The following is a 106,142-nucleotide window of genomic DNA, read 5'->3' on the forward strand; positions in this document are numbered from 1 at the left end:
CCTTGAGTTTCTTATTTGGCGATTTTCAATTTGGGTAGATAAACCTACTCCTGGTATTGCTCTTATGAATTTGAGGTACAGAGATGATCGCGCAATGGAAACAAGAGGAAAAGGTAAGATGGTCTTCAAATCTCCTATTTATGCGATGGTTTCTGGTTTAGAACTTTGATACTGCTAGATTAGTTACACAGATTAAGAGACAATTCTGGTGGTCAGGGTCAGGGCACTGAGCTCTATGGCTAATTGTGGCTTGAAATGAGGCTAGTTACTATTCTTGTCATTGAGCTTGACAAGAAAGGAATTGTCTTCTTTCAAACATTTTCATCCATCTGCTTAATAAATATTTTCTTCGGAAAACCAACCATAAGTTTTATACTGTAATAGAAAAGTATCAGTATCTGCAAAATTATACAAAAGAAACCTTATAAAAAATTTTATACAAAAAATTACTTGGTTCCCTCGTATCTGATTAATACCCTGTTATTCAGCCTTATTCACTTGTATTGTATTGTCATATCTTACTTAATATGTTGTACTTATGCTTTTTGCATGTAATCTTTCACACAGTCAGAACAGGTTTGGAAGGACCAGGACTGACCGTGGCTCAAAAGATTTGGTATTGTGTTGCCGCTGTTGGTGGTCAATACGTATGGGCACGCTTACAGTCATTCTCTGCTTTTCGTAGATGGGGTGATTCTGAGCAGGTATAGTTTCTGTTGTCCTATTTGCTCACCCTTAGCCCCCCACCACAGTGCCGTCTATCTTACCTGTTGCACGTCTGGAATGGAGGTGGATTGAACCAGCACTAATTTTGTTTCTGCATTTTGCTCAGAGGACATTCGCACGGCGTGCATGGATGGTGATACAACGTATAGAAGGATTATATAAAGCTGCCTCATTTGGCAACCTACTCATATTTCTTTTTACCGGAAGGTATGCCTTAAATTGAATCCAGTACACAGAAAGTGTTGATAATTGTGGAATTGTATTACTCAGATCAATAATACTTTTTCTTTTACTTATAAAAGAAAAAAAAAATTGTGGAATTGTATTATTTATTTGAAGTAAAATAACTGTACAGGGCAAATGAAATCATTGAGTGGAACAGATGAGTTGTTGAAGACTATATATATATTTTTACTTATGGAAAGACATTGTGTAGTTTGCTTGCCATTTAATTTTAGTTAGTGATAGAATGACTGTTTAGTTACTTGTCATGTTAAATATGGAATGTAGACGTCAACTAACAAATTTTTTGTGATCGTTTTGATAGCCTGCTCTTTATCTTGAATCCAGTATACATAAAGTGTGGATGTAAACCTGAAAGGGTATTTTGAATTTTGAGTCTGGACAAAACAATTGTGATAATATCATTAACTGAAGAGTGTATTGTGCAGTGGCAAGGCATTAACATTGATTGATGGATGATAGACCCTTGTCTATAATCCATGGAACTAAAGAGAGAATAAATATTATTCCTACAAGTCTATCTATGCAAAGAGTGTCACTTATCCCAAAGAAAGGGTCCCTGTGACTTTCATTTTACTAATAATGTGATGAGGAAGTACATACTTGTTGATTGGTCAAATGGTTTGTCACTAATCTAGTATGTAAGTTCTTATGTCCCTGATATAACCATGTCCAGTTATGGATACACCAATGCGATCAAAAGGGTCAAGCTGCACGCCCTATAGTCTTTCAGAGCCTATGCACAAAGTGCAAAAGCAAGGCATGATGTGTGTTTCGACCATATGAAAAATATGTATTTATGCTGAAAATTAAAAAATATTGCTAATCTACAACTAAACAATCCACATTATATTATATATGATATCGAATTTAATCACCCAAAAAGTAAACATATGATGTGAAGCTGCAATGAATTGGTTACAAAAAGAAAATAATGGGTTATATATGATAAGCCAATCACCCCCTGGATTACCTTGCAGGCCTCTCACATCTTGATATTTTACCACTCTGATGTTCACTTATTGAAAAACAATTTTGCTTTTCTAATGCAGATACAGGAATCTTATTGAACGAGCTTTGAGAGCTAGGCTTGTCTATGGGAGTCCTAATATGAACCGATCTGTTAGCTTTGAGTACATGAACCGCCAATTAGTGTGGAATGAATTCTCGGTAACTTTTGCCCCCCATTATTAAGTTTAGCAGCTAAATTCTGGAAATTTTAGTTCGAAAGAAAGCACTGAATTCAAAACAGTAAGTTCAAGTCCTTGCGGCTGTTGTAGGATTTACTTCATTCACTTACTTGTCACTTGGTCTGAGAAGTTGTTCATCCTAGGCAAACAAACCTTTATCTGCTTCTTGCTCGAAATTGTGAATTTAAAAATTAGTAATTGCACCTTGCCAGTACTTTCTGTATAGAAAAATCTGTCATCTGAATCACTTTTCGTGCAAATTTTTCAAGTTTATAGGAAATCAATTGTTGGTCAGATAACCTCACAAGTAGAAGAAGCATTCTAAATAGATTACAAAGACATTCTTTACCAAAATCTTAAGGATAGACTTTATTTATTTATTTTTTAAATAAGTATTTAAGGATAGAGTTGTAGAGGATGCAGATTGTTTTTCCAATTCTGCTACATACGAATAAAATATCCCAGCTTCTGGAATCTATGAGCCGATCCTTATTACATAGGTTAGACATGCATGCCTTTCTTAGAGTTATCAACAAAACTGGAAATTGTGTCTTACATTTAGCTTGAGTGACTCTCACCTTGTCCATCCACAACAAGTGCCAAGCTAAACTATACTTCTTTGGGAATATGATTTATTTTGAAACTTACTCTTTTGGATCTTGGCTGATGGCAGGAGATGTTGTTGCTGCTTCTTCCTCTTCTTAATTCATCATCCGTAAGAAAATTTCTTCACCCTGCGGATAAATCTTCAAGTTCCACAGAGGATGACACTACTTGCCCCATTTGTCTGGCTAGTCCAACCATTCCGTTTCTTGCTGTCCCTTGTCGACACAGGTAGTTCTTCTCTTTCCCCCTACGGGTTACCTTTGAAATTACTTTTGACTGATGGCCTAACAGGGCAGATAAAGGATGAGCCAATACCCCCTCCCCTCTTTCTCTCCTTAAAAAAAAAAAAAAAAGAAAAAAGAAAAAAGAGGAAAAAGACCTCATAAATAACACTCCTGCTCACTTTGTCCTACTTCTGGCATTTCAGCCCAAGTGTTGGGGCTGTAAATGCTAGCCAACTAGATCAGTTAGGTATATTTTATTCTCTGAGTCCATGTAAATGTGTTGGTGGTATATTTTATTCTATGAGTCCATGTAAACGTGGTGTCGTTTTTCTTGCTTGCAGATACTGTTATTATTGCCTTAGGACGCGGTGCGCTGCAGTTCCTTTATTCAGATGTTCCAGGTGCAGTGAGCCCGTCACAGCTATGCAGCAGCAAGGCGGGGCGAACAATTTAATCCCCAAAAAATGATTATTACATAGGGAGAATGAAAATATATTAATAAATAATTATTATATCAATAGAGGAATGTATAAATTAATGCTGCTTTGAAATAACACTACTTTTATTAATTTTGTTTCCTCCCAAGCTATTAAAATAGCTAGCAGCCAAGAAATTAATAATTCCATGTAAAAGCATTATTCCACTATTGAGTGGGATGATTCATTCTTTGTCATCTTTCCAATGTGTTAACTATATATTCAAGATATCCCATTATTGCTTTCTCTGATTAATTTTGTTCCAAGCATTTGATTTTAGGGCTTTGTTACATACAGTCGCCAGATGCAGTCGGCGTGTAGTCGGCTGTACAGAATGAATAAAAAAAAATTATAATTTTTTTTTTTTTTTTATATTCAAGGGTACCTACATGAATTATAAAAAGTTATAAAAATAATTTTTTTTTTTCATGTAGGTATCGTATTAATTTTTTTTTTACAGTCGACTGCACGCCGACTGCATCTGCCGACTGCAAAAAGTATTTCTCTTGATTTTAATGGTCAAAGGGGGGTCGAAAAGAAGTCGCGGGTTTTGATCAGGAATACCAAAGGATTATTATTTCGGTGATTTTGTTTCTTCATGAACCCGATCGAGCATTATACTTAGAAACAAACCATATAGATAAAGTTAATGATCATTATTCATCTCTACTACTTATGGGCATGTTTCTTTATTGAGAATGGCTACATACATAAAAAAAAATATTAAAGTAAATTAATAAATTGATATGATTTTATAAAATTTGTTAGATCTATTTTATAATATGATGTATTACATTAAATCACATCGACTTGTGAGTTTATTTTTATATATTCTTTTTGTGTCTAAAGTATTTAATTTTATTTGTAAGAAGAATTAAAGCTTGGATCTATGCATATATTGATTATTGATTAATATATCCGAAGTTTTTTTTTTTAAAAAAATGTTCAAATTTTATATATTTCACTTTTTTTTTTTTTTTTTATCAAATTTAAATATCTAGTTTTGATTGGAAAAAGAAAGCATAAAAAAGCGAAAAAGGTTAAGGGTAGTATTTTAAATTTAACCTTTGAAAAAGTTGCCTTCATCAGATCCTCTCCGTACATATAAAGGATGATCAGAAAAAAGAAATTGTGGTCACAATGTGGCCATGCATGCCACTAACGCACACAACAACACACACCACAATCATGCATGATTGCTCATTTAACTTGTGCTTAATTTCCATTTTCCTTTGATCCACATAACCAAATTAAAGTCAGCGAACTATGAATATCGTTTAAGCTGTGGTGCTGTCGGTCCACGTAAGACTGTTGGTTTCTTAAATTTTATATTTATTTAAATAGTTGGTCAGTCAACCAATGGTATTAAATTTTATTTTTATTACAATTAAAAGAAAAAAACCCACGATTCTGAATAATTTGTTGCCTGCTCTAATTTTTACGTAGAAATGCATGCCCTCAGTAAATTAAAGATATATGTTAGTGTGAAAAGCATGCATCCATGCATGAAGATTAATATGGAGGAGGCCAGAGTTGACATGATGATCAAGCTAGCTAGCGGCTTTTGCATGCGCTAACAAATATCTGTATAGATAGTGAACGTATATATATATATATAGTTAATTAAATTAATGGGTTTTTAATATTAATTATATAATTAATCGCACCATGTTGATGATCAAATCACTATATTATATGCGAAAGGAAGGAAATTAAATGGAAATTATTCTTTTTAGAGCTTAGCTAGCTAGTGGGCTTGCGCGCGCGTGACGAAGCAGTACTTGCAATTGATCTTTCTAATGAATAATGATCAGCATTAAAATCCTGAAAAGTGATGATCATACACTTTTACCAACACTATCGATTAGCTAGCTAGATCAGTAGTTTCCTAAATAATATCTTCCAAGAAATCAAAGAATGTTCTACTCTCTCTCTCTCTCTCTCTCTCTGATCTCTCTCTCTCTCTCTCTAATAATTAAGCTCTCAAATCACCTCATGAATATCATGAGCAAGCTTAGCATGAATGGGTATTACGTTGCTGTTAGTCGCTCATGTAATATTAGTTTTTTGCCTTATCACAGCTCAATGAATTAGGGCCGGGATGCTTTAAATTTGCATGTATTCTGTCGTCATCATCATTACTAATGGAAACGTTAGAAATTAAGTTCCCCCCCACCCAATTTTCCATAGTTTCAGTCTACGTACGTACGTGGACCCGATCGAATTTGAACGCTATTTCTATTATTCTATATATTATGATCTGTTAAGTTCTGTTAATCATTAAAGGGAGCCTAGAACTTTATGCATGAGATAAAAGTCACCTCTTATTTATATATAAACTTGACATTTCAAATAAATCAGAATCTAAAATAATAATGATATATATATATATATATATATGATGATCTGAATTGCGAGTTCTTGCTTTCTAGCTACTTCAGTACTATTATGCTACGTACTTGGATTTTGTGTTTTTGTTAAAAGTTTCTTTGAGAGAATCATCGCACCAGGATATATATCAAATAAAGACAGCAGTACATGATGATCATGCATGCTCTTGATCTCAATTCTCAACATCATTAGGACTCATGCTCAGAAAGGAAAATACTAATAATAATATAATATTAAATCCTAACCCTACCCAATTAACGAAACCCCAAAAAAATTCCAAGGTACTGCGTACAACCCTAAATCAAGGAAGCATATCTCCTACATACCATACCATTAGTTAATGGCTGAAAACACTGCCCACCAGCTTTCCTGTCCCGCTTTATAAAAAAGCAAAAGCAGCTAGCTAGGGAATAAGATCGAAATACTAAATACATGAAACGAGAAAGCAAATTATATAAGGAGGAAACATATGCAAAGCGTTTCTGAACCCCACCTCTATAAAAAAATCTTAAAAGATCAAAACTACTTTAGTTTCTTCAACACAGCAAACAGCTAGCACTCTCAATGCTTTTTCAAAGGCTTGTTTGGTGCACATACTAGGAAAGATGACAAAGTGAGGAAAGAAAGTTATTAAAAGAGCAAAAGAAGGAAGGGAAAGTAAAGGAATTTTTTTCCTTCTTTTATAGTTCTCTTGAAGCTGGGCATCGATTGAAGTGTTTTACAGACGGCCAACAGTAGCACAGCAAATGATGGCCGGAAACCCTAACTGGTGGAGCATTCATCCACCATCTCTCTTTCCTCAATATGCGCTTGGATCTTCTTCACTTTCTTTAAATCCTTTGGCAGATAACCAAGAGCCTCAGCAGCCATGGAGCCAACTGCAATTGTAAACCCCCGGCCCCCTCTATCTCTCTCCCCTTGAATTTCTGCTTGTTTGTTATCATCATGTGTAAATCCCCTTAATTAGTTCTTATATGATTTGGTAGGACTTTTTATTAAAATATGCATGAAGGAATGATTATGTTCTCAAGTTTTTGCTAAACGTAAAAACTTTTGACTTTCATGGGTTTTTGATCCAGAGACAGCTCGTGTTTCACTCAGCGCTTACTATTTATTCTTCTGCTTATCAAGCTTCAGTTCTTAGGTTTTGATTTATGTAATGAAATGATTTGGGGATGAGTTTCATTTTAACTAGTGATTGTTATGATCCAGAGCAAAATTTTCGGCAGGCGATGACGAAAGGTTTGGTCTGAGTTATTTGCAGAATAAAAAGTTAGAAAATTGGGAGGAGCAAATCTTAAATCCGTCTCCAAGGGTACCTGTTCTTGATGTAATTCTAAAGCAAGAGGTTTCCCAAAACAACAACTTCTACGGTCATGGAGAGGAAGAATTTCACGCACCTAGATCATCAGCTTGGTCACAGATCATGCCAGTTTCTTCCCCGAGGTCATATGTCACTAGTTCCACTAATAACCATATATTTGACTTCTCTTATAACAAGGTGAAAGGCAGAAATCAACATCCAGATCATCCATCTGAGGTAAGAGAGATTTGTTTGATTCTTTTTCTGTAAAACTTATTTATAATCCATTACTAAGAGTACTATATTTTTCTTGGCACTAAGAGTACTACAAATCGATTTACCGAACCATATTTTCTGATCTGTTTCTTCCTTTCACTAGAGTGCTAGCACAACCGCCGGTGGGATATTTAAGAAGGCTAGGATTCATTCCCCTTCAAGCCAACCACCTCTTAAGGTGACGATGTCACTGTCATGTGTGTGTGTGTCTGTTTGTGTAAATTCTTGTGCCTGTGTGTGTCAAATTTCTTGATTGCCAATTTTCTTAAGCGCGCATGTTTTATTCTTCTGCTTGTAAGTGGTTATAACCATCCATCAGCATACGGAGGGAGAAAAAAAAAGAGGAGAAGAAGAAAGATGATAAGAAAACAACATGCATGGAATGATAGCTACTACATTTACATCCCTCCTACTAGATAGTTTAACAAAGCAAAGTGATATTGTAGTTTCCCTCGTGTTTATTGTCAAGCAGGTGAGAAAGGAGAAGCTAGGTGATAAAATAACAGCACTTCACCAGCTAGTTTCCCCATTCGGAAAGGTAAAACAAACGTCAACACACCCTTTAGCCACGTCCTGAACACAATGTAAAGAGAGAACTTTTCCTTATACATGATTTCAAATTGCTCTTATTGCTTCTCTGTTTTTTTTTTTCCTCTCTTTTCTTTTGGGTTTCTTTTTTCACATTAAAGTTAAAGATCGTAAAGATGACTTGCGGTGTTGTGGTGTGTTTCCCTTTTGCAGACTGACACTGCTTCTGTTTTGTTAGAAGCAATGGGGTATATCAGATTCCTTCTGGGTCAAATTGAGGTGATGTTCCTTCTTCATATTATTTTATACTCTGAAAGCTGCGACTCAGAAACAGTGAGAGCATGCAGTTAAAGTTTCAATTATTAATATTGCTTTTCCTATACATTCTTTAGTTATGGAAGTTATAAATTTTATTCTCTCTGCCCGGAATGCAGGCTCTCAGCTCCCCTTACTTGGGCAATACATCAAAAGACCCGACGAACCAGCAGTGTGTAAGTACTCGTATATGTTTACCATTTTCCATTTTCCCAAAAGCCTAACTAAAACTCTCTATCTCTCTCTCATGGACGCACGCACAGACAAACTCGCATCCCCACACCCATACATACACGCACAGACAAAGTAGCTAGCTAGCCAGGCACATATTTCAGAAAGCATATCATGTGACATGAAGTCTTTATTATCATACAAAAATGATGAGAGAAAATTTGTGTTAGGTTCAAGGAGAAAGAAATTGTATATTTAATTGTAGCAGCATGCTTTATTGGATCCAACACCCTCCTCAAAAGCAAGTAGAGGAGGCTTTGCCATTGGAAAGCATCTTAATTATGAACTTAAATATCCATTAAAAAAAAGCGTTGAAAGAACAAGGTCCTCACCTTTAGAAAACTTACTTTATTAACAAAGGTTGAATAAAAGTATCATTTGTGGCTGCCTAATTACTTTAGAATCATGAAAGGCTAGAGAAAAAAAATATAGAAAATACTACTTACATGACCTGGCCTCCCCCTTTTTGGCCCATATAGCTGGTGAATTGCTGCCTGAAAACGAAGCAGCTGGGAGCTGCTAACCAGTCAATATTCTTTCGTTTGATATAAAATTAACCTGTCTCCTGAAATTATGATCATCAGTTTCCTCTTCATTTGATTTTGACTAACTGTTCTTTTAGAGTTTATCTAGCATCTTACATGTCATTATTAGCATATCCAATTGATTGCATGCACGGAACTTTCGCATAAATTGGTGCCCAAGATACATAACTTAAGTCCTTAGATTTTTTTTATTTACAAAACAGAATGGCTAGTTAAACATAAAAGAAGAGATCAAGAACTGGAAATTAATATCCCTGTTAATTAAGACCTATGTACGTATCGCCAATATCGATCGGGACTCTCAACATTAATATATAATTCTTTTATATGTTGATGATATGATCTGCATGCAGGATACCCAAGATCATCTAATTAATCAGCCAAAGGACCTAAGGAGTAGAGGGTTGTGCTTGGTTCCTATGTCTTGCACCCAGCACGTAGGAAGTGAGAATGGTGCTGATTATTGGGCTCCGACTTTCGGCAGTGGGTTTTGAGATCAGATATATAGGAAGCGTACGCACGTGTACCTGGTGCATGCATGCATGCATGCATTGAGCTTAATTATAATTAACGTGGAATTAATGATATAACATCATGCGAAGTTAGTCGGCCTCCAATAATCTAAGGCTGCGTACTTCTCGTAATGCTATGCATTAATTTTACATTCGCGCCAAGAGTTAACTCAGTACTTTAGCAGTACTAGCTACTTCCAGTAAACACTTAATTTCCAGTGTAATCTCTAATTTCAGACGATTAAGCTATATATATAGCTAGTATCTTAATTTTCCTTGAAGTTGAAGCCATATTGTATAATATATATAGGATACAAGCTATATATATAATAGGCTTCGGGAATGCGGAATTCTCAGTCGGTATTTTGTTAGAAGAGAAATGATATTTACAGTTGTGGTTGTGCAAGCGTCGCGCAGTCTTTTTGAAAAAAATGAATTGATATGGAATCTACATAAAAAAAAAAAACTAACTTTTTAATCGTAGACCCCACTCTTTTTCAAAACGAGTGCGCGACATTTGCACAATTCATAACTTTATGTATTATTACTCTTTGTTGGAATTAGATCAATGATCTTTATGTATTATTACTCTTTGTTGGAATTAGATCAATGACCTGATCTTGCTCTTACTCCATTGATTTCTTTTATATGTTATATTATTCATTTTTTAATTAATTTCTTCCATGAATGCGAAGCTGGAAAAGTATATATCGTACTCATGTATATATATAGTCCATCAGCATAAAGTGAATAGTTCCTTAATTAATTATTTAATTAGTACTGGAATAAAATCATCATCTTTAAATGATATAGGACCAAAAAATAGTTTAAGATCAGATCGGGAACTAGCTAGCTAGCTAGCAAGAATCAGATTAAAAAAAAAAAAAAAAGATGTCTAGACATAAGATTTCTGTTCTTATTTTTTTCACAGAAATTAAATAGAAACTCCCTAGAATCTAACAGAGATTAAAGAAAAGGATACAAAAATTTTGAGCCTTGATCGAACATAGTGGGCTAGCTATTAATTTAATTAGCTTTGATAAAGAAAAAAAAAATTGTTGTGTCAAGTTTATTGTGTAAACATAACGTACGTCGGGCCTATATATAGATTACAAGAACCTTCGTAATTATCAGCGATTGACCAGGCATCCAGAAAACCAAATCTCTGATCAATAACAAACTTTTATACTTAAACTCAAAATTAAACAAGATCTCGTGCGTAGTTACCAAGTATTATTAACTTTTGATCATTAAATCGCTCATTAATGGAGTTCTAGACACAGTTAGCAATCTTTTTATAACTTAAAACCTTCGATCGTGGTTATTAATCAAATGAAAAAATGATCACATGAGTCCTAGCTAGCTAGTTAGATCTCGGTCTTTCTCAAGTATATTTAATTATAATGAATGATCAGAAGTGTTATTTGAAAGCTTTTACATTAAACACCATTCATATGATATGATTTCATTTGTAAGATTTAAAATTTAAAATTTATCTTCTGAATTAAATCATGCCACGTATATGGATATTTAATGTGAAAGCTTTGAAATATAATTATTTTTATTATTCTTCGGGAAGTAACCAATAAAAGCCGAAGGAATTGGTTAAGTATATATGCTTAGAGTCTCTTTAGAATTGAGTTTGAAAGCTTAAAAAGTGTTTTTAAATGTTTAAAAACTTTTTTAAAGAAAAAATGATATGTTTGGTAAATTTATAAAATATACTTTAATCACTTAAAAAAGCTGAAAATCTATTTTTTTAAAAAGCACCAAATTGAAACTTTTATCGAAAAGTTCCTGCAAATAACTGTATATTTAAAAATAATAATATTACAAAATTCAAAAGTACTTTAGAAATATGGTTACCAAACAGTAAATGACTTTTTAATAATAGAACTTGTTATTTAAATTATAAGCTATAAGCATCAAAGTTATAAGTTATATTTCTCACCGCAATCCCAAACATACACTTACTATAAGAAAAAAATCGCCTCAAGTTGTTGTCTAAATTTGAGTATTTCAAGTGAAAGAGAGACAACTAAACACATAAAGTGCACATGCAACTAAATTCTTCTATATGTCTATTTGGGATAACATTAAATGAAAAATAAATAGTACTGTAGGCCTCAATTTATCATTATGCATCTGTATCTCCCACTTGAGATCAAGTCCGAACAAGAATTTGAAGAAGACTCGGCAAGCAAAAAGATCATCTCTAGATGTTGGAAAAGATAAGAGAAGATACTAGGCATTAACGATGTAAGAAAAATACTGCTAGATGCTTCTTGCATGTGTTTGCAACTTTATTTAGTTCTAATTCCTTCAAGTTGGAGATGCTTGCTTTAAGACAGAAGTTGCAACCTTGAGTACCGTTCTGAGTTTTATTCTTTGAGCTGGTTATATGCATGCATGCCCACTTTGCCTTTCCCTTTTTCAACAGATTAGGTATAAAACTCTAGTTTGAACCTCAGGTAGTCTAGTCTATGATCTCCTTAATATCTTTGTTGCATCCCTCCCCGCCGTTATATTGATTCGATTCTTCTGCATATATGATGTATGACGAGCTCATATGACTAGGGCTGTATACATATACATATACATACATACATACATACATACATACATGTAATATATATGTGTGTGTGTGTGTGTGTATGAACACTCAGAGAAAGACCTTTTACTATTATTATTACTATTGTCAAAGCTGGGAAAGGAGGTCATGTAGGAATCCCTGCATCATGATTCCACAAAACCCTGCATGAATAAAACAACACACGTATGCTTTTACGTGAGGTTGTGTTGTTTTCAATCTTCTTGCTGCAATATTCCTTTTTCATGTTAGCGAGGAACTTTCTGTGAGAACTCATCATAGCTGTAGTACTCCTTGTTGTTTTTTCCTCAGCCAGTTTTTCTTACTGGAAAAGTCGGATAATGCAATGAAGCATGCATGCATTAGAGCTAGCTAGAGACTCATTGCCAGACAACTTATTATGCTGCATCAATGTGCATGCTTATCTGGACCCCATTGGCCGGGCCTTTCCGGAGCCACTTTTGTGTAGACTACACTAGAGTATATGTGGCCCGCGCTCGCCCTCTCCTACGCTCCTCGATTCGGCCTGTGGCACCATCGTAAGCCTGACGTTATATATAGCATCAGAATCCTAGCTATATTGTTTTTCCAAGATGGTTTTCTTAAAATAAAATTATTCGAATTTTTACTCAAAATTTAGGGTATCAAGTGCCAAGAGAAATAAGAGTACATATAAAATCAGACAATAACTTAGAATTGCGAAGAGACCTTGATATGATTTTCTATAATTTTTTTATGATTCTATTTAAAGGAGCACAATATAACTGAAGAGAAATAATATTTGTAGTTATAAAGTACGCAAGCGCCACATATTTCTTCTAAAAAAAGTGAATTAATATAGGACTTACAGGAAAAAATTAATTTCTTAATAGTGAACTTTACTATTTTTTAAAAAGAGTGCATAATGCTTGCATAATTTATGATTGTATATAACATTACTCATTGTGAAATGGAAAGCTCATAACTTCTTAGAGGGTCGTAGTCCTTGAAAAGCACATGCACTAGTATTAAACTAACGAGTGATTATATCCACACAAAATATTTTACAACATATTTCATAACATATGTTTTAAAATAATGATATTTTTATTAAGTGATGTAACTGTTACTTTTATAAGATATTTTAAAAAAAGTGATGTTGTGAAAAGTGATATGTGTTTATCATTGTTCTTATAAGAAAATAAGAGTTAGGGCATGGGTGCCTGTACCATCACACGTGCACCCAGTGTTTTCCAAAAAATAATTGGAACTCATGCATGAGGAAAGTGATGTCATGGCTGTAAACATTAGTCTTGCGTGCTCTAGCTTGAACAACTCCTAAAGTTGGCTAAGTGGTAAAAGTCTTACTCTGGGGTGTGCTCTTCTCAAATTTAAGGTTCAAATCCCTTTAAGTGCTAATAAATAAATAAATAAATAAAAAGGAGAGAGAATTTTGTTAACTTGAATGACATTAAGCCATTTCAAATTATTATTCTTTCAACGTTGTATTAATAATTACTGCTTGAGAATGAGAAAATAATTAGTCATGGATTCGAGTTTCATTGAGTTTTGATCTAGAATATAAGAGATATATATAAATTCATAAAATGAGTCTCGTAATATTTATAATTATAAACACATTTTTTGAGAGTATTAAATATGGTGAGACTCACTTTACGCATCTATCTCATTCTCACTAAAAATCCTAACAACAAAAACATTAAAAAATACAAGTACGTTGCCATAATTTTTAGCAATTAGATTGAGAAGTCTACGACAAGATCCATGGGATCTTAAATTTAGCATGACGCTGGCCCTTACGCAAGAGCTGACCAGAGTCGGATCACTGCTTAAAATTTGTGTACCTGAGAGGGCACCCAGCAATCCTTTGAAAATAAAGCTGGTACAAGCCCACAATGGGGGGAAGCTGGACCAAGCATCCGCTACTGAACAAGGCCCGTCTAGAGTCAGCCTTGTAGCTAACGGGCCTCCTTTTGATCGATATTTCCTGAAATTCCACATTATGTATCATGTATGCATTATGCATTGCATTGCCATAGTCCGCGGTATAAACGGTTAGGTTTCTTAACTTATTTTAAAATATTTTAAATTTATTGGTAATTTAATTACATATATCATTTTTCATTAATGACAAAATCTATTTAATTTTTATTTAATAATAACACAAATAGGGAGTGAATAATTTGATTTTATAAGACTAATTTTCATTTAATAAAAATACGTGAAATAGTTGGGATGCCACGCCATAGGAGTCAAGCTCTATACTTTTGCAGAGACTCAATTGTTCAACATCTTCTTGCAGTAAGTCGTGGAATTGCATGAAATGAGAGCGAAGAACCAAATGATCATGGAATGCATACAAGCTTGGAAACATGACCACTGAATGGTATTTATCCATGCCTTTGCGATGCAGCAATCGCCTCTACTATAATTCTGGCACCTACTATCCACAAGTCCAAAAGGTGCAATTTCATTGTGCTGATTAGAAGAACCAAAGAGTTGTGGGTGGTGAAGTTAGGCCATTATGGAAGACATAACATTAAAGCTGAGCAAAAAACTAAAAAGAAAACCTATTCTGGAATCAAATATATGGTATAAAAAGCATATATTTCTATTTTATCTGCATCTTCACTGAGGTTTCTTATCTGTTCAAGATTATTCTTATAATTAATGATCACCTTCTTGTAAATAACTGAATCCGAAAACCGAATGTGATATGCATGATTTATGATCTCCAGTCTATATTCGTTTACTGCTCGGCTGCCAGCAGTTTCTTCAACTCTTTTTTATTCACCTGGAATCAAACATTAAGGGAAGTCTTAACAATAAAATTGTTACAAAACCCTTTCATGGAAAGATATGGAAATGAGACTATTTTCTTCTATTGCAAAACAACAATGTGAAAGCAATTCACCTTTCCCATAGCATTACGAGGCAGCGCCTCCCATAGGAACAAGCGGGTTGGTAGCTGGAGAGAGTTTAAAGAATCAGCTAACAGAAAGGCATGTCATTTAAATCTAGTAGATGTAATTGAATAATATATAAGACATATTTACGCATCAAAATCCAAATCAAGTTGTCTCTACTTCTGAAGAGGTACAATATGATCACATACCACCTGGCATTAAGGACGTGGTTGCCAATCAAATCAAATTGAGTAATGCTATTAACTACACCAGTATCTCACTTTCATTCTACTTTGTAAATGTGGCATTGTCCATCAACCTGGAATCTTCTCTTATTTTTTTAAAAAGAATTCAAAGTTTGATGGGCACTACCACCCCATCATAGTGGGATAAGAATGGATTTGGTACGTAGAATTTTCCTTGCTTGATATATCCATATGAAGGAGGGGAGTAGTGAAAGATGGTTAGGCATGCCATGATACCTTGTATGGTGCAAGTTTTTCTTTAGCCCAAGAGCAGAGTTCCTCCAAGGTTACCGCAGGTTTCAAATTTTCCTCCTGTATTTTCTTTGTGTTTGCATCAGGCACAATAATTGCACAGACAGCTTCTCCGTAATCTTTGTCTGGTAAGCCCAACACACAACATTCTGTGACAGCTGGATGCTGCACAAGAGTTTGTCATCGTGATTGTCACTTGATTTATTCAATCACTTCTCAATTTTCTTCCGCTTTTGTAAGTTTTTAATCAAGAGTTAAGAACTCCAGACAAACAAATAGTAATATGTGATGATGAAAGAAAATGGACATTCAGGACTACAGTATAAGACCAAAGAGGATGAGAACTACGTGCCTCCAAAATGACTGATTCAATTTCTAGAGCAGATAATTTGTATCCGCCAACCTTCATAATATCAGCACTTGTACCTGATATTCACACACAAGAAATATTGCAGCTCATACACTAATCTCTGGTTTATGGAAATAATATACAAAACTGCAAGTGGATCCCATAACATATAAAAAATAATAGGTGTTTCAACTGCAATTCACATGAAAGTCATATTCAATGTAGGATGGGAAAGGGAAGTGGCTTTGTGCATATTTTATGCTGAGCTAAAAGAGGCAACATTTGTGTTCATTTTTCATCAGTACCAGGCCCATGACTATACTGCACACGCACTGCATTGGACCAAAAAAAAAAGTATCAAGCATCTCTTGGGTCTTATCAACTCCTTCCTTCCTCTAATTACTAAGAAAAAGAGGACCCATGTGTGCCGATGGCTATCTTGGAAATTAAAGTACTCCTTTTACTTACCAAAGCAATAAAAAAATCATTAGATCTCAACTAAAAAGCCTGTCCCATGCATAATCTGTGAGATGAAAATTGAAAAGAAAATAATATTTTCTTACGCCCCAAAATGACATAGTATCCATCTTCATCCACTTTACCAGCATCTCCAGTCCTAAAGAAGCCACCGTCAATAAATGATTCCTTAGTTACCTATACAGCACCAAAGAGAACTTGCATGAGGCACAACTCATATTTCATTGTCGTTAAAACTCCTAGGGTGCTAAACCATATTTTATCCTCTAATCCATTCAAATGATCTCACAGACGTGTAGAATAAAACTCTGAGGTGGCATGACGTCTAGGCTATAGGTTATCTAGTCAGTAAAACTTCTACATTAGCGTCAAAAACTATGATAATATGATCATATACCCAACTCTAAAGCATTAATCAGACTTATGAGCACTGTAGCACATAGGGCATATGACATCACACTGATTAGATTTAGACTTCCACAGGGGAAAAAATCAACCAAAAAAAAAAAAAAAAGCATACAGATTTATAAAAGTCAAAGAACATGTACTTTTCTGTTTAAGTAGTAAGAATGAATCTGATAAAAAAACAAAAAAATAACACTTTAGGTAAGTAATTGAATGTTCAAATATAGTGTATACTGTGTATTATTGTAAAGACAGAATAGACATGGGCAAGAAGCTGTGTGAATGAGCTCCAACTTAAACGATACCTTCTCCTCCCATAGCCCGTATGAGTAGGGTGGAGGGTGCGGTCATGGGGTGGATCCACTGGGTGTGTAACTTACCACTCAATTGAAAAAAGATGAAACGATACTCATTATCCTAAATGGACTTTTGAATAAATAAATCATCATCATCTACTAAACAATTAGGAATGAATTAGGGCAGAAAATATTAAAAAATGTCAGATAAATACCTCAGGAAGTTTCCAATATCCCTTAAACAATGAAGGGCTTTTAACGCAAAGCTCACCCACCCCATCTATATCATCTCCATTCTTATCCTCTGGTAGAATCTTGACCTATCACAAATGCAAAAAAGTTGCTGATGAGACAGTCCAAAGAGAAAAAACAATCAACAGACATCAATATATTTCATATTCACTTGTATTCTTGTAAGAAATACAATTCCTTTTAAAATACAAAAAATCTGAGATATAGAAAAAATGAACACCAGGATGTTTATGTTGTTATTCATAAATGTGTAAATTTGAAAACCTTAAAATGATTGTTTCTGTTCTTTGGTTATAATATATAATATAGTATCCACTCAGCAATTAACATAAACTAACATCCTCCAGCCCCCCCCCCCCCCCCCCCCCCCCCCCCCCCCAAAAAAAAAAAGAGGTTCACAAACCTGCACACCAGGAAGTGGTTTGCCAACCGTGCCAGCCTTCCGCATACCTCTTAAAGGATTTGATATTGCCATGACAAACTAAGAACATCAAACAATCAATAATAAGCAGCATAATTTATGATTAAGCACAGCATATATGCTTCTTCATAAAGTTAATGGATATACTGGAAGAAGAAAAAAGGGGACTAAACTAGATTACTTACTTCAGTCATGCCATATCGTTCCAACAGGCGATGTCCGGTGATTGTTTGCCATTGTTGCATGACAGGTTGAGGAAGTGCCGAGGAGCCACACATCTGGGAAAGAAAAACCGAGAGAGAGAGAGAGAGAGAGAGAGAGAGAGAGAGAGAGAGAGAGAGAGAGAGAGAGAGAGAGAGAGAGAGAGAGAATTCATAACAAATTTTGGGAATTCTGAGAAAAAATTTCTGACGTGTTTTTGCTCGTGAGGGTGAGAGTGGTGGGTCCATTGAAAAGATTTGGAAAGAAAAATTCTTGAGATGCGTGTTTGAAAGTGGTGGGATCGACTTAAAGTATAAACATTTTGTAAGAGTTTAAATGGGGGTTTTGTAAAACCGGTTTTTATTTTTTGGGTCTTAGTGAAAGCATAGGGATCCGCTGATGAATTAGGTGAAATTTTTTTGACAAGTGATTAGGTGAAAATTCTTTTGGGCGAGATGAAACTTGAAAGAGTATTTTGGGGTTAAAACATGTTTGTGTGTTGAAGAAGAAACTTCATTTTCTGATTGGCACAGTCTAAAATTTTATAAAGTGTAGGAAGTCAATCATGAAACAAAATATTTATGGTTACAATTTGAATTGATTCTTTAAGTTGCACCCCATAAAGCATCCTTTCTACCTACCATAAGCCGCAACTGCCTTGCTGCAGAGGCGGAAGCAGCTTGTACCTCTGGATCCATCGCTTCATAACCTTGTATCAATCGAGTGTACATAGTTGGAACCTACATTTTTTTTTTTTTGTTTTGATAAGTAAGGAACCTACATATTATAAAATCATTTTTACTATATCGACTCTTAACTTTGACAATATCACTAACATGACACTTCAGAAGGTATTATGATTATGATTTCTCTCTCCCCATCATATGTTTATCTTATAATGCCCAATGATTCTACATAATCCCAGGCATTACATCACAGCTAATTTGCAGCGAAATCATAAATTTGCAACTTCAAAAGGTACATAAAATGGTCCAGCCAAGTAAATAATAGGTGATTGAAGGATGCAAACAAAATAACTATCAAGCAGTAGGCAACTAATATAATGCACCGCATCCAGGAAAGGTACACAGGGATAGTAACGGCATTGTAAAAAGTGACCATTATTTACATATGCATGCTTAAGATCAAGACCAGACTTACTCCTGTAAACACAGTTATGGCATCATCGGCCCTAGTCCCCTTGATTGGATATGACTCACACCATCTCTGCCAAATTCCCCTTACACTAAATTTTGGCATGAACTCAACCTTCAATAACACAGCCAGATATATTACAACTCAAAGTAGTGCAAAAGTGAACTTTAATCGTTAGTGTGGATGGAAAGCAGCAAACAGCAATTCTAAGTGAAGGAAAAAAGGGCAAGGAAAAGGTATTAATCATGGATATGGCAGAAACCTAATGTAGGATAGATTACCGTTGAACCCGCATAGAGAGGGGCTAGTAAAGCATTAAAAAGCCCATGAACATGTATATAATAAGTTAAGGATCACTGCAACACTGAAGAATTCCCAAAATCATGTTTCATATAGCAGCATTACAGAAGCCATTAAAGTCATATGCACAAGCTGCAATGACATGAAAAACTAACACGGTTTTGTAATCTGAAGTATATAAATATGAGGGATATGATGTAGCGGTAGGCAATGCAAAAACCGGTCATCCGATGTATAACCCCAAGCTTCTTTCAACGTTTGTACCTGAAACTCAACATCACAACAAACATTAATGCAAAATTAAAAACAAAATACCACAGGTAACAAAAAGAAGAAGAAGAAGGAATTATTGCATATTTATGTAACAGCTTTGTTAAGGCAATTTTGCATTAATTCTTAAGTTTGTCAATAGTAGGTAGAAGTTAATAGATACCATTCATCATCCTAATGTAAAACATTCAGATCAAACACTCAGAATAACAATTAACAACAACAAAAGGCCTCAAATTGGACAGACGTCTAAAACTAAATAGTTTTTATTTGACATTAACTTAGAAATAAATATAGATGCCATAAACCAATAAAGCTACATAGACAAGCATGGTCAGATATATGTCACCTGAAAACCACATGTTTTTTCACACAAAGCATAGTAGTTTATTACAGACTGAAGGGTTTTAAAGCACATTAAAACTTAAGTGCTACATGGTGTGCATACCTGTGCAGTGATGCCTCTGTGCGTGTGAACAACTCCTTTGGGTTTACCTGTTGTACCACTTGTGTATACAATCAGAGCCGGATCCTCACCTGCACCATTGGAAGTGACGAAGTAGTAGATAAGATTTTGAAAGAAAATATCATCCTCGATCATGCATGGATATTACTAGGATCTATAACTGCTCAAAAGGTGCATCACCATCTTACTTGAGCTCTTAATATTCCCCTGAAAAATTCCATGTTCATCTATTTCTCCAGGTTGTGGATGATCAGATGCATTTTTCTGTGAAGAAACACTCGGAAGGGGTGGAATAAGAGAAAATCTAGCAGCACATTTTGATGCAACTTCTTGCAGAAACTCATGATGATCCTCAGTACTTAGTACCATGGAAACATCCTGTCAAAAACATGCACGAATTCAACAAGAGCAAGTCTATAATAAATCCAACAAGAAACAAACCAGAAAAATTCCAAATGAAAGATGGAGGCTGGCAGGAATTAAAACTTCTTCCTGCATTTTATTGATCTGGACGATAAGTGATGTTGGTAATCTTTGGCACAATCATTTACAAATTTTTTTAAAACATTCTAGGACACACCGAATCATTCATCACATGTAGCAGCTCAGCCTCAGGGTAGGAGAGTGCAAGCGGAACAGCAACACCTCCGCTCAACCAGATCCCTAGCATTCCAGCAACAAACTCAGCTGAAGGTTTGGCCACAATTCCTATTCGAGCTCCACGAAGATGTCCAAGTTCTCCCACACCATCAACAGAGAGAGAAGACTCTTCATATTTGCTTTCTTTGTAGCCCTGATAACCAATCAATAATAATAGATGAGTATAGAATAATGATGAGTATGACAGACAATTTAATATTAATCTCTTTATTGGGTAATTAAAAAGAATATTGCCAAAATCCAGTGAGCCAAACTTGAGGAATTCTTTTACTTCAATTACTAATATGGGATCAGTGTAATAGAATAGTTGCATTCCTATAGAACTTCCAGAGTGCTTCCAATTCACAATAAACGTCACATACCCAAGGATGAGATATATAGAATTGTACTTGAACTTCTTACTCACAGTTTTTAAGTCATTACTGCTTAAAATATTAGATATCTTCAATGCCGAGGAAATGAGTTGTACGTAGCTGTAACTTCGCTTATCAGCTCTAATAGCTACACCATCACCAGCCGCAGAACCTTGCTTGACAACTTCTTTGACTACCTCCATTAATGTACCAGAACTTGATGCTGTAGAATAGAACAAAGAGCATATTGTTAATATCTTTTTTAATATCTTAATGTTTCTCCAAACCCATTAGCCCTTGCAACCAAAAACCCAGCACAAAACAGGGAGTTGTAGTTTCTTAAAGAGAACCATGGGCACATTGTTTCCATCATAATACCCCATTTCAATTTCAAGGAATTCTTATAAAAATCAAATTCAGACATATATTAATATGATCTTAATTTCATACATCATGCGAAATAGAAGCCATAGAAAACTTTTGGACCCAGAAAAATAGAATGGCCCCATTGTTTATGATAGAATAATGAATCAAGGTCCAGAGTAGGACAACTTTAAATTCTTAATCATCATCATAATTTGATGGTATGGTAATTGCGAATCAACACATTTGATTGAAGACGGTTGGTTCGTGCTTTTAAATGATATTTAAAACACAGTGGAGCCCTTCAATAAAAGGGCAAAAATAAGGGAAAGGAATTCAATTCCCCATCTGCATCAAGGATTCAACGAAATTAAAGGAATGATGGTATCATTTGAAAGAAGAGAAACTTAATTGATCGCATGGAGCGTGGTTGAATTTAAAAAAGAAAAGCACAAAAAACTGAAAACGACAGAACTTCTGGTTACATGCAAGAACATCTAACTAAAAAGACCAATATCAATCAAGTCAAATCGCTACCATCGCATTCCAAAATCACTTTCACTGAACAACAACATCACACATGAATCACCTACATATGCAAGCATGCAAACATTTCATGTGCTCTGTTTGGTTTCCGATGAACGCATTACAAAAATGAGAAGAGAACACAGCTTCAACAATCGAACCAGCTAAAAAAAAAACCTCCAAAAAGTCCAGGACAATTAGTCAGTCATTTCATCGAGCACAAAGCGTAATACCCAAAACAGACTCTTTATATACTTTATCTCCCCATTTTTATTCTCAACAACCAAACACGGGATTCCCAAACAATAAAAAATAAAAATAAAAATAAATAAAAAACTAGGAGAGAGCAACATCGACACTCACACGAATACAACCGGGATGGATAGACACAAGCAAGAGGTGTCGTCAGCTTCCTCAGCAAAGAACCGAAAGACAGAGTAAAAGGAGGCCTAAACAAGTGGTAGTTAACGGACTTAAATGAGGATGGACTCATTGGGATTGAAGTAGGTGTGGAACGGGCAGTGGATGAGAATAATAATTGTGGCGCCACAAAATTTAGGTGTGCCTGTTTTGTGTTCTGGTTGCGGGGCGGGTCGGTGCATGTGATCCTCTGTTTTTCATCAATTCAACCACCTGCAGTGCACCGCAACGGTATGGGTTTGTCTTTCAAAGTTTTCTTTTCTGAAGCTTGATAGGGGGTTTTATGCAATCCTTTAATGGCTGTAAATGCAAAATGGCAATGGCCGATTCAGAAAAGTAAACAGCATTGAGTGCTTTTCTTAATTTAACGAGTAGAAGTTGAGTATGTTAAGACAAAACAGTGTATTTTATTTGCTCTTGGAATCTTTTATGACTCCTCGGCGTTACAAACCGGACTACTGTTTTTTTATTTATTGTAAGGTTGTATTCGATGTGAGTGTCTTTTTGACATAGATTGGACTAATTACATCTTTTTATTTTGGTACGTGCTTTGAAATGTGATTGGACTATAGATAATATACAAATGGCGTGTTTTGATTGGAGCATTTGAATTAGTAACGATCTTGTGGTGTCAGTGGCATTTTAAGTTGCTTTTTGGGAGTTTCCGAGAAATTTCTCCACGTGGGCTTAGAGTGACATTCTCCTATCAGCTGCCATACAAAAACCACTACGTTACGAAAATGTCCCTTTTATCTTTTGGATCATTGTATTTTCGTCTTGTTGATATATTAATTAGTATAATAGTGTCTTGCTCATTTGAAACAAAATACAGAAAGAAAATGTCGCCAAGAAGAGCTCTTGCAAAGTAAAGGGAAATTTCTTGGAGAAAAAAAAAGAAGGCAAGTACCTAGTGACTGATGTGAATTCAGGAAATGCACAAGAACTACTCTTTTTTTTTTTTCTTTCTTTCTTTATTTGATAAAAATAAGCAAGAATAATATATAGAAAAGAATATAATTTTTTACAGCCAATTATACTTGAACAATGGTCTGGTATCCAAATTTCCATCATGCTCGCCATTCACATGCCATTGAGAGTAACAGATGAACAGCAGCACACTAATAATTTTTTGATAGGGTTCAAAGTTAGAGCAGCAAATAAACTTGGGGGCTCGAAATGACTAAGGACTTGTTTGAAAACACAAACCATCTCATCTAAAATTTTTTATAATTTTCTTCTCAAATATCACTTAATTCAAAATTCTCTGAAAGAGGGCTAGAAAAGTAAGTACAGTGCTTAGGCAAAAGTCGCACAGTGCACTTGAATATGTCAATCAAATTTATGCAGTGAGAATGGAAGAAGACTAAACATTCAGTAGTCTGTAGAGAGAATTCAGGGTCTATCAGCCATCAGGTGTGTACTATAATTATATTTAAAACTTCAATCAGAAATAAAATCAATGTGTTCAATGCAACCATCAATGGTTATTAGATTTATATAATATAAATCAACCTTTAAATTCGAGGTGGGAATGGACATATAAGAGAAATCCTAGATAGGGGGATTGTTAATAATCAGTGGTTAGATTTATTTCCCAATGCAACCATCAAACATTTGCCTATAAGTGCCTCGGATCATGCTCCTATTCTTTTGGATACTTCGGAAAACAATCTTCATAAATCAACCTTTAAATTCGAGGAATTCTGGTCACGAGATCATACTAATCATATGGTTATTAGAAAAGCTTGGAACACTTTCATAAATGGCACCCCCAGCTTCATTTTCACAAAAAAACTGAAAGTGGTTCAAAAAGTATTGACTAACTGGAATAGACATCACTTTGGTCACATCCAATCTTCAATAAAGGAGGCACAGTAACCCTCTCAAACATTCAAGACAAAGACCCAAACCCTCATAATAGAATGGTGGAAGATAACGTAAAGGCCAAACTGAATGAGCTTTTAAAAAGAGAAGAAATCCTCTGGAAGCAAAAATCAAGACAATACTGGCTGACCACAACAGACCTAAATACCAAATTTTTTCATCTCACAACCACCATTCCTAGAAGGAGAAACACCGTTGATTCACTCAAGATTGGACCAAACAATTGGACTAGTGGTCCTAGTTTCATACAAGCAACCATCATTGATTACTTTAAAGATGTCTACAAAACCACAAACTTTGAACTAAATGATGACATTCATAACCTTTTCCCTGAAAAGATCACGGACCAAGAAAATAACTTCCTGTGTGAATTTCCGTCTGATGATGAAATTTTTGCCACCATTAAACAAATCCCTTCTGGAAAAGCTCCAGGACCTGACGGTTTTACCAAGTTCTTCTATAAACACTATTGGGAGATCATTAAAAATGACTTTAATGAAGCTATTCGTAACTTCTTTATGAATGGAAGACTCTTGAAAGAAATGAACCACACTCATATTGCCCTCATTCCAAAGACAAACAATCCAAAAACTGTCCATCAATACAAACCGATTAGTCTTTCAAATGTTTGCTATAAGGTTATTGCAAAGATATTAGAAAACAGACTAAAGAAGATCCTTCCGAAGATTATATCTCCTCATTAAACGGTCTTTGTTCCAGGCCGTACCATTCAAGAAAACACTATCATCGCTCAAGAAATTTTCCACCATCTCAGGAAAAAAAAAAAGGGAAGCAGGGATTAATGGCCATAAAGATTGACATGGAAAAAGCCTTTGACCTTATGGAATGGACCTTCATTCTAAAAATGATGGAAAATCTGAGTTTTCTTCCCATATGGGTGAACTGGATAAAAGAATGCATAATAACAGTTTCTTATTCCATTCTTATCAATGGTGAACCAAGAGGTTTCATAAAACCTAGTTGAGGATTACGTCAAGGAGACCCATTATCACCCTTTCTCTTTATCTTAGGAACTGAGGTTTTGTTTAGACTGATAAATAGAAAAGAGAATTTAGGTCAGATCAAAGGTATCACAATAAGCAGAAATAATCTTGCCCTCACTCATCTGCTTTTTGGTGATGACCTTATCCTGTTTGGAAAAGCTTCGAGCATCAATGCAAATAACGTCAAAGATTGTCTTCACACTTACTCCCAATGGTCAGGGCAAAGAATTCATGTGAATAAATCCTCAATTACTTTTAGTGGCAATACCCTTCCTAGGCACAAGATGGAAATTAAAAATATTTTTGACTTCAAGCAAACACCAACCAATATCAAATACCTGGGCCTCCCTTTAACTTTTGGAATCTCAAAAAAAGTCTCATTTCAGGACATCCAGCATAAAATAACACAAAAACTCGGGGGATGGAAAGCAAAGATTCTTTCTCAAGCTGGGCGTACTACCTTAATCAGAACAGTGGCTAGTACTATCCCTTCTTACTTCATGGCTACTATTTCAATCCCAAAGAGTGTTACAAAAGGCCTGGATAGAGAATTCATGAAATTTTGGTGGGGTTTTCCTTTAGAAAAAGCTCATAATTTCACACCAAAATCCTGGAAATCGATTTGTCAACCAAAAACCATGGGAGGTTTAGGCCTTCATCTAACTCAAAACTTCAACAAAGCTTTTTTAGCAAAAATTGGCTGGCTTCTTATTCAAGGAAAGGAAAGTCTTTGGAGTAAAATGCTAAAATAAAAATATGTTAGACAAAATTCTTTCTTCTCTACCCATCAAAAGCAAAATGATTCATGGATATGGAAAGGTATTCTTAAGCAAAAAGAGTTCTTGCAAAAAAGCTTGTGTTTTCAAATAAACAATGGAGTAAGGGTGAATGTCTGGAATGACCCTTGGATCTCTACTATGCCAAATTTTACCCCACAACCGAGAGATGAGACCATTCAAAAAGATCCCACTCTCAAAGTTTCTGAACTCATGATGGAAAATCCTAGAAGTTGGAATACCATTTTACTCCAAGCTCTTTTTAATCAAGACTCAGTGAATGAAATCTTAAAAATCTCTTTGGCCCAATACAATTATCAAAATGTTGATGATAAACTCATTTGGATTCACCATTCTTCGGGGAAGTTTAGTGTTAAATCAGCCTATGCTGCAATCACTTCAAATTCTGATACTACAATCAATTCCATTCCCTCAAATACTTGGAAAAATCTTTGGAAACTGAAAGTCCAAGATAGGCTGAAATACTTATGCTGAAAAATTCTTAGCAACATAATTCAAACCAAAGAGCTGCTAAAGAATTTTTTCCCTATTGATAGTGATGATTGCATTTGCCCCATATGTCAAACAGGAATAGAAAGTCAAGAGCACCTCTTTCTGAATTGTAGCTTTACTAGGATGCTTTGGAGGCAATCCCCCTGGCCTCTTAATATCTCCAATCTGGCGGAGACAATGAATCATTGGATTGAATGTATTCTAAGTCCTAACAAAACACTAGGCATTTTCCAAAATGAAGAGCATTCTTTCCAGATTTTTGCACTTGTTGCCATGGATAGTATCTGGTTTCTTAGGAATAAAGTTGTCCATGATGCTATTACACCTGATCTTGAAATGTTCATTTCTCAAACACTCAAAATTCATAAAGAACATTGTGAAGCTTGGGATAATGTTACGATTAACAACAGCCTTTCTATTCCAAAAGATCATCACATCTTAACATTTGACGTAGCAGTAAGAGAAAATGGAAGTACTGTTGCTGCAATCTGTAGGAAAGATGAGGGGGATATCGACTTTATTCAAACCAGCTTCATACACAACACAAATCCTAATCAAGGAGAGGCTACAACATTACTTATTGGACTTAAAGCTGCAAAGGAGGCAAATATACAAAATCTAATCATTGCAGGTGATTCCTTGAACACTCTTATGGCAGCAAATGCAGAATCACACAATCCAGATTGGATGACTCAACCGATAATGCAAGACATTCGTCATATGCTGAGTATACTAAATAGCTGGCAACTAAGAAAAATATATCGAGATCAGAATCGATGCGCGCACTCTGTTGCGCAATGAGCAGAATCCAAATTAATTTTTGGAAGCATACCTTTAATCTTTGTACCTCATTGTCTATTAAATTTTCATAGTGGAAAAGACCCACCTGTCTGTTTGTATTAATTAAAATACTGTGCCTACTGATAGGTACTAATAGTTTGTAATGTGGACTTTCTCTTAATAGAAGTAGACTTTGTTGGCAAAAAAAAAAAAATCAATGTGCTCAAGAATTAAAAAAGAAAAAAATGTAGTTCATAGGAGATACTGAATAGGCCCTCAAGAGTGAGCATTCGATGGATGTGTCCTTCCCAAGTTCTCACTTCTCCGGCCACAGCCTCATTTGGGAAAGATGATCACTTTAAACCAGAACCAGGAGAGAACAGACTTCAGTGGCATGAGAACATTAAATGTGAGTTATCTGTCCGCAAATAACAAAGATGCAAAAATTTTGAGATTGGACAAAGTTAGCATCGATCAGAATTAAGGACTCCTCTCCATATGTCAGTAACTTAACTGTTCCAGCAAATTTTAATTACCTCAACTCGGGTGGGAGAAGCGCAATTTCAATTTCTTGGAGTGATTTTCCTTTTGTTTCCAAGACATTGGTCTTCACAAAAAACACAGCCAGCAGACAAAAGGCAGCAAAGATTGTATAAAGTACTACTGCCCCTATTTGCTCCAGTAAGCTCAAAAAGAACAGACCAACAACGAAATTCATTACCTGTAAGGGACACTGAAGTTAACTAACAAGGTGGTACAAGAAGTTCGTGAGCAATGTTTATTGGCATGTCTGGCGAGTATTTATTTAAACTTTTTCTCAATGAAAAAGATAATGAGCGGAAATAAAAATCTGCCCACAACAGGAAGAACTGCAGAAAACTATTACCCAATGCATAGCCATGCAAACTGCCATTGCCTTAGCCCGAATCCGGCCAGGAAATATTTCTGAAAGGAGGAGACCAGGGACTGGACCAGCACCAAGAGCAAATGTCAAGACAGATCTGCATTTTTATTTTGTTGTTTAGCAAAATCTTCAAGCCAAACATATTGAAAAAAATCAAAAGCTTCTTAACGGTAGAGAACTTTTCGAATGCATATGGCCTTAGATTCATCAATAAGGTACGAGATTTTATACTCTGTCAAGCATATCATACTGTACAAGTATCACATTATATTTCCAATCTTCTCTGGCTAGAATGAGATTTGGATCCAATATAAAACAATGGCCAATTAACACATTGATTCAAATGCGTCCAGTCATCACGGGATAACTGAAAGGCACATTTTAGGCATCTGAATATATTCACCAAGAGCTTTTGCAGCTTTACGTTTCTATTTCCGTTTGTCATTTTTAGTCTCTGTTTCTTTTTATTATCAGTCCAAATTGCAGCTCATTGATCACTCACAACAGCATGCCGCCAACTGACAGATACAACGCTCCAGAGCCTGATGAAAATGAACTTGCTGCAATTACTTGAAGTCCCATGGATAGCGCCTAAGCCCATGTGTAAAAGAATAGTCATGTAACATGAAAGTCTAGAAAATACAGGTTTGAACTCAATAAACAGAAACGACAGTATTACTGCTGCAGAAGACACAAACCGACAATCTTAAAGGTAGGAAGACCTTGTTTAGAGGTTTGGAGATAGTAATAACTATGCACTCTAACAAAGTGCCAAAAATAAAAGTAGAGAAAATTTGTGGGTGTCGCCCCAGATATCACCTCAGTCCAAAAGGTTTAAAAAAAGAAAAAACCAACATGGAGCCTTAATGTGTAGTTTTTTGGTCAGCACAAAAGTATCATCTGTCCAGATATGATACTATTCGATCAGATAAAAGTTATTTTTCCAAAAAATAACTTTATTCAGTAAAAGGTTTCTTTTTTACTTACCATGCCCGAAAAACTTCCAAGAAGAAGTACCTTCCTTCCAAGTTTATCCATCAAGCTCATTGCAATTACCGAACCTAAAATAGGCAAAAAATGGTAAAGAAGATGTTTGACCATTTGTGCAACTAAGATACATGATAGTAAAGCCATCAGTACCCAATAAATTTGCAATCCCCACACATATGTTTGCGATGTCTGAAGGTATGCCGAAGCTCTTAAAGACAGTCGAAGAGAAATAAAATACAGCATTTATGCCAGATAGCTGTTGTAAAGCAAAAAGGGTAGATCCAGTGAAAACCACTGCAAACGTATAAGTTACAAGGAAATCACTCAGAACAAAACACAGATGAAACAAAATATATTCTAGAAGAACTCCTATGCACCTTTGAAATGACGGCCAAAAAACAACTCAGAGAACTTTATGGTATCTGTATCATCTCCTCTGTCTGACATTGACAATTCTGCCATTGCAGATTTGACATGTAATCCTCCTAGAATCTTCTCAAACTCAGCTTCAGCTTCAACACCTCTTCCTCTCTATAGCATGTTTAGAAACAATCATGACATTGTCAAATCACCTACAAAGGTTTGATGATTCAAAACAATTGTGTAGACCTCCATGACAATTGCTCAGTTCTCCCAAAGCTTGAACTGTTAAAAGAATGGACTAAAAGTGGACATGATATTAATGCAACTTACAAGAACTTGTGTATGCATGGATTCATGCATATACAAAGGAACAGAAGCATTAGGCTACTCATGAGAATATAGGAGGCTAAGAAAGTAAAACATGATAATATGTGTGCGCAATGGTAGCATGTAATCAGATCAACTGCCTCTATAGGAGTCTATTCTATTTACATCTTGGACCTTCATGGAAGACTGCCTAAATTGTTTAGTATCTGAGAGATGAATTGGTTATAGAAGCTTCTAAAACCGTCATATAATGTTACCACAAAGCAGTCAGTATTGAAGAGAATTAGGAGAAACAAACACGGGCCATTGTTCCATGCAATAGGGCTCCAAGATTATTAATCAAATGAATATCTCCCAATCCATTAAAAAGGCAAAATACAAAGAAAATCAATTGCGTCTGGCTTGAACCCAGAACTAAATAATGTGATATGACCACTATTTAATATTAAATTAAAAATCGAGTAAGTGGGCAAAAGTACCCTCTACACCGGTTATACAAAACTACAATACTGATATAATCATAGGATATAGTGTGTGGATAGGGTTATTCTGAAGAAAATAACTTTATAAAAGTGGCATTGGTGAATTTGGTATATAATCCACATCTCTCATAACTGCCCTGACTACAGAAACGTAGAGCACAGCGCAAAGGGGAAAAGTGTTGAAATCCAACAAAAAACTGTTTCAAGAATAATGATTACTTATAAAATAAAAAATAAAAAAATTAATAATAATGATTACAGAGAACAGCTGATGACCTTGAGAAGCCAGTGGGGACTCTCTGCACAGAACTCAATGGAAAGAGCAAGTAATGCAGCAGGAATGGCAGATACCCAAAAACAAATCCGCCACCTGAGTACATACAAACTGCTTACAAAATGTTCAGATATATTGGAAAAAGTCATAAAATTTCCAATGTTTCTTTACTTCACAATCGTATCTTACCAACCAACTATTTCCTTAGCTGGGAGTCCGATAAAAAGAGCTCCCATAAGTCCTAGACATGTAGCAATTTGAGTGAAGCTCCCAAACGTACCCCTTACAAAAGCTGGTGACACCTTCTCATTTCGATGAACCACGAGTTAGTATTTAGCAAAATAATGATAAAAAATAAACTCTTAAGCATACCTCTGCCACATAGAGAGCTGCAACAGATGGGCCAAGACCCATCCCAGTCCCAACAAATAACCTCCCCAGAAGCATACCCCACAGACTTTTCGTTGTTGCACTGTAAGATCATGTTTGATTAATTTTCTCTAGCTTCACAGCAGTTTGAATGGCGCACAAAGAATATTTACTCAAATGGTATGGAAGCCTTTAAGCAAGAAACAAACAGAGGAAGGAGGGGAAGAACAAAACCCAGCCTAAATAAAGAAAATCAAACGTGGAGTACAGCATTAGAGTGTGGTTATAATTGTGAAACGATCCATGACCCATCCCTTGTAATATGTTCTTCTCAATCCATTATGCAATTTAAATTATAAATTATTATCAGAAAGAACTGAGAACACTTTTCGAAGATAGGATAGAAATAATGAACCTGAACACACACGCTTACTCAAACTCTATGATGGTGAAATGAAAGAGATTATGGGTAGGTAACCCCCACATTTTAATTTCAGTACCGTTCTACCAAGATTAGTGAAATGACTGGATGAGGCAAGAAGTCTCACTAATAGCAGGCAAACTGGACTACAGTCTGCATACGCTAGCTGATACCAATAAAGGATCTATTCTAATTACTAATAAAGCTTATTCCATTCTCTATAAAGATGTACATCAAAGCAAGAAAGACTGGAAAATGCCACAGTTTTAGAAAGATGGATTTTTAAGGAAAAATAGTAAGGTATGCCTCCAAGTTCAGTTACCTCATGGATGCACCAATTATCATTGGTAGAGCACAAAATTGAAATGCCCTTCGACACCCGACCCCATCTACTATCCAACCACTGAATAGAGATCCAGCAAAGGCGCCTCCTAAACATGTGCTCACCACTAAACCTTCATTGAAGAAAGAGAACATACAAGGTAAACGTTTTTTAACAGATGCATATAATAGAAAGATCGATTGCATTAAGTACCTTCAGCCAAGGTGTCCCCACTGAAGCCAAGGTCTAGAGAGATGCCTTCTAGAGTCTCATTGATCACTCTGCATTAAAAAGCAACAAAAGAGAATATATTTCTTCGATTTTCAAAACATATCATCAAGGAGAAAAAGAAATGAGGAATATGAGTTACGAATATTAGGAACATACCCAAGATGGTAACCAGCTAGGAATGAAGAAAGTGTTGCCACAAGGACATGTGGCAAAGAACGTCTCCATGGGGGGTTTCCAATATCTTTGCCATTCAGAAAATGTACTAAAGCAAACAAGAGAATTAGTCCAACTGTTAGTAGAATCCATCATACCATACACGATTTTCATGAGAAAGACTAGTGCTTTCATAGCAAAAAGCGGAAATTGTTACCGGTTTTAGAGTCTAGCACGGAAATTTAGAATAAACCGTGAAAAGTGATTTGAGTAATTTAAAATTACCTGAACTTCCTTCTTCGTCATATGCATTTATATAGTTCCTCAATGCACCACGTTTGTACATCGAAGATGCATCAACATGACGTCCCCGCATAGCACAATTATCAGAATCTTCTCCGAGAGTCGAAAGAGAATTTTGTGCAACAAACTGCAACAACAAACCAATCTCCAATCAATCCGATTACGAATTAATTCCATTGTTTTTCCTACCCATAGCCATAGGCCACGCCTTAATAAATTTTAAATGGCGACACCAAACAACTGCGTTGGGGAACCATGCTAGCACTCAACTCGCAGAAGAAATTCTCAGATCTGATGCAATTGTTGTATTTGCATTAATAATCGAGTTATATAAGTTTCAAGTTACAGAATTGCTGCATGCAGTCGGTAAATGTAATCGAGTTATATAAGTTTCAAGTTACAGAACTGCTACGTGCAGTCAGTAAATGTAAGCGAGATGCAAATGGTTGTAAATGATATTTGCAGTCGTGATTGTGCAAGAGGCGTGCAGTCGCTTTGAAAAAAATAAATTAATACGAGACTCACATAAAAAAAAAATTATTTTTATAACTTTCTTTTATTCATTTCGTACAACCGTTTGCATCCCGCTTATATTTACCGACTGCATGTAGCAGTTCTGCTCTTCAAGTTAAATATACGCAAACAGATACATCCATACATACATACATATATATACATATGCATGCACTAAGTACATGCATACATATATAAATTATGCATGCAGACGCGCACGCACGTACAGGCTGGTTAACGAAAAAGAAGAAGATACACTCATAGATGGAATTTAACTTCAATGATCGAATATCATACATTAGATCTTCAAGTTGAATGGATGCGAACTGGGAAAAACAGTAGAATTCTTGTAACAAAGAAAAAAAGGATGAGGTATTGAATCGCGACTAAATGCGCGCGCCCGCAGAGAGAGAGAGAGAGAGAGAGAGAGAGAGAGAGAGAGAGAGAGATTATTCGCAATGAGCAAGATAAATGTGCTCGAAAACGTCACCGTTTCCGAGTTCAAAAAGGAGGAAAAACGACTCGCCATTTTCAAAGAGGATGAGAAAGAAAGAGAGCAAGAACTCCCCACCGGAAACAAGGAATCGGAAATATTAACACATTATAATTACAATAAAAAAAACCGAAGGATATAGGAAGCATCACATAAAACGATCAAAAAAATAGGTGTACGTGTGTGTGTATATATATATATATTATATTTCAGAAATGAGAGAGATGTGAAATTCAATTACATATTGTATTTCGAGCAGATGATTTAATAACTTTCACACGCAGACATATTAAACGATCCGATTGAATTTCACGGCTACACACAGCGAGAGAGATACCTGAAGAAGAAGAAGGGGCCGGTGGGGTAGCGTGCGCCCGGGGGACACTATCAAGTGAAAAACGTCAGTGTCAGCTGAAAGGAAATCCAGGTTACAGGAAGAAAGCAGTGTATGTCTCTTTGTGAGATAGAGCGAGAGAGGGACGGTGGTGATGTGATTGTTGCAGAGAGCATTGGGCATTCGGCATTGCAGACTAAATTTTAACGTTCTCGGCTAAATATAGCTGTGGACCTGTGGTTGTTTTTGTAGCGAAGAAGCAAAGACAGCCACGAAGAAGCAGCTGGAGGCATGACCTTCCCGAGAGAGAGAGAGAGAGAGAGCGCTTCGATGGACCAACACCTGTACTTATATAACATTAAATATTTTACGAATAAGAAAGTAATAAATAATTTCCTAATTATTTTATCCTTATAAAAAGATTTAAAAACTTTTATTTTTAAAATATCTTTTAAAAACTTTCATATATATATATATAGAAATATATATATATTTCGGTTTTATTATTTTTATATAACTACCCTTCATGAGTTCATTTACAATAAAATTGTAAAATAGTTCAACTTTTTTATAAAACTTCATTTTAATTAGACACTTTGAAAAATTACGCTGTACAACCGGTATGAATGGTAATAATATTTAGCAGATGAGTAATGTATATAGTCTCTGCACACTTCACTGATATAATTAATTAAATTAATTTTTTTTAATATACAACCAATTATATGATTAAAATGCACAAAAATATACGCAAAGATGACTACACATAAAATTTTTGTTAGCAGAGTGATAATAGATATATTATTTGGATGCATAGGTCTGGTATATTCTCGTTAAGAAATAATAAAATTTGTTATTAAAAAATTAATTTTTTTATATAAAACTTATATTTATCCACTTTTTTCATGATTTTTTTAAAAAAAATATATAAAATTTACATATCTTAAAACTGTAAATATTATTATTTTTATTTTATAATTGATTTTATATCATATTATACTCTTATCTTATTTTTAAATCATTTCTCTAAATGCGAGATTTTATACCTCTCTAAGGTATATTTTGATAGTAAAATAAGATAAAATAATTTTAAATAAAAAATAAATAAAATATTGTTATAATATTATTTTTTAATATTATTATATTTTGATTTGAAAATTTTGAATTGTTTATTATATTTTGTGTAAAAATTTAAGAAAGTTGTAATGATGAAATAAAAAATAAATAAAAAAAACGATTATCCAAATAGTACAGCTTCTGTCTGGTTTTAAAAAGATTCTAATGATTTAAAAAAAAAAAAAACAATTAAAATAAAACGCATCAGCTATGATTAGAAATAACATAATACGTGCCAAAAAATTACCAACATATACATATTTCCATTTCAAAACTACCACAACCCAACATACTGTCATGATCCTCGCAGTTTTTAAGATTTCCAAAAAATTGTCACAATACAATTTAATCCATGAAAGAACATCAGCACGCAAATGGTGTATATGTATTTTTACTCATTAATTTACCAGCATCTCTCTCACATCTTCTGTAAGACAGAAAATGAATAAATCCTTTGTGATGAAATCAATCCAAGAAAAATGAGAGTAAAATTAAATAAAAAAAATAAAAATCATCTTCGAACCTTGACAATATGCATTAAGATTTCGGGCTATACAACAATTTCGCAAAAATTAAAATTCATATCACATTTAATAAGGGCATGCATGCTCTTCGTATATCTGCTGGAAAAACACTTGAACAAGATGGAGAAAGCAAAGGAGATTTGAGTATAGAGGAAAAGTTATCCGAAGACTAGTTCCAACTTGGCACTATCCCATGAAACATCATGGCCGGCTGCTATACCACAATGGTAACTCCACCAATCAGGCAGTAACCATTGATGAACTCATTATCTGGATCTGTAAACAAAGAGGCAAGAATGAAGACCAAGCTCTTCCCCCCCCCCCCCCCCCCCCCCCCCCCCCCCTTCTTTACTTATTGCTTCAAATCATACCTTATTCACAAGTAAGTTTACTTGCTCCCTGTACATCTCCTTCAAATCTACAATATCTGCACGAAGTTCTTCCAGCTAGACATGCAATCACGTATATATATGTCAGGATTTGAGAGAAAATAGCACCTTCTTCTTTATATGTTTTCATTTACATCATAAAAATATAGATAAAATGCAGATATTGAAAAAGCAACATTAAAGAATATATGATGGAAACCCGAGGGGTTGGCTCAAGTAGTAAAGGCCTTGGTCTTGGGGATATACTCCCCCTGGTCTAAGGTTCAAACTCGAGTGTAAACAATTTTTAAAGGTCATGTCCTATCGGTGAAGAGCCAATGATTTACCAAATCCGTGTGATGTGAATGTGTTACATGGGGACTAGTCATAACAGGAAGGAAAAAAAAAAAAAAATCGTGATGATTTACAAGGTCTGTTCTCTGAGGTTGCTCATCATAACCAGGGGGAAAAAAGGAATCATGGTGGAAATCCTGTGCTTCAGGGCAACCACAAGTCCAAAGCTATATTTTCAGTTGCTTTTTTGTTTTTGTTTTTTTCACCAAGGGGAGGGAGGATTTCCCAGAGGTAAGTACAACTTCTGATTTTCTCCAAGCATTACATTCCCTGTGTTCATCTATCAAAATCGAAAGCTGAAGCTTTTATCCGTGGTTCCTCAGTCCAAAATGAAGCAGAGAACTCAACAACAAAACAGAATATCCCAAGCTGAAAACATATTACCATTCTAAGCAAAGATCCAGACTGAATATACATACCTCCTCATCACGTTCACCCATTAGCTCCAGCGCAGCAGAGTGTCGCCTCCTTAATGATTCTAGCTCTGCCTGTATGCCAGGCAACATGGAAGCCTCTACCTGTAACTTTTCACACTGCATTCAATGCAAGCAATTCTCAAAAAATTAATGTATTTTTAATTTTTAAAAAAAGGACACTCAAAAAGAATAAAAATAAGATATTGAACCTCACCTGCCCTGTCATTTTGACCAATTCCTCAGCAAGAGAATCACGTATAGATTCCAACGATGCCTTAGCAAAAGAGAAACAAAAAGCAATCAAAACAGTAAGTCAATGAAAACTGTTCATAATGAAACGGCATAATATAACTGTATGGCCCCTAAAAATTCAACAATGGTTGAATATGAACAAACACAACTCTGCAGAGCTCATAACTGGAATATGCAATAAAGCAAAAGAAACAAAACATGTAGGAAGAAATAAAATTCAGGAGTTTAGAACATAGACCATACCAAACGAGACATGTAGGAAGCAAGCTCACCCTCCTTCTGACGTAGAGCGGCTTCAAAAGCACTAGGCGTCATGCTCTTCATAAAATATGGATTCATGGTTAACTCTCCAGCATTTCTCCTCTCGGAGAAACTGTCAGACGAGTCCAAAGATGCTTGCAGGAAATAGCTTTCCTCCATGCTGCCTAGGCTGCTAGCGCTTGAGAGCTTGCGGCTTAAGTTTCCTGCACAAATTTTCAAAATATATAACATCTGCGGACCTTCAACTCATGCAAAGTAATTCAAAGCATCAAACCATTCTCAAAAGCAGAACTGTGCTTTGGTATGGGAGTTTGATCTGTTGCAGCAGCAGCGGAATGCACATGAGCGGTCCTTTCCAAATCCAACCGAGCAGTTTTCTCCTTTTCTATCTCCTGTCAAAGATCAGGAAGTCAATTCAGAAAATCTCAATGAGCCTAAGATATACATAGAACAAGGGCAGTCTAATGAAATTTTTCAATAAAAATAATGAATAAAAAAGTCCCACTTAACGTCTATGAACTAAAATGAATCAGACTAACATCTCTTAATACTACTAAGATGGAGCTAGATGCAGTTCCTCTTCTTACTATCAAATGTAACTTCAAATTATATAAGAACCAGAGGCAACACCTGCTGTAGCAGTTCCCGGTGCATCAGTGCATCTTGTAACTCTTGCTTGTGTTTCCGCCCGAGTTCCTTAATTTGTTCTTCAAGCTGGTTTGCACGACCTTCCTGGGTGTCAGCTTCCTCCTTGGCTGCAAGGTACTCTTGCCTATTTTCAGCTGCTCTTTGTCTCTCCTTTTCAAGGGATCTACTTAACTGCATCTGTTCTGTTCTAAGACATGAAATCTGAAACAAATCACAGCTGTGAGCTAATTTCTATGAAAAAGCCCCAGTACTTAAAACAAGATAACCAACAAAAGCAGAACCTGAGCCTCAAGAACATTAATTCGAGATAAGGTTTGAGATAAGCGCTCATTCACAGATTGCTCTCTTTCATCTGCAACTGCAGCTTTGGCCTCTGCTTCCTGTAATGCAATAAATTTAATCATATAAGAGTACCGTAAAAGTTTCAAATGAAATTAACAAAAACTTCTACACACCTGAAGTCGAGAATTAAGGGACCTCTCAACAGCAGCCCAGGCTTCTGCTCTTCTGGCAGTTGTTTCCTGTTGCCAATAAAATAAAGAATAAAACACAAGACCCAAGCAAACTGACATCTAAATTGAAGAACCTGCAGTGAAGATCCATAAACATCCTCATCAGAACTCTAAAATTTCATTTTACATACTCACCTGCATAGCTTCAATCTGCCTTAAAAGAGGCCTTGTAGATTCTGGAACTTGTGTAATCAACTCCTCACATCGACGCTCACTTGCCTAGAGAGAGAAAAAAAATCTACAAGATGATGCTGAACAAATGAAAAAGAAATAAAGGGTTACAGTTTAAGCAAAAAAGAGGAATTTTGACAAACTTGATAACGTTTCTGAAGATCTTCGATGTCCCTGTGAAGCATGTCTTCTCTAAACACTGCCTGCAAAATTGATGATAGAGTAAGTTAATCATGATCAGTGGCATGTCAGCTGGAAAAAACCAACAATCGAATTGATGTCACAAAAACCTGCTGCTCCTTTCTACTCAGAGTTTGCCTTAATTCTTCAAGTGCCTGAACTAGCATAGCTTCACGTTCCTGGGCCTCTCTCAAACGACTCTCTAGTTCAGTTCTTGCATCATTGTTGGCACGAGTCTCTGCTAATGCTTCAGCCTCCTTTGCAGCATTCAAAGCATTTGTATAGTATTCTTTCAGTGCTGCAAGTTCTGTTTGGTGTTTTTCTACTGTTTCCTGCAGCAACTGCTCTGTAGCCATTTTGTCCTTCTTGATACTCTCTACTTTATTTTCTTCTACCTGGAAGTAGATATTATATAACATTTATCAATAATAGATTGAATCTTCTTCACAACAGCATCTCTACACTTTTAACAAGAGAACATGCTAGTTCCGTTAAGATCATATGGAATTTCATTTACTTTGAAGTATTATATAATGGACTTCCTCAATTAACGGGCATCAGAATAGTGAACACTTTCTTACAAACAGGTAAAAACTAAGTGCTGCATAACTTGAAAAGACCACTACCTGAAACTTAGTAACCAGCCCCTTCTTCTCTTCTTCAAGCTCTCTAATCTAGCTTTCAGGAAAAAGGAGAAAAGAAAAGACAAAGGATTTGTTATATCAGAATAGGTAGCAGCAAAAGGATGAAAAGTTAGACAACCAGGAAGCCTGCAAGCCATACCTGAGCCCTTAATTTCCTAATCTGAGATTCTTGAGCAGCCTGCTTTTTCGAAAGCTCTTCACCTGAGATGATATATAAAAATCTCCAGATTAACAAATTACAATATATATATATATATACACAGATATATATATATAGAGAACACATAGGAAAGGATCTGTATACTCCATAATATATAGACTTCCAAATTTCTCATCGATTTGCATTCAAGTTTTTTTTTTCCTTTAAGGTATCGTCGTTGTTTGGAAATCAGATTTTACCATGATACTTGGCCAATAAGTATATTGAAACAATATTGGCATGGAAATCAGCAAATCTAGAAGGTATCCATCATGACTGTACAGAGGAACCTCACATAAAAATTAGGCCCGCGAAGTACAATAAGAACACCACAGCCCATCAAAAGAAAGCATCTCAAATATTGACAACGTCTCAACTGGACATGCCGCCACATCCTCCCCCCACCCCCAAAACCAAAAAAATAAAATTATCATCACGTGAACTGTTGTTTCAAAGTTGGAGAAATCACACACCTGATTCTAAAACATGAAACTTGGGACTAGAGGCCCCAAAGTGCTATAAGTGAATAAATTGCACTGTGGCACCATCATCCTATAATTTGTAGAACTTTCTCCTCTTAAAAATTTATGCTTCGAACATTTGAGGACATGACCCTTCTTCCCAGCCAAGTGTGACACTTCCCCAGATTATTACAATATAATTTTGACTGAAATAGACCAAATATTATGAGGGTCCTCATTTCTTTTCTATTAAATTAGCATGTTTATTTTTTCATAATTACTCTATCAAACTCATGGAATACCCTCAATGGAAAATAGACACTATGTAATTTTATTGCATTGGAGAAAAATAAAATCATGCTAAGGACCTCCCCTTATTCAATAGATTATCTCAAGGAAAGGTTTAATAGTTTTTATATTCTTTTGGTAACAATGGAAATGTTTAATTTGTACAAAAAAACCTCCTCAAGCCTTGTTACGACGATTTGGTAGGGCCCATGTTGAACAAGCCAAAACATGCACCACCCAAACTGAATAGGGCACATGAGTTAGAAGTTGAAAGGACACCCTATGGGATAAAAATCCACAACCTCTCACCCACCAACTACTTTTAAGGGAGTGGAAGCGTCATTTAGGCTTCAGCTCATTGGCCATGAGTTTCCATTCTGTACAAAGTAGAACATAACAGATGCATCCCTCTATAAATGCTGATGTGTCTAAGACAAGCCTCTCAATAGCTCAAGCCTAGATAATGCATCTAGCATAAACAAGCACCAAAAAACCGAACATGTGGAAAAAATACAGGTTATTTTGTTAAAAGAAAAGAAACACAATAATAGGCCACTAAGAGTTTGCACATCTCTACCTTCAGACATAACCTGAGTAATTATTTCATCTTTTTCTCTCAGAAGAGCAGCTGCATCACTTTTTTTATTCTGCTCTCTTCTAAGTGTATCCCTTTCCTTAGTCAGAGCATAAACCTGTAACCATACACCAGGGTAATTAGTGATCAAGGTAAAGGTAAGTATAGGGTAAAATAAAATCTTTCTTACTTATTAAAAAAAAAAAGTATAGGGTAAAAGGATTCTATTTGTTACCACTAAACAGGCTTAATATATCACTTTAGATAGCACTCAACGGGGAGGATTAACATTTGCAGCTGACCTCATGTTCGAATTAAGGCTTTGGTGAATGTAAATGTGCCAATTACTGAAAAGATCATGAAGTCCTAATTTACAAAATATTAAGATAACACCTGCAATTTATTACTCCAAGCAATGCAATGTAAAGTTGATCCTTAAGTTACCAATTAATACATGGTACATGCACTTAATTCATCAGGTATAAAAAGGTTACATGTTCCAAAACTCAATACCTTTTCCTTCTTTCACATTATACACCAAATTGTATGAAAGAAGTCGTTATTATATCTTTATTATACTAGATTTAAAATAAAAGGGTAAAAGAAGTCATTATTTCCATGATAGACAATGAAACATCTACACTCAGAAGCATCCAAAAAATTACTATACAACCAAGAAAACACCACAGCTAGCAGTGTATCAGAAACTTGACAAGTACAAACCCTTTGGGGTCTTTAAGAAAACTTAAAATCTTTGAAAAGCATACATCATGAGATGAGCACTGTGCTACTGGAGGAAAATATGAGTACTGAGAAGAAATGAACACGTTAAGACTCAATTTTTAAAAACTAAAATGGCTTTTCAACCTAGAGTCTGAATTTCTTATATGGTTAGGACCTATCTGAATTAAATCATGAACATAAAATAAATTAATAAATATATAAATGATGAAAAACATACCTTCCTTTCCAGAGTTGCAACCCTCTGATGGTATTCCTCTCGCAAAGACTCAACTTCTGCATCATTGGATTTTCTCTGTTCCATAATTTTCAGCAGTTAAAGTATGAATGTATGAAATGTCAAGGGAAGCGAAGTATCTTTCAAACATGGAGTTTATTATCCCAACATGTTCAATTGAAAGATGCAGCAAACAGATGAGAAATAAATGACAGGTATATAGTAATCAACCATGTGAAGATATTTTTTTTTATGAAAGCAAAACTTGTAAGAGTTCAAGTATAAACCGATGAGAAATAAATGACAGGTATATAACAATCAACCATGTGAAGATATTTTTTTTTTATGAAAGCAAAACTTGTAAGAGTTCAAGTATAAACCGAGCCCAAGTGATAGTTTTTTATGATACGAAAGAGAATTGAGCCCGGATGATAGTGATTTAACTATAACAGAAACAGAAAGTTACAATGATCTAAATGTGACTCCAAAATACAAGCATTTGTGGGTTCAGTGTGAAAATATGGGTTCCAACACAGTTTCAAGAAAACTTAATCAGGCTTGCCCAAAATTGGAACATACAAAAAAGGGCACTCAGCAAGTTCAAGTCAAATAAGTAAGTACAATTTCATAATTGTAGTAATGAAAATTCCAAAACTAAGAGTTCTTTGCTTTTAGACGCCAACAAAATAAATATAGGTGATCTAGGTAAAATACTAGAAAGAAATCCATTATAAATCAGTTAATTGGGAATGAAACCAACGAAAAATACACTTGCAGATATTTTTTAAATAAAAACTACAAAAGCACATCAAAGAGATCTCAAAATAATCATTATATTCTAGTGCATTATGAATCAATTAACCGTGGATGTATGGTAATTCTCTAGCATACATACATACATGAATATATCATGATGAAATCATACTTACTCATAACAAGTACATTTAAGGAACATAAGGTATCATTGTACGGACCTTCAAATCCTCAATCACGGCCTTTAGTTGTTCATTTTCGTTCATCATGTTAGCAATCTCATCAGCTTTTGCCTAGAACCAAAATATTCAAATTTATCAGAATCTAAGAAAAAAAGTAGATCAAATAAAATGTCTTCACAGGATGCAGAGAGACAAACTGTTGAGCAATTCAAAGCATGCATGTGTTCTGAAAAATCGCAACTAGAGCTCAAGACAGGTGAAGGAGAGATGCGATTATGAATGTCCTAAAGACCTATCATTAATCCAAAATTTTGGTGAGACCTTATATTCTGTGATTGCATTTCTACTCTTGCATTTAAAATTAAATTGTATTCTTTTTTCTTTAAGTGAATTTTGACTCTCAGAGTGAAAGCAAGATACGTCATAGATTAATGGTTGACTGTACAAGAAGTTAGATGCAATGTTAAGAAAAAAAAAAAACTAAAGACATGTGGTATATGGGATGGTTTAGCCTTATTGATGGTGGTAATGTCGTCCTTTATTTACAGGTAGGCGCTGAAGGTGGGCTTTAGAATTTAATGGACGTGGAGTCCCCTGCAGTTGTGGTAGTCAAGTATGATTAAAACCAAAGGTTGAGGCACATTAAAGTACCAGCACCTTCATTGAGATTGCAGTGCCTTCAGCAAATTCAATATTCCCAACCATAATAATCAGTCTCAAATAATTATCCAACTATGGAGAAAGAAATGTGCACAAAAGCATTCAACGATCACTGAATCATCATTTTAGAGACTTACAGTCACTACCCAAAAAAAAAAAACAGAGAGAGACAAGAAAATATTCCAAAAGAATATGATTAGACCTTCAACACTTTCAGGGGGCAGGTTTAAACACAATCAAATGACCTTACTTATTCCCAAAATTATCTGTAAATAGCTGCCAAATAAAAGCTGTGGTCTTAAAGGAACATGGCCTTGTGAAATACCTGAGCTTGTCTAGCAGCACCTTGCAATGCATTTTCCATCATCTTCATCTCCCTCTTCACCTTCTCCAATTCAAACAGAGTATCTGAAGAGCCAGAGTGATTCGTTCCTGAGATCACCTGTCGCTCTTTAATGTCAGCCTCATCATCTCTAGCTTTTTGATCCACTTCAAATCCCTTAACAATTGCATGATTTTCAGGAGAAAAAGATTGAGGCACTGTCGTTGCAGCTTCATCTGAAGCAAGTGCATTGGTCAATGGATGGTTAGAAGAGTTGCCAGCACCATTAGTCTCCTCAACCCGAACAAAATGTAAACCAGAGAGCTCAGTTTCACCTCCAGCATGGCTATCACTTGATGCCTCACATTCAATTGTCTCTGCAATATCTTCTGCTTGCGAGTTCTGCTTATCCACACTCTCTACTTTATTCACTTGTTCATCCAAACTCTCACTTGTATCAATGAAAGTATGCAACTCATGTGGCAAAATCATAATATTCTCAACTTGGTCTACTTCAATGGCACCTGACTTGGCTTGCACCAAGTCTGGATTTTTGGAGGGTGCCACTTCTGATCTCTCTTTCTCTTCTTGATTGTCAATAGACTCCAATGTCTCAACATCCTGACTGTTGGGTTCAGGTTGTATAATAGGCATTGCTGTTGATGCAGATTTGGCTGGTTCAGAATTTGAAGTCGCATTATTTGTCTCCTCTGCCATGTCTGATCGTTCAGTGTCCTTGGCTACCTCGTGGATATCAGCAAGTTCTGAATTTGAAGTTACATTATTTGTCTCCTCTGCAGTGTCTGAGTGCTTAGCATCTTTGTCTACCCCATGGATTTCATTTTCTTCTTCTGCGTGTTCAGCTCCAGAATGGAGAGATCTGTCACTTTTGACTTCGGTCACCACCTTTTCCTCTACATTAGATTTATGCCGCGGAGAGCCAGGTTTTTCAGATGATTTCTCAACTGCAGGCGGATACTGGGAAGATTCCAATTTTTCTGATGACTCAACAGTACTTTCCTCACTTTTATGCCCCATGAGGGCCACAACAGGATCAAACAGTGCTTTCCTGTCAGCAGTGGAAGCCCATAAACCTGATGCAGGCAAGTAAAGAGAGAGATCATAACCATAATAAATTTAAAACCTGCATTTTGAACTTTGATACAAAATAACGGACACCCTTTTACATCTTGAGAACTTTGGACCAAACTAACAAGAAAAAACTATGCTATACAACACAGAGTCATGAAATAGAAAAATTTCAGTATGTTTTTATAGATGAGGTGACAATGGTCAGCACCTCTTATGCTGGAAACGAAGAGATTGAAGCAAGATGATAGTATATAGGAGAGGGATGAAGAGAATGAAGAAAACTGAGTCGGAACAATAGTCCTCTCTCCCTCTCTTAGCTCTGGGATTCTAGAGGGCAGAAACAAATGTACATACACGAAAAATGTAAAGGTACATTTTCAACGTAATTCTCAATTAATAATCATATAGTGAGTCTGCTTATCACTCAATCTTCCGTATTATGAAACACATAAATCACAAGCCCATTGACTGACTCCATTCTTTTCGTTGCACGTCCACGTCTTTGTTATAGTCGGGTACTTCAATTCCACGATAGGACTTAAAGCTGCGTAGTCTAGCTATAGCATTCAACCACAACTCGCTATATGGCAAGATAGTCAGCTAGTCCACTAAATACCCATGCGTGGTTCAACATAACAACAAGCTTATACTGGTTGATTTGCAAATCAAAATTATAATGGAAATACAAAAATGGTACCTTCATTGCTGGACTCGGAATTCTCCGACTTCTCTTCTAAACCGAGAGCTGAGTCAAAATTCTTCTCGATGTTCTTCACGCTCTCCTGGAGCTTATTCACCGCTCCGGCGAGATCCGGGAAGTTCCCCAACGAAACTCTCCCACCAAACCACGCCATCTTCGGATTACGAACCGAGATCACGGAACTCGATCCGAATCTCTCTGACCGGAGAGTTAGAACACATCAAGAACCCTGCATTTAATGCCAATCCAATTTCAACAACAACAGAGGAGTTAAAAAAGTGCTTCAACGGTATTTTGGGTTTGGATGCACATCTTATCCATAGGTATAATAATGACAAAGATGCGAGATCACATTCGAAATGAATGCGTAAATCCGAGAAGGAGATCAATGGCGAGGAATTGAAGTGAGGAGGAAAGTTCGGGAAATGACCTTTCGGCAGTCCGATTGGGTGTGAATGCCCTCGTGATTCGCGAATCAAATCGTGGCTATTTCGCTTCTTTGAGCTGCTTAAAGGACTTTTGGAGTGTGATTGGCCCTTGCCGTTCCAGAATCTGAGAGAGAGATCCTTCTGATACACTGGAAGAGAAGGTGGTTGGTCCGGTAGATTTGGGCGCGGGGCGCCGGGGTTGATCTGAATGAGAATGGCTCTGCGAAATTAAAATTTGCAGTCTCCCGTACAACTCTTTAATTCTTTATCGTGTTTTTTTTTTCATTGCATTTTCTTTCAAATTTACAATTATTTTAACACTTTTATTATAAATAAAAAAGAATTATACAAAATTTAAAGGAAAATGATAGGGTCACAGTTGTTAGCTCCCGCTGGGGTCACCGTTGGCCCTATTTTATTTTATTTTTTTATTTTTTTTTAATAATTAAGAATTTTTTTTAATATTATTATAAACTTTTTATATTTTTAAAAATATTTAAAAATATTAAAAATAATTTTAAAAAAAATTAAAAAGATAAAAAATTATTTTTACCTAATAGTAACTCCTAGAGGGAGCTACCAACGATACCTGTAGCACCGTCTAAATTTAAATTGACACAATACATACACAACAAAAAATAGGGAATTCTAAAACAAAAACCGAAACCAATTTTGATGGCTAGAGCACTGGACTAACCAAAGTTCAGTGTCGAATCAAATTTTAATTAATTTATAATAAAAGTTTAAAATTTTAACTGTATAAAAAAATATATGTTATTCCCACTAATTTATAAATAAAAATACTTTTTAAAATCCGAAAACAATTATCACGGGCATCAAAAAGTTACCATACAAGTTGAGAAGGGAAACAGCAAACTTCCCCATTTTTATAATTCTATTTTAAATTAAAAACAATTACATAATATTTGAAATTAAAATAAACAAAAAGTTTAATATAGTTTAATAGTTTATGAATATCTTTATTTCAAAAGATAAAAACTGGCTTATTTTTAGGACTGGGAAGCCGACCTTTTTAGTTTTTTATCCAAGCACCTTGAGCTTTCCCGCCACTATCCGTTAGCTCCCGGACCGGCTGATTCAATAGCCTCCCTGTATTCTTATGTCTTTCCACAACACTTCTTATCTCCTTCTCCTCCTCCTTATTTGGAAAGCTAGATGCCAGTACTTCGCTCCATACCAATGCTAAAAATAACCTCTCCGTCCTCATCTTCCCTCTGCTCCCTTGAGTCCCTTCTCAAATACAGCCTTTCCCACTTCCTATATCACTCGTTCCCGTTACCAACCCCTCAACAGAACGCCGACCCCAAACCCCATCAAACTCTTTATTCTTCTTTTAACCTCCGCGCTTTGCGCACCCAACAATCGGCCCCCTCTTACTATGCCTCTCTTCTCCAATCCTGCATTGCCCGGAAAGCGATCAACCCTGGAAAACAACTCCATGCTCATCTATGCCACGTGGGTCTTGGGTTTGATTTATTTATAGCTACAAAGCTTGTTAATCTTTATTGTGTTTGTGACTCTTTAGGTGAAGCACATCTCTTGTTCGATAGAATTCCTAAAGGTAATTTGTTCCTTTGGAATGTTTTGATTCGTGGATATGCGTGGAATGGACCGTATGAGGCTGCTATTTCTCTTTACTACCAAATGCTTGATTATGGGCTCGAGCCTGATAATTTTACATTCCCGTTTGTGCTCAAGGCATGCTCTGCTCTTTCTGCCATCGAAGATGGGAGGAAGATTCATGAACACGCATCAAGGACAGGATGGGAGACAGATGTATTTGTGGGTGCCGGTTTAATTGATATGTATGCCAAGTGTGGTTGTGTTGGAAGTGCTCGCCAAGTGTTTGATAAGATTGAAGTAAGAGATGCTGTGTTATGGAACTCTATGCTTGCTGCTTATGCACAAAACGGGCATCCACATGAGTCACTTGGTCTATGTAGTGAAATGGCATTGGCAGGTCTGAGACCCACAGAGGCAACTCTTGTGACTGTGATATCAGCTTCAGCTGACAGTGCAGCTCTTCCTCAAGGGATGGAACTTCACGGGTTTAGTTGGAGACATAGGTTTGAGTCCAATGACAAGGTAAAGACTGCACTGGTGGATATGTATGCCAAGTGTGGTTATGTGAAGGTGGCTAGGAATTTGTTTGAGCGGCTTAAGGAGAAAAGAGTTGTCTCTTGGAATGCAATGATAACTGGGTATGCGATGCATGGTCATGCTACTCAAGCACTGGCTTTATTTGAGGAGATGAAGGAGAAAGCCCAGCCTGATCACATAACTTTTGTGGGTGTTCTGGCAGCTTGCAGTCATGGAGGTTTGCTTGATGAAGGGCAGGTGTATTTTCAATTGATGATGAGAGATTACCACATAGATCCAACAGTTCAGCATTATACATGCATGGTTGATCTCCTTGGCCACTGTGGGAGATTAGAAGAGGCTTACAATCTGATAATGCAAATGAGAGTACTGCCAGATTCTGGCGTATGGGGTGCTTTGCTGAATTCATGCAAAATCCACGGCAATGTGGAGTTGGGTGAAGTAGCATTAGAAAAACTAATTGAACTTGAACCTGATGATTCTGGAAATTATGTGATTTTATCAAACATCTATGCTCAAGCAGGCAAGTGGGATGGAGTTGCAAGACTGAGAAAGCTGATGATGGATAGAGGAATAAAGAAAAGCATTGCTTGTAGCTGGATTGACATAAAAAATCAAGTCCATGCATTCCTCTCTGGTGATAATTCACATCCTGATTCTGAAGCAATATATGCAGAATTGAAGAGGCTAGGAGGACGAATGAAAGAAGCTGGCTATGTCCCAGCTACTGGATCAGTTTTCCATGATGTGGAGGATGATGAAAAGACTAATATGGTTTGCAGTCACAGTGAAAGGTTAGCAATTGCATTTGGACTCCTTAGCACTCCCCCTAGAACCAGGCTTTTGATAACGAAGAACCTCCGGGTATGCGAGGACTGTCATGTTGCAATCAAGTTCATCTCAAAGATAACAGAGAGGGAAATCACTATCAGAGATGTCAATCGCTACCATCATTTTAAAGATGGGGTTTGTTCTTGTGGTGATTATTGGTAAATGGAATCGGGAGAAACATTTGGGGATTTAAGGTATTTTTTCTAACAAAAACTATCTATATTGGAAATTAGGAGATGGTGAAGAAGGATAGTACAATGAATCTGGGTAGAGAACACCATATACGCCATTGTTGATGGAAGCGAAGTACATGTTATCTGATTTTATTGTATAGTTTCAAGAATCTGGTAAAACTGGGAAGATTTTTGTGTAACTAATAAATGTGCTGGGCTGCTACCATAAAATTAGAAATGTGCTGCTCTATGCCAGCAACCTTAAAATGGAGGTGGATGGTCTAATAATTAGAGGCATGGGAAGTGACAAGTAGTATCCATTAGTGAAACCACACCACTATTTAAAATGTCTGAGTTTTACCATTGAGATACAAACAAAGTTTCTGATTCTATGGCGGTACCGGACATGAGATCCGGTATCTGAAGATTCAGGGGAAGTTTTAAGCGCTCAACACATTTAAGCAACCATAGTTGGGAAAGGAAGCAGCCAAGTGTTGAGCTTGATGTAGATCTACCTCTGAACAACCATTGACACAGCAAGTAGCAGCTAGTGAAAGTTTTGGAAGCCCATGTAGTGGATCAAAGGTGCTCCTTCGACTTTGTGAGGGTATAATTGCTAGTAAGTACATCTTTTAGTTTAAGATACTGGATGTTCTAGTTTCATGCTGGTTGGTTTGTACTCATCTAAATCTTTGCGTTATCTGAGCATTCTGATTTATCATAAGCTACCTTCAGCACTTAAGGGATTGCAAAATTTTCTTGGGAGTTACGTCTGAGATTTTTTGCTGGTTGCATTACTCTATTTACATAATTGTCCAATTGGAGTTCTTTCTGCAGACCTTACATTTTTCTTTTCTTTTCCCCTTAAAATCATTGTCCTGTGGGGCATCTCTTAGGATAAGAATTCACAGATAATTGATAACGTTCGCAGACATGGATTCCCTGGTCAACTGAAGACAGTGTACTTGTAGGTTTGCTGTTGACAACACTACTACTCGGGAGATTGCTAAAAGCATGAAAAATACTGCTTCAGTAGGGCTTAGGAACATGAGTTAGTTGGGAATGGTAGTTTTCACCCCTTTTTTGTCGCTGATTTGAAGTGTCAAAGTGTTAGGGTATGGCCAATATTTAATCTGAATTCGAACCAACTTTAAAGTTTAAAGATAATCGAGATTAATTTTTTATGACTCCTTTTATTTATATTGTTAAACAATTAGTACTTTTCAGATTTGGCCTAACATTTTGCCTGAACAAATGATCAATTTTGACTGCGCTTGATTCTGATAACTCTTTGGTGTTGGCGTAACATTTGTCCCGAACAAACAATCCATTCTGACTCTTCTTGATTTTGACTTGGACTGTCTCCATTTTGACTGTAACAATTTAAACATTAAAGTTGATATATTAAACATTTGCAAAATAATCCAAACTCCAATGAATTTTTGTGGATAAATCAGGGAAGGTATTCAAGCAGAAGAATGACATATGGAATAATACCCGCCTGCATGACCTTGTGAAGGATGTATAGAAATTTTCTGAGACTCAAATCAAAATGAAACTTGAATCGATTGAGCCCCACTTTGAAGTGATCATGAATTTTAATTGATATTAGTGTAAATTTCAGCCAGTATAATTGGCTACACGTCAATATTGCTACTGTAATCAATGCCAATTTGATCAGCATTATTCTTTAGAGAACCCCATGCCTTTTTTTCCTCTCTTCTAATATTCCATTCCAACTAACTTACTGCATATGCACACAGCACAAACTGGAGAGAGAGAGACTAGAATCTAAAATTTTTAATTAGTTCAATTACTAAGAAGGGACAAACAGAGGTGGGATCTATCTTGTCCTTAAAATCTGCCCGACCTCAATGTAAGCAATGGGCATTCATGAATGAGTGACATAAAAGTCTGTGCACATCAGTTCTTTTAGAAAAACCTCCTCCATAAGATTTATATCTCATTACTATTCAATATTGCATGGCACTTTGTGGTAGTAGCTTTTCACCTGACTTCCAGAACAACCATCTCATCTACTCTTCAACATCTAACTATCTCTACAGATTGTGTAGCTAATACAACAATTCTTTAGCCTTTTAATAAAGAATCATCTTACAAGCTTCATGTTAACTGTGCGAAAACAGACTGTTGTGGCATCCTTATTTGACTTGATTCTCAATGTGACAGCATCCTAGGGTGGGCCAGATTGCTCTCTGGCCTGGCAGTCGCATGCTGATTGAGTGCCGTGTTGGGATTTATACGTTAGCGTGGCAATTGGAAATCTTTAAATAATATCATATTATTAGTCTTAGCCGATGCAAATGACCATATCAGAAGATGTTTGTTTCCATTCTTTAAAGCGCATTAGTTACTGTCTGATGTATGATGGCTTGAAAACTAAGAAGATAAGAACGGTTGAAGCAGGACAATCCTTATATGGGAGAGAGGTAATTAATGCTGAAGTGCTTTTGTTTTACCCTAGGAGTGGCTTGTTTCGTGGTTTGAAATTAGTGATTGGGCTATCTTATCAAGTTGAATCTTGGTGTATGATAGATTAAACATTGAAATAGAAGCGTAGCAGCATGTCTGTGCCTCCCGTGTATCATATATCTATAGGCAGATTTATTTTCCTGGATTCTGAATATATAAGCAATGGAAGTAATGTGAATTCCTTCCATGGAAAATAGGTTTTTTCGTAAGGATAGAAAACAGACCAAGTGAACTGTAGGAGGCAAATGGAGTAGCATGTACCGTGATTTTTTATGAGATGAGATGTAAAGGAACTGGGAAGAGAATGCAACAGAGCCTTGGAGGAGATGTAGTCATTGCAATGTAGTCTGAGTATCAACCTTTTATCTCCTTTTTATCCATTCTTTACCTTGGTTAGCGGATTTCTACTGAGGTTGATGTCCAAGTTCAATTTTTCAACATAGGATTATTAACCCTTATTTATTTTCTTTCTCTGAGCACCTTTATATAATATCTATACATACTACATATAATATATAATGTAGGATGTGTATTTTGGTCTCAGGAAGAGGAAGTGGGAGATTCCACTATTCTTTTAGCTTGTTTAGCCTTCAATGAACACCAGTTCTGTTAAAGTTTCAATATTCTTCTTCGACACCCGTCCTTTTTCTCTCTTTCATTTTTGTTTGTAAGTCATTTGTTTTCTTTGAAAGCCTTTCTCAAACCTCGTAATTCTAGACTTTTTCTCTTCTTCATGCCTTAACTTCTCCCAACTTTTCCCTGATATATTTCGAACTTTTTCCTTTCAATGGGTTGTCACCTCAAAACATAATAATAAGGCAAGATGCCTCATTTTGGTGGATTCTGGGTTCCTCTTTTTGCTTTCCTTGATGGACTCTAACGATTAAGAGAGAGTAGCCGAAGTAAGATGAAAGAAACATTATGTGAAGAGAGAGGGATTCAAAAGGAACCTGGAGAGAGAGAGGGGGATCCAAAAGGAACCTCAAACTAATTAATAATGTTCCTTATTAGGTTTATTGAACCATGTGATTGCTTCATATTATCTACCATTCCTAACTACCAATACAGATGAAAAAAAAAAATATCCACAAACTGAAGAAAACAAATAATATAATGTTTGGTTGATTTGAATTGTAGATACCTTAATCATAACCTATATGGCACCAAAACTTTAATTATGGAGCCTGATAGCTCATGCCTCATAAATAGTGACACTGATATTTTCTATTCTTCAGCTTTTTTTTGTTGTTGTTGTTTGAACATAGAAAATCGAGTTTAATTTCTCTCGTACGTGCACAAGCAATTAATTAGGTTAATTAGTTGGTGGAAGAGATAAAGGATAACGTGAAAAAGTCTTCGGGCTCAAAATCAAGATTCTTTGCGGCTTGATGCTGGCTATAATCGTCCCTACCAATATCACCCATATCAGAAATGATAGTCATAGTCATAAATGTGTAAGTGCTATATAATTATTTTTAAAAAAATAAATAAATAAAAAATTTACATAAAAAAATAATTAATTAATTTATTAATAATAAATTTTACTCTTTTTCAAAACGATTCGTTGATATTTATACACTCTATAACTGTATGTATCATTGCTTATTCAAAATACTCAATATTTTATGCTGAATAGAAAATATGTTATTTAAAGTGAAATCTTATTTCTCGATGCCAAGAAAGAATAAGCAGCAAGTGACCCTCACCTTCAACATCTTTGACACTCGGTAAGTGTCTCTGTGTGTGTATATATATATTTCAATTTTGTTTTTAAAGAAAATATCAAATCATAATTTTAGAGCCATCCTTCTATAATTAATAAGAAATTTTTATACAAGTAATGCTAAATATAGTTTAGAGTGCGCAAGTTTATTATTAAAAAAATAATTTTTTATTTATATTACAGATATATTTTTCTTTTTTAAAGAGAATGTGTAAAATTTACCCACCTTAAACTACAAATATTATTTCTTTTTATTACGTATAAATGAAACTGATGCCATTGTAATAGTACTTTGGTATTGCTGAGGTTGCATTACGACATAGATGACATGCCCGTTTAACCTTTTTCAAAGAAAGCAAGGACAAGCAAAGAAAATTTACTTGAAACTGTTTGAAATAACTTTCATTCTACGGACATTGTTTTCATTCCAAAGTGTTTGGTGTACCCATTAAACTCATGCACCGGCTGATCAGTTTGGTGAAAACCAGTGCTTCTGTTGGTTTCTTGGATAGCCATCCATGCATGCACCAACCAGATATATCTCCTTTGAATTGCATGTCTTTCTTGAAATGTAAAAATTAATCCTCCGCAATAATAATAAAAAGATCTTGTGATTTTTTAAATTAAGGAAAAAAAGGGTTTGTGATGCAAATACTGTGGGATGTAATATTTTGTATTTTTTTAAAAGAATGACTGCCCATGTTGGGGTTTTTTTAATTTTTTGTGAAAAAAAAAAAAATTCAAAAGCTTGGAGGCAAATCCATTAATTGCATTCACTTCTTTCAACTGGTCTTTTAATGATATAAAGACACACAGGGATAAAATACCCATAATGACAAATTAGAACTGGAGACCATGCACAAAGCTGGTCAAAAAATGTTCACAAATTAAAATTAGCTTTGAGGTGGTGGTCATAGCTGCAGCATGGTTTGACCTTAACTATATTGTTGATCATATGGTTCCTAAAATACCCATTAATTATAGGCAACCATGAATGGCATCTGATTTTAAGGTTTGCCATCCAAACCTGTCCAAGTCTAATTAGGTTTTGGTTGAATTTTTATATGGGAGGCATTGAACTAGATACAGTTAAAATAAAATTGTATTTTTTTTTATTTTTTTATATGTATTTTTTAATACTTTTAAATATTTTTTTAAAAAATATTCATAATATTATTAAAAAATATTTCTTTAATTACAAAAAGAAGAATTAGCAGCAATAGCTCCAGCGGGAGCGGGGGAAGATTTTCCTTTTTATATCTATCTGCAGTAAACCCATCAAAGCTAGAATCCCAATCCAAGTTCAAGCACGATAACCAATACTAGAGACAAAGTAACAATTAATGCAGTAAAAGTTGCTTTGCTGACATCTAGCTGTCTCTTCCTTGAGATAAATCAAATTTAAATCGCAAATGATCTCGAGCTTTGCAGCTTCATTTTACCCCAAGTTGCTAAACGAAGAAAAAAACCGAAAATACTGTTGATGCAAATGTTTATTCAACTGCTTTTAAAGTTAGTTGGGACTTTCACATTCCCACTCTCAGTATCTAACGGTCAACCCCTACCAGCCCTCTTCAGTCTTCCCCCCCCCCCCAACCCCCCTCTCTCTCTCTCTCTCTCTCGCCCACTCAAACTCACGAACACACAACAAATGACGCATAAAAGAGAAAGAAAACTCCTTTTTTTAAGTTTCTTCATTTTCTTTTGTTTTATGTCCTTAAATCAAGCAGCCCCACCTCCCTCCTTCTCTCTCTCTCTCTCTCTCTCTCTCTCTCTAGGAACGACTGTTACAACTCATTTATCACCATTTTTGCTCCATAAAACTGCCCAGTTTGCCACGCCTATCAGAACTCCCTGCCTTGTCATGGGCGTGGACATGTCGAATAACCCACCCACTTCTCGCACCAAAGACTTCTTTGTCTCACCGGCGCTGTCTCTCAGCCTTGTAATATTTACATTCATCATTAAACCCTCTAATTAACTTCTATGATCCATTGCGTTTTTTTTGCTCGTTTCTTATAGCTAGCATATATAGTTTCTGCTTATTTACTTCCTTCTTTTTTGTGTTCGCTACGTAAAAGGCTGGGATTTTTCGCGATGCCGGGGCCGCGGCGGGGAACATGGAGGTGGAGGAGGGGGATGAGGGAAGCGGAGGCGGCGGCCAGAGAGAAGACACGGCAGAGATTAGCAGCGAGAACTCGGGGCTCCTGAGATCAAGATCCGAGGATGATTTAGAGGGCGAAGGAGAACACGATGATGATGGTGACGGGGACAAGAACAAGAAGACCAAAAAGAGAAAGAAGTATCATAGGCACACGGCTGAGCAAATCAGAGAAATGGAAGCGTAAAGTCTTTGATCTTTAAAAATATCATGATTGCCAATTTTTGTTCTTTATGTACGTACGTACGTATGAAGAAGAAAAAGGATTCGAAAGCTGATCAGGAGGCCTAGCTAATGAGTTTAAGCATTTGCATGGAGTTAAATTCCGAGTTACTCGAGTTGCTTGAATCATTGATAAAAACCAGTTATGGCTTCCAGGTGGGGTGTTTGTTTGCTGGGAATAGCTAGCTTTTTTTATGAACATGGTTTGATAATTGTTCATTTACCGGTGTCTTGCCAAGGAAGCCTCGGTTAAAGTGGGTTAATTTGCATGTCATTCTTAGTGGCTTTAATGTCTGCTTTTATGGTACTATATGAGTCCCAACTACTCCCAAAGATTAAATAAAAAAGCTAGTGCAAATTATCATGCTTTCAAAAGAAACAAGATTCAAAAGTTAAAGCCATCTTAAATTTTCCACTAACTTTATTTTCTTTGTTTTTTTATGTACATGTCGTTCATGGTTATCGACAGGAAGATAATATTAAAAAGCCCATTTTTTTTCCTTTCCCCGCAGACGACTAAAGTTATGTATTAATCATCATTTGTTTCCACACTTTCATGTCATAATAGTCCATTTTTGATACTTTGGCCTCCAATTAATGCCATAAAATATGTGTGTATATATATGTATGTGACTATATATGAACTCGATCGATTGCAGGCTATTCAAAGAGTCGCCCCACCCAGATGAGAAGCAGAGGCAACTACTCAGCAAGCAATTAGGCCTTGCTCCTAGGCAAGTCAAGTTCTGGTTTCAAAATCGTCGAACCCAAATCAAGGTATTTTGATCAAATTAATTATTCTTTCATAATGTTGCATGGCTTTGCACCCTTTTTTTTGCCCTCTTTGTTTCGTGAAGTACTTCAATGAACTGTGCAGGCTATACAAGAGCGGCATGAAAACTCTTTGCTGAAAACGGAAATGGAGAAACTCCGAGAAGAAAATAAAGCCATGCGTGAGCAAATAAACAAAGCTTGTTGCCCCAACTGTGGCACGGCCACCACAAGCCAAGACGCAGCAGTTACCACAGATGAACAACAGCTCAAAATCGAAAATGCAAGACTCAAAACCGAGGTTAATTCGAAAGATCCTTCAACTCAAGAAATTAAAAGTTGCTTTTCGATTTCCGATCAGGCTATCATCATGTATGTTTTACACTGAATAATTCCATTTCGTTTGCAAACTTGAAGGTAGAAAAACTCCGAGCAGCTCTCGGAAAATATCCTCCGGGAACAGCCTCGCCTTCGTGCTCAACTGGAAAAGACCAAGATAGCAGAAGCTCTTTAGATTTTCTCAATGGAATTTTCGGGCTCAAGAAGTCGAGGGTAATGGAGATAGTAAATGAAGCAATGGAGGAGCTGATAACGATGGCTACAGCTGGAGAACCACTATGGATACGTAGCGTCGAAACTGGTCGTGAAATACTTAATTACGATGAGTATGTGAAAGAGCTCTCTGCCAAAGATTCTACTAACAATGTACGGCCAAAGAGATCCATCGAAGCCTCGAGAGAGACTGGAGTTGTTTTTGTGGATCTCCCACGGCTTCTTCAATGTTTCACGGATGTGGTAAGAAGTTACATGAAAAAAAAAAAACCTTGCATAAACTGACAAACCATGCAAGATTTCTCTCTCTCAGAGACACGAAATCATATTAGTCATGTTCGATCCATATGATATTGTTAATTTGTTTTTATTGCAGAGTAAGTGGAAAGAAACGTTTCCCTGTTTGATCTCAAAGGCTGCCACTGTTGATGTAATCTCCGATGGTGAAGATCCTAATAGAAATGGTGCTGTACAACTGGTTAGTTGCTCGTTCAACCTTTGGTATTTCTTTTACCTCGAGAAAGTGATCACTAGAGTCTGTAGGAAATGCTTTTTACTCCATTTGAAAGAATCCTCGAATTTTTTTCACTTTTGCCATGTGGTCCAACCACGAGATAGGCAAAGAAAAGAAAAAGTAGCTAGGGACTTTTGTGTCGGAACAACTTTTCTGTTGTATTATATCAGCTTGTAAAAGGTGATCAAAATCTTGGACGTTTTGGGTGCATGCCACAGTTTGGATCTAGATTCAACAAAGGAAAATCTCCTGCTTCAAGTTGGAAAAAAAAAAAAAAAAACCAAGAAATTAGAAAGAAAAAACGATATTAAATTTCTAGTAAGTATTCATTCAATTTTCGAGATCCTTACAGAAGACGATTAATGTTCAATTTCAGATGTTCGCAGAATTGCAAATGCTCACACCTATGGTGCCAACTAGAGAAGTGTACTTCGTCAGATATTGCAAGCAACTGAGTGCTGAACAATGGGCAATTGTCGACGTTTCAATCGACCAAGTGGAGGATAACATTGATGCATCCCTTGTGAAATGCAGAAAACGCCCATCTGGTTGCATCATCGAGGATAAATCAAATGGCCATTGTAAGGTACGTATACAGATTTTCACAAATTGATCCCACTGTTCTTGCCCTTATAAATTGGTGACGGGACATTTTGGAGAATCAATGGTCAATCTTGGCCAGGGTATGGGAAAAAACTCATATATAAAAAGAAAATTGAGAGTTGAAACTAAATTAGGAGTAAAGCATAGACTTAAAGCAATGTAGCAAGCAGAGCTTTTTGACGGTCTTCAGCTGTTTGGCAGGTTATTTGGGTAGAACACTTGGAATGCCAGAAAGCCACAGTTCATACGATGTACCGCTCTATCATTAACAGCGGTCTAGCTTTTGGTGCAAGGCATTGGATGGCGACACTGCAACTCCAATGTGAACGGCTCGTTTTCTTCATGGCAACCAATGTCCCCACGAAGGATTCAACGGGTAAGCCAAGATGAATGAGTTTTGGATTCCCTGTTGCATACTTCAATATAGAGAGGGTTTTGAAGCATATATACCTGGTCTCAAATATAGGCGTTGCCACACTGGCTGGTAGGAAAAGCATATTGAAGTTGGCACAAAGGATGACATGCAGTTTTTGCCATGCAATTGGAGCATCGAGCTTTCATACATGGACCAAGGTCTCAAGCAAAACAGGGGAAGACATAAGGATAACTTCCAGGAAGAACTTGAACGATCCTGGAGAACCGCTTGGGTTGATCTTGTGTGCAGTTTCTTCTATATGGCTGCCTGTGTCTCCTTATGTCCTATTTGATTTCTTACGAGACGAAGCTCGACGAGATGAGGTCTGTCTGCTTTGGAGTGGTAACTTAGTACAGTGATAACATAATTGTTTGTGATGATTATTGGCTCATGATATTCGTATTTGTCAATCATAGTGGGACGTAATGTTCAAAGGAGGTCAAACACAATCCATTGCAAACTTATCCAAGGGGCAAGATCGTGGCAATGCAGTAACCATTCAAGTGAGTTCTCTAAGTCAAAATTACAAACTTCATTAAACTGAGTTCTCTCAAGTCAAAATTACAAACTCCATTCAACTCTAACTTCACCACAATCGGACAACACGCAAACACATTCTAACATTCGTTTTCCAAACTTTCAGACGATAAAATCGAAAGAGAACAGTACGTGGATCATTCAAGATAGCTGCACCAATGCATACGAGTCTATGGTGGTCCATGCTCCTGTGGACATTACCGGCATGCAGTCTGTGATGACGGGATGTGACTCTAGCAACATTGCCATATTGCCTTCGGGATTTTCGATTCTTCCAGATGGGCTCGAGTCGAGACCCCTAGTGATTACTTCTAGGCAGGATGAGAAGAGCACAGAAGCTGGGTCTTTGCTTACAATAGCATTCCAGATCCTAACTAGTACCTCTACAACAGCTAAGCCCACCGTGGAGTCTGTGGATTCTGTTAACACTCTAATATCATGTACCTTGAGAAATATTAAGACAAGCTTGCAATGCGAGGATGGTTGATCAAACAACTTCATTGGATAGACACTAATTAATTGTAAACTCATAGGTTTTGTTTTCCTTTCCAAATATTTAGCTCAGCAAATCAGCTTTTTTATGTGAGTTTGCTTTGATTTGTCTATTGGTTATAACGGAGAGTATATCTGTAATTGGCATTCTTGAGATACAAAGAACGTGTAAGGGAGAGAGTTGGAGTAGAATCTTTCCAAATCTGTATAGAATTCTTATTTTGTCAATGACATATTGTGGTTGCATATAAGTGCTGCTTTAATACATTGCTCGTGACAAAAATGGTTCAAATAATAACTTGGTCAATTGGGAATATTGTAGCAATTCAAAAAAGTAATGGTTTACTGACTCATTAGTGTCTCTAGGGTAAGGACTTCTTTATCTTAATAATAACACTATGAAGACCCTCATTCAATTACTTTCAAGCTTCGCATATCCTTCCAGCTATGCCGGCCTCATACATCCCATGATGCAATAGAATAATGAACATAGCAGAGAGTACTTTTTTTGATAACATGGAACCTCACCAAGGTATCCCCGCCCTTGAGGAATAAATCTTAGAACCACGACCACACCCGCCAAAACTGTCTCAAATAATCAAAGGGAACTCCTTATGTGGAATCGAACCCAAGATATCTGAATCTATAGCTCATTCCAAGCTTGCCCTTTGAACACTAAGTTGTACCCTAATGACTGAATGTAGTGGGGAACACTACAATCTTAATCATCAATTATCTTATTATACTTAGTCACTCTGAACCATCATTAACAGACAAAGCATCCGCTTGAAGCAAATCATGCCAGTTTAATCCCATGACAAATGGTTTTACTAACATGTCCCTTTTTTTTCTTCTGCACTCTATACTTGGTCTATACATTTTGCTTGAATAATTAAAAAAGGAGAATTGAGCATACAAGATTACAAGCCTAGAATAACACTTGCTAAAGTTAAATATCCATTTAAAGCTAACTCTCATCGTTTCATATGTAGTAGTTCAGATTTACCAACAAATGCTAGTGAGTCATAGGGACTTGAGACGAAAGTTTCTCAACCCAGAGTATACAATCTAGTAAATTTCTTGTTGTACTGAGTAATGAATAGTTACATCAAATCTGCAAGCTACACCTCATCAGTTGAGAATGTACTTCACATGACAAATGAAAATAAGCTTTTTGCTATCAAGAACCTATGAGTGACATATTATCAAACATCAGTTTTGCAGTTCTTCTGAGCAGTACCCAGGTCGATTAAATATCCCATCATAAAAGTCACCAAAACTGCTCTCCAATAGCCCTCCTTTGTTAATCAAAAGCTCAAGCCCAGCAAAAGAAACAAAATTGACAAACTATTCCTAAATCTGCATATAACTCTTGTCAACTCATGAAAGCAAGAATCTACCTGTCGAATGCAAGGAATCCGAATTAAAAGGTATCCCGCTTTCACCCTTAAATGCCACACCATGTGCACCGCTCTCACATAATTCACAATAAATCTACACCCAAAACGATCATATATCCATCTTCGTTCATTCACATCCACTCGCAGTTTCTCTCTTGTATCCTCCCAGAATATTTTCCACACCGTCTCAACTCTCAAATCCTACTAATTCCAAGAGTGGTCACTGCTACCACCATCTATTTCGTGATTGAAAAAATCCCAATTCAAAGACAGACCGAAATTAAACGAACACACTTACTACACCAAAACCCATAAAATAAATACAAGAGTTCAAGCAGAGTCAGGCCAGTAAAATATAACTCCGATTACCAAAAACCATTAAAATACATGGATTTGAGCGAAAACATAATTCCAAACACCAAGATACCGTCAAATAAGCCTGAATTCAAACTGCATAGCATAAAGCTGAGCACAAAAGCATTGCAAAATCACAAAATGGACGACAATACAGACCTCACTCTAAGCCTGCTGCGGCTGCTGAGACTCCAATGGAATCCCAAGCTCCTTTGGCACTTCTTCTTCGGTCTTTTTTTTCTTCGAATTCTTAACTGGCACCGACACAGCTATAAAAGTCTTGGTCTTGCTTATGGGTCTGCTTTTCTCCAATTGCACAACGTCGCCAACCTTGAACTTGTTATCCGGGTCATGAGCCTGGTACTTCTTCTTCTTCCTGATCCGCCTCTTGTACTTGGGGTGAGGAGCTAAACGCATCACTTCCACAGCCACGGTCTTGTCGCTTGCGGCACAAACAACTTTACCTTGCATTGTCTTCATGGCTCTGATGGGAGGGAGGAAGGAATGGGATGGAATCGGTGAGGCGAGAGAGGAAGTGGGTTTGGAAAGAAGGGAAAGAGGAGTGCAGCCATTGAGGAACGGAGTGGAGAGCTTGAGGGAGTGTAGGGGAGGGAGTTGGATGAGTGAGGGTGCAAGAGACATCCTCGAATTGCCAGGGGGATAAGGAACCGTCGGAGGTGTTTTCTTCGTTACCGTATCCTATCTTGTAAGTGGATTTGGTTGTAACGAGGTACGTGCGAGGAGAATCAGGACTCAGGATGCACAGAGAGAGAGAGAGAGAGAGAGAGAGGATTATTTGGAGATCAGATCAGCCCACATGATAGGGAGACTTTCAAGCTTGGACCAGCATAAACCAAAGCAAAGCCCCTAGATTTTGGATCCTCCAGGCCCAAAAGCTTCTCCAAGGCCCATAGAAACCCAAGAGGATTAAGCCCCTAGATTTTGCACCTTACAAGAGGATTAAGCACGTAGATGAAGCATGTATTTTATCGCTTTAATAAGAATAATGATATGTTTATAATTATTTTATGACTTATTTTACTATTCATAATATATAAAAATAATGTCACTTAGTTAAAAAAATAAAAAATTATATTTTTAAATCAACATGTAAAACATACTTAATAAATGTTTACATGACATAATTTGATTTGAAATATAAAGTTTAAAATTTAAATATTATAAATTAAATATTATTATTTAAATGATGTAAATGATGTGATCTATACAACTAACTGAATATATAATAACTTAAAAAATATTTCAACTTTACATAATATCTTTAATTTAGAATAAAATTATAAAATAATTATAAATTTATCAATTTTTTAATAAATATATATTAAATCAGCCTCCATAAAGGTGTAAAAAGAAATTGATGAATCCATAAATCAGACCAGATTGAAGAGTTGGTCTAGTACTAGTTTTATTTTTCTTAAAATTAGTCAAAATCTGTTTAGTTTCGATTTTTCTTTTTCTAAAATTGGATTGGACATGTTCACACACATATATATATATATATTAATTTTTTATATTGTAGATAATTTTTATATATAATATATAATTATATATAAAATAGTTTTGTATTATATGATAAATTACTGATTAATATAATTTTAAATTTTTAAATCCTATATCACTATAGTTTATTGTATTAATAGTTATATTAATATTATATAGTATATATTAATAGTTATACTAATACCATATCAATATATATTATAATATATCACTATATTATATATATATTATAATATAGAGTAATGCTACGTACAGATGTAGAATGTGCAAGCACCATGCAATCGTTTTAAAAAAGAGTGAATCTATTATTAAAAAATTAATTTTTTTATGTGGATTTATTTATTTTTTTACTTTTTTAAAAGTGATTGCGAGACGCTTACATAATCACGACTGCAATTATCATTTCTCTATAATATATTACTATAATCTGTAATATAATTATAATATTATATATAATATATTATATTATATAATATAGTATATTAAAATTAAAAAATCAGATCAAATTAGACCAGAATCGATAAAATCGAAAGAATTAATTTAAAGAAGTAATCGATATAGAATCAATTTTTAAAAATATAAAATCGGTTTATATAATTTGATTCTAAATTTTATTTAAAACTAAACCAAACCGAATTGATTAGAATCCTAAAACTCCCCGACGAAAAAACATGTTTTGCTGTTCATTTATTTCTTATTCATTTTTGAGTTTTTATTTTTCTTCTTTAAAAGGGATGCGATTGCGTATCAAGATCATACAGGGATAGGCTTATCGAGCTCCCATCCAAGTGGCATCACCTCAATGAAAATTCATATTCTCTCAGACAAACCAATTTGCCACGTGGAACTCAAGATCCTTGCCAAAAAAAAAAAAATGAAAAAAAAAAAAAACCCAAAGATCCCATCCCTCTAGGCTTTCAAAACGCAACAACTGAAAAAAGTTCAGCGCTTTGGAACCAAGCCCATGGCTTCTCTAGCGACCTTTGCTGCGTTGCAACCACCCACCATCAAGGCCCTTGGTGGCAGCTCCCTAACCGGAACAAAGCTCTCTTTCAAGCCCACTCTCCAGAGCCTTAGAGCCAGACGCTTAAGGTATTACTTTTCATACACGTCTGCTAAACTGCCAGAAAATGGCTCTGACTTTGACGTCAGTATCTTAAATTTGGCGAAGCCTTTTATATTATTCTTGTTGCTTGAATTGATTAGGGCTGGTGCTGTGGTGGCGAAGTATGGTGACAAGAGTGTCTACTTTGATTTGGAGGACTTGGGGAACACCACTGGGCAGTGGGACTTGTACGGGTCAGATGCGCCTTCACCATACAACTCACTACAGGTGTGTGACTCGTTGCTGCTTTCATAAATTTCGATTTGGCGTTGCGAAATGATTTTTTGTGTGTTAGCCTTGAAGTCAATTTGATTCATATTTAGCCGGTAATGAAAGATTTGGTTGAAATGATTATCGGAATGTTTTTTGCATTGCTGTGTAATGGAATGCAGGCAGGTTGGAATTGTAAAATTTGTTGCTTATGGTCATGGAATAAAAATATGTACTTCAAAATTTCAACCATGAGTTTTGAAAAAAAAGTTGAAGGCCAGAACTGGAACCATTTAGGTTGGAATTTTAAGAATTCCAGGCCCAAGCCGGAAATGGAGATTGCTTATTTGTGATAAACATCACAGTGACAACATCGTAGAGGAACCCCTCTCCTCTGCTCATCCTTGATAGTGGATACAGCTATGTCAATTTGTTGTATAATTGGATTTGATTTATCTGTTGTTAATCTTGTGGATGCTAACGGCTATAAAATATTAGCATTTACTTGTCAAAAAATATTGCTTAATCTTTGTCCAAACATAGTTGACTTATATGACTGAATCTTATATACGGAATTGCAGAGCAAATTCTTTGAGACATTTGCAGCTCCATTCACCAAGAGGGGGTTATTGCTCAAATTCTTGATATTGGGAGGTGGTTCCACCCTCGCTTACTTCAGTGCCACTGCTTCAGGTGACATCCTGCCAATCGTGAAGGGCCCCCAACTTCCACGAAAGCCTGGCCCACGTGGCAAGCTCTAATTTGTTCACAGATCCTCTTCTTTCAAGCTTTTCGTTGTATGTAACTTATTTTTTAGATCCTGTAAGTATGTCTAAAGCCTAACTAAGATCCTTTATTCACTATTTATTTGGAGTACAAATCAGTGCATTGCTCTTATGTCTTAGTCTATTGTTGTTTGAGTATGATTTTTTTGTCATCTGATTTGCGGATAGTCTACAACTTGAAAGAAGGGCTTGTCTGGAAGCTAATTATTGATGTATGCCTTTGAAGTTCCATAGAGATTGGAAACTAGGCCAGTGGGAGTGCTAGTGTCTCTGAACGTGATGCAAATTTATGTTTCATTTCACAAAAGTAACATTTTTGGGACAACTTGGAAGCCTATGGAACAGAATACTTAAGCCTTGAGGTCACCGTTTTAGGTTTGTACTGCTTTGATGAAAGTAAATGCTGCTAGGTTCTTTTATACTCCACCGGCCAACCAGCCGTATTTCTAGAGCCCGGCCTGATTGTGCTTAAAACGATTTGCCATGCTGAACATTCTGCTTCGAATAAGTCCATGGGTATTGAGAGAGTTGCGATTTCTATACCGTCCAGAAGCCATTGTAAGTAGTTGAATCATTAGTTTTGAGGTTTCTTGAGGTGGTTCATGATGTTATGATGCGCATCGTAACTACAACAATATAAACTGCTTTCTTCCGCTTTCAGGTAGTTGTGAATGCCCTGAGATCAGTTTCCTGAAAAAGCGCATAAAATCAGTGGTGCTCCAAACCCAGTTAGTTAGGAGAACATTGAGTACACGCCTGTGAGAATCATTGTACGTTATCTGAGTTCGTCACCTATTCATATTAAGTAGCTGTCAGAATATTTAAAAAGGGTGAAAGAAAAAGGAGTATCTGTCAGACTACAATTTCACTTTTCTTGTACAGGCCAGAAAACAATCACATGAAAATGCTTCGAGCCAAATTAGTTTTGCTCGTTCTTCCCTATTTACAGAAGGAAGAAATAGAATGAAAACAGGTAATAAAAACTCAAAGATTGCTCCACATGGTACCGAAAATCTATATCTCGAGGCCAGGCTTTCTGACTCAATATCTCTCTCTCTCTCTCTCTCTCTCTCTCTCTCTCTGATGTGTTCATCATTTTTTTTTTTACCTTTTCCATCTTCTCCCCCCTAAAGTTGTCAATGGCGTGCTGTTGGACTTCTCAAACCACCCAAGTTCTCAAGGTAGGAAACCTTCTTGTTTGTCGCTATGTTGGCAACTTTGTGCAAGTGATGATAGCTCTCGTCAGCACCCTTGGACACTTCATCTAAATATTCTGTTGAATCCCTTGAATCTGCATCCCCTTGATCCAGACCCCAACCCATGAAATCCGACAGTGTCACAGGTGGCGCCTCCTCGTTCTCTTCTCTATGGACTGAAAATATATCGGTCCCTGGAATATGAGGGGATTCTGTTGTAGAGTTCCTTGCACATGTGGCATGTGATGGATTTTGAGTGATATAGTCAGCATAGAGTACATCCTCAATACGTGACAGAACTGTGAAGGCCAAGCTTTCTAGGATTCTTGAGTAACTCTCGAGAATAGCCTGCCCAACATCCTGTGAAACCAAGAAGAATCCATTAACATAGTTCATAGAATAGAAGAAAAAAGATGTGGGAATGATCGTAGGCATGTTCTTTCCTTGAAATAAGAACCTAGATATGAACATGTTTGTACCCGGTTGTATTGGATTTTGCTGATGTCTAGTGCAGATTGGGGAGTCCCTGGAAACCGATGCTTGAGGATGAGTAAAATCGTCTCGGCTCTCTCTTCAAAGAGCTCTCTCTTCTCCAAGCTCACAGCTGAACCCCAAGCAGATTTTCCATCTTTTTGGATCATCTTCCTCTTCCAAATCACTATGGAAGCCTCAATTCTGTTCTTCAGGTCTAGGATTTTGTGCTCTGATGACAAGTCCATGGTGGAAAGAAACTGGTCGGGATCAAAAAATTCTTCTGTAATACTCTTATAGATCGAGTCCCCAAGGCTTGCCCGACCATTCTTTCATAGCACCAAAAAAAGGGAGAAAAACAAAAGTTGATGAGAAAATTGATTTTGGCACGTTTCTTGAATTGCAAATAGCACTTGTACGAGACTTATTCGTTCTTTCCTTACCTTTGGCAGGGATTCAATGTAGTTTTCTGGGATCTCCATTTCTGATAGAACTTGAGCATTTATGGCCATGGCTGCTTTAAGCACTTGGTTAACGCAATCTTTCTGATACTGCAAAAACTTTCTCGACATTTCAGATAGACCCTCTGGAGGAACTTGAGGAGTAGGTAGCCACCATTTGTCGTCTTTCCTCTTCGCATTCCTTTTCTCAGAGTCATCGGCATTTTTTGACGCATAATAGAACTCATTTTGGTCTTTAAAATTATCTAGACAATCCTGCAGATCGTAAGTCCTTAATTTTAGTGGAACAATTATATATTAAAGCATTAATAGGACTTTGCATAATTGCTTTTTAAACCATGAAAAGTTTATGTTTTTACAATAAGCATTGCATCAAGCTTGCGCAAGGCGGGGATGTTCATGTGTAGATCAGTTCGTTGCCGTGTCATCATTATCTGTCATATCATAAAACATAAACACTTCAGGAGAGAGAGAGAGAGAGAGAGAGAGAGAGAGAGAGAGAGAGAGAGAGAGAGATTGTTGATTGTTACCTCCATATTGACTCCGTCCTTGGATTTCTGTTGGGAAGGAACAAATTCAACAATGTAATCGGTGACACAAAGAAGCCAATCGATTTCTTTTCTCCACCTTGTTTTTCTTTCTGCAGACATTGGCTCTAGACGCGATTGTTCACCAAAAACGGAAGCTGCATTGGATTGCAATAGAAAATCAAGAGAAACTTAAATTGCTATTGATATTTAATTGAGTCTTCTTTTTTTCTTGCTTTCGGGAAGGAAGCAAGAAATACCAACTTATCCTCCTAATTAAAATCCTTGCTATTTATTTATTTATTTATTTTTATTTTTTTACCATAAGTGTGTACCAAAAATTAAAATATGGGTTTTCTTCCTTAAGCATTAAAGCTTCTTAACCAATCAACACCTGTGGATGCCAAAAAGGGTAGATCTCAACAATACCAGCAAGGTTCGTAATGGCATTAGACAAAGCCAACGCTGATGAAACACCCTTTCCTCCACCAGACATATCCTCACCCAACAGCAATTTAGCAAACCTCTCTTTCATCAGTTCCATATCTAAATCAACACAAACAAGAAAAAATAGAATCAACTTTATTATTGGTTAGCAAAGTTCATTCTAATCAATCAGAATCATCAAGGATTCAATATAAATGATTGATGTAATCGGTACGGTAAACCCAATGCATTAAAATCAACAGCACATAAGTGTTATCTGCAGGGGAAAATATAAATCTTAACCTATTTCACCTTTGAGGTATAGGGACAAAGAAATTAATAAAACTTTTACAGCAACTTATTGTTAATGACGAATGATTGAGATGAATGTTTGCATTGGAAAAACTAAGAGGCGACTTGCCAGAGGGTTGCTTGTCTTTGGCTGCAGCTGCGTCTTTGCTCAACCTCGATTCAGTACCTTTCAGTACAGAACCATTTTTTTGTCTCTCCAATGGCTGATCCGACTCTTTACAGAACATTGTCGTGCTATCATCGTCGGCAGGGTCTAAGGAAGAACCACCATCAAAGCTCATTCTCGTTCCATGTCTCCCTGCACTCTCATGCATCCCTCTAAACTTTAACACTCTGGATCTGTAATTTTCTTCCTCTTCTTCGATTGCCTTAACCATTTTTAGTTTTCTGAGGAAAGCTTTTGCAGAATGAACAAGGTAGAACACATGCGAGTTGTTCGACCTGTCGGAAGGGGTTGGAGAGGGAGCTATTTTGTCTATTATTTTTGTTACGAGAGTAAGAGGGAGATGGAAAAAGATGGGAGAAAGCCTAACTCCCAAATGAAATGATTGAGGAAAGATGTTTTTTTTTTTTCTTTTTTGTTAGGAATTAGTGTTTTTTGACAAAATTTTATCTTGATTTGTTCGATGGATGTGTGTTAGTTTTTCCTTTTCTCGGTTTAGGGAGCCAGAACGTGGGGTGCATGTTTATGCAGAAATGGAGGTGTGTTAGAGCCATTTTTGTTTCTTTATTTTTTTGTTATCAGTGAATTGGATGGTTGAGGTTTTAAAGTGAAGGTCAAAGGAAAGCCATAATCCAAGGAAAGACAGACAGGCTTGCTGACCACATCTCTCTCTCTCTCTCTCTCTCTCTCTCTCTCTCTCTCTCAATGGAAGGTTGATATGTGTTAAAAGGCGGCTCAAGACACGTAAACCTTGTGTCTGTGTCCAGACAACTCTGTATTAGATCTTTTTTTACGTATTTCTGTTAATATTTATGGTCCGGCTGCATGATGTCTCGAAAACTTCTGTTTAGGCTGTTATGATTTATGAACTCGTTACATTGCATGTGTTGTTGGACTTGAAGAATGTTTGAAGGCATAACAACTAATTATTTAGTTGGAAAAATCAGTTGGTTAATTGTAACCAAAATGAAGTTTGAGATTTATAATATTACATAAAAAGTGTTTTATGCTATCTGTTGGTGGAATTAAGCAGACTATCAGCAGCTATGCAATTAAGAGAGAAAAAAACAAAAAACAAAACAAAATCGCTTAAGGCGGAATTCCTCCGGTGTAAAATGGTGTGAGTCAACTCATTACCTTTAGATTTTATTTTTCTTTTTTTATATTGTATGAGCTTATTAGGAATAATTGTTGGAGGCTTTTACCTTTTGACTATTCTATCTTATAATTGTTTAATATATATATATATTATGTTTGCTTAGAAAAAAAAATTTGCAAATGGAGTTTGATGCCCCGTTTGGATATAATAAAGTGTTTCATTCTATTTTATTATTATAATTTTTTTAAATTTTTATATAAAATATAATAAAAATTTTAACTTTTTTAATTCTTAAAATAATAATAATATTAAAAAAAATAATATTTTATTTAACTTTTATATTAATTCATTTTATCTCGATTCAATATTTAATCTACACCGGAAACAAGCCTATATAGTATGGGAAAATGCTAGGTTGCCCCCGGTGTTGTTGCCTGGTCTAACTTTTAACTGCTCGTATATTTTATTTTATTTTTTATAACGATTAAGAAAATGATTAATAAATTATGTATTTTAAAAATATTTAAAAGAAAGAACAATGCAATGGTACTGTAGACACGCAGCGGTAGATGCTGGGAGGAGGGTAGCATGATCCGTATACCATGAGTGATCCATCAATATTTCTAAAAGGAAGAGCACCAAACGAAAGGAAAAAGGGACCGAAAGGCGACCTGATTTGTTTTCACGTATAATCTCATCTAAGAGCTGGTTCCGAGGAGTGAGATAAATTGAAACTTTTATAAATATTAATAAGATAGTTTGTTAATAATAATGAGTTAATTTGAACTAAATATTTTTTAAATTTTAAGAAATGAGTGATAAAAAGTTGAATAAAAAATATTATAAGATTAAAATATTGTAAGAATATATTTTTATAATATTTGTTTGTTTAGATATTTGAAAAAAGTTAGAAATATTTTTTATTTTTTATTTGAAATTATGATAAAGAACACGTCATCTTGACGAGACTAAACCTTAAGACAAAACAATAAACAGAGGATCGCGTTATATTAAATGCACTTATCAAATGATCACATCATATTAAATGCATTTCTCATAAGGTTACGCCGTATTAAATGGATATGGCAGATGGGACTTCGGAATGACACCCTTCCTCCCCCCCCCCCCCCGCGGCCCGCCCGCCACAGGACATGGCTGCCTAACCCTCAAGGCAAAGTATAAAAGGGAACCTCTGGTATCGAAAAAGAGTTACACTCTATGCACTTATTATATTTTCTAAATTTTCTGCTTCTCTCTACTCTCCTGTATACTTTTCAAGTATTTTACTTGCTTAGGCATCAAAGGCTCTCCCGACCACCCAAGGGCTACCTTCTGCTGATCTCTTTTCTGTGTTCGCAGGCTACTAAGATCGAATATTCGGATTTCTGAGAGCCCAACCCATAAACGTACGAAAATACTATATCAACACATATCCTAATTATTATAATTTTTACACAAAATACAATAAACAAATAAACTTTTTAAATCTCAAAATAATAATAATTATTATTATTATATTCCAATAAGATTTTATTTAACTTTCAATCTAAGGCTACGTTAGAATGTTGAAATGAGTTGAGTTAAGTTGTAAATAGTAATATTTTGTAGATCCAATTAATATTGATTTAATTTTTTAGGTTGAGTTGACTTTAACTTTTTAAATTAAAATATATAAAATAGATTGAGACGAGTTTAAATTTTATGTAAAAAGTTAAAAAAATAGTGAGTTAAAAACATGATAAAAGTTATTGATAGAACTCACTACTTTTTGTTTATATGAAAAGTTAAAATAGCATATTTTATTAACTAATTTATAGTGAGTTCTATCAATATCTCATCTGTATAACAAAATGATGCTATTTTATCTTATTTAAAAAGTAACTTTTATACAGATGAGATAAAATAAGATAAAAGTTAAAAATTATATAAAATATTATTATAATATAATTTTTAAATAAAATTTTTGGTTTTAAAATTTAAAAAAATTAAATTAGATATTATATCTTGCGTGAAATTTTTAAAAAATATAATAATTACTGAAAATAAAATAAGATGAAATAATTTAACTGTAGAACGAAACCAAGCTCATATGCGTAAACAAACGATGCCCGGGCTCAAGGTGGCGAAAAAGCGTTTAATCTCGTTTCCCGTTTCAGACCGATCCACCATCAAGCCAAAATCTCTTCTAGTCTTCTCCAGACCCAGGATCCCAGAGCTTCTCTATAATCTCCCATGTCCTAACACACATCTCATTCAAGATTAACGCACTACTAGTTTTCACCCCAAATCTCAAAACCCCTGCTCGTATCTTGCGCATCACCATGCTTTCAAGAAAACCCAGTCCACAATTCCTTTATTTCACCCTCACTCTTTTTCTATTACTAGCTTTTATCATTGCCATCAAGGCTTCTGAGCCCAACCCAAATGAAGACGATGAAGACTTGGAGGGTTTTGAAGAATTAATGGCATTGGATGAAGAAGAGGAGAAACGAGAACAAGAAGGGTCACCCAGTGTGAGATCGTCAGAGGCTGAGGTTTTAACCAGAGCCCAGAGGATTGTTCTTGAGCTTAACAATGACAACACCAAGAGGGTCATTGACGGGAATGAATTCGTTCTGATTCTGGGGTATGCGCCTTGGTGTGCAAGGAGTGCCGAGCTTATGCCTCAGTTTGCTGAGGCTGCAACTGCACTCGAGGAATTGGGGACTCCTCTTTTGATGGCCAAGCTCGATGCCGACCGATATCCGAAGGCGGCATCCCTTCTTGAGATCAAAGGGTTTCCCACTCTGCTTCTGTTTGTTAATGGGACTTCTCAAGTGTACACTGGTGGATTTTCAGCGTAAGCACGCTATTTTCTTTGTCAAATTGACAATGTTTCGTTTTCCATTCTGATATCTGAATATATTATTTCGTCATTTCGTCTTGCTTAGGATCGTAAGTTGTTAACCATGGTTATAACTCTTTTTTTTTTTTTTTCCTTCGTACTGTGTTAACTTAAATAAAATACATTTCGGTCACGATGGGTTTTTTTTGTAGACTACCAATTTATTTTGATTGACTTTCATCTCGTCGAAGCGTTTTTATGTCATAATTTTTCGACGTAATCGTGCAAATTTGCAGCTTAGAAGTTGTACTTAGAGAACTATTTAGTTTTACGTGAAAATCTTACGCAAAAAGTTTACCTGCTTAATGTAATACGTCAGATTTATTTTACAATAAAAAGAGTTTTACAATCTCATTAATCACAATAAATTACGTTGGTTTGTAAATTTTCTTGGGTAAGATTTGTGTGTAGACCAGTCACATCTCTTGTATTTAATGCGATTGTGGAATAACTATTATACAGGGAGGAAATTGTGATCTGGGCAAGGAAAAAAACCGGCGTACCTGTTATTAGGATAAGCTCAGTGTCAGAGGCACAAGAATTTCTCAAAAACTACCATACGTTTGTTACTGGTCTCTTTGAGAAGTTTGAGGTATGTATATTGGAATCGTTTCAGTAATATTCCGTGAAATTCAGAGAAAAAAGTACTAAAGCCCGATTTAAAATTCATATAATTATTTCTAAGTTCTTTTCTATAATGGCATTGAGTTTTCGTGAACTAGCCTTATACTAAAAGGGAAACGTTACCATGTGGTGAAAAAATTGTTGTATCAACTTCGTTACCTACCCATAAATGTGGCTTATCCCTTCTCTAATTTGTTAATTGACCCTTGGTGAAGCTTATTCTTGTCAGTTCAACTGTCAATTGTACATGGTGGCTTTAAAATTATATTCACTTGTCACTTGCTTTTCTTTCGAAATTTCTCCTACAACCACTGGTGTTCTTTTGACATTGTTAATTTTTAAAATGCTTGTAACTTTTGGAGTGAATTAACTGTTATTAATGCTGCACTTTTACTTTTAAGTGGCATCGAAGGAATATACAAATTAGAAATTTTCCAGTCCTTTTATGGTCTACTTCGACTTATATTTTTCTTGCAGTACGTATAAGAATGGTGATGTAAGAGATAAAAAATAGTAGAATATAAGTACATTCTAAGCCACGACTTGCCAACTGGTGTTTGGTAGACTACACTGTCTAAATTTTTATGACTCTTATGGATTATTATTATTTTTTTTTTTGGGAGGGAAGGGTGGGGGAGAGTTAATTTCTTCATTGGTTCAATTCTTTGGATATCACCATAAAAGAAATATTTGATCAAGATTGTCTTACGATCCATGTGTTTTAGCTTCACTCTGGCTAGTATAGTAGTGAATATACTAACATGATAAATATAATCACAGGGACCTGATTATGAAGAATTTGTTAAAGCAGCAATATCTGACAATGAAGTCCAGTTTGTTGAAGTGAGTGACATCGATGTTGCAAAAGTTCTTTTCCCAGATATCAAGGATACTAACCATTTCATTGGCATTGTTAAAAATGAGCCAGAAAGATACACTCCATATGGTGAGTGTGTGATTAGGTGATAGTATATCTATTTTACTTTAAGTGCCTATTAGTGGTGACACTCATCTTTCAATTATTCCAAAGCGATAAATATTTCTTGAGTGGGCCACATTTATTCCAAAGATACACCCCTATGCGTGGGTTTTCCATGTGTCACTGAAAATTACGAGTGGATCACAACTTACCGATATAATTACTAACGAGTGATTAATTTTTTCAAAATTGCAGGAGGGGCCTTCAAAATAGACCAAATATTACAGTTTTTGGAGTTTAACAAGTTCCCATTAGTTTCTAAACTGACAGAGCTAAATTCTGCCAGAGTTTACTCCAGCCCACTCAAACTTCAGGTGGCCGATACTTCCTCTGCTATACTTGCTCTTTCTTCTTCATTTCTTCGTATGTAGAATGATATGAAGTTGATAACTGAGTTGGTGAAAAGTGCATTGTATGAAGTTGGGAACTCCTTCACTCAGTGCTTCAATTAATGTCACCTCTACCTTTTGGTAACTGGCACTTACTTTTGGACATGAAGCTGTTTACTGAATGCGGATGATATCATCTCAGGGTACTTCCCCAACTTGACCCTGGCATCCCTGGAGAAAAGGAACTTCTCCTGAAGTAGTGTCACCTCTCTAAATTTTTGGAAACTGTGATAAAAAAAAAAAAAATTTTAGAACTCTTTCTGCCTTCTTCCTACCCATCTGTAGGGCAGAACCAAATTGACCTAGAAAATCCAATGAATCCTCACTGATTAATCACAAAATTATGTCTCTCAGCAAATATACGGGAAGGTTTATAACACTGATGCTGCAAAATTGTATGGTTTGCTGCCATTTTAAAAAAATCAATTAGCTCCAGGAAGTCTAATGAAATTGTCTAAAGTACATATGATAGGAAAAAGGATGAATATATATGCGATTTATAATATTGTTCTCATGTATTTAAGAAATCAGGAGAACAAATATACAGAACATGCTGCACTATTTTGTTTAATCCGTCTCTCCCTTTATGCTGAAGCTTGATTCTTAATTCTGAGTTGCCGAACCTGGAAGTATAGACTAACTTGTCTACAGTCTCATGCAAGTCTGAGCCTTCTAGCATGATTCTTTCAGATAACATTGATCAGTTTTTTAAAGAAGTCCTGGAAACTGTACCCTGGTGTACTCCAGTGAATATACAACACTGTCACAAGATGCAATTCAGTTTATGTCAGTATCAGCAAATCATTTATATTCCTTTCCTCTCCTTGGGGAAGCTTAATGTTAATAACAATTTATATTTACCAGACACACTTACAAGGTAAATTTATTAATTATTTGTTTTCTCTATCATCCAGGTTTTTTTCTTTATGGAGGTTGATGCCTTTAAAAATTTTCTTGAGCCTCTTCAAGAAGTTGCAAGAAAGTTCAAATCAAAGGTAATTTGTTTGACCTACATTTAAATCCATTATTGTAATTAGCTAACCTTTTTAAGTGTGATTTTCTAAGATAAGTTTGTTGTTGCAGATAATGTTTATATATATAGACATTTCAGATGAGAATCTTGCAAAGCCTTTCTTAACTTTATTTGGGCTTGAAGAAGCAGAGAACACTGTGGTTAGTTTTCCAGTTAGCAACTAATTATTTTCTGGGGTTTTATTGTTACATTTTCTTCTTTCTTGAAAAATCTTTAAATGAGACTATAATGACCTTATGGTTTCATTTTTTTTTTCTTTTTCTCATATAGGTGACTGCATTTGATAACAGAATCAGCTCAAAGTTTTTGTTAGAGTCAGATCTGACCCCTGACCCCCACCAACATAGAAGTACCATTTTTTTCTTATTATAATTATATTTAACCTTTGGATGGATATCAGCTTAGACAACCATAATGTCAATCTGAACTGGGTTATTTTAGGAGTTTTGCATACGGCTCCTGGATGGTACTCTCTCTCCTTACTTCAAATCACAGCCAATACCAGACAATGTGAGTGTCTTCTATCTTTATATTTTATTTTGGATCATGGATATGCAATTGTAGCCTGGACCATCCTTAGTTTTTTCCTTGAATAGATGATTTAGAATAGTTGCAAGGCATGACTATGATTCATTTGTCTTTTCTGTCCTTTTAGGGATATTTTTCGTTGCTTTCTTTTTACCCCTCAGCCAATTAGTGCAATGCGGTAATGTCATTAGGCCATTGAGAAAATTGCTGAGATAATTTATTGTCATAATTGTCATGAAATGCATAAACAAAAACTCATCTTCATTTGTCTTTTCTGTCCTTTTAGGGATATTTTTCGTTGCTTTCTTTTTACCCCTCAGCCAATTAGTGCAATGCGGTAATGTCATTAGGCCATTGAGAAAATTGCTGAGATAATTTATTGTCATAATTGTCATGAAATGCATAAACAAAAACTCATCAAAATGCTGTCAGACATTTTTGTTTAAGCTCTGTTCATAAGATGACAGACTTGATTAATTTCAAGACATATGTATGAACAATAAAACTTCAAAATATTTGTTTAATGTTATTTTCTATCTACTACAAATGATGGTGATCCTCAGAATTTCTTTGCAATTGTGAAAATTGCAGGAGGATGCAAGCATCCAGATCATTGTAGGAAAGACATTTGATGACTTGGTTTTGAGCAGTCCCAAGAATGTTCTTCTAGAGGTTTGACATTTTTGTGCCTTTCAGCTATTTTTCCTTTGCTCATGACATCTAAGTCCATTGTATTAATTGAAAATGAAGTTCTGTTGGAAATAATCTTTCTTATAAACAGATTGTAAAATCATAAACAGAAAGTTGTATGCGTGCCATTAGTTAAAGCATGTTTTATTGTGATTCATAATCAAGAGTCATAATCCTGCGCAAAGGCAGGAATTGTTAAATTTATTATATGTAAAAAAAAAGTTAGCATACCTTCGGCCGATATACAATAAATAGAACTTGATCTCCAAAATTTGGTTGAGTAACTTGATCTCCTCTCACCTTACTGCTTTGTTTCTATGTTAGTGATAAGAAACCTCACAAACTTTGCTTGAGTGGAGAGAGGAAGTAAAGGCTCTTTATATGAGTGATGAAGTACCTATAAAAAAAATATGAGGGATGAAGTAACCTTAGCCATTAAGAGTAATAATTTATTGACTCTTTAACTTCTTATAAAATTCAATAATGTTTATGCATCCATTGTTACAAAAGTAAAAAGACACGAAGTAATAAAATTAAAAAATAAACACATTAGAAATACTAAAAGACTACTTTAAATGTAAATTACTAACTTAATTAGCTATATTATCTTTCATTGGAGAAATTTAACTTACTCTCTTATATTATTTCATTTATAATGGAAAGTGGATGACGTGGCTTCATAGGAACAAAGTTCCATGTTTCCAAAATTATAGATTGTAGTGCTTTAGTACACACGTTTGCCTAGCATTAGATAATAAGACTGCAAGGAAGCTACTTTTAATAATGTAGGAAATCAATCCCCCACATTATTGACAAGAATTCATTACATTTACATGGTAATATTCTGGTGCTCCCTATATGATTGTGCCGAGCATTTTCTTGGTAGCAGAATCCCAGCACACTAGCTGTAATTCCTTTAGCAGCTAGGGTTTCAAAATTTCTCTAGAGAAGGAGATTAATAAACTCTATCCCTAAAAGACCTTATATTCTCTTCTGGGAACAGGTATACACGCCATGGTGCATCAACTGTGAAACCACTAGCAAGCATGTTGAAAAGTTGGCTAAGCACTTCAAAGGTTTGGATAATCTCGTATTTTCAAGGATAGATGCTTCTGCTAATGAACACCCAAAACTGCAGGTTAGTGTTATTATCATTGCAATTATGCTTTGACAATTTGAACTATTTTCAAAGTTACAACTTTGATCAAATTTACTCAAATGCTGTAAAAGACAGAAGAAATATATTTCAAATGGCTGGAGAAAAAGGAAATGTTAGAAGTTCCTTTTATTCATTTAAATTTATTGTGGTATATGGATGCCCTGTAATGGGTTATGCCTGTTGCTTTTCCGATCAACTCATGATCGTTTCTTCATGCTTTTAGTTCTATTCATGTACAGTTTGATATCTAAATGCTGAAGGCGCTTGCTTGAGCCTATTATCTTCTTTTTTTTCTTATTTTAAATTTCATTGACCTTAGTGCAATTGAAATTTGAAATCACCCCATGATTATTGTAAAAACTTCACCTGCAAAAATGTATTTTTCATCTTAATATTGGAATGAAAAGGGGGCAGTATTCCCCAGTAATTTAGAATCACTTGAATTTTAATGAGGAGACATTTTTTTGGTCTTCCATTGAAGTCGTGGGATATGGAGTAACGCTGAAGTGATGATGCTGATGGGGTTATGCCTTTGTTATTGTCTGATATTATTGCAGGTAGATGAGTTTCCAACGCTATTCTTTTACCCTTCAAAAGATAAAGCAAATCCGGTAATTATTTCATAATCTACCGATATTTTTATGTTTATACTTATCTGTATGCTAGCCAATTGGTGGAAGTAATCTATTGTGCATGCAGATCAAGCTATCTACAAAATCCAGTTTGAAGGATTTTGCGGCATCTAACAACAAACATTTGAGAGCCAAAGATCATGTCATGAAAGATGAATTATAGTAAAATATAGTGAAGTAAACATACCAAAATCTCGACTCATCAAGAAAATGTTTCTGAATTATTTTTTGTAATAGAATTCTGGGGAGAGGGCTGCTGGCCATGGGTTAGAGGGCCAGCCTTATTACCACCCCGTCCCTGTGCTACCGTGCATTTGCTGCTTCAAACGTTTGGCTTGCTGTTGCTTCTTTATTTTTCGAGTTTTGCTACGTACAAGTAAAGTTGCCCACTAATCTACGTATCAATACTGATTCTTTTATATTTAAAATTTAAATTAACAATGTTTTCAATAAAATCTACTTTTTAACCAATTACAATAGATTGGGGCACATATTAGTGCACAATTGTACTTGCAACTATATTTTTTTCTTATTTTCCTGATCTTTAGTTTCTTTATTTTCCTGCTCATTTAGTCAGGGTTGGGGATAAAAGCGGGATACCACCACCATACACACCACGGATACCAAGAGGGCCGTCCGAGTTGCAGACGGTTTCGAGTGCTCAGCCACTTTCCATTGCAGGTTGGTGTTAAGCTAATGAACCGCGTATGTACAACCCTGGCTAGACATTTGTGCCTAAACTGCTTCTTGCTGAAATCGTGGTTTTGTTAAGTGTAGAAAAAGCAACAATGTCATTGACTCCCTAAGAAATCCTTGCCCACAGCCATTAACCAAACAACCCTGCTCATCTCTTCGCCCCATCGCCAAAAGTTACGTCTGGAAACAAATAGTTGAACGCTGATGCTTATATCATCATTCCCTTACTTTTAGGTTCTGCGTTAGTTTGATATTGATTCTTGTTTTGATTTGAAAGTTCAAAATACAGAAATAATATAGGCAGTCTGAATCATATGACCTTCACCAGTTGAAGTGTTTGGCATGTGTTGAGAATCCATAACCTTCACAAAGCTGAAAATGCTACTCTCTTTTGACACTAACCATATCCACAAGCTAATCACACATCCGAGGAAACAGACATTTGTAGCCAAAAGTTTCCGAAAAGCATACAAGCATAAAGAAGCTATCATTAAGGTGATCACGACACTCCCATCCAATAATGGAATTATGATTTTCAGAACTCCACAGCAATATAGTTTATGTTTGAAAAGCATAAATTCCTACAGAAAGGGTTGCTGGATCCCTGGTGTAGGGATGTAAACAATTTAAAAAGTTCAATGAATCTGCAGTTCACCTAATTCAGAAACAGATCAGCTGGTGTGGAACTGTAAAGCACCATCTGTCCAACTATTCTGAAAACTTGTAAAATACAGAGCAGAAAAATGGAACTGAAATTTGAGATGTTCGTTATTAAGCTCCATTTTACTCGTCTCTAGGTCCCAATGTGATTACAGACCATGAGAAGAATTTCAAATCTAAGTACCGCCTAAAACTCGGGGACTCAGAAATTCAGGAAAAACTTTAAAGATTATGCATCATATGTGCAGATGTTTTCAAATCCCATATACGCTTTCTCCTGAATATCTTCAATCACGTTTGCTATCCCCACCCCACCTGTTTTGAAAAACAAAAGTGCTCGATATTATTTATGATTTGAACAATATTATGACCGATGAACTCATGATTTCACTCTTCTAATTAAGAAAGCTGCAATAAGTATACGCACATACATTTTTTTATGCAGATGTGTTTCAAAATGACACATACCTAGAGATATGGCACTGACAAAAATTGTGGTGGCCAGAATGAATATAATCAAAGATGCTCTCCCGAGTATAGCGATCACCTTTCTTACCACATATTGCCCTATAATGGCAGCAATCGTTGAAACAGCAACAAAGTAGAGAGCTGCAATATCAGCCAAAATGATCACTTGTGTTTGAAAATAATAATTAAAAGAAGTAATCTCCTTTGGTAATCTAATTTTTCTTCGTGTTGTGGTACTCTACTTACCGTAAGGAACAGGGAAACGCTTGAGAAGGTAATATTCTACAACAGACATGGAGGAGGAAAATGTCATCGCAAAGGTGGCTGTGGCACTTGACACCTGAAAGATATAGGTTCAGTAAACACAAGTTGTGACATCATATTGAAGTGAGAATATTATCAATTGCATAGAAAATAAATAATAAATTTTGGTTGTTTTGAATGTCCTTTCCCAAATCTGGAATCAGAAAGATGGATGGGGGATTGGAAGTTTATCATTTAACCACTGAAGAAAGTCCTAGTTAATTTCTTCATAAATAAGATGCTTTGTTTTCTTCATTGCCTGTTTTCTGGAGGCATCATATTTGGTGTATACAAACGTACTGCCTAGCATGAATGTTAAGATTTTTGAAAAGCATAAATATTTTTGAGAATTGAACGGAAGCACCAAATGCACCTGAGGAGGGATTCCCAGCTCCAGAAAAAGTGGACCCAAAATGAATCCTCCACCAAGACCAAGCAACCCACCAACCATACCAGCTACAATGCCACCTGTACAATAAAGAACAAGCTGGTGCACTTTATAAGTTGTATCTGCATCTCCCTTCGATGCAATCACTCTCCGCCCCTTGTACAGGTTAACAGCTTCATAACCAGAGACTCCAAAGGTCACAGGGATCTGAATGACAAGGAAAATAAATAACCACTATGATGCTCTAGGAACAGATTTCAAGAATCTTATAATCAAGCTTTCGGTGTGGCTGGTTCCAACTCCCAACCACAAGACTATATTCATTCCCAATACTGAATATAGAATGTTGGTAAAAACAATATAGAGTTTTTTCAGTTCTTATTGAAGTTGTGGAAGGTACCTGCAATAGGTTTAGCACCCAATATAACACTGAACAAGTAGTTGTGTAATTCTGTGTCCAAGACAAGAGAAACCCATCAATGTAGTTCAATGATGCGTGAATCAAACAAAAAAGTACCGGCTCTAATAAAAAACTGAGAGCATATAGCTAAGCAAAAAGGTACTGGCTCTAATAAAGAACTGTAAGCATATAGCCAAAAAAACCTTAGCAATCTCCAGTCCAAGGATAATAACCCATACGGAAAAAAGAATTCCAACTTCCTTCCAGTAAACGTTGTCAACAATAGAGACCTGGAAAGGTTACATAAATCAGTCATGAAAACCATGAGTCCAGGAAGTGTAAACCATGTATTCCTACCTTTAACTTTTCAGATTCCTTGGTCTCTGATTGAGTGCCAGTTCCAGGGCCTTCGGGAAGGGGCTTGTATTCGACCTCTTCCATGCCGCTACCTGATTGAAGAACAAGCTAGCCTGTCAGCCTGACCAAAGAATCCTTTGAGAAACCCAATATATACATGTTTGTGCCAAAGATGAAAACAAGAGACCAACTCACCGGTTGATTGTGAGGCTCTAGCAGCCTCCTGAAAAACAAGGAACAAGTATGAAGTTAACTGCTGAAGCATAAAGAATTTCAATTCAACCTAGAATATTAGCAGAGTTTTGAGTTACCATTTTAATTATTGTTTCCTTTTTCCACGTTTCAACACCCTTAAGGTATGCCTTAATTGCAGTGACTGCACATAATCATGAACCGATAAGGGAAGTTGTCCAAGAAGAACATTCAGATATGGCAATTTAAACAATGGATACCTAGAAAGGTGATGATTAACAAGACAGTGATCATCCAGTCGGCAAAAATCACATTGAAAGCAACTCCAATACTAATCCCCAACACCAACATTGGTTGAAACAGAAGTGCAAGGTCATAGTCAATGACGGGCAGGTCAAGTGTAGGATGCCTTTGCTTTAAATTGTAGAAAACAGTTGCGCCAGCTCCACCCATGATCATACCTGACCAAACAAAAAAAAACATGGGAAATTGCCCTCAGGTGTCCCTTTTGGAATGGTGAAAAGTACACTAGAAAACGAGTTGGAGTACATTAACACGTGGGATGTGACCAAATAAGAGTATAGAATACACAAAAGAAAGAAAGTAAGAACTACGGCCAACACACAAGGCTCTAATAGCGCACTGTCTCCTTTCAAAATTCAAAAAACCAGTATTACTCAAAAAAAAAACTAGGAGAAACAAAATCAGAAAGTATAGAGAATAAATTGATTCCCCGTGTCAGGAGGTTTATGCCGACAATTAGTCAAAAGAGGCCCGATAAATTTTAGGGCGTTGATATTCAACTTATTCAAGCAGTAGGCATCTTTTATTTGGCTTTATTATTGTTGTTGTTGTTGTTGTGATTGTTGTTGTTGTTGTTGTTATTACTATTATTATTTAAAGCAGTAGACATTTTGAAAGTTGATGCAACCCCAACATTCCACTGTAGATTTTTGTATAAACTCAGATCCATGGCTACAGGTATAATTGGTACAAGTTTTTTTTCGTGACAGTCTTAGTTCAATATCCAACTATATCCAAACCCTGCATAGACGCAAGGCTCTTAAATCTTAATAGCTTTTCAGTGACAGGAATAATCGAAAAGAGGAAAAAACACCTACGAGGATAGGACTTACATTTTGAAATTGCTGTTGAGGATTTCTGATCAAACCCAATAATAAGGGTGAGCATAGGAACAAAAATGCCACCCCCACCAACTCCTCCCACAGTTCCAAAAGCCGACCCAAAGAATCCTATTATGGTACCAACAACAATTTTCCAGCCAAATTCCATCTCCTGAGAACTCAATCTCTCAGAATTAATCCCACCAACATTTTCACCATCAATTGGCATAATATCAACAAATTGCAAGGCAAAAGAAACTACATAGTTTCAGTAAAGAGTAAGGTACTTTAGTAAGTACAGCATTGTGTTACACCCAAAAGAACGTACAATTCGTTGTTCACATGTTTTGAGAAAACATATCAGAAGAAGAAATTTAAATTTTGAATTAAAGATTATTATTTTGGCTCCCCAAAAAGGTGAGGAAACTGTATCAACTCAATTTGGACAATCAGTCAATCAAGAAGCACATGTTAATGAATCAAGAAAACATGTAATCAATAACCAAACACGTGTGATTCAAAACAAAAAACCAGTATAAGACAACAATAGTTGGACTCACCGGCCAAACATGTGTGTAACCCAATCGGCCCGGTTGCCATAAGAAATTCAATACTTTCATAATGTAATAGTCAGACTCAACCTCTTCTTTCTCACTATAACTTGAAGCTTCTTGCTCCAAGCTTCCTTTTGTCGAAACAAACAACGAAGCCATGAGAAAACTAATCGCAAATATTTCAATCAACCTCGAACCCCGCCATTCTGATCTGATCCTAGCCATCGGATATTTCGTTTCCGAGCTCCGTCTCCTTCAGATTATCGACTCAAAAAGGAAGAAGTGAAGAAACCCACAAATCTACAAATATCAGTCAGAACTCGAATTTTAACTGTAACCCAGTTCTTACATGAAGTTCTAGTATGCTTTGAAAACAGTATAAAATTTAAGACGAAAAAAAAAAAAACACCCAGAAGCCACCCTGCCTCTCTTTCAGGCCAAACAGAGGTGGAAGAGCAAAACTAGATCGAGTTTCAGCTTTGACTGGGTTCTTGTTTAAATTTGTGCTCCAAAAATTATCGACTCGGTACGAGCTTAAATATAAATGCTTGGATAGAAACGATGACTCTAGTGGGCCATCTCTTTAAGGCTTTACCCTTGGTAGGTTTTGTACTGTATGTGTGTGAGAGTGAAAGGAAGAGAGAGAAAGAGCGAGCTTGGCTTTTTCCTCCTTCAATCGTGTGGACTGTAGATCCCGGCTGGGTGAAAGGTAGCTGCGAAGGGGAAGAAGAGATTTGGAGCCCGTCTCCGGGTGGAATTTGCTCTTAAATATTATTAACAATCTGCTTGACGGGTGGTTAATGTTAACAAAAGATGCACAATGATTGCAGTACTCAGTGACAAAAGCACTCCGACGAAGCTCACGATATGAGTTTTTCGGACTTCATTGATTGAGACGAGTTGTAATAATTTTAGATAAAAATTAAATAAAATATTATTTTTAATATTATTATTATTTAAAAATTTTTAAAAATTAAATTATTTATTATATTTTATATAAAAATTTAAAAAAGTTGTAATAATGAGATGAGAATTCAAACGGTCTCGTTTGTTTTCATATATGAGTTAAGATAAAAGTTAAAAATTAAATAAAATATTGTTATAATATTTTTTTATGATTATTTTTATTTTAAAATTTGAAAAAGTTAAATTATTTATTTTATATAAAAATTTAAAAAAATTATAATAATAAAATGAGTTCAATTGAGATAGTTTGTGAAAATAAATCAAATGAAAGATAAAGTGAGTTGGAATGATATAAATTGAAAAAAATAAAAATAAAAATAAAATAAAATATTATTAAAATATTTTTTTTATAAAATTATTATTTAAAGATTTTAAAATTAAATTATTTATTATATTTTATATAAAAATTTTAAAAAATTATAATGATTAAATAAGATTATAATTTTTATATTTTTATGATCCAAACCTCCGGCCGCCCAGCTTCGGAAAAGTAGTTCAATTTTACCTCTTTGACTTTTGTTTCTTAATCAGCTTCAAAAGTTTCATGGAAAATTAGTTGCGACGTCAAGTAATTACTTCATCATCTTTGACTCTTTGCGGTTCAATGAGGTTCAATGAGCTTTACAAGTTAATTTAATAGATAAAAGTAGTCGCAAAGAGAGATGTTATAAGCCTATATATATATCATTTTTGTAATCATTTTTTTATGGTAGTCTAATGTGTTATTAAATAATTATAAAATTATTTATTATTTATTTTTCAATTATTGAATGTTAAATAAGAAGATTATGAATGTATGATAATTAAGAATATGATAAATAAAAATTTTCTATTATAAATAAATCGATCTACTCATAAGTTGTATTTACTATTTTTTAATTATTATATTTTTATTATAATGACGAGAAAATAATGAATTAAAGAATTACTAGTAAACTAATCGATTAGTTCATTAACAAAAAATATAGTTTACTAGTTCATTACTAATCGATTAGTTTTTTTTTTAAATAATTTTACTGTTAAAAAGTGTAAAAAGATTTATTTATTTTTTTTTAAGATTTATATGATGAAACTTGTCGATTTAAAATTTGTTGTTAGCATTATTAATGCTCATAATGACTACACACTTGATTAGAACAACAATAAAATAAGAAATGGGAATTAAATCACTTTATTAGAAATAATAATTATGAAAAACAAATTTATCTTGAAATAGATTCATTACTAAATAAATTTTTTTTTAAAAAAAAATATCAATATGATATTTTATTAAAAATTATCTCTAACATGAGCACTTATAAATTTCTTTTATTTACAAAGGTATCATAACTAAAACGCTTTCAATGACCTAATTACGTGGTAGAACAATGTGAAATGTTTTCATCTACAAACAGATATAATAAAAATAAATTTATAAATAGACGTGTCTTAATATGATACTTCTAATTATAAAATTATTTTTACTTTAAAGTAAATATGATGTATTACATGATGAAACATTAATTTATAAATTTACTTTCACTATATTTATCCATAAATAAAGTACTTCGATCCCGAAAGAACTACCAAAACTAGCTAGAAAGATAAGTACTTTTGAGAGAGAGAGAGAGAGATTGTGCCTACAATCTTGGCTTGAGAATTAACTTATTTGTGATGAAAAATGTTTTAGTCATAAAGAGATTTCATAAAAGTAAATTTACAAATTTATATTATTTCATATGGTACGTTAGATTGTAAAAATATTTTTATTGTAAAGTATATATAAAATATAATATAAAGTTATATCAGTTTATGAATTTAATTTTATTGAATTTTTTTATAGTCGTAACACTTCTTAGCTTATTTGTAATTCACAAATGTCTCCAAAATCTTACAATAATTAAGTTCTCATGATCATGACGGTTAACCCTTAATTAATTCCTACGTATGTGAAAGCTACTGCTTACCAATGATAATATATATTTGACAATTTCTTTTTATTTGGATAAGAGCATGCAGCTAGCTAGCTAGGCATGCGGATAGAGAACAATATCCAATTTATGAAATAATAACTTATACTTGATGAGAAGATATATATATATATATATATATAAGGAATATTCTTATAATATATGTCATCATCATTATTGATGATCGATTGATGCAGATTGATCATGTCCACGGAGGCCTCCTACGACGACGTCCCAACTGACATGATGCAACTTCAATATATAATATTGCTCGTATATATGTGGAAAGCGTTCGTGGACACAAAAAAATTGTTGCAAGTAACTAGATATAGGTCCATGCAAACCCAGAAAACTGACAAAAAAGAGATATATATATATATATATATAGTAAATAAGAAATAATATATGTTATTATATTATAAGGTTATATGTCAAATTAAAAAACTATACCCATGCATGCATCACGATGATCTATGAATTCTTTAACTTCTTCAAAATTCAATAATCGTCACTATAACAAAAATAGGTTTTAGTGACAGATAAAACTGTCACAAGAAATAGAAAAAACGTCACGAAATATATTTGGTGACGGTTTCTGACTGTCACCACCACTGTTACGTAATGTGCGTCACGGATTACATTTGATGACAATTTACTGTACAAGCGTCACTAAAAATATTTTTAGTGACGGTTGGGGATGTGCCGTTTGAAATAACGTTCGAACGTATTATTTTCTGTGACGGTTAGAATCTGTCACAGAATATAACGTTCGAACTTAAAATTATACGTTCGAATGTAAAAAAGACGAGCTGACATCCGAACGAGAAAATGTAACGTTTGTTGATTATAGTTCGGACGTATAATGTAAACGTTCGAACGTTTATACGTGCGAACATTACGTTCGAATCATGAATCCAACGAAAAGGAAATAATGTCCGAACGTTTGTATCATAACATTCGGACGTTAATTCGAATGTTAAGAGAGTAGAGTTCGAACGTAAAGTGTACGTTTGGATTTTTGTAACGTTAAACTTTTTTGACATTCGAACGTTTTTTAACTTGGGTTTAAACGTTTGAACGTTTTGTTACTATTTTGTATGATTACGATCGAATGTATTTTCGAACATGTAATTCTGTTAAAACGTATTTTATTTACATTCGAACGTACATATCAGAAATGCTAAACTCATCCACTTAATAAACAAACCAATTGTTTCATATTACAGTACATATTTCACAACCAATATTGTTTGAAACTGTTTTCAAATTAGATGTTAAAAACATAATACAGAAATAAAATTCATTTCTTTTTCTTTCCTCGCCCAACACGATTCTATTGCAATGACATAACACGCTCCATTTGCAGCATTATCTCCCGCTGCACTTGCTCTTGGACCTCATTACGGATTCTTTCCTCCTGGTCTCTTTATTGGTCCTGCAAACAAGTCTCTAAATGAGACTGTCGCTCTAAGAGGGACTCCAACTCTTGCTGTCTAGACCTCATATACTCATTCTCGCGTCGTGCAGCTTCTAAATCTTTGGTAAGATTATTAATTTGTGATGTCGATGAGATTGAGGAAGATGAACCGGAATGCTTGAAAGATCTTCCCAAACCTCTTGCCATACTAAAGTTGGGCCCAAGCACCTGTGAAAAAATGTCCAAGTCACTAGGAGAGGAATCCCCAGAAGCTGACTGCATCTCCATCATTTTTTCCTGCAGTTTGAAAGATCAAAACACACAATTTGTAACATATTAAAAGAAATACAAATAAAAAATAATTTAATCACATGTTACATAATATATTTAACAAAAGGAACACCGCTTACATAATTAATTGCAGCTGCAGGATCCATCCACTCACTATGCTCATTGGTGTGAGCAGCAGCATAGACATGAATGAGAGAAAAGTTTTCAGGATCATCACGTTTCTAAGAAAACGACATTAGCAATTTGAAAAAGACAGTATTTGAGACGCCCCTAAATTTCGTTTGGGATCGGACGGACATTTGAAGCGTCGAGACATGCAACACAAGGTTACCTGCCCCCGTTCATGACATATAAGATACAATGTTCCTAACATGCATCTAACATCATGCAATACTCGCAGCGGATAATTTTTTTCTTTAGCAATACTATGCACCAAATTGAAAATATCCCAAATGCTTAAAACATACTTTATACATAAAGACCCATTGAATAGATCACAACACTAGTCCAAAATGGTTATGATCCAAAAAGTACTAAAGATGCAACTCCATTGTACAAGTAGTAATTTACGTTAACTACTATATTAACATTGACGTCGCACCGTCGCTTAGTCAACTGTGTCTAGTTGATCAGCTCCTGATTCTCCTTCAGGTCCTGTAACAAGATCTACCATTTGGGGGGAATGGTAGTTGGGACTACCAAAGTGAGATTTGATTACAAATCTCAGTAAGTTAACAAAAAACTTCCACACAAACTAATGATGCATGGATGACAGTAAAAGCATAAATGCATAATCAAATTCATAAGTAATTAAAGCATAACTTGGCGTACAACATAGCATAATTGATATAACTTAAATTGAAACATGAACTGAACTTGACTTGACATGAACTTGATCTAAAACTTGACTTAACATGAAAAATACATACTCTACAGTTGTTGTGGCCCCATGTATTCTACGTGTAAATACATACTCCACAGTTGTTGTGGCCCCATGTATTCTATACAAACTTGACTTAACATGAAAAATACATACTCCACAGTTGTTGTGGCCCCATGTATTCTACGTGTAAATACATACTCCACAGTTGTTGTTGTGGCCCCATGTATTCTACACAAACTTGACTTAACATGAAAAATACATACTCCACAGTTGTTGTGGCCCCATGTATTCTACGGAAACTTATTATTTAACTGCTTAAATATACACTCCACAGTTGTTGTGGCCCCATGTATTCTACGTGTCACAATTGCTGTGTCTCACGTAGTGTATGCATCACAATTGCTGTGACCCCATACATAAATAATTAAGATGAAATGTGACTGGAATACGAAATGACTGAAACCCTGACGTAACATAACGTGACTTGAACATAACTTGAAATACATGACCAACTTGAGATAGAAATATTTCGTAACATGGCAAAACATATAATAGACAACATATTTAACATGACATACTTGCAACAGTGAATATTACATGACTTGACATACATGTAATAGATGACATACTTAGCATGATGTACTTGTAATGTACAGCAATACATGACAGAATATATTATGTAATAGATAAAAATTTATGACAGAATAAATTCTGTATAATAGACAATTAGGTGATAACTTGGCATGGCATGACATATATGATAACACACATACATACACTGTAGTTCCTTTATTTAGCACACATACACAGTAGACTGCTAGTAAGTTAAAAGCTAACTTACCTCGATCTCCGCGTTTCTTATAAAACTTCAAGTGCGACCACGAGGAACTGTAATTAGTGATTCTAAAAGTTAGAACTAAATCACTAATAATTTAAAATATGGAAAATATTAACTTAAAGAGTAAAATTTTCATTTTACTCTCTACATGTGGAAAAATGACTGTTTTACCCATAACTTTAGGATTTTGCATACTAACTCCAAAAGTTTCCAAAATTTACATTCCTCATGTAAATTTTGTCCTAAACTTAAATATCAACTCAGAAAAATTTAAAACAAAACACAACTATGAAGAACACACTATGGCCGAAACATCCATAGGCCATTTCCCTTGATTTTTGTTGCAATTCCTTCCAACTTCAAAACTCATGCTTAAACCAAAATTTTGCAACAAACATCTTCCAATCCTAAGTTCAAAACCATACTTAAAACATCCATTTAGAAAAAAGCTAATAATTAACACCAAACCTTTTTGTAAAAAGATCCAAGCACTTGAGTCACAAGTTTTGACCTTAAATCAAAACATCTCCAAGAATTTCAAAAATCAAATCTTACTTCTAACATATTCATAATATCATCCTAACATCAACCATGCTTTAAATCATCAAACTAAAGTCACCAAAATCACAAAATAACATTTGGAGTTTTTGGTTTTACACTTAGTCCAAAAACAGAAACTTTTTCCTCAACTAGTTTTGATAAATCTCTTGATCTATGACTTATAAATATATGATCTTCAAACCAAACCATCACATGGTTTAAAAAGATGTCCTAAAACATATATAAGCTTCTAATTCAAGATCACATGGTTAGAATTTAACCAAAACATAAATTTAGCCAAGAATATCCACACTTTGGCTTATTTGAATATCTCTTTGCATAAAATTTCATATTTTTGAAACTAACATCAAATATTTTCAAAATAATAATATAACATGTATATAAGATACTTTGGATCCTCCAATAAAATTATTAAAGTCATTAAAATAGGTTTAGACCACCAAAGAGTTAAACTTTCTGAAAACATAAACTGTTTTTCTTCTTCCAGTTTCTAAGTTTCTAAATTTAAGAAAATCTTTCATCAAAACCTTTAATCATGCAAAAATCCTCAACCAATAGTCACATATACATGTTAACAATACTCCATAAAAATTTCGGACCAATATCTATCCATTAGCTTGGTCAAAAACTCCAAACTATAACATATTCTCCAGTTTATCTCCCAGAATGACCTTTCTATAGTTTATACAATATTTGACTGACCAAATGATTTTCAAATGGGGCAAATAAGATATCCATGTAAACTAGAATAAAAAATGAACAACTTATATGAATGAGACTTTATGATAAAATACTTACAAAAGCTTCGAAATGGGTGTGCAAAAGACCTCCTAAAAGCTGTCCGAGAGAGAGTGTTTGATATTCTTTCAATAGAAAGTGTAAATGAAGATAATTTCGTGGGGAGAAGTGGCTGGAGATACTTATGGATGAGATATGGAAGAGATGAGGCTGGAGTTGAGAGTTGAGTGTAGTTTTCTCCTACCCAAAATATCTATAAAAGATTATCTCATAATATTCTATCCAATAGTATCTACAAAAAATCAACTTAAGATATTTTTATCTAATAATATCTATAAAAATCAACTCAAAATATTTTTACCCAATAATATTCATGAAAATTACCTCAAGATATTTCTTTTTATCCAATAATATCTACAGTTTTGAACAGACGTTTTGTCCGAAAATATGAAAAAATGTTATTGCGCCATAAGATTTTAAATAACCCTCCGAGTCTAATGGCACAAACCATAATACATTTTAACACTTCTAACTATCTCCAATAATCAAAAACACACTTCTGATACCATAGTAAATAATAACACTAACTATATAGTTAGACAAAAACCTATACGATTAATGGATTCGTGAAAGCTTATGGGGTTTTCACGAGATTCCTAAAGTTAATAGAAATTTCACAATTGAATTTCTAGCGGGCTGTTACAGTATTAGTACTTATATAAAAGAATAATAAGAAAAAATATGAATTATTGCATTTATTAATTACCATTTTTTCAGCAAGACGATGGAATGATCTTGAACCAGCATGATGGTGAATAGTCAGAGCAGATCTATTATTTGCATTTGTAGAACTTAAGTGCTACAAAAATAATTCCCACCGTTAATTGTAATATATGTACATACATATAATATAAACAACAAATATAAATGTAAATAATTATAAAAAATAAATCTAGAATACCTGATATTCTGGAGAGGCAAAAAGATCACAACACTTTATCCAGTCATCTAATTTTATTTGCTGGAAAGGGGACTGTGCAGCCTCTTCAAACGTCTCAAATTTCTTAAAATGGTCGTGACATCGTCCCTTGTGACGTCGGAATAGTGTAGCCATTAACTCATTCACAGTTCTCAAATCCTTGCTACGACCAAAGTCGAGGTCAAATTCATCCTAATTATAAATTAATTACGTTAAAAACATGATAAACTAATGTAGGTGAAAAAAATGATATAATAAGTAAACTCACCAGCACACGACTTCGAATGTGTTCCTTAATCTCATTCGGCACATCTCTCCAGGAGCGCACATAAAATGGAGCGTAAGCTCGAATTACTGTGCCAATATAGGAGGAAAGTGCTGCTGCACTATCATTCACTCCTCCAGTGGAATTATCAGGAATTGTGATTTTCAGTTTATCATGCCTTCGATTTTTCTCAAGTGAGATGCCGCGTGTATAGCCACGATCGCGACGAGCCAATTGTTCATCAACTAATAGATGATAGTATAATTTTGAAGGTTATATATATTATTTATTGAAACAAATATCTTGATTATATATAGTATTAACGTAAACATTCCTTACCGGTAGGTGTCAACTGTGCATCGTTCTCTGTAATGTTAACTTCATCTTCGGGAACGGACTCCTCAGGTGGGGAGTCCTCAATGGGTTCAGGACTTGGACTCGGTGAAGGAGGCATATTTCTCCTTTGTCTTTTTGGCGGCATACTTGGAAATGATTATATATAACAAAAAAATATTATTAGAATAAATTTATATTTATTATAAAATTCTATAATGGCTTTATATGAAAAAACTTTTTAGTACTTTTAGTCTTCATCTTCGGATGTATTTTCCATGTTTGTTTCAGAATCTCTATGTATAACATTTTCGTCATCATCATCAAGCTCTTGTTCGTCATCCTTATCCACTTCCCCCCCGGATTCTTGTTCGTCTTCTTCTTCTGACTCTTCTTCTGTACTTTTCTTACTTTCTTCAATTGAATGATAATTTAATGAAGACGGGTCGAGATGGATGAGTGGGACGTCATCTTTACATAAGGGGAGCAACTCGAGTGCACCAAGGTCAACAAATAAGTTAATACCCTCTCCTCCATCTTCCTGGTAGGCCTCTACATTTGGAGTGTCATCTTCATCTCCACTATTATCGTAATCTGCACTCGTTCCTACTTCATATATATTTCGAGAGACAAATTTTTGTACAACTCGCCAAGTTATCTCTCCACTATCTTCATCAGCACTTTTCATTGGATCAATCAAGTAATAGATTTGAGTAGCTTGACAAGCCAGTACGAATGGATCATCTTCGTACCTTTTAGATGCAGTATTGACACTCGTAAAATGATTATCCCTATATATCGAATCCCGACCACCGACTAGATCCCACCAATCACATTTAAAGACATATGTTATAGACCCCAGATATTTCAATCTGATAATATCACGAATGACACCATAATAATCAATATCATCTGTTCCATGACTCCCCTCGACCAAGACACCACAGTTTTGAGTTTTTCTATTACGTTCACGGTCCAGAGTATGGAATCTATAACCTCGAACTGTGCATGCAGTGTATCGAAGTGCTCTGTTTGATGGACCACGGGCCAATGCATACAATTCAAAAGAGATTGATCCGGGATCACGAGCACGTTGTTCCAATATCATTTATTAAATATTAGCTAGAGTTAATATTTAAATAATGTCATTTATTAAATATTAGCTAGAGTTAAAACTTTCATCATATAACATATAGTATAGAGTTTAGTTCATACACGTTGTTCAAATCATCTAGAAAATTCTGACTCGTGTCTTGCCACTATATCCTCGACGCCTTCCATCTTAAGTTTGTCCATGTGCTCACTGTATAGTATAAGTTATCATATTATTTTACATAACAATAGTTAAAGTTGTATATAATCTTTAGAATTATTTGAATCTTGTACAACGACATACCTGAGATAGTGATCAATCTCCTGACAATTATTTAGTACGTACCACAGAACTTTACCCAACTCTGTATCAAGTAAATCGTAACCCGTTTGTGCACCCAAAGGTCGTACATTCTGAGAAAACACTGATAGCTCACAAGGAGGCGGAGCAGCAAGATCAACATTTCGTTCTTGACGAATAAATCGTGTCTCAACACCACGAAGATATAAAGAGTAAAATGTTAACCATTCATTGTGTATATAGGCCTCTGCTATTGAACCCTCAGCTCTGGCTTTATTCCCAACAGTGCGCTTCAGTCGACCTAAATATCTTTCAAATGGATACATCCAACGAAACTATACCGATCCACCCAACCTGATCTCCCGGGGTAAATGCATTGCTAAATGGACCATGACATCAAAAAATGACGGTGGAAAGATTTGCTCAAATTTACATAGTATAGTAGCAATGTCTTCTTCCAGTTTCTGCAGCATATCTCACTTCACTACCCGAACACACAAATCCTTAAAAAACATACACAGTTCAGTTATGACAACACGTATAGCAGATGTTAGCTTCCCACGAATTCCCACCGGTAATAACTTCTGCAAAAATACGTGACAGTCATGACTTTTCAATCCACCAATTTTCCAGTCATCATGGCTTACGCATCTACTGATATTTGAAGCATAACCATCTGACAACTTCACACCTTGCAACCATTTGCAAAAGTCCATCCTCTCCTCCCTTATCATTGTAAAACATGCATGCGGCATGACCACCCTCTCACCTTCCATTCGTAAATGCAAATTATGTTTAATTCTCATTCTCTCAAAATCTTTCCTTGTCTTAATCGTATCTTTCGTCTTTTTATTGATGCTCATCAATGTACCCAGTATATTATCACAAATATTCTTCTCAATATGCATTACATCAAAACTATGTCGCAACATGCAGGACGACCAATACGGCAACTCAAAAAAAATACTACGCTTTGTCCAATTCAATTCTGCCACGTCTTGTTTTCTCTTGTTCTTTCCCCGACCTTTGCCAAAATTGTTCGTTGCCACATGTACCAATTGTTCCAGGATCTCTTCCTCAAACAACTCACTGGGCGCAATTCTATCTTCTACTCGTCCATCAAACTTAGCGGATTCTGTTCTCCATGCATGATTTGTTGGTAGATAACGTCGATGACCCATGAAACACAACTTTTGAGAATATTTTAACCACTCACTAGTAGTTTCTTTATTACACGTCGGACACATTAACTTTCCTTTAATACTCCAGCCGGAAAGATTTCCATATGCCGGAAAGTCATTTATCGTCCACATTACCGCAGCATGCATCTGAAAAGTTGTTGATGTGGATGCATCATAAGTTCTGACGCCTGCTTCCCATAACTCTTTCAACTCTTCAATCAACGGCTGCAAATATACGTCAAAGTCATTCCCAGGTGATCTTGGGCCGGGGATAAGCAAAGTTAACAAAAAGTTGGGCGCCTTCATGCACCTCCATGGTGGAAAGATTGTACGGAATCAACACTACAGGTCAAGTGCTATAACTTGTACTCTTATTTCCAAAAGGGTTGAATCCATCAGTTGTGAGTCCGAGAGCACATTCCTTGCTTCTATCACAAACTCTGGATACTGATTATCGAAAGATTGCCACGAAAATGAGTCAGCAGGGTGCCTCATAAATCCATCATTTTGAACTCTTTTCTCTTTGTGCCACTTCATATCGTGAGCTATTTTCTTACACATGTATAATCTTTGCAACCAGGATTTCAATGGGAAATATCACAATACTTTAACCGACACGCTTTTCTTATCCTTCCACCTCGACTCTCCGCATACAGGACATGCTTGTTTCTCCTCGTTCTCATTGCAAAATAAAACACAATCATTATTGCACGCATGTATGGACTTATACTCAAACCCTAATCCCTTTCTCAACTGTTTTGCTTCATAAAAGTTCTTCGGCAATGCAGATCCTTCGGGAAGCACTTCGTTAAATAAGTCTAATACCATGTTAATTGCTTTAGTTGACATTCCACACAATGATTTTATGTGAAACAACTGCACAATAAACGACATTTTAGAATGTTTTGTACAGCCTGGATAAAGCTCACGCTTTGCATCTTCCCACATTTCTGGAAAATTATCTGAATCATTCTGTCGCCCACTTGAGCCATTGTCGTCAATCTCATCCATAAACATCCTAGCTCCAATGTCACTCAACATCTCCTCCATCTCATCTCACTCATAATCATCATCCACGTGCCGCAAATTTTCCCGCTGACTGAATAAGTCATCCGCTGATTCAGCATACGGCTCACCATGCAGTACTCATCGAGTATACCCCAAATCCATACCATTCACAAATATATGACTTTCAGCTTCATCCAATCCTATCGCACACAAATTTTTACAACCTCGACATGGACACTTAATGTAACCATAACTATCAGCAGAGGCCTTTGCAAAATCATGAAGGCCCTTACTCCATGCGCATAGGGTATGTAATCTTTTCCAAGTCTATCACGTAAACGCATCCAACTTTTATCCATTTCTAAAAACATCTAATTTTTTAGTAATATATGGAAAAGTTAAATACACATGCATGTCATGATACATCATGTTCAAAGTACTCTTTCTCAAGGTAGTTGGTCATATCCCATTCGAGATTATATTCTCCATATTGCACAAGTCCCGTCACTCTACTACTTTGAACGTTAGTAAAAATTTCGGCAGTACTTTCCCATAGTTCTCCAAGTATACATGTTCACATATAGGGATTATGACCCTAAGAATAGTATACCCGAAGAACAAATGAGGAAGATACCGAAACTTTATACTAAACGTTCAAAGTAGGAATAACGTTTATGTGCAATACAGATAATATAATCTCAAACTGTCCACACTGGACAATTCAGGAATTAATGTACACTTAAATGTATACTAATTCCCAAACGAGTCTAAGGTTATTTATACAATGTTATACAATATCTAACAAAAAAGTCTACAAATATATTAGCGCACATTGTTTGAATTATCCCGATGTACTAATAATATTTATATTATTAATGATTGATAACACTTAGAAATTATTTGTAGACTTATATAATTCCTAATAACAAATTATACTTATTATTAGCTATATAATATATAACACTACTATAAAATATCTTATAATTACTATTATAAGTTACTGATAACATTTATATTTTATTTGTTATTATATAGCATAAAATAACAATTTTTACTTATTTATTTCGTATTTAATATAATATATAGTAAATTAGATTATAATTAGTAGTTATACTATATATTGATAATACTTAATTGTTATCAGTTATTATATAATTATTACTATTATTGCCAAAATTATTATAATTATTATAATAATTTTTATTATTAAATAAGTAATTATTATTATAATTACTTATCTATTTCTTATTAATCCTTTTTTAATACTATACATTACATGATAATTATTATTATGGATTGATACAAATAACACTATACTATATATTATTAGATAAAATATTTAGGATTATTGAGTTATTAGATTTTTAGGAATTATTATTTTATAATACTTATTTATATTATAATTTTAGTAATACGAATTTTTATATATACTATATAGTTATGCCTTATAATTGACACTTAGTACTATATGATAATTTATTATATTAGTTATTTAACTAATTATATAGATAATAGTTTTAATTGTAATATTATAATTTATAATTATCGTTATTATAAATTATATACTATTTATTTTTATTTTTACACAAATAATCACACTATTTATTTTTTATCGAAATTGTTATATATATTCTTTTATCACAACAAATTACGAAAATAGACACATAAATTTACAAATAATTATTATTCAAAAACATACACTATACTAAAACATTATCACATTAAGAATAAACATATTCAATAACAATAATTTTTCTTTTTAATTCATCCAAACAACACAATCTATATCACAAATTAAATCCACAATAAAATGTAAAAATAGAGTTTAGTATATATACCTTGTGCTTTAAATAAATTCTTCTTCAAAAATCACAACTTTTCAACAATTTATAACAAATGATCCTTCAAAAAATACACAATACTAGTTAGTTAAATATATATGAAACAAAACATTGATAATTATCATGTAAATTACAAATGAAAAATGAGAAATATTATTTACTTTAATGCTTAAAACTATACCTTTGTAAACTCTCTCTCACTATAACCCTCCACTTCTTCTCTTCCTCTCTCGAAACCTCTCTTTGTCTCTCCAAACCTTTCCACTTCCCAGCTCCCTCTATCTAAAACTCTCTCTGTCTCTCACTCTAACACGGATGGAGGAAAGCAAAAATAAATCTGTTTTCCTGTGCGTGAAAGTTTTATTTTCTGCTTGTTATGCAATTAACGTTCGGACATTCATTAATGAACATCCGAATGTTTCATTTTACGTGCGAACGTTTAAGCAGTAATGTTCGAACGTATAATTATCCCGCCCAGCAATTATACAGTACGTTCGCACGTATGATTCTCCATCCTACGTATTCGTCAATAACATTCGAACGTTTATATAGTACGTTAGAACATACTGTGCAAATTTGGTTTAAGCGGGAAATTTCCCTCCGAATTTATTATAACGTCCGAACGTTTTGCATGAAGGTTCGAACGTAAATATTATTATTTACATATTAGAATTTAGTATATTCCTCATAATATATTTATATATTAAATTATGAATTATACAATATTAATTAATATATAATTTGTACCAATTATAATATATATATTATATAACATAAGTATTATATAAGAACGTACTATATATATATTATAACTTTATATTAACTAATAATATAAAATATATATTATATTATAACTATAATATAATAAGTATATTATATATTACAGTTATAACAAGTATATTATAATATATTATATAGGAAAAATTGTATATTATCCTAGTATAGTATACTTTAATATAGTATATCTAATAACTATATTAAAGTAATATAGTTATTAGATAATATAGTATAAGTATTATATAATATATTATCTATATTATAGTCTATAATATAGTATAAGTATTATATAGTATGTTATCTATATATAATAACTATATAATATAGTATAATATATTATATAGTAAATATATTATAGATATAATATACTACTAGTACTATATACGTATTAACACTACATACTATATAACACTATATAGTATATAGTATACACTATATACACGTATAACAGTATATAATATACGTTATATACACTATTAACACTATATACCATATAATATACGTATATTATATGTATATAATATTATACATTATATAATATATAATATATCATATTATATAGTAATATATAGGTAATATAATATATATTATATTAATATATTATATAATATATATAATATAATATATAGTGTAAAAACGTTCGAATGTTATAACTAAAACGTTTGGACGTTTTGATTAACGTCCAAACTTATACGTTATACGTTCACATGTTAACACAACGTCCGAACTTACAAGTTATACGTTCACACGTATGATTTTAAGTCCGAACGTAATCTACATAACGTTCGCATGTGCAGTTAACGTCCGAACGTTAATTAACGTTCGGACGTTAACTGTATATAAGGCCAGGCACGACGGTTTCCAGGCCATAACTTGTACGAAACTGGTTATAAAACTCAAACTCTCTCTTCCTCTCCGCCACGCACGCCGCCGCAACCGTCGCCATCCACCACCGCAACCGTCACTAAAAGGTAATGTGCCCTCTCCATCTTCTATTTCCTTGCTTTTAATCGGTGGGTTTCGAATTTTAGGCGGGTTATAAAACTTGCATTTTCGGCCACTATTCGCAGTAAATTGATAAAATAGGACTGTAAAAACATTTTCCACTGTATATAAATGCTTATTTTGGTTGTTTGTGGCTTCGAAACATGCGTTTCGAAGCTTTCGGTGATGGCTGAGTCGACTCAGCGATTCCGTGTCGTAACGTTCAGACGTCACGACACAACGTCCGAATGTATGACCTTTGGTATTCTTTACGTTCGCACGTTATATTGTAACGTGCGAACGTATTATTTTTACGTGCGAACGTTTTTATCCAATGCTTTAACAGAACATTAGATAAAACGTTCAAACGTAAACCGTTGGTCTTCTTCGGCTAGTAAGAACGTTTGAACGTATGACGGTTCAAATTCATTACGTCCGAACGTTTATATAATACGTTCGGATGTAATGAACTCATTCGCACATTTTTATCGAACGTTTGAATGAAACGTTCGATAAAAACGTCCGAACGTATCATCTTTGTAAATTCGCACCTATTTTAACGTGCGAACGTACTTTCAATAACGTTCGAACGTTTCCTATTAAAATATTTTTATATTGTTTCTTTTTATTATTATTATTTTATATATTGAAAAAGTGAAATTATTTAAAAGTTTTATTGGCAAAATTATGTAAATTTATAAGGATGATATTTTAATTTTCTGTATAATCCATATATGTCATAATACGTATGTATCTGTGATTATAATCATTTTTTTTAAATGTTATAACTTATATGTATTTTTTAATTTTCAGGATATGGCTCAGTATATGACGACAAGGAAGCGAGGGAGGGATGGAGGCAATCCGGACATTGCTCGACTGGGGGCACGAACTGTTATGGGGGAACGAGAAATCCTCATTAATGAGTTTGATGAGCTCAGCTGGGAGCAGAAAACGTTGAGAGACGTCTTCGTCACTAGAGGCTGGGGCCCCATATGCACATTGAGGGGAAAGATTTACCCCACAATGGTTCGAGAGTTTTACATTGGGATGACCACCATACCTAACGATGCATCATCCCATACTCTCAGTGTACGCGATGTACAGTTTCAGTTCTCGGCGGATGTTCTCGCCGACTTACTCCAGATTCAGCGTATACTACCTGAGTCGACAGCTGCTCAGGCTGGTGACATAGCAGCTGCATTTTTTCCGGGCATATTCGACACAGATCCAGCCGCTTCTGCTTCATCTTCGGGCCCTGTTGAGTTTATGCCCAGTCATGAAGAAGATCAACCCGAGGGCGATCCTATTGCTGCTGAGGTTGGTGACGATGAGCGGGACCAGGATTTCTACATCCTCACTGGTACGGACCGCACAAAGCTCGATAGGCCGAACTCCTTCAGCCAGAATCAGCTGCTGCCTTTCTTTCGCATGTTGCATATTTTTGTTGCAACAAATTTAGACCTGGTGGCACATAAGAGCACATTCAGTTGGGCTCGTGCGCAGTTTCTGATTGACTTGGCATGTGGTGAGCCCATTGACTTGCCCCTTGTTATATTTGAGCGGATCCGTTACAAGGCCAGCATCGTTACCACGGATAATCTCCCGTACGGAGTCATCATCAGCTGCTTATTACTAGCCCGGGGAGTGTCACTCCAAGCGGAGGAGATGGTGATAAACCAGATGAGCCCCATCGACATAACCACACACGCCAGAGCATTGGACAGGGGAGAGGCTCAGCTCGGCGTCAGTCTGGTCCTATGTCAGATCTTGTTCCCCCAACTGAGTCTGGGGCCGATGTTGCTCGCTCGTCGGCGAGTACTAGTCAGCAGCCTGGAATTACATCTACTGGAGATGTGCGACCTACTTGGGTTGATACAATGATGACAGATATGAAGGCGCATATAGACCGACAGATCGATAGACAGATTGTACATATAGATCAGGCTGTAGCACATCTTGCACATCATGTAGATGTGCTAAACAATAAAGTTGAGACATTGACTGAGGAGTTTCGATCTTTTGTAAACTAGCAGTTCTAAAAGTGATTTGTAAAAATTTATCATATTTTATTTTTTATTTTCGACATATGTAATGGACACAAATATTTAATGTATGTATTGTGTAGCTTAATTTCTACTCTTAATTTTTTTTAATATAACGTTACTCAACCTTACTATTAAAAAAATATATATTATGGTTAATTTATGTAATTTAACATATAACGTTCGAACTTTATCACATTAACGTTCGAACATTGGCGCTAATATATTAATGTTCGCACGTAATTAGTTAAAACGTTTGAACGTTTGCGCTAATTTTTTTACGTTCGCACGTAAATATACATAACATTCGAACGTTATTGTGACGTGCGAACGTATTATGTGAAATGTCCGAACGTTTTGAAATTCTTGCCCAATATTTAGTGACAGTTCTCACAAACCGTCACAGTAAATACGTTTTAGTCACAGTTTGAAAACTATCACTATTTATAATCTATCACTAAAAGCCATATTTGTTGTAGTGCGTTATAAATTAAATCCCTTACTTTACGATGCGCATGGCATGCATGCATGTGCATGCCCTCGCCATATGATCATCTACAATATTGTAACTCCAAAAAAGACTAATAATTTTGAATCTTTAATTTCTCTTTCTAGAATCATATTTATAAAATATTAATATAGTATCATCGAATAATAATAAGTAGCTAGTACTTATATATATGCATTAAATGCGGGGCTTAACACCTATTACTACCTTTATTTATACATGACCCACTTTTGTTCGGACAATTATTTAATTGTATGTATACATGCATCTTTATTTTTTTTCGAGAATTGAAGTGTTATAATTATAATAAAAAAATAAAAAAATAAATTTATAAATTGACATAATTTCATATGATACGTTAGATTTACTTTACAATTTATGAAATTTTTTTGTGCTTATAAAACTTTTCATTTATGGCTTCAACCAATTAAATTATTAATTAGAATTGTTATTAAATAAAGAATATATTAATAACCAAATTAGTAACATATTTGAATTAGATGATCACATGAGTACGTAGTAGCACTAGGATATGATTAGCACTATATTGACAATTATTGCAACACCATATTTCTTAATGAGCAATGTTACATATAATCGTAGAATTGCAAACGCCGCGCAATCACTTTGAAAAAGACTAGGGTCCATGATTAAAAAGTTAGTTTTTTTTTCATGTGGATCTCATATTAATTTATTTTTTTCAAAGCGACTGCACGCCGCTTGCACAACCACGAATGCAAATATCATTTCTCTTTCTTAATAGTGATCAATATCAAGAACCTAGCTAGTAATTAAATATATATTTGAAGGCATCGTGATGAGTCCCATATAATTATGCAATTGATCCTTCATATTCTAAGATCGATCCCCGTACATATATTAATCTAGGAAGTGATCATTCTCTTAATTAAGATATATACAAGGTTAACGACATGCAATATTTATTAAATAATGTCACATCAAACATCAGATAAGGAATTAAGGATGGTCATGTTCTACAACAAATGCTAGTATTTGCTGTAATCTAATGTCGTAGCAAATAGTCCTAAAATCGCAGGTGAACTATTGCAATTTGAGCGTGACTTTTGCCAAAATATTCGCATCAATGGAAGTGGAGCAAAATTGGGCCTATTTCTGGTGACAATTTATCGCCAGAAATAGTATTAAAATCTTAGGTCTCTGGTTCTATTTCCGGCGGGTGAAATTTGCCACAAATAGTCTCTTAACTGTAAAAAATTATTTCCCACGAATGTTACTTGTGGGAAAAGCTTTTTTACAAAAATAAAAAATAAAAATGCACTAAACAGATAGACTAAAGATATTAACTTGCAACTGGAGTAATACAAGGTTACTAAAGATATATATCTATCATCGTATACAAGGTTACCATAGATATACATATATATTATGTCCAAGTGTCATCAATATGGCTTAAAGATAGAAATAAAAATAACTAGTAACATGAGTCTCAACTCACAATAAAGAAGAGTAAATATAATTGAAATATTATTAGAGGAGACATAAATAACCAAAAACTTATGGTAACTACTCACTCTCAGCAGCACATAATGTTCTTGCTAATATTGTTACAAAGAAAAGGTGAGCAAAAATATTGAAATCTATCAATTGTTAAAATGAGGCAAATATCAATCTAAAAAAAAAGGAGAGAGTAAAACAGAAAATCCAAAATCCAACCTTGGATTTGGTCATGCAGACAAGGTGTTTCTAATAATAGTCTAGCCATGGAGAAACTAAGCTTTCTACTATACAAACTCTGCTATTTTTACTCTAAAACATAGTCTAACCATGGAGAAACTAACCTGATTGAGTTTTTCATGCTTTCATCTGACAAGCTTTCCAAATCATCTTCTTCTTTACTTCCTAATTCGAATGAATCAGAAACAAAACCCCACATATTAATTATAACCTAGTCTTGGGAAATGAAACTAAATGCTTGTGTGTGTGTGTGTGTGTGTGTGTGTGTGTGTGTGTGTGTGTGAGAGAGAGAGAGAGAGAGAGAGAGAGAGAGAGAGAGAGAGAGAGAGAGAGACTTATTGCGGATAGGTTTGTGACTGGTTTCGATCATCTAGGTGGCTGTTGAATAGATACTGCAACACTGGCTTCGGAGATGCAGCCAACAAAGAAAGGAAGCTATATATCTAATTAATTGAGACTTGTAGCTAGCAAGCAAGCTATAAGCTAGCTAATACTCATATATATACATACTGAATATATAGGATGTGTGTAATATCCTTTAAAAAAAACTAAAAACATTAAAATTCAAAACAAAATCAAATCAAATACCACCAAAGAAGAACCCAGGAACATGGACTTAAGAATTTCCACTATGCTTTTATGTCATTAAAAAGTGTAGTTACTTATCAAAAGGAAATTAAAAAAATAAAAATTGCAATTATTCCCTCCTCTCACCAAATGTAGAAGGACCCTAACTCTCCAGCCACAATAAAATGTAGAAGGACCCTAAGTCTCACCATCTCTTACCTTGCACATGCAGGACCCATCTACAGCTATCTCACTCAGCTTAAGATTGTTGACAATCAAGACTTTTATCCAAGGCAATTGTGGAAATGAGACATGCTACTTTCCATTGTACAATAATGCTAGAAAATCTAGGGTCATATCTTGAAATCATAAACAGCAACAGATGTGAAGAAATCAAGCGACTTCAAGAAAAACCATGAATAAGAGAGATATTTCAAGGAAGTGACACATATAAATACCCTAAGTACCTTTTACTTAAGTTACCCTTTTCTTCAAGAGGAAAAAAGAACTTAACATCTCTACTAATTTCTCTCATTATTTCCTGGAGAGCAGGACCAACCTGATATGAAATTTCCCTGTTTCATCCTCCAATAACCATGATTTGTTCTTGTATTTCTCTATTTGATCCAATAACAAACTAATATTAATAAGAGTTCTTTTATTTTTAAGACTTTCTCATAGATGTACTAAAATTTATAAAGTAAGAATCAATATTAACATCCTGCATGGAACACAATGATATTAAAAAATACGTTCTCATCCCCACTGGTTTAACACATATAAATAAAGAGTTAAATATAGTCAAAACATGAATCAAACTCAAGAAAAGGCAATGAGTAGCCATAACCAATTTTTTTTTCCAAAGTTACATATCTGAAATGAAAACAGGGTAGAAAATTCCATTTCACCTCCTCGATGGTTGCACGATTTTTTACTCTATCCACATTTCCTCTACTCGGTTACACACCCAACTAAACAAGCCTCAGAGAAAATAAATGAGAACTCGAATTTGAAAGCCACTGCACACAGTCGACCAACAGTAGATTTTTAGAAACCCAAATACCATGTCACGGTTTGCTTAAGTATAAATCCAACCACAAGAGGTTTTTAGGAGCTAAGAGTGTTAACTGACTTGTTCTTCTTCCCAAGGTGCGAATTTAAGCATCAAAACAAGGGAAATGGAAGTGTGTGATCTGAAGGAATGGAAGAGGACTCTCGGCTGGAAGGAAAGTA

General features: G+C 35.1%; 12 protein-coding genes across 26 annotated transcripts in view; 6 read left to right on the forward strand and 6 right to left on the reverse strand.

Annotated features, from left to right (window-relative positions):
* The window catches only part of LOC122301028 (peroxisome biogenesis protein 2-like), a 5,251-nt gene extending 1,531 nt beyond the window's left edge, over positions 1–3,720 (forward strand). For both annotated transcript variants that reach the window (XM_043112084.1, XM_043112085.1), the window contains exons 3-8: positions 1–113; positions 568–704; positions 833–933; positions 2,022–2,139; positions 2,833–2,993; positions 3,331–3,720. The exon at positions 1–113 is cut by the window's left edge and continues 41 nt beyond it. In XM_043112084.1, the coding sequence (XP_042968018.1) occupies positions 1–113; positions 568–704; positions 833–933; positions 2,022–2,139; positions 2,833–2,993; positions 3,331–3,457 (757 nt within the window). In that variant the 3' untranslated portion in view covers positions 3,458–3,720. The remainder of the gene's footprint in view (positions 114–567; positions 705–832; positions 934–2,021; positions 2,140–2,832; positions 2,994–3,330) is intronic.
* Positions 3,721–6,308: 2,588 nt separating this feature from the next.
* On the forward strand, positions 6,309–10,195 carry LOC122301029 (transcription factor bHLH68-like). Of its 2 annotated transcripts, none has more exons than XM_043112087.1 (7): positions 6,309–6,742; positions 7,121–7,396; positions 7,539–7,613; positions 7,908–7,973; positions 8,177–8,242; positions 8,398–8,454; positions 9,408–10,195. In XM_043112087.1, exons 1-7 carry the CDS (start codon positions 6,725–6,727, stop codon positions 9,546–9,548), a joined length of 699 nt encoding a protein of 232 aa, XP_042968021.1. In that variant the 5' UTR covers positions 6,309–6,724; the 3' UTR covers positions 9,549–10,195. The 2 variants fall into 2 exon arrangements, with proteins under 2 accessions (XP_042968021.1, XP_042968020.1); XM_043112086.1 differs by having other exon boundaries at positions 6,314–6,742; positions 7,069–7,396.
* Positions 10,196–13,566: 3,371 nt separating this feature from the next.
* LOC122301030 (probable CoA ligase CCL8) lies at positions 13,567–22,916 on the reverse strand. Of its 7 annotated transcripts, none has more exons than XR_006240122.1 (18): positions 22,416–22,916; positions 21,218–21,387; positions 20,732–20,944; positions 20,340–20,529; positions 20,134–20,222; positions 19,610–19,679; positions 19,397–19,449; positions 19,122–19,229; positions 18,602–18,700; positions 17,945–18,037; positions 17,742–17,819; positions 17,302–17,406; positions 16,472–16,562; positions 15,912–15,985; positions 15,545–15,724; positions 15,071–15,124; positions 14,835–14,950; positions 13,567–14,143 (listed from the first exon to the last, which is right to left on the reverse strand). XR_006240122.1 is itself a non-coding variant. In XM_043112088.1 (17 exons), exons 1-17 carry the CDS (start codon positions 22,543–22,545, stop codon positions 14,906–14,908), a joined length of 1,842 nt encoding a protein of 613 aa, XP_042968022.1. In that variant the 5' UTR covers positions 22,546–22,916; the 3' UTR covers positions 14,518–14,905. The 7 variants fall into 7 exon arrangements, 4 of the variants coding, with proteins under 4 accessions (XP_042968022.1, XP_042968025.1, XP_042968023.1 ...); XR_006240121.1 differs by lacking the exon at positions 13,567–14,143 and adding an exon at positions 14,405–14,596; XR_006240120.1 differs by lacking the exon at positions 13,567–14,143 and adding an exon at positions 14,405–14,634.
* Positions 22,917–27,413: 4,497 nt separating this feature from the next.
* LOC122301031 (probable plastidic glucose transporter 3) lies at positions 27,414–34,306 on the reverse strand. Of its 4 annotated transcripts, none has more exons than XM_043112092.1 (15): positions 33,912–34,294; positions 32,551–32,695; positions 32,269–32,374; positions 32,095–32,162; positions 31,882–32,014; positions 31,142–31,241; positions 30,959–31,071; positions 30,772–30,880; positions 29,701–29,854; positions 29,474–29,617; positions 29,321–29,394; positions 28,836–28,924; positions 28,316–28,430; positions 27,966–28,150; positions 27,414–27,847 (listed from the first exon to the last, which is right to left on the reverse strand). In XM_043112092.1, the coding sequence occupies exons 1-15, from the start codon at positions 34,089–34,091 to the stop codon at positions 27,844–27,846; spliced, it is 1,719 nt and encodes a 572-aa protein (XP_042968026.1). In that variant the 5' UTR covers positions 34,092–34,294; the 3' UTR covers positions 27,414–27,843. The 4 variants fall into 4 exon arrangements, 3 of the variants coding, with proteins under 3 accessions (XP_042968026.1, XP_042968027.1, XP_042968028.1); XM_043112093.1 differs by having other exon boundaries at positions 30,772–30,865; positions 33,912–34,292; XR_006240123.1 differs by lacking the exon at positions 27,414–27,847 and having other exon boundaries at positions 28,116–28,150; positions 28,836–28,875; positions 33,912–34,306.
* A 1,178-nt stretch (positions 34,307–35,484) lies between these two features.
* Positions 35,485–46,244, reverse strand: LOC122301032 (golgin candidate 5-like). 2 transcript variants are annotated; one of them, XM_043112096.1, is made up of 20 exons: positions 45,974–46,244; positions 45,541–45,772; positions 43,755–44,845; positions 42,809–42,880; positions 41,838–41,912; positions 40,880–40,994; positions 39,494–39,555; positions 39,337–39,384; positions 38,821–39,105; positions 38,674–38,733; positions 38,495–38,578; positions 38,303–38,368; positions 38,129–38,227; positions 37,830–38,048; positions 37,492–37,591; positions 37,182–37,402; positions 36,901–36,960; positions 36,690–36,803; positions 35,920–35,994; positions 35,485–35,824 (listed from the first exon to the last, which is right to left on the reverse strand). In XM_043112096.1, the coding sequence occupies exons 2-20, from the start codon at positions 45,695–45,697 to the stop codon at positions 35,789–35,791; spliced, it is 3,039 nt and encodes a 1,012-aa protein (XP_042968030.1). In that variant the 5' UTR covers positions 45,698–45,772; positions 45,974–46,244; the 3' UTR covers positions 35,485–35,788. The 2 variants fall into 2 exon arrangements, with proteins under 2 accessions (XP_042968030.1, XP_042968029.1); XM_043112095.1 differs by having other exon boundaries at positions 37,474–37,591; positions 45,974–46,243.
* A 728-nt stretch (positions 46,245–46,972) lies between these two features.
* On the forward strand, positions 46,973–49,865 carry LOC122301033 (pentatricopeptide repeat-containing protein At4g21065-like). The gene is made up of 2 exons (XM_043112097.1): positions 46,973–49,117; positions 49,508–49,865. The coding sequence occupies exon 1, from the start codon at positions 47,148–47,150 to the stop codon at positions 49,083–49,085; it is 1,938 nt and encodes a 645-aa protein (XP_042968031.1). The 5' UTR covers positions 46,973–47,147; the 3' UTR covers positions 49,086–49,117; positions 49,508–49,865.
* Positions 49,866–55,024: 5,159 nt separating this feature from the next.
* LOC122301034 (homeobox-leucine zipper protein GLABRA 2-like) lies at positions 55,025–59,830 on the forward strand. Of its 2 annotated transcripts, XM_043112098.1 has the most exons (11): positions 55,025–55,257; positions 55,394–55,656; positions 56,355–56,472; positions 56,573–56,767; positions 56,884–57,261; positions 57,395–57,496; positions 57,909–58,118; positions 58,337–58,511; positions 58,602–58,873; positions 58,967–59,053; positions 59,194–59,830. In XM_043112098.1, the coding sequence occupies exons 1-11, from the start codon at positions 55,177–55,179 to the stop codon at positions 59,572–59,574; spliced, it is 2,262 nt and encodes a 753-aa protein (XP_042968032.1). In that variant the 5' UTR covers positions 55,025–55,176; the 3' UTR covers positions 59,575–59,830. The 2 variants fall into 2 exon arrangements, with proteins under 2 accessions (XP_042968032.1, XP_042968033.1); XM_043112099.1 differs by lacking the exons at positions 55,025–55,257; positions 55,394–55,656 and adding an exon at positions 55,679–55,851.
* A 1,447-nt stretch (positions 59,831–61,277) lies between these two features.
* Positions 61,278–62,110, reverse strand: LOC122301035 (30S ribosomal protein S17, chloroplastic). The gene has a single exon (XM_043112100.1). It carries the CDS (start codon positions 61,973–61,975, stop codon positions 61,499–61,501), a length of 477 nt encoding a protein of 158 aa, XP_042968034.1. The 5' UTR covers positions 61,976–62,110; the 3' UTR covers positions 61,278–61,498.
* A 1,634-nt stretch (positions 62,111–63,744) lies between these two features.
* Positions 63,745–65,066, forward strand: LOC122301038 (photosystem I reaction center subunit VI, chloroplastic-like). Its single transcript, XM_043112102.1, has 3 exons — positions 63,745–63,946; positions 64,061–64,187; positions 64,751–65,066. Exons 1-3 carry the CDS (start codon positions 63,819–63,821, stop codon positions 64,928–64,930), a joined length of 435 nt encoding a protein of 144 aa, XP_042968036.1. The 5' UTR covers positions 63,745–63,818; the 3' UTR covers positions 64,931–65,066.
* A 719-nt stretch (positions 65,067–65,785) lies between these two features.
* On the reverse strand, positions 65,786–69,087 carry LOC122301036 (rop guanine nucleotide exchange factor 12-like). Its single transcript, XM_043112101.1, has 7 exons — positions 68,457–69,087; positions 68,039–68,155; positions 67,613–67,767; positions 67,442–67,516; positions 67,065–67,337; positions 66,630–66,950; positions 65,786–66,510 (listed from the first exon to the last, which is right to left on the reverse strand). The coding sequence occupies exons 1-7, from the start codon at positions 68,722–68,724 to the stop codon at positions 66,091–66,093; spliced, it is 1,629 nt and encodes a 542-aa protein (XP_042968035.1). The 5' UTR covers positions 68,725–69,087; the 3' UTR covers positions 65,786–66,090.
* Positions 69,088–71,697: 2,610 nt separating this feature from the next.
* LOC122301039 (protein disulfide isomerase-like 1-6) lies at positions 71,698–78,932 on the forward strand. The gene is given in 13 exon segments (XM_043112103.1): positions 71,698–72,448; positions 72,956–73,085; positions 73,898–74,063; positions 74,292–74,410; positions 75,400–75,480; positions 75,569–75,658; positions 75,789–75,839; positions 75,841–75,867; positions 75,960–76,028; positions 76,638–76,718; positions 77,740–77,874; positions 78,453–78,506; positions 78,595–78,932. Coding segments are annotated over 13 exon segments (1,617 nt in total). The 5' UTR covers positions 71,698–71,930; the 3' UTR covers positions 78,691–78,932.
* A 781-nt stretch (positions 78,933–79,713) lies between these two features.
* LOC122301040 (sulfite exporter TauE/SafE family protein 3-like) lies at positions 79,714–84,436 on the reverse strand. Of its 2 annotated transcripts, XM_043112104.1 has the most exons (12): positions 83,676–84,436; positions 83,128–83,287; positions 82,252–82,452; positions 82,111–82,175; positions 81,995–82,022; positions 81,800–81,891; positions 81,646–81,732; positions 81,443–81,493; positions 81,028–81,249; positions 80,598–80,691; positions 80,352–80,492; positions 79,714–80,198 (listed from the first exon to the last, which is right to left on the reverse strand). In XM_043112104.1, exons 1-12 carry the CDS (start codon positions 83,892–83,894, stop codon positions 80,113–80,115), a joined length of 1,446 nt encoding a protein of 481 aa, XP_042968038.1. In that variant the 5' UTR covers positions 83,895–84,436; the 3' UTR covers positions 79,714–80,112. The 2 variants fall into 2 exon arrangements, with proteins under 2 accessions (XP_042968038.1, XP_042968039.1); XM_043112105.1 differs by lacking the exon at positions 83,128–83,287 and having other exon boundaries at positions 83,676–83,867.
* Positions 84,437–106,142: the final 21,706 nt, after the last annotated feature.

The sequence above is a fragment of the Carya illinoinensis genome, chromosome 2 (genome assembly GCF_018687715.1).
Source record: "Carya illinoinensis cultivar Pawnee chromosome 2, C.illinoinensisPawnee_v1, whole genome shotgun sequence".
Classification (NCBI taxonomy): Eukaryota; Viridiplantae; Streptophyta; class Magnoliopsida; order Fagales; family Juglandaceae; genus Carya; species Carya illinoinensis.

Bases quoted from the DNA above. Each gene is read 5' to 3' on its own strand.
- LOC122301031 (XM_043112092.1), bottom strand. From the start codon at position 34,091: ATGCCCAATGCTCTCTGCAACAATCACATCACCACCGTCCCTCTCTCG. The intron at 32,163-32,268 runs GTATGTTCCTAA...TTTTTAATGCAG, and splicing joins CTAGCTGGTTACCATCTTGG to AGTGATCAATGAGACTCTAG. The intron at 32,015-32,094 runs GTACTTAATGCA...TCTTCAATGAAG, and splicing joins TGGGGACACCTTGGCTGAAG to GTTTAGTGGTGAGCACATGT.
- LOC122301029 (XM_043112086.1), top strand. From the start codon at position 6,603: ATGATGGCCGGAAACCCTAACTGGTGGAGCATTCATCCACCATCTCTC. The intron at 6,743-7,068 runs GTAAACCCCCGG...GTTATGATCCAG, and splicing joins CCATGGAGCCAACTGCAATT to AGCAAAATTTTCGGCAGGCG. The intron at 7,974-8,176 runs GTAAAACAAACG...TCCCTTTTGCAG, and splicing joins TAGTTTCCCCATTCGGAAAG to ACTGACACTGCTTCTGTTTT.
- LOC122301030 (XM_043112088.1), bottom strand. From the start codon at position 22,545: ATGAGTCCATCCTCATTTAAGTCCGTTAACTACCACTTGTTTAGGCCT. The intron at 19,450-19,609 runs ATATCCCTCATA...CTTATTATATAC, and splicing joins GCATTGCCTACCGCTACATC to ATGTTCATGGGCTTTTTAAT. The intron at 15,725-15,911 runs GCACGTAGTTCT...ACTCTTGTGCAG, and splicing joins TTGAATCAGTCATTTTGGAG to CATCCAGCTGTCACAGAATG.
- LOC122301034 (XM_043112098.1), top strand. From the start codon at position 55,177: ATGGGCGTGGACATGTCGAATAACCCACCCACTTCTCGCACCAAAGAC. The intron at 55,258-55,393 runs GTAATATTTACA...GCTACGTAAAAG, and splicing joins CGGCGCTGTCTCTCAGCCTT to GCTGGGATTTTTCGCGATGC. The intron at 56,768-56,883 runs GTTAATTCGAAA...GCAAACTTGAAG, and splicing joins ATGCAAGACTCAAAACCGAG to GTAGAAAAACTCCGAGCAGC.
- LOC122301035 (XM_043112100.1), bottom strand. From the start codon at position 61,975: ATGTCTCTTGCACCCTCACTCATCCAACTCCCTCCCCTACACTCCCTC.
- LOC122301038 (XM_043112102.1), top strand. From the start codon at position 63,819: ATGGCTTCTCTAGCGACCTTTGCTGCGTTGCAACCACCCACCATCAAG. The intron at 63,947-64,060 runs GTATTACTTTTC...TGAATTGATTAG, and splicing joins CTTAGAGCCAGACGCTTAAG to GGCTGGTGCTGTGGTGGCGA. The intron at 64,188-64,750 runs GTGTGTGACTCG...ACGGAATTGCAG, and splicing joins CACCATACAACTCACTACAG to AGCAAATTCTTTGAGACATT.
- LOC122301033 (XM_043112097.1), top strand. From the start codon at position 47,148: ATGCCAGTACTTCGCTCCATACCAATGCTAAAAATAACCTCTCCGTCC.
- LOC122301032 (XM_043112095.1), bottom strand. From the start codon at position 45,697: ATGGCGTGGTTTGGTGGGAGAGTTTCGTTGGGGAACTTCCCGGATCTC. The intron at 36,804-36,900 runs GTGAGGTTCAAT...CATTGAATGCAG, and splicing joins TGGTCAAAATGACAGGGCAG to TGTGAAAAGTTACAGGTAGA. The intron at 35,995-36,689 runs GTATGTATATTC...TTGCATGTCTAG, and splicing joins TGGGTGAACGTGATGAGGAG to CTGGAAGAACTTCGTGCAGA.
- LOC122301040 (XM_043112104.1), bottom strand. From the start codon at position 83,894: ATGGCTAGGATCAGATCAGAATGGCGGGGTTCGAGGTTGATTGAAATA. The intron at 81,892-81,994 runs GTGAGTTGGTCT...TTCTTCAATCAG, and splicing joins TAGAGCCTCACAATCAACCG to GTAGCGGCATGGAAGAGGTC. The intron at 81,494-81,645 runs GTTTTTTTGGCT...TCTTGGACACAG, and splicing joins TTGGACTGGAGATTGCTAAG to AATTACACAACTACTTGTTC.
- LOC122301036 (XM_043112101.1), bottom strand. From the start codon at position 68,724: ATGGTTAAGGCAATCGAAGAAGAGGAAGAAAATTACAGATCCAGAGTG. The intron at 67,338-67,441 runs GTAAAAACATAA...TACGATCTGCAG, and splicing joins AGCTTGATGCAATGCTTATT to GATTGTCTAGATAATTTTAA. The intron at 66,951-67,064 runs GTAAGGAAAGAA...GTGCTATGAAAG, and splicing joins ACATTGAATCCCTGCCAAAG to AATGGTCGGGCAAGCCTTGG.